The 136,906-nt window shown below is 39.2% G+C and overlaps 13 protein-coding genes across 22 annotated transcripts; 7 read left to right on the top strand and 6 right to left on the bottom strand.

The window, feature by feature from the left end:
- Window positions 1–15,698: 15,698 nt before the first annotated feature.
- tbca (tubulin cofactor a) lies at window positions 15,699–23,902 on the top strand. Its single transcript, XM_033989932.2, has 4 exons — window positions 15,699–15,829; window positions 19,703–19,808; window positions 21,651–21,737; window positions 22,682–23,902. Exons 1-4 carry the CDS (start codon window positions 15,777–15,779, stop codon window positions 22,760–22,762), a joined length of 327 nt encoding a protein of 108 aa, XP_033845823.1. The 5' UTR covers window positions 15,699–15,776; the 3' UTR covers window positions 22,763–23,902.
- Window positions 23,903–24,838: 936 nt separating this feature from the next.
- Window positions 24,839–29,031, top strand: otpa (orthopedia homeobox a). 3 transcript variants are annotated; one of them, XM_055231587.1, is made up of 3 exons: window positions 25,565–26,057; window positions 26,583–26,974; window positions 27,991–29,031. In XM_055231587.1, exons 1-3 carry the CDS (start codon window positions 26,021–26,023, stop codon window positions 28,510–28,512), a joined length of 951 nt encoding a protein of 316 aa, XP_055087562.1. In that variant the 5' UTR covers window positions 25,565–26,020; the 3' UTR covers window positions 28,513–29,031. The 3 variants fall into 3 exon arrangements, with proteins under 3 accessions (XP_033845797.1, XP_055087562.1, XP_055087561.1); XM_055231586.1 differs by having other exon boundaries at window positions 25,565–26,096; XM_033989906.2 differs by having other exon boundaries at window positions 24,839–26,974.
- A 3,741-nt stretch (window positions 29,032–32,772) lies between these two features.
- On the top strand, window positions 32,773–36,835 carry wdr41 (WD repeat domain 41). 2 transcript variants are annotated; one of them, XM_033990321.2, is made up of 14 exons: window positions 32,773–33,019; window positions 33,098–33,162; window positions 33,302–33,417; window positions 34,222–34,270; window positions 34,363–34,491; window positions 34,709–34,771; window positions 34,860–34,971; window positions 35,041–35,103; window positions 35,184–35,288; window positions 35,363–35,541; window positions 35,608–35,729; window positions 35,803–35,888; window positions 36,354–36,487; window positions 36,558–36,835. In XM_033990321.2, the coding sequence occupies exons 2-14, from the start codon at window positions 33,115–33,117 to the stop codon at window positions 36,696–36,698; spliced, it is 1,347 nt and encodes a 448-aa protein (XP_033846212.1). In that variant the 5' UTR covers window positions 32,773–33,019; window positions 33,098–33,114; the 3' UTR covers window positions 36,699–36,835. The 2 variants fall into 2 exon arrangements, with proteins under 2 accessions (XP_033846212.1, XP_055087996.1); XM_055232021.1 differs by having other exon boundaries at window positions 32,790–33,019; window positions 36,351–36,487.
- Window positions 36,836–37,160: 325 nt separating this feature from the next.
- Window positions 37,161–55,544, bottom strand: pde8b (phosphodiesterase 8B). 2 transcript variants are annotated; one of them, XM_033990248.2, is made up of 22 exons: window positions 54,905–55,544; window positions 51,667–51,723; window positions 47,739–47,929; window positions 47,072–47,131; window positions 46,943–47,000; window positions 46,734–46,822; window positions 46,589–46,667; window positions 46,366–46,506; window positions 46,209–46,297; window positions 46,071–46,125; window positions 42,974–43,025; window positions 42,826–42,888; window positions 42,615–42,691; window positions 42,129–42,293; window positions 41,812–41,857; window positions 41,593–41,725; window positions 41,328–41,526; window positions 40,728–40,945; window positions 40,512–40,650; window positions 40,265–40,432; window positions 40,062–40,191; window positions 37,161–39,197 (listed from the first exon to the last, which is right to left on the bottom strand). In XM_033990248.2, the coding sequence occupies exons 1-22, from the start codon at window positions 55,187–55,189 to the stop codon at window positions 39,088–39,090; spliced, it is 2,604 nt and encodes an 867-aa protein (XP_033846139.1). In that variant the 5' UTR covers window positions 55,190–55,544; the 3' UTR covers window positions 37,161–39,087. The 2 variants fall into 2 exon arrangements, with proteins under 2 accessions (XP_033846139.1, XP_055087995.1); XM_055232020.1 differs by lacking the exon at window positions 54,905–55,544 and adding an exon at window positions 51,808–51,856.
- Window positions 55,545–61,308: 5,764 nt separating this feature from the next.
- Window positions 61,309–63,499, top strand: crhbp (corticotropin releasing hormone binding protein). The gene is made up of 7 exons (XM_033989852.2): window positions 61,309–61,411; window positions 61,494–61,596; window positions 61,734–61,891; window positions 62,227–62,437; window positions 62,535–62,680; window positions 62,764–62,881; window positions 63,202–63,499. Exons 1-7 carry the CDS (start codon window positions 61,331–61,333, stop codon window positions 63,354–63,356), a joined length of 972 nt encoding a protein of 323 aa, XP_033845743.1. The 5' UTR covers window positions 61,309–61,330; the 3' UTR covers window positions 63,357–63,499.
- Window positions 63,500–67,575: 4,076 nt separating this feature from the next.
- Window positions 67,576–69,451, bottom strand: s100z (S100 calcium binding protein Z). Its single transcript, XM_033989827.2, has 3 exons — window positions 69,197–69,451; window positions 68,961–69,124; window positions 67,576–67,812 (listed from the first exon to the last, which is right to left on the bottom strand). The coding sequence occupies exons 2-3, from the start codon at window positions 69,099–69,101 to the stop codon at window positions 67,657–67,659; spliced, it is 297 nt and encodes a 98-aa protein (XP_033845718.1). The 5' UTR covers window positions 69,102–69,124; window positions 69,197–69,451; the 3' UTR covers window positions 67,576–67,656.
- Window positions 69,452–75,361: 5,910 nt separating this feature from the next.
- Window positions 75,362–76,279, top strand: ch25hl2 (cholesterol 25-hydroxylase like 2). The gene has a single exon (XM_033990028.1). It carries the CDS (start codon window positions 75,362–75,364, stop codon window positions 76,277–76,279), a length of 918 nt encoding a protein of 305 aa, XP_033845919.1.
- A 508-nt stretch (window positions 76,280–76,787) lies between these two features.
- On the bottom strand, window positions 76,788–79,787 carry f2rl1.2 (coagulation factor II (thrombin) receptor-like 1, tandem duplicate 2). The gene is made up of 2 exons (XM_033990282.2): window positions 79,573–79,787; window positions 76,788–79,253 (listed from the first exon to the last, which is right to left on the bottom strand). The coding sequence occupies exons 1-2, from the start codon at window positions 79,655–79,657 to the stop codon at window positions 78,166–78,168; spliced, it is 1,173 nt and encodes a 390-aa protein (XP_033846173.1). The 5' UTR covers window positions 79,658–79,787; the 3' UTR covers window positions 76,788–78,165.
- An 18-nt stretch (window positions 79,788–79,805) lies between these two features.
- Window positions 79,806–81,582, bottom strand: f2rl1.1 (coagulation factor II (thrombin) receptor-like 1, tandem duplicate 1). The gene is made up of 2 exons (XM_033989570.2): window positions 81,422–81,582; window positions 79,806–81,191 (listed from the first exon to the last, which is right to left on the bottom strand). The coding sequence occupies exons 1-2, from the start codon at window positions 81,495–81,497 to the stop codon at window positions 80,134–80,136; spliced, it is 1,134 nt and encodes a 377-aa protein (XP_033845461.1). The 5' UTR covers window positions 81,498–81,582; the 3' UTR covers window positions 79,806–80,133.
- Window positions 81,583–81,990: 408 nt separating this feature from the next.
- LOC117392242 (proteinase-activated receptor 1-like) lies at window positions 81,991–83,936 on the bottom strand. Its single transcript, XM_033990275.2, has 2 exons — window positions 83,715–83,936; window positions 81,991–83,558 (listed from the first exon to the last, which is right to left on the bottom strand). The coding sequence occupies exons 1-2, from the start codon at window positions 83,779–83,781 to the stop codon at window positions 82,327–82,329; spliced, it is 1,299 nt and encodes a 432-aa protein (XP_033846166.1). The 5' UTR covers window positions 83,782–83,936; the 3' UTR covers window positions 81,991–82,326.
- A 2,347-nt stretch (window positions 83,937–86,283) lies between these two features.
- Window positions 86,284–87,667, top strand: LOC117392045 (proteinase-activated receptor 3). The gene is made up of 2 exons (XM_055231553.1): window positions 86,284–86,350; window positions 86,544–87,667. The coding sequence occupies exons 1-2, from the start codon at window positions 86,284–86,286 to the stop codon at window positions 87,620–87,622; spliced, it is 1,146 nt and encodes a 381-aa protein (XP_055087528.1). The 3' UTR covers window positions 87,623–87,667.
- Window positions 87,668–88,060: 393 nt separating this feature from the next.
- LOC117392315 (synaptic vesicle glycoprotein 2C-like) lies at window positions 88,061–107,962 on the bottom strand. Its single transcript, XM_033990374.2, has 12 exons — window positions 107,216–107,962; window positions 104,573–104,753; window positions 104,149–104,300; window positions 101,645–101,778; window positions 101,255–101,344; window positions 101,063–101,173; window positions 100,903–100,991; window positions 92,310–92,474; window positions 91,663–91,796; window positions 90,713–90,916; window positions 90,271–90,430; window positions 88,061–90,154 (listed from the first exon to the last, which is right to left on the bottom strand). The coding sequence occupies exons 1-12, from the start codon at window positions 107,802–107,804 to the stop codon at window positions 89,971–89,973; spliced, it is 2,193 nt and encodes a 730-aa protein (XP_033846265.1). The 5' UTR covers window positions 107,805–107,962; the 3' UTR covers window positions 88,061–89,970.
- A 12,577-nt stretch (window positions 107,963–120,539) lies between these two features.
- On the top strand, window positions 120,540–131,695 carry LOC117391646 (ceramide transfer protein-like). Of its 6 annotated transcripts, XM_033989504.2 has the most exons (19): window positions 120,540–120,863; window positions 120,943–121,139; window positions 121,583–121,717; window positions 123,354–123,470; window positions 123,552–123,617; window positions 126,312–126,419; window positions 126,767–126,905; window positions 127,418–127,513; window positions 127,597–127,754; window positions 128,297–128,389; window positions 128,493–128,579; window positions 128,711–128,797; window positions 128,948–129,019; window positions 129,647–129,742; window positions 129,825–129,957; window positions 130,196–130,266; window positions 130,340–130,468; window positions 130,560–130,689; window positions 130,823–131,695. In XM_033989504.2, exons 2-19 carry the CDS (start codon window positions 121,029–121,031, stop codon window positions 130,948–130,950), a joined length of 1,956 nt encoding a protein of 651 aa, XP_033845395.1. In that variant the 5' UTR covers window positions 120,540–120,863; window positions 120,943–121,028; the 3' UTR covers window positions 130,951–131,695. The 6 variants fall into 6 exon arrangements, with proteins under 6 accessions (XP_033845395.1, XP_033845397.1, XP_055087615.1 ...); XM_033989506.2 differs by lacking the exon at window positions 128,948–129,019; XM_055231640.1 differs by lacking the exon at window positions 120,540–120,863 and having other exon boundaries at window positions 120,998–121,139; window positions 127,424–127,513; window positions 130,823–131,052.
- Window positions 131,696–136,906: the final 5,211 nt, after the last annotated feature.

Here is a 136,906-nt window from a genome sequence, read left to right as displayed (position 1 = left end):
AGTTGTCATATGGAAATATATGAATAGAGCTCTTGAACCAAATCCAGTGTGGTGTGGTCGGCTGGTGCAGGGATTAGATAAATGGACTCAATCACACAATTAACAGCGCGCGCCTTCAGTAACACGCTGGTTAACATTTGAAAAGAGTTAAACGCACCGTGCTTAATAGCAGATGTGTCCTAATGTCGCGGATTACACTGAGGGTCTTGTAATCCTGTTAGGTTTGTATTAGTGGAGTGAGCTGATTCCTGCTTCCCGTAGTAACAACTTTCTAACTTTGGTCAGCCTCTGTGTGAATGTCTTAAGCTGTATTTGGATAAGAGACAATTGTTCCGTTTAGTTTCATTTCTCGCCGGAGATGATTTCACATCAGCGCGAGGCCTGACAAGGTTACACGCTGCATTTGTTTGAGTTTGGCATTTTCTAATCATAGCGTTTCCAATTGTGTGATTTATGTTCAGCGTCTAAAGCGCCCAATGATTGCGGAGCTGGTGGCAAGCGGTTTGGGTGTGCGCGGCCAGCAGCGAGTAAATGGGCGTTTTATTTATCACCGGTGCCACGGGCCCCTCGAGCGGAAGAGCGCCTTCACAAATTGAAATATAGCGGAGTTTACTCTCCTGATTAGGGTTGTACGCGCCGCCGCAGCCCAAGGCTATCATCAAAGTGGGAACAGCACTGACACCTAATTGAGTCTGGATTAATGCGCCCAAACTGACGGCCGAACACAAGTAATGTCAAAGTCGACATCTAAAACACTGACATAGGGCTATCTACACCTAGAATCAAAATATTGACCAAAATCAGCTATTTTATGGAAAAAACACACGGTAAGATTCCACTGCTGAATTCCATATAAACTGGGAATGCTACGCTGCACCACTCCATTTATGACACCTTACCCCCTTTGCACATTCCTTTCAGTAAAGTGGAGGGTTGTGACGCATCTGTTGTAATATTATAACCATAAATCTGTTGGCCCAGTGCAATATTTAGTTATTTGTAAAACAAAATAAAGTTTTCCTGTATCCACATGTGTGCACATGTATGTATGCTGGATAAGAAAGGTTACCCCTGAACCCCTGAGCTCTGAAATCATCAGCGTTGCCATCCGTGCCCATACGACGCAGTCACCTGAGCTTCAAAGTTGCCATTAAACTGACGCGCAATGACCTTTCCCACATTTCATCTGTGTGATGACAGAGGGGCCCTTCACAGACCGATAATTTGATTACAACAACATCTGTAACATCAATAATGTCCGATTAGATTGTTTTGCGCATCCAAACATGGAGAGGCCATAAAGGAGGACGTGGATGGCTGCAGGCTGGTGTCGTGACATTTAACCACTTGTGCTCCGGGTTTAAGCACTTTGCACCTCTCACTGCAGAATTTTAACGAGCCAATAATGAAACAGAACGAGTAAAACATTAAGGAGTGGGATAAAGATGAAAGCGCATTTCCTCAAATACAAATATGCACTTGGACGCATAAAGTCAAAGACAAACCACACTGAGCAGACACAGCCTGTGTATTTGCAATGGGGAGTGCGCGCGCGTACATGAATATAGACTACCCTGTGCTGGTGCAAGATAGTGAGAAACAAATGTTTTGCCTAACGAGAGGAAACACTGTGGCGTTAACCAATCGTCGAATCCATTAAGCTCATTTATTAAATGCAATTTGCCTTGTGTCATTGAGCTGAGTAATGCTGGGGAGAGCAAAATGGGGCGACAAAGGGCCATTGGGTGGTAGCCGGAACATACAGCCATGACCATGACACTCTGAATTAGAGAAGAATTAGAGACTCATTGAGGAGGTGCTCCCAGGAAAACACCCGAGAAAGAAAACAAAACAACTAGACTATATTTCATTATTAAGATGTGTATGATTCTGTTCTGTTTACCTGCTGACTGTGGTGACATAGAGGCACCATTTGACTTTTTCACAAAAATAGGCTATAATAAAAGAATAAATATTGCACTGAAAATCTTGAAAAACACAGATCCTTACTGTGAGCTGCATGGCTTGCATCTCCATAAGCCTGACTCGAGGTCGTCTACACGCTTGTTGCCATGGAAATTTTATTGCATTGAATCTTTACATATGTTCCACTGTAGAGCATAAAAGGTTTATCTCTATGGAGAATGTTCTCTGTGGAGAAATACACGGTTAGAACTTTCTGTTCATGCAGGTGGTGTTGCTTTAAGTGAAGTTAGAAGTTCCAATGAGAAAAAGGTGTAAATGTAGAGGAGATATTGAGACCCTCTCATGTTTTAGAGACATTCAGGTCTTTATGGTTTCATGTTTGTGTAATCCTGCCTTTCTCTACATTTGAGGCATGAGTGATCAAAAAATGTTTGCTTTTACCTAATCCAACCCCGGCTCACAGTCCTTTATTTAGTGTGAAAAATCTGCTGCTACTTACAACAACATAACAGTGAAATGGCAAATGAAGAGGCGAGGCCTCTCATTTTAGGTGTTTTGAATAGGACGTTAATGGACCCATTTCTATTAACTTTATGTTTAAAATGACCAAAATGTAAAATAATGATTATAGTCAGAGGTTTTAGTTTTCTCCTAAATACCTGAAATGACATGTGTCTCCTTTCAGGTGTGTGATCTCATAATCAAACTGTTATCAAGCATGAACCCCTCAGTGGTTCCACTTCCAGTTCCTTAGATGACTTTAAAAATGTCCCTCTTTCTCATTTAAGCCCCACCGCCCCCAGTGCTTGCTACAAAAAGGCAAAAGCCATGTCTGATCCACATTTTGATAGTTGTGCAGAAACTGCTGCCTGTCTTCAAATGCTCTGCACCAAACAATAAAAGTTCAATTTTCTAATAAGTTTAGATTTTGTCATTTAGATCCCAGCTGATGAACTCTAAAGTAAAGCAACTAGGTTTTTGCAACTTTAATATTTAAAAAGGACAATTTCCCACATTCAGTAAGTCTAACTACTAGAGATTTAAAACTAAAACACCCACAAAATTATAATAGTTTCAGTATTAACGGGGTCAGGGCTCAGCACTTGGTCACCAACCCGAAGAACACGTCACCCACCGTGCTTAGTATAAATGTGGTCTTGGAGTGATTGGTGATGGCTGGAGGGGCCGATTGCGCAAATTGGCGGTCTATAATTCTGTCTCCCCGTGCAAAGGCAGATGTGGCTGCGCCGTGTCACAGTAAAATGAGTTCCGAATGTGAAAGCCAGTCTGATATTACTGTGTTATTAAAGTTAGCTCTGGATTATTATGCGTTTGGAAAAACTCAATCCTTACAATAGGCAAGCTGGAAAAAGTCTAGTTTACCTGCAACCTGCCAACATTTCAAATTTCCATCTAAACTCTAGAGCACAATACTCCAATTAAAAATGAAAGAAACACACAAACCAATTGCTCAGCAGTTTTTGACATTGCGTCCACAATCCTGTGTAAACTAAGACCAATCCGATATATATCAATTATATCTGATTATTTAAATTTCTCTGATGAACCACTACTCACATTTAGGCCAACCTTGAATTAAATCTGGTTTGAGAAAAAATGTTTAGGCTTTAAACAAACAAACAGCGACATCATAACCACAGCAGGTTTATGCGCCAAAGCTGATATGATGAGATTAGAAAAAATAATCAAATTACGCAGTTTTGTTTAACTCTGGCAACATATTTCCGATTGTAGTTGCTCAAGTTATTTAACCCATAGCGAAAGCACAGAGCGCGCCTCATAAACCAAAACCTTTACTGCGCGTCTTGGTGTTGGAACATGTGCGTGAGATGAATGTGCGCGAGAATGTAACAACGCCAGACCGTATGATTTATCGCAATGGGAACGCGGTGCGAGTTTTTTGGGCCTGGCCTGTCCTAACGCATTTTGCTCCAGCCATCAGCAATGATTAAACACCTGCTGTTGCGGGGGAACAAAGCGCACTAATCCAATATGTATTTCTGACATCTTAAATATCTTCCAATCCCCTGACATCACTGGCTGCTTTTCCGCGGGATGGGATTCTAAAACATATTTTTCTAATTTATGGACGGACTATAAATCAAAATTAAGCCCACGGACAACGAAATATACATCAGTGAGGCGGGTGAGGGAGAAAAAAGAGGAAGGAGCCACATGCGCACACAACACAGCATCACAATACACACAGATACACACAAACCCTTGTGCGCACTGCCACATAGTCTGGCTTCATGTCCCTGATGTGGGCTTCTGTGGAGCTCTGGCCTCTAACATAGTCTATGGAAGTTGTAAAAGTTGTAAAGAGATCCCCAAACCCACAATTCACGCCCCATTTAATCTGCTCTGCTTTTTGTTTTGAAAATAGTGTTTTTTTTATTCATGACGGAGAGCCAAACGGCCTGAAAACAAAAGTTGAGGAGCTACTCTTATCTCAAATCCCTAAAGGTAAATGCAAATTATTACTATTTGGATCTAGTTCTCAAAGTGAGTTTGTCTCTGCACAATGCTCACGTGACACTGCTGAATTCATTCAATACGAATCCACAGTAACTCGCGGGTTTATAACCTCATTTTCATACTCACAGTCATTCTTTACATCCAAAGTGAAAAACAAAACAAAAAGCATTGTACTTTACTTTACTTTATTTACTTTTTCATGAAGTTACTGCAGCGATTTAGTGTCCGGGTCCAATAGGGCCACTGTCCCCCATGCGCCAAGGTGACGCTTATTGCATGTGACTCCTCGATTTCGCTGCTTCCCTGCATTTACAGCACATTTCTGCCGCTCTATGTGTTACCGCACTATGAACTATTTGGACAACTGGTGTTTGTGGCAGGTAATGGACTGTTTTTTTCCTTCTCCTCTGGACTCTGCTGCGTGTTTGCTGAGAAGCCATTTTTACCAAAAGAAGCAGCAGTCCACAGAAAAGATCAAACATTATTCTATTTGTCCGCTCCTGCTGCAGGAATTCACGGCCTTTGTCCTATTGTGTCCGCATTAGTCTCACCGCGCTGTTGATTCTATCAAAAACAATGACCTATTACAGGAAAAGTGAACCAAACTAATTGTTTATAGTGGCCGTAATTAGTGCGTTAATCACTGCATTTCATGCTGCTTAATGAAAATAAAGTACTTTTTCAGGCGTATAAAGTTTGTGACCAATAGGGCAAGTAATTGTCATAATGTGTTTTTATTGATATTTATGTAAATAAACGAGTTCCTTTAATCAGAGCGCCGGAATCAGGTGAAAACATTTGGTTTGATTAAAAAGAAAATCAATGTGGCGCTCATTTCAGCACCACGGACAGCGCTCCAGGCTCAGGACGCACGGGCCAATTTGCATCGAAAACGACCCTGTCAAACACGTTTTGGAGGTACGTTTATGAATGTTACCCGGGCATTAGAGCGCAAATAAAGACTGATTCCTACCGTGACTACAGTCAAATAGCTATTGTCACAGTCTAAGAAAGTGAATAAAAAAGAGAGAACTGCTTTGTTATTGTGTGTGGATAAATAGTATGTGCTCATGTCACAATATAAATGTTCTGTTGAGTAGTCTATTTATTAAACAAAACAACAATAATGCAAGTATTATTTGAATAGTTTAACCCACTTTCTGTTGAATTATATTTATTAAAGGATTATTTCTTTAAAGTGTAAAAGTTTGTATTTGGAGACTTATTCTGGACCGTTTTGGAGAAGAACAAAAGAAAGCAGCACAAGGAATGGGTAAAATTGAAAACACCATCCATTTCTTCTGTTGTGTTGTAAAACCAACTAAATATCAGAAAACAAAAAGCATTCATTAACAGATGCGTGACAAATGCTGAAGCTTGTTCCCATTCAGCGACTTTTATGTCACACAGCACAATTTAACAGCAGCGTCAGTGTCCACAAAATGTATGCTTGCTTTTAACAATCATTTTCATCTTCTTGACAAATTACCTTGCTTTGGCTATTGCCTGCCAGTGCTATTTCCTCTGCCGTGGAGGGGCTCTCTTTTTCATCTGTCTTGTTACCATGGCCCACATCATCAGCCTTTGCTTATAAAGCTCCTAATACCAAATTACTGCAAGAGCTCCTTTCTGTCTCAGCTCATGTTTACCAAGCAGGGTACACCAGGGCCTGTAATGTAAACAAATGTGCCATGTTAGGTCTGCCATATGATTCCATGCCCTTGTTTTAGACAGCCCTGTGGGAGTCTGTTGAAGAGGAATTTGTGATTTACTACCTTTGTAAGCAGGTATGGTTAAAGTACAAGTCTTATACGAACTCAAACACACACAACAAAAAGTAGCATTATGTACTTCCCATAGCATAAACAAAAAAGGGTTTATGCAAGTGTTTGGATCTTAGTAGTTGCAATAATAGTACTAATATAACAATAATTCATAATGCATGTGTTAAGAAAATCCATTTCTCCTTTCTATACAGTCACACTACCAAATGCAATGATTATACATACACTTTTTTGATCTTTCCTCTTCAAACTGCGCAACAAACTGTAGAAACCCATTTGAAAAAGCAGCAGCTGCATTAACATTTTACATAGACCAAGATGCAGCTACACTGTAGATATAATTTTTATATCTACAGTATCTATATCTTTTTAAGAGTTTATTGACATGTTTTCCACCAAATAAATCCAACAAAACTGGGAAGTGTGTAGGGAGAAGATTTTTCATTTTGCTTCGTTTCAGCTCCGGCCCTTTCTACAGAGGATCCAATCAATCTGCCAGCTATTAAGTTTGTTAATTGATAATGCATACTAATTAGGCTGTGCGTAGTTACTTTGGAGACTCAGAGGAGGTAATTGTAGGCACTATTCCAAATGGAGTTTTAAACAGTCTGTGCCAGGTAAAAATTCATTAGGCGGATAGATTGGAGAGGACAAGGAGCAGAACAGGTGCAGGGGAGGGGCTGGTGGGTCAATGTTTTATCCCATTCTATAGACAAATGATCCAATCATTATTTTTTACAGTGCTGCTCAGTAAACTTTGAGTCTACACACTGCCTCGTCCTGCTGTTAGGTACAAGACATGCATTTAACACAATGAGACGCCAGCATGACGCCTACGTCTTAAAGGCTTCTGTGCTAATTGAGATGATTGTGGTGTGTTACTGTCCCTCAGTTTTGTTGTCAGCCTGATGACCCTTTGAACTGTCTGTCAGGGGCTGGATAAATGAATGTGTCCTTCAGAGTGAGAGGCATGCCTGGGGAACATGTCAAAAGCATGTTTTACAGTGCGCCTCAGTGTCTTTGTCACTGACAGCCAGTGACAGTGCATGGTGGACAGTAAAGTCTATAGTGGAAATGGAATGAGAGGGAAGTCTGCAGGTACTGCTTTACAGTTCTGCTTCAAACAGACAAACATTGACTTTTCAGTCATGTATGTCCTGATTATATAATTGAATTGTCATATCATGAAAAAGCCAAATATTTTACAAAACTGAAGAAATATTTTCCCTTTTGACGTGCAGTCACATTATTTTATCATCAATAAATCAAAAAGCAGCAGTCTCTTTGTCACACTGATAATCATTTATGGTAGATATTTTACTTGGAGAATGAGCTTATCTGAGATTTTTCCCTTGTATGGTAACTTGTTAAATAATTTCTCTTTCCCCTCTCATTCAGTGTTTCAGTTTTGTTTGTTTCTCGCTGCCTCCTGGGACCATGAGAGACAGACAGCCTTGCCAGATTCATTTTCTGATCAAAGCTGTTTGATTTGGTCAATTTTGCCACATTGGAGACGTTCTCTATTACTGAGATAAATAGCCTTGGGCTAACTGTCAACAAAAACTTGTAAGCTAATAAATTATTCCAATTTCTTCCAGCTGGATTTCTCTTGGGAGTCAGCCTCCAGGAAACACACTTTTTGATTAGTATATTTCAGTTTGTGTGTGTGTGTGTTTGGGCCTGCAAGTGTGCGTCTGGACACTGGGATGTGTCGTTTTTGATTAGCAGGCAGCCTGTTGGAGAGGAGAGCGGCAGAGGGGGCTGTCAGTAGAAGGAGGCCTCTAATGCATTATGCATTGACAAGACTTGGATCCTGCCACCAGGCTGGTACGCCTGGGAGAAGAGCTTTAGTGCAGCTCACCTGAGGGGCTGCTGCTCAGCCTCCCCTCCTCACCTCCTCCACTCGGACAAACCCCAGGTGTGTGCTCTGACTGACACACACAAACACTCAAGACAAATACAGCAGACTTTCTCTCAGTGCTGCCGGCCTGGAAATGGACCGATGGGCAGCCAAAGTGTGTCATCAGCACAATCGGACAGTGAGAGAGCACATGACTGATAGGCTGGAGGGGAAAATTGATCGGCTCCATGTCTCAAAGCCAAGCAGTCTGTCCACTTGGTGCATGTCTGTCCCTTTTCTCTCTCCTTCTCTTGGCATGTTCTTCTGCTCAGCCAGCCCTTGTGACTCAATAAGGCTCAGTGCGCTCTGCATCTCCAGCCTCCTACATTGAGGCCTGTACCCCTGCAGATAAATAACCGTATGTACGAGCACCAAAGACACACACACCATTCATCACCCTACCAAAACTGTCCCCCAATGATTACCTTTTCCAAGCTTGTAACAATCCCAGGGAGGGAGCAGGAAAGAGAGATGGTAAATGAAACTTTTGAGGGGTCACTGCTCTTGTACTTTGGCTATTCATCTTCTCTTTCTGCTCGTGAGGCGGCCGGACGGCAGGAGTGCTGTTGGGTAATTACCTTGCAGTGTGCTGCACTGCTTCATTATGTCCTGCAACTCTAATCCTCTGAAACATTTGTAATTTAGTGTGGGAAGCTTCAGGCAGGCATTGTGAGAGGGAGACAGTGGTGTGTGCCTGTGGGCAGTGCACATGTTGATGTGAGCCGTGCAATGTAATCATGTATGAATATTATTGCTGGGAATCATTTTACTTCTAGTCCAATGAGAAAATGAATTGAAATCCAAGTCATCACCAGTTTCAAATATTGCACATTATTTTCTGTGAGTATTGTTTTTCAAATGAGCGATTGGATTCAGATATCTGGGCCCAGTATGATGCATTCACAAAATTGAAGTACTGAACACAGTGGTTCTACATCGCTCCACAAGTCACAGTTTGAATCAGCTTTTCACACTTGTGATGGGTTGTTAGGGAATTGTACTGGTCTGGAGTAACTGACCCAGGTTGGCCTGTATGTTTCCTGACTTAACCTTTGTGGGATAATTGCTTTGTGTCAGCTAATGTGACACTGACTGACAGCAGATCTTCTCATGAAGAGAACAGATTCTTCATAGTGACAATAGGGTCAGACTAGAATCATATTAGTAATACTTTAATGTGCTAATATTTAAATTCAAACAGTTAATGATTGAGACATTATGGATGGACTGTCACATAGACTGGTATTTATAATAATATTCTAACAAAATTGTTTTTGTGCTAACACGATCCCAAGCTTCCTACTTGTAAAGTTGGTTTCTTTCTAGCTGTGCCCTTGTTGTCATCAGAGAGCTCCTTTAATGAAATGGCTCCCTTAGTAGTCCCTGTTAGAGACTCACGGTCTCTAATCTACTAATCATAAAACTCATTTTTCTTGCCCATAAGCTCCCTCAGCACGGACACACTCACACATACACATGTACATGTTTTCCCAGGTTTGTGCGAGCAGCTTACAGTAGTGCACCACCCTATCTCCTATCCAGTGAGAGCTAAGAGTGGGGAGGGCAGCCACAGCCAGCTGGGTTGTAGGAGTAATAAAGAAGGAGAATCAATAGGGCATGCAATGGAGCCAAGGTGCTGCCATTCATCACACTGCCTCCCTGACTCCCATCATTCATCATGCTCAATGAGGCAGCAAATAGGAAAATGACTATTTGTATCAAACACATCTGCACTCATCCACCAAGGTATTTTATTCCCATTAACTCCGTGAGTAAAATACGCACAAGCTTGTTGTTTTTTCCTCCTTCAGTCATTGTGTGTCTGCTGTGTTGTTGCTTGTGTCTTTTTGTAAAAACAGACAGGACTCCAGAGCATCTTTACACTCCCATTCCCAGTTTTTCTGAACCACACCCCTGTCCCACCTCGGCGAGCCCCTCCCTCCCAGGTCTCCAGTCCTATCATCCTTTATGTGCTGTCATTGGTGCCTTTTCCTGGATGTCTTCATTGCTTGGCTTTAGAAATGCCATTTTGTTTGGCTTTTGGGTTTATGCTGGTGTAATAAATCTCTGTGTTTGACTGGAGCATGGCTTGTGTTATTCCAGCACATCACAGTCACGCCTTTGCTCTATAAATTACCCACACCAGGTAAAGATGGAAGTGTTGATCTGCAGCTAAAGGGTGGATGGGATGCAAATGTGGAGGACTATCATCATTATAGTGTAATACCCCATGAAATGGCAGGATCATTACAGTCTATGGTGAGATCATTATTGTCTATGAGCTTTATGAGGTTCTGGGGAGAGGGAGCGACGATAAGGGGAATGGGCCTGTGTGCGCTCGCTCAGCTTTTCAAGCTTTTTAAACCTGCTCCTCAACCTTTGCATTAAACTAGTGCTGTTTGTTTTCAGACGCCTCCCTTGGTGGCAAACTCATCAGATCATTATGGGCCTACAGTTTTAATTGGATCTGTCAAATTATAATTAATGTGGATGATCCTCCAAACACAAAACATAAACACGCAGCTTCTCATTAGAAGCACAGTAATGTGGTAAAAGGCGTTTAAATATGAGAAGAAAAGACTGACAGTTATAACAGCGGAAGAAAGAGCAAGGCAGATTTAAAATGTACCTGTTTACTTTTTGCTTTCAACGTCTAGATTATAATCAATCCACTGTCACAATGTTCTGTGTATTAAAACAAACATAACATAACATATTTGACCCTACAGAGCTGAAAACTCAGAGTTTCACTTTGTGACATCATCTAGTGATGGCCCCGGACATGCTCCTTGTCGCTCCAGCTCCAGCTGTGAACTGTCTTTGTCTGATGAAGGCTATGTGCTGAAGTAATTGCAAATTTTGTTTACTTTTGTGTTGTGTTTCCAAAAATGGAATAGAGGGCCTTTATTAAAAGAATCAAAATAAATGTGAGTTGAATAGTCGTTATTTTTTGTACAACAACAGTCAAACTTTAATAGAGACAAAAAATAATCCCTTTAAGCTGCTCATCTGTATGAGTAATGTTTGGAGAGGACTAAAATACAACGTGGCAGTCGTCTACATACAGTATAATTATTTGTAAAACCAGCGGCTGATCCTCATCATAAAACTCAGCACACCTCTGCTTCTTTTCTCCCATCTGGCCTGGTGCCTGTGCCCCACTTTCCCCAGCTCTCCTCTGGGACCAACTTGCAAAGTCACCGCCTGCACCAACAGACCTTTCACATTCATAAAATTCATGAGATTTTTCACAAATGAATGAACACAATTTTCTACCAATTTCTTCATTATGCAAATATGTAAAATAATGCATTTAGGCCAATTACGCTTCCACACAGCCCCAAATTTAACCATTTAAGACATAATTGCAGAAACTATCAAATAATTACCGCTACTAATTGTGAATATCTGTGACAGATATAACAAATTCTCTCACAAATTGTGTTTTATTCAAAGAGCCACTGATTGCCACTGCAATGTTTTTTTGTGAAAAGCCATTTAAATAATAAAGTGAATTGAGACCTTGTTATAAAATTTGAACAATTTATAAGACGGTAGATTGATCCAAAATCCATACAATATTTGTGTGGTCACGGGTCATTTCACTACTGTTGGGCCTGTTTCCTCCTCTTTGCAATAGGACTGCATTTGTATGGTAAATCGATCATTATCATTTTTCTATTTATTGAACACTCATAGGCAAATAAATACTAAAGATAATAAAACATTTAAATCGACTTGTTTTACAGTACACTATCAAAGCTGCTTTAGCACTTTGACACATTCCACACCTAAACCCAGAACTAAACCAGGATTAGTCCAGGATTTGTGTAGGGACTGGTGGCTACTACAGAGGGAGGTCATGTGGACACAGACATCTATTCTAGCCCCATTGTCCTGCTACTGACCCGTTAGCAGATTATGGATGTCCCTCAGGCAGTGATTTGTTTAATCCGTGGAAATGATCTTGGTGCTATGTAAACAAGCCAAGTGCAGAATGAAGGAGGTCACCCAAGCATAGCGGGAGGGCCCTATTTGTCAGGGACCCATCATAAAATACACGGGACGCCATTGGAGGTGCAATGTCTTCATTTTACATGGAGGGCAAAAAAGTTCAAAACCTGTCCTGCTGTAAATCTTAGCACAAGGGCCCTCACGAGACGGAGCTGTATGTTCACAGAACAGGATCTATTTAACACCTGATATAATTAGGCTTCCCCCACAGAGATGAACAGTTTGTTTGTTGTTTACTGTCATATATAAATATACATAATACATTTTAATTGGCTATAAATATTCCATTCTTAATCCTCATTCTCACAGTTCTTTACTTATCCAGTTCTGCTAAACAGTGTAACCTCAATCTTAAAAAATAATGATGCAAATTTAATTTTCTATATGAATGTTGATTCTTCATATTTGATGTACACTATTTCATTCTGCTACTTGTCCAAATTGCTTTACTACTTTTAAGGTGTATGTCCCACCTTTAAATTGCTGTTCTGGGTTCCACAAAACCTCTTTCACAATAAAAGTGAATAGAGATGAAGCAAGGGATATTAAGGCAGTCTCCAACATCCAGGACACAATAGTGCAGTGATTGATGGGGGACAAAGTGAGGACAGCAGTTAAGGGGGAATCCTTGGAGACAGAGAGGCGAGTGTGGGGCTGATGCGGATAAAATACAAAAAGAAAACATTAGAGGAGTGGCCAGACCTGGTTTGGAGTCTATTTGTATGAGTAATCAGGCGGCGCACGTGCACAGGCAGTGGTCTCTCTCTGTCAGTCGTGTTTACTCACCGATTTTCTCAACAAGACAGCCATTGACACTGGATGGATGGGGCTAATCCGACACAGGGAGGAACAGCTCTGCCGAGGTTAGGCGGCTGAGATAGAGCACCCTCGACACACTCCCCACACCTAATCTTCCGGCAAATATTTATCACCATCAATTTGGTCTGACTCTGTGACATTAAAATAGCCCGTATAGATAACCCCTGCCTGCAGAATCGATGGAGGCTCCAGGCGACCTGTTCGGCTCCGTGTGTAGCGGACCATTGGATCACAAGGAGAAGGTCACTGTAGTGGCACGTCACACCTGAGATCAAATAGGTCATCTGTGCAGCCTCTGCAGCTGAGACTGCATGTCTGAGCATTTCTAAGGAAACAAACGTAGGAAGATTTAATATTCACAAATAGCATATATTTTATCGAACAAATGTGTGTGCGTGTGTGTGTGTGTGTGCGCGCGCGCGTGAGTGTGTGTGTGTGTGTGTGTGTGTGTGTGTGTGTGTGTGTGTGTGTGTGTGTGTGTGTGTGTGTGTATATATATATGTGTGTGTATGTATATGTATGTTTGTATATATGCCATATTTGTGTGGGGGTTTAAAACAAATTAATTCTTTTTAGCATTTCATTGATTATTATTATGGTTCATTAGATTCTGATAAGCTAAGTCACCAAAACGTTATTTCCGTCAATAGAGCGACATATGCACTCGACTCATAGAAATATCTGATTCTGTGGTAAACCCTGGTTTGGTCGCATGCGCGTTGCGCTCGCGCGCTAATTGCGCACAGGCCTGCACGCGCACATTTCACTAATGTCAGATTTAGATTCCTGAGGCAAAGCGCGGCTCGAGGAACACATCTTCCTCTGTACCTCCTGCTCCTGGTATAACTGAGCTGCTGAAGCTCTAATCACCATTCTCATCTGACCGGTTTCTATACGCGTGCGCAGCTGCATGTTTTTGTCAATCTTTATAGCCTACTTTTTATAGGCTATATAAAGCCTTAGTCTTCATCTGTAACCAAGGCGCATGTCTGGGCTATAAACTGCTCACGCGCGCTGCACCCCCCACAGAGGCACATTGCCACGCGGCGCATTAGAAAAGTCCAAAGTCATCCAGTTTGCTCTAATCATTACAATTAGTGTGAATTATCACCGGACTCTGACAGACGTTCCTTGTAACTCTCTTTTATTTCCAGCCCGCGCTAATCAGCGCCTCTCATTACAAACGCTGATTAAACCGCAAATTAGCCAGCAGCGGCCCCGTGCGCGCTACCACTGCATCGCTCAATATCAATTAAGTGGAGCAGGCCGTCTGGAGTCTCCTCGCGCTTCCAAATGCTTGATAGTGCCACTTATTAGTTTGGAAAACTCGGAAAATACCAATAATCAACGCCCATGAAGCTGTGGGGAGAGAGCTATGGGTTTTCCCACAGCTCACTACAATCACACGGCACAACTGCAAAGCTGTTAAGGCTCAAGACCAAAGCAGCACCAAAGGCCCAACTGAAAGATTTCACATTCAAGTCCAGTGCAAGCAGTTATTCAACAGGGCGAACATATGTGCCCTTAACATTGTTTGAAGTTTGCCTGCTGCAGCTTGCAGTAAAAATTGACCTAAAATAAACTAAAAGGTTCATTGCATCCATGGCTTCTATGTTGTGTTTGTATGATAAAGAAGGACCTATAACAGGCCTTAAGACAGCAATTTGTCATGGACATTTTACGATAAAACAGGGCAGAAACTTAATGTCATAGTATGAAATTGATTCTTTTTTATAGTGTAAATCAATATCAGATGTACAAAGATCCTAACAGTGTGCTTCTATGCAATTTCAGAAGCAATTTAAGTTAAACTTGTGACTGTTGATCAGAATACAGTCAATAGGTCTACTTAAGATGAATGCAGTTCTGTCAGTCACTGAGGAGTTAGCAGGTCTATTTGGAAATTTGGACAGTTATTTGGACATTTTGCTGATAGTGTTTACCTCAGAGACTCACAGCCATTAAAAACTGTACTTTCAAGGCCTCTATTGCAGATCTATAATCTGTTTACTATTATGTTGCACCATACCATCCAAGAAAGTTCCTAGTTTGTGAAATTTGTTGACTGAAAATGGCAATAAAACTTTTTTCTGATTTTTTTTTTTTTTTTTTTTTGCCAATGTCTAGTTACTTTTCACCTCCTACAGGACAGGCAGGCATTAAAAAGCCATAACTTCTGAATCATTCATCTGATTTGAACCTTCAGAATAAGTTGATTGTCTCTTGTGTCTTGGTAGAAACCCCAAAAACATGGGTCATTGGGTCCAAATACTGTACTTGAAAAAAAACCCAAAAAAAAAAACCCCAGATCCATACACACAAATCAGTTTATAAATGCCTTCAGTACATTTACAATTCAGCAAGTCTAGGTTCAGTTAAAATCAAAGAAACAGGAAGCTAAACAAACATTGTTCTGATGGCTTGCCCTAATCACATTGAGTTAAATAGTAATATGGTCATTTTACCCAAAAAATAAAACCTTTGACGATAGCACTGCAAAGTTACACATATAGGCTCCATTGTGCTATTATAAATGAATAGACCATATGCCAAAACACGGAGAAGAATCAAGCATATTTCCTCTTCCCAGTAAATAACTATGCCACTGTTTTTACTGACACTTTGAATGTTTTGACTTTTTAAAGTTAAAGTTGCCATGTCACCCTAGTATCCCATCATGCATCGCTGTGTACAGTCTGTGGTCCTGCTGTAAGATCCATTTCTCTGTGATCGACTCGTCATCTCTGGAGTCTAGGCAGAAGCAGTCGCACTTTTGCACATCTCTCGACATCGGAGCACAAGGCAGTATTTGGGCAATCTCTCACCCCATAACAATGGCAGATCCAAGAATACGGCAGATTAAAATCAAAACCGGTATCGTTAAGAGGTAAGAGACTGTGTGGGGAGCGGAGAATTGAAAATACCAAAGCTGCGTTTGTAACCAGTTTTGTGCTAATGCTAAAAGCTAACTAGCATAGGTTCCTGTCAGTTAACGTTTCTTTCTTCATTGAAAACACTGTCACATTGATATCTGATGCTCTGCACTTTCTGGCACCTTTCGCCTCGTTGTAAAGTGAAAATTACTAAATTAATTTTGACTAATGTCTGGGTATCCTCAAGTGAAGTTTAACTAGAGCAGTGTTTCCGGTCCATTGCACGCTCGGACCGGCCCTCACTGTAGCATCATCTAGTGTTGTGTTGGCTGTGTTAAACAATAATGAAAAGTGTTTAGAATAATAATAATCGTACAGTAAATTAAACTATGTCAACATACAAGACGTGATGCCTCTAAGTAATCTAATGTGAAAGTTATTAGAATGTAGGTCGAGCAAAGGGGGGGATGGATTAGTTTTTTCATATCTGTCAAAGCTACAGGGTCTTTTTGTTATGTTATTGTCTTCATATTTCCAAAACTTGCATTTATTGAATTGATCCTACTCATCATAACACAGACATTAAGGGAGGGGTATGTAGAATGTATAATTAAAATGTCATAAACATTACCTGATATCACTGAAAAGTATGGTAATGTTGACTTATTATTAATTACAAAAAACATTGACATGAGTTTTTGTGTTGTCATTTGGTTATTTGGTTCTCTTCCAAAATATCCAATAGGAAAGCAGTGTTAACTTCACACGAGCTTCACATTTGATTTGCTAGTTCCTATGATTAAAACCTGTGGGGCGATAAACAAAAATTACTTGTATTTGTGTATGTTCCTATATAAAAAGAAATGGCAGTCTAGGTTCAGTGTGAGTATAGTTCATTTTTAAACCAGCAAGAGCTCATGATACATATTCTACCTGAAGTACTCAATACCTGGTTTTCAGTGCTGGTACCTAAACGATTCTTGATGGGTTTTTTTTTGTTTTGTTTTGTTGTTTTTTTCTCTCTAGAATAACAAATAAGAATTACATTGTTCGACTGTAAATTCCATAAATGTAATTTCTTTATTGAGAAACTGTAGTTTACTTTTCATCATTTGTGGGCACATTGCTTAACTTCCTAAAATGCTCTCTCAGCACCCACAAGGTATAAAAACATTGGCGTCTGTATGTGTTTGTTTTTTTCCCTCTGCTATACTGGTAATTTTACCCAGCCTTACGAGGACATGCATGGATAAACTGTAAAGAAGTAAATTCACATGAAACAGTAACTTATAGACCACTGAAAAAACATAACTGCGTTCTATGTAATTACACCAAGAATATAGATGATATGAGTTTTGTGAACACCACATTAAATTATATTGGCATCAAACTGCTGGCAGGTTCAATTTGGATACTTTTTCTGCTGTCTACCATGGTGAGAGGTCAAAGGTTATCTCATATCAGCAACTTGGATATCAAAATGATTTCCTAGCTCCTACTTTAAGTGTTATTTACCATTAATCCCATAGCATATAGACTGCATTAGTGTTGTAAATACTACAAAAATACTTTAAGTACTTGTACTTCAGTCAAGCAGTCTTTTTCCACAATGTGCCTAAGAATAACATTTGCTGGGTCAATTATACCAGCATAGACCTCACATCACAATCAATGAAAAGTATAGATCTATATAAAAAAAATACTTTACTTATTTATTTAACTCTCACTGGGCTGCACTGTGTATGTTTCCTAACTGCCTTTCTTCCTTAGTACTAGCTCCTTCACTGTTCTGCCATAGAGTGGATTCTACCTGCTCTTTTAGCCAGGCCTATTTCCAGTGGTTTTGCACATTCCAGTCAGTGCCTCTCTGCCCTAGCGAGGCGGATGCCCTTAATAAAATGACAACAGTAATTTGCCTTTGTCATTCCGGTCCCAGCACAGACTACATCACGGCTCAAAAATACAGTGCTCGAGAAGGCAGCAACCCAATGTGTGTGTCGGCTCCTTCTAATTCCTTTTTTTCTATTTTCCAGAAAGCTGCCTTTTCCATTAAGCCTGAGGTGGCAGGTCTATTTAAACCAACCACGACCCCACCCCTCATTCACACAGCGCTCCAAGTCTGGGAGAAATAAGAAATTAACATCACGACTGGAAGGGGAGGAATGGACATTTTGTTATTAGACTGTCCTTCAGTTTTATTCAAATTATTCCAGGCCTACTTTCTCCATCTTCCTTCTCATTGCCACCTTCTTTGGCTCTAAACAGTGACATCCCTCATTCAGCATCAAGAATGAAAAGCAAGCGCTGGCCCCACATATGGTCCCTGTTTAAAAGCTTCTTGATGGAAGCAAATTAGAATGAGGGGTAATTGATGTAAAATATGACAGAGTGCAGTTGGCTTCATGGTTAAGCAAGGAGCGCAGCAACACGAAGGGAAGGGTCCACAGTAACGTGCGTGATTAATGAAGGATCACCCAGTTGCGTGCATGAACCTGATTTTATGAAAAATGAAATTTGTGTTGTCATTCCGACAGGCAGCCACAGCCGGAAAAAGACTATTAGTTGGGTATCATTATCAGTAGTTATATTTTCAAACTCCATTATGCCAATCAGGGTCAGAATCTGTTTAATAGATTTAGTTCCATTTGGCCTGTAATTGATAAATAATCAAAATTTATCAATGTACTCAAACCAATTTTCACTAACAATCAAGGAAAAGAGGCCCATTTACCACCTGACTTGGTCCAATTTAGGGACTAAATTGATGATCAATTAATCTGTAAAAAGGACTGCTGGTGTGTGTGTGCTAAAGGCAGTGTACATGTGTGAGGGAGCTGAGCAGCTTAGTGGATAGTCGAGACATGCTTCACTTTAGTGATTAATACAGTGAATAACAAGGCTCCAAATTGCACTAATGTTTATTAATATGAAGAGGCAAGATACATGACAGTCAGCCGGTACACCACTTATTTTTTATTTTATTGATAATGCACCACAGATTAGATTATAGGTAGTACGGTTCCGTTTAAATTACTATTTGCTTTGCCCCCATCCTCTTGCTTTGGTCTTAATGATAAAAATAGCAGTAATCTTGAAAGATACAGACAGAGCAGCCCTTTGCTTCTTTGTTGTTCTGTGAATCCCTTCAGTGTCATTCATCATCATTCACTTCCTCTTTCTGCTTGGTTTCATGTATTAACCATCCACAAATTACTGCATCAAAATTTGGAATGTTATTTGATTTGCTTAATTTTAAATCAGTGTTGGCCGATGTTTCACACATAAAAGTATCTGAATATTTTTTGTATTTTTTTCTGTAACAATAATCATATTTTTGCAATTTATCCAAAATGTACCATAACATGCCTGTAAATAATTAAGATATATATATGTAATGCATAGCTCTCAGCTTTTACAATCAAATAACTATACAATTTTAATGTGTGCATGAAGTAAAAACCTTTTAACACTTCTGATTCAGTAAAAATCGTTATTGCATAGACGAGTAAACCATCATCACACTGATTGTTGTTGTACATTTAAGTCATAAATACATTCATATTGGGTTGGCTCTTGCTGTCAGTGCTCTGTGTGCGACCGCAGCACTGAGGACGAATGATGTGTTGGCTCCATGTTATTGAGGTGTGTATCTTGGCGTCTTGTGGGAGATGATCTCGGTGTTTCCCCTCAGTCAGACAAATGCTGGTGCCAATGACGATAGATGGCCTTGTCTGAAAGAGGTGACCATCAGAGCTCACCTTTTCATGGTTCAGCGTATATTATCCAATTGTGGCTATGCACTTGTGCTGTTGACCGTTTCATGGAGCAAACATTGTGTCTTTAATCCTAACCTGCCGTTTCCCCTGTCCCCTTTGTGTTATCTGCAGACTGGCTAAAGAGGAGGTTTCTTACATAAATGAAGCAAAGCAGCAAGAGGAGAAGGTTGAGCAGCTGAAAGCGGAAGCAGGAGATGAATATATGATCAAGAAACAGGTACATTGACTTAATGTCCTTGGAATAAATATTCAAGCCATGTGGATAAACCAACTGGCCGACATAATGTGTTTTATTATGAAGGAAAAATACATTTGTTAGACATTTCATCAAATTATTTAAGATCAATATACATACTCTTAGTCTAGAGTTTATCTTGAATTGGACCTAATATTACAAAACTAACTGTTTTGAACTTTGAATCTCAACAGCATAACATTCAGACTCACATTTATATTAATTCATTTTAAAACTAGTATTGAAAATAGATATTAATTAGAGCCATATCAACATGGAAAAACATAATAATCTCATTCTAGTTGTAGAATAGTCTTGAACTATTGAATTATTACAAGGTAATAATAAAGAAACACTTTAATGATTGTTAAAAAATTACATTCTGCATTATGAAAACTGAGTCCAAATCAGGATTGAGCCTTTTCTTTAGTTTTGAAATTAAGTTTTAGTAGCTTATTTATTAACCAAAGTGTGTGTATGTATATATATACATATATATAATATATATATATATATTATAAAAAATTTGGTACTGATTTGATTGGCTATAAATTCTGAAAAACATACATAAAGAAAGACCAATATGAATCTTTTTTCAGTAGTTTTAAAATGTTCTACATCTGTTTCAAAACTAGTCTAAGACCACATGGTAGTTTTGTAGAAACTATGATTAATATATTTTGTGTGCAAAAATTACAATCTGTGTTTTACTGTGCCTTTTCCTTAGTATCAAAATTGAGTTTGTAATCTTGGTATCGTGACAACACTTATTCAAAGTTAGGCTTATCAATTTCTAGCAGTTTGATGTTTTTTCGATGCATGAGAGAAAGTTCTTGGCACAGATTAGCATGTGACCATTTCAGAAGACCTTAAAATGCACTGCGTGTTTTGTTTTGTTTGTGCATTGCAGCCCAAACTGAGCAGGAGGCTTGGCTGGCGTTAAATGGGGAGTTGACTGGGCCAGGTGGATTATGGTTGAATATGAGAGGTCTGACGCAGGATGGATTAGCGGCTTTTATTTTAATGGAATCAATACTCTCTAAGTGTTGTCTTTATCCTGCCTTGATGGGATCATTCCAGCATCGAAGCGGGGAGCCATGACTTTTCTTTTGTTTCTGCACTCCTCTGCTGTAGTGGGCCTCACCTTGTCAGATTAGGCCAGTTGGGGTAGTTGTTTGCTGCCTTTCAAGGTGTCAGTTATAGTCTGCCAGGCTCAGTGTATTAGCTCATCTCAGTAGTTGTCAGCGTATATGGCCGTGTAATGTACATGCGCAAGAGTGTGTGGTGCCTTCTCGATGGAGGGCTGCACGAGGAAGCAAGCATCATGAGTGAGTGTGTCTGACAGTGTTAGCCAACTCTGCTCTGCTCCTTAGGGTGCCGGCTGGGGGGAATTCCACATTAGCCGTGCTTCTGAAAGTTAGCCTGTCTGTAACAAGGCTCACTCCAGGCGTAGCAATAGCTCTTTACGCTGATCACAGTGCCCTCGTTTCAGGGTTTCTTCATTCACTCAGGTATGCAGTCAGATCAAGGTGGTCCCCTGCTGCCCATGTCCCGACCAGATCGATAACTCAATAACATTTTTTTATACCACGGCTTGTTGGAGATGTTAACCATAACAGTGAATGTGGGGCAGAGTGCAAGGGCTGCACAGAAACACAGCTATTCTGTAGTCCCGCTGGTTGACTTAATTTACTCAATATTCAATATGTGGTTGATTTTTGTTTGCAGGGCTGGTAATAGAAATTAGAATGTAGACGGCGCATGGGCAGTCCATTAATTTAAGAGCAACTGCTACACTGATGAAATATTTGTCTGTGATTTCAGGTGGAAGTGTTGCAAGAGTCAAGAATGATGATCCCAGACTGCCACCGCCGCCTGGCCATAGCACATGCTGATCTTAGCCAATTCTTAGTAAGTAACAGTGCAACAGACAACTTTACTCCTCCTAAACTTCCTATACAATCAAACTCTTGTTTACTTATTCTGATATATATGATAGGTCTGTCACATTTTTATAAGGTTTCAAAATCCTTATTCTAGTTTTTCTTCTTCTTCTTCTTCTTTGTTTAATTAGTAAATAATCTGTTATTTCTACATAATTGTAACAGATGAATCAAAAGACATAGTACTCTCACAAAATATTTCTTGTTTTTCTAATACTGCACTGCGTTGACTTTCAACCAAATATTTGTGAACTAATTTATTTGAATTCTTTACTCGCTACATCAAAGATTGAAACAACAGACTTAAATACATTTTAAGGTCTTCTTTTGCAGTGACCCTTACATGGATAATTCAATGATTTGGTGTGAACTTAAGGCAAATGCTAAGTTGTGTTAACCAAGTCTAAAATTAGATTTGGACAGACTGTTTTGACTTATGCTAAGTGAACACCTGAGCCATCTCCTAATTTCTTCATATTAGCTTGTGCACTGCTCTGAAGCGCTCATGTCCCTTTAGGACTCGAGCAGATGAGGGTGAGAAGTAAACATAAGCATGCGTGTCTTGGGGTCAGTTTAATTAATGCAGAGCCACACAGATGCTGTTGCTTCTATGAGTCATGGGAGAGTCCAGCACTGCCCCCTTTTCCATCACTCACCCAAACTGCCCCCCTCTCCAGATGCATCATATGCAAAATTATTATTAAAACTGTCAAGCAAAGGTCCACTACAATGCAACTTTAAAAACAAATTTTGAATGTTAGTCTAATAAGGTTTATTTGGTTTTCTAAAATAATTTTGAATCTTGATTGAAATTGTTATCACTTGACAGGGTGTTTAAAGTAAAAGTTTCATGTGCTGTAATACAAAAGACTATGAGCTAAGAACTAATCAGTGATGTTTGTGTATTTTCAGGAAACAGAAGAGGATTTGGCAGAAGCAGAGGAGTACAAAGAGGCCAGAAACATATTGGATTCAGTGAAGCTTGAAGGGTGATTTCTGAGCTGCTTTCTGTCCTCACTGAGATCCCGCTGAGATCCACTTATTAAATGTCCATTCCTTTGAACTGACATTTTTTACATTTCTTTTTTCAATTAAGTCTATTCTGACTATTTACTTTTACTGTGCCTACATATTGTTATATAATTATGTTGTATGTTCAACCCCTAAGATTGAAAATAAAGAATGGTTGAATGTTTTTTTAGTCGGCCTGTTAGGGGCTTCAGTGCACCTGTCCTAAAAAGCCTCATTTCTGATGTCCTCCTGTTTAAGTTGGGTAATGCTGAAGGACTGTTATTGGCTCTAACATTATAACCCCTGTCAGTAGGACTTAATTGCAGCATATTCTGTGCTGCTGGAATTCTGCTCTAACAGCAGTGAAATGGGTTGTGTCTTGATACCTACAATAAAGACAAGAGCACTTTGGGCAACCATGTCAATGACAAATGTTGGTTATGGTCATGAATGACAAAATAGACCTGCCTCTGATCCATCTATTAGGCTTACCCGAATCACAGCACCTCCTATTAAGGCTGAGGGACTCCTCCCTAAATAGCTATACTAATAAATGAACTCAATTGGAAGACAAATTAAGGTTGCATTTGACTTCATCCTTATTTTACAGATTTGGATAATTACTAGGATCACCCCCAAAGTCTCATTAGCGCCCTAATGTGGCGCTGCTACTGCGTGACATCTTGCCCGCTCCATCTCGTTAAGGAAATCACTCTTCAATGCTGATTATTTTATTTGGAGGTATAATTATATTTCTTTCGATAAATCACGGCCCGGTCGACTCAGTACAGAGGGCAGCGGCGTTAATTGAGGCATGAGATGCAGCAACGAGGCCTACACCTGCGCTTTAAACGCCCAGCTCCACATTGTCCCCACAGCTCAAACCGAGACGACCCTTTCATGTGTCCTCGCGGCAAAATCGATTCTCTTCAAAAATCTTTAATTCAATGTAATGTTTTTTCTTTGTGACCAAAAGGACAGAAGTCAAAATTACCCTCTTTTTCCTTTCTATTCTCATGGACATGGAATTATGCCAGCAGTATGCAAATACACTGCTATTCTCCTTTTATTTTCAGGACCATGTTTTTTCAATTTTATTAAAAGTGACTCCTCGTCTCCACAGCGCGTGAAAATGTCTACTTTCCACTCAGATGCACCGCATTAACTTACACTGGGAGAATTTGTTTATTTTTTATTTACTAGCTGGTGGATAAGATTGACGCAGCCTAATGGTGTTATATTAGAGTGAAAAGCATGAAGAAGCGACCAGGTCTGACTTATTTAGAGCCACGGGCGATTATAGACCATAACCTAACAAACAATAACTCCCAGGAAAATGCTGTGCATTTAGTGTAAATGCAAGAAAATTATCATTTGGGGGATTCACAACAGGCTTTAGGTTATTATAGGTTATTTAGAGCATCTATCCTATAGTTTGAAATGAATAAGGTAAAACAAATAAAATATATATGAAATTAATATTACTATAGCCTATGTGTAAAAAAATAAAGGAACAATAAATTAAAGGTAGGCTGCATTAAAGGCGCAAATAGCTCATCAAGGGTTTGGAGTGAGCCGACGTGTCTGACACCAGCCAGACAGTCTTAAATATGAGGCACCGCGCTAAGAGAAGTCATTCACTTGTTTGTACAGCTATAAAATTGTCGAGCTATAGAAAAGTCGTAAAACGAAGCGCGCGATCCATCATCCGCCGATAGGAAACCAAGCAATAGGCCTATGATCATTTGGAATTATTATCATGACACGGAGTGAAGCTCAGTGCACTCAGGACACGTAAATATATATATATATATATATATATATATATATATATATATATATATATATATATATATATATATATATATATATATATATATATATATATATATATATATATATATATATATATATATATATATATATATATATATATATATATATATATATATATATATATATATATATATATTCAATCATATATTGAATATATATCAATGGCCGACAATTAGACGACGCGTTACGCGAGTATCCTACTTGTTTTAAGACTTATGCTGCCTGCGTGTAAATGATTAAAGGGCTCTCTCTTACATCCTCCAAAGATGACCTTCTGAAGCGCTCCATCACTACGCAGAAATGTCTGGTCGTTGCGCGCACGTGGTAAATGTGGTCCAAATCCTTCGGAGAGCGCGAGAGCCTGCTCCAACACTCTATCTCCCAGATTTCCCACGAATAAATGATGAGCGAGGCACTTGGAGTGGATGAAAAGAAAAAGCAAACAAGCCCGCGCTCACGCTCGAACAACTCTTTTGTGCCATTTTACGCACGCGATAAACGCTTTCTCCAGACATATATGTCTGTGCTTAGACTTGTTTCGAGAAATTGTAGCCCAGAATCTCGTCAAATGAAATAAGGTTTACCTCTAAGAATAATGAAAAAGTCACAGCTAAATTACAGCACACGCCCCCTCTCTATTTACACAATCTCGCCTAAATACTCGTAAATTACCACTAATTTATTCTGATTTCACCCTAATATATGTGCAATAAAGGAGTATGGATCTGCCGCTAATTACATAAACTTAATAGCCTTGAAAATTGGTGCATTGAATAAAGTTTGTCGTGGGGCATCAAAGATGTATTAGAAGAAGTCTATGGGCGTTTAAAGCGAAAAAACGAAAAAAGGGCCACAGTTCACTCCGCTGCTTTTCCATCCTAATAAATACAAGCCGTCGTCTCAAGTCCTTATTAGTCTGCATGTAAAACAACCAAAAATAAATAAAAATGAGTGGCCAAATACAAGAAATTAAACTAATATTGCAGCAATCCTACATTTCTCAAAATACTTGCCCGAAATAAATGTGCGCACAGATAGGCTATTAAATCAGGTTATTTTATTGGATGTAATTTGGAAAAGAAATCAAAGCCAATTACATGAATGAGGAAGAATGAACTTGTGGATGCGGGTGGTGGCGCGAAGAGGGGAGGCAAGGGTGCTTGAGGTCTTGGGCTAAAGCTGACATACCTCAGACTGCTCTGATTGGTCCTTCGTTTGGAGAAGCTCATGGGTTCATTCCGTTGTTAAGCGCCTCCCCATTTCTCTAAACTACATTATAATGCAACAGACCTCCCTTTTAACCACAAACCGAATTTGCTTTCATTTAGACCATATATATTTCTTAAATAGGTTAAAGTCATAGAGATTTTTTTGGAATAGCATTTCGCCCTGGAGCGGTGCGCAATGCTATCTCATGCCGACCTCCTGGATGCTCGCCTCGGTGAGTTATCATCACCAAACTCCGGTCTTCAACTCTACTGTAAGCTGGAGGAACTTCGTATCTTATATCAAGCCTTGAAATTGTCAATTTGCTTCTTATATTCTCCTAATTTGACTCGAGTAACGCAAACTGGCTTAATTCATTGGAAAAGTAATTATTATTATTATATTAGGTTACTGCGTAATTTGATTTAACAATTTTCTAAGGTCTTGATGTAGCCTAATCGAAGTGAAATACGAGTATTTAAGAAGCAAATTGTAATGTGCATGCTGTAGTCTTCTGGATGTTCTCGTTTTTAGAGCTCTTTTGCTAAAATTGAGTTTGTTTGGTGCATGTTTAACTCTTGTTGTCAGTGTTATTTGTAAATGCATGAAAATACTACAGCCTACTTGGATATTGCATTAACATTTTCGATATTTATCCCTTTGTTTACAATGCATTTATTGAGATGTCTAACGCGTGTCTTTCCCTCACAGAGCTGCTCTGGTCTGTGCTCGTTCTCATCACATCTCCTTTTGTGCCCAGGGATGAAGGACGCCGCTGCTGAACTGCTAGGACACAGGGACGCATTGAAGTGTCGACTGCCTGACCCTAACCACTCCGGGGAGCTGGTTCCTGGACCGGACGGTGTGGAAGGTACCACGATGCTCCCCGGAGAAGACATCAGCGGCAGTGCGGGTGCGACGGCCGGTCCGGTCAACAATAAAGAGCAGGACAAGCCCCAGCAACAGCAGAACAGCGGCAGTAACCAGAACCAGCCCGGTGGGCAAACCCAGAAGCAGAAGCGCCATCGCACGCGCTTCACGCCCGCTCAGCTCAATGAACTCGAGCGCAGCTTTGCCAAGACGCACTATCCGGACATCTTCATGAGAGAAGAACTGGCGCTGCGCATCGGCCTCACGGAGTCCCGTGTGCAGGTATGATGTGACCGCGCTCTGCTGGACATGATGTATGATACAAAAAACAAAACAAAAAAACACCTGGGTAATTGTGTGAGACATGGGCCCAGTGCTTTAGTTTAGCCTGTGTCAATAACGTTTGAAAGAAATGCGCAAAAAAATAAAACAAGCAATGAGAAGTTTCAGGATATTCGGCTTTAAGAGTAATGTCCAGAAAACTGACTGTACAGCAAACACCGATTTAATTCTCTTTTAAATGAATAAAGCCAATGGATGCATCATACTTTGGTTGGTTTTGTAATAAAAAAAATATTTGTATTGTTTGTTTCGGAGCCTTTTATCAAGAGGCTGCCATTTCCAAAAAGATTAGGCCAGTTATTATAATTCCACAATTGAAAGTATGTTTGTTCAATGAACACGCTCATGAATTTCATGATCGAAACACGTGGAATAAGACGCTCCAAGTTCCTCGTGGCCTACATCTTTTTAGCATTTTGTTGGCTCACGTCCAATAGGTTAGTTATTTAAGTTATGCTGTTGTCGGAAAATAAACTTCAGATTCAAAGACTGTCACATCCAAAAGACCGCCACAGAAAACGTGCTGTGTGTGGAGTGTAAAGCCTGAGAGGATGGATTTCACGGGTGGGCACGCGTATAGGCGCGCGGTGGAATAGAATGAGATTATCCCGTTCTACTTATGGTGCGCCATGTTCTCAAACACATCTCCACATTAATCATTTCGTGCGCCCGTGTGCCACAGGCAACACCAGGCTACCAGGCTCTCAAGGACTGCGCCAATAAACACCATTTATCATAACCGCAAAGACAGCGCGTCTTTATTACCAGCGTGGCCTAAGGATATGATATAGCCTTTTATATTCTCTGTCCTACAACAACAACAACAACAACAACAACAACAATAATAATAATAATAATAATAATAATAATAATAATAATAATAATAATAATAATAATAATAATAATAATAATAATAATAATAATAATAATAATAATAATAATATGCTTTGGTGCAGGTTTGGTTCCAAAACAGGCGTGCCAAATGGAAGAAGCGCAAGAAGACCACCAATGTTTTCCGTGCGCCAGGCACGCTACTGCCCACGCACCACGGCTTGCCTCAGTTTCCTTCGGCTGCAGCGGCGGCCGCTGCGATGGGCGACAGCTTGTGCTCATTCCACGCCAATGACACGCGCTGGGCCACGGCTGGGATGCCAGGCGTCTCGCAGCTGCAGTTACCACCGGCACTAGGCCGCCAGCCTGGGATGGCTCAGACCCTGTCGCAGTGCAGTTTGGGAGCCGGGCCTCCGCCCAATTCCATGGCCCTGTCCAACATGTCGTCTAACGGCTCGGGGTTGCAGTCTCACCTGTACCAACCCACCTTCCCCGGGATGGTGCCCGCGTCGCTGTCTGGTCCTACAAACGTCACGGGCTCCCCGCAGTTGTGCAGCTCCCCGGACAGTGACGTCTGGAGGGGTACAAGCATCGCGTCTCTGCGCCGCAAAGCGCTGGAGCACACAGTGTCTATGAGCTTCACCTAGTCCGGCACAGCTCCATCAGGAGATGTTCACTTTGTACTCTGTCCTGACCAATCCAGGCCCAGAACAGGACCATCACTGCTCCTCTGCGCGGCTGTTTCCTGGAGGACTCAACCATTTGTCGGCCGGGCAAAAGGAATAGGGCTGTCATATTTATTGTTTCGCATGTAGCTAAAGACAATTATTTATTGGTCTATTTATTGGTTTGTTTGTTAGGCATTTTTGGAACTCCCCCTTTGTTTGTTGCAAATTCATTTTAGATATAAATGCAACATCCCTTTCGACCTGCCCATCACAGGCCGCGGTGTTGGCGCTGCAGCGCGTGGACGTTAGAGGGATGTCGGACGTGTCCTGAGCCAAGACCCATGATCTCATCCGCTGTGGTTTGTAGGAGTTGAAAACTGGTCACTTTGTAAAAATCCGTTAACATTTAGTCTGTGATTCACCTCTGCTTTAATGTTTTTCATGGACATGTTTATAAGAATCTGTGTAAATTATTCAATAAAATTCATTTCAATTATACCAGGAATCAACACTTTTTTATTCACAGGAAAAAATTGGCCCACTAAAATATATGTTAAAAATAAAATATATGTTTTACAAACAATCAGATAAAACTGGTCAGGATGAGAGCTCTGTGCCCTTGGAATTATCTGTTTTATCTAACATCTATTCTTAACAAAACACATTTCTTGTTAATCTGTAAAACCAGTGGACAGCCAAGTATATAGACTAATCCTTGTCTCGGTCAGGGCTATAACATTATTTTATGAGCTGTCTGATGGTAAAGCAGGTGCTGATGTTGTCATCCCATCCCATCAGGTATAATCATGATGTGTTGATGGATGTGGCATTCATGGTGAGACCACCTAAATCTCTGCAAGGTCCATTTAAAACTATAGTGTAGCTCTCATCTTATTTTATCACACACATGGTTATGTGTAATACATGATGGGTACAAAAATCAAACATATGGCCTGCAACACAGTAACACAACACAGCAGTACAAGTCACAGTGACTTCTGAAGTCATTTGTTTTTCCTAAACAAAAAAAAACAGTGTAAGTCACATTGTCCTGTTGCACTTCAGCTCACATTATTATTGGCCTAAAGGTGGTGTTTGGGCATTTTCTGTGATATCACTAAATGGAACATTTCACTGATTTGATGTTTATGTTGCATTATAGTTGAAACAAATGCAGTCAACTCCCAATGACTAGTTAAAAAGCGTTAAGGAATAAATAAGTAAGTATAGTGGATATGAAACGGTGTAAAAGCAGGGCACTGTTGGCTGAAAATGTTTTTTGTAACATTTGGATCAATGATGAAGATTTTTGCAGTCAAGTGACAGATGTAAAATAATATTACATAAATGTAATAATTTGTTTCACAATGAGCCAGGTTAATTAGCTTGTGGAAATTGGTAACCTATTTCTCATTGGGTAATTTGTCACACAATGACGAGGTAGCCAATCAGTGACCCTGCTGTTGGTGGGATCATTTCTCCCAGAATGCTGTGCAGTGAGTGTGTCGCGGAAAATGTGTGAGCAAGCCAATGTTTACCTCGTATTATTCTACACAAATAAATGAAATCAGTCAATAAACCATCCAAGGGTGAATATGGCTCTCTCTATCTGGGATTATGAATGAGGGCTCATTAATTTTCCTGTGTATGTGTAGCACACATACACAGGAAAATGTGTATGCAAGATTGTTGTGTGTTTGGGCATTCAAACATTGTGTATTTATGTTCGCTCAAAAGGTTTCCACATAGCTTAAATGTGTGTTTTCCGATTATACAAATTACTGCAAAGGCATAGCTTAATAACTTTAATAATGCTGCAAAGAAAGTACAAGTACTGCTCTGTACTGTAAGTTTTATAAAATATCTTACTGTTATTCCAGACGGGGCCATTTTAAACAGATTGACCAGTGCTATGTGAGTGTGACAGCGCTGACTGACATCTCGCCGCTTCCTTCATTTGTCATTGTTTGAAAAGGTCTTAATTATATTATATACAAATGAAGAGATTTGATTTTAGCCCATTATCTTTTCATAAGAGCAAATGAAGAGAACATTAACGGGTCACCAGATGAGAGATAGATGTGAGACAGGGGTGGAGTGAAAGATTTTTACTTTGTGGTCATGTTTTTGAGGTGTTAATAAACAAACCATTTTCTTTATTCAAGAAGGAAACAATTGAGACAAATTAAACAATTAAACACCCAAGTCAACCATTAGCCTCTCAGTTTGTGAATTTTGTGCTATGAAAGTTATGAGGCCAACAGCAATGAGATGCTTTCATTTTACAGCCATTTGAATAATGCATCTTTGTGCAAGGGCCTGGAGTCTGACCCTGTGCTGCTCTGGTTTTACTGGGACGCAGTGGCAGGAGGATGACAGCCCAGTGTGTTGGTCTGCTGTGAACCTGGAGAGATCATGTTATTGAATTACAGCTTATTTCATTTTCTATCATAAAAAAAAACAAAACAAAAAACATATGAATTTTTTAGGTTACAGAAACATCATGAGATTGAAATCTTTATTGTTGTCTTGATGTCTAATATTTGACTTATTTTATAAATCAAGAGTTCACAAGAGAAACCTCTTCTATTTCTCACTTTCAACCCATTGTTGAATGAAACTAATAGCCTGTATTTTGTATGTAGTAAGATCATTTGTAAATCAAAATAAAATAGTTGACCATGAAATCACTCACTGATCAGCATGTAGTACACTTTTGTATTGGCTTCCAGGAAAAAAATAAATAAATTCTGTTCTATTTTTTTCTACATCTGATAAGAGAGTGGAACAAATACAATGGGATTTCCTAACTTCTGCCTTCTGACTTGATGACATTGTAAATTTTAGTCTAAATAATAGACTAGACAAATTGCATTCAAAAACACAATAACTTAATAGAATGGTAATAAAATAAGAAATAATACGATACATGATATTTTTAAACGAGCTTTGGCCTTATCATTGGAAAACTATCTATATGCCATGATGTTCATACAAATGTAAGAAATAGCTACCACACCAATTGTAATGTTTTCAGACCAAGTAAAACAAAACACCTTTTTCTACACTGGGTCAGGGCCCAGCCCTATAAAGACCACAGTGATTATGATACATTTTCAAAGTAAAAGGTGTTGGTCTACTGCTCAGTGTCCATTTACCTCTTAACCTGATGTCCAATTTATCAAAGAACAGGCCTACATGAATTCACCTCTCCCTATGGCCCTGCTGATACAGCAGAGAGCCTGATGTCACATAGGCCTAATGTGAGGTCACAAACACCCCTCTGTTTATTTCTGGCTCTAGGTCCTAAATGGGGGTCAAATTCAAATTTGGGATGATTTCAGTTGGCTTGTAAAAGGCAAGCTAGGCCTGCTATTGTGTATTTAGACTAGTCTATAAAATGTTCTTCTCGTGATTTAAATGGCCTACATACTGCCTGGTAGACTATAGCCTAAATATAGGCTGGACTGCCTCAATCTTACCTTGTCTCCTATAACACCCATTCACTCCACCTGAACCAATCCCTCTCCAAACCCTCCTTCCACGAGCTGCCCTTGAGCTTTTCTATTACCGCATGGAAAGCACCTCGCAGCCTCTGACAAGCGCGGCGGATCAACACTAAATCAGAAATCAGTGCCAGGCGCAGATCTGAGGCACCATGAAGGTCACAGGCCCTACACCGCGTGTCGTCTCAATCGGAGAAGCAGCGCAGCATCAGCAGCCAATCGAATGTGGGGATCACTGTGATAGGACTGGGGGGCATCACACAAAAGCAAATATTTGTGAAAGTCATGGACATATTAAAATGAATAGTCACGTGGACAATTAGGCTACAGTAGGCTACACTAACAGGGACAATGAAAAATAAATGCCACACAGATCATTTTCCTTGTCCTACTTTGTGTGTGTGCGTGTTTAATTGCAAACAAATATAACAGTTTCAAATAATGCATTGCAGTGTCTATAAAATACACCTGATAACTTTTCCTTGCAGGGGGCTCTGCTGTGGGCCCACGGTATTTTCATTCTCTCATGTGATTGTTACACACTGCCATCCAGCGGCCACTACTTGCATTACAACAACACATAAAAATAAAATAAACAACACCACCGCAGCTACAACAAAGCAACGAAACTATCTTTAAAGACAGTTCACCAAAAATAAAACGTAAATCAACTAAATGTTAAAAATAAGAAACATATTTAGCCTTTTTACCCCATTGTCGTCCTCTGAAGATTGTTCCAAAACAGCTTCCGTAGTCAGAATCACATGAACGGTTTGTTTTGGCTTTTGTGTAGATTCCGCAAAATACAATCTGTTGGTCATTTCGCCCAATTTCTCTAATGTTAAATATGATTGGGTTATACCTTAGAATAGGCTACAATATTTTAGAGTAGGCGGCAATTTAAGTGTAGCTTTGTGTTAAAAAAAAAGGACACTTGTTTTTCAGCGAGCGCGTTTGGTGTTTCCAGTTTTGTGAGGAAGGTAAGGAAATTAAAACCACTATGCTTAATGATAAGATCCAATAATTCTTACATTCTTCGTCATCTTGTATTTGTGAAGTCATAAAATATTAGGCCATGTTACGATGGATTCTTGGAGGTCGAGAAGCTCAGAGCTCACTGGAGGTGAGACAGTAAAATCATTAATGCTAAGTCTGATGTATCTGTTTCATGTTTTTGTCTTTCTTTTAACCTTTCCAACCCCACGTCTAAAGTCCTAAGATCTGTTTCTGTTTGCCTCACCATTTTCTCTGTGCGTCTGCAGAAAAGCTCCGTGTTGTGCATTGGAGAGGAACAACCCCAAAACTGCTTCACTGAGCTGCAGGTGCTAAAAGGACATTTTGACATTGTTCGATTTCTGGTGCAGATTGATGACTTCAGGTGAGCAGAGTAGCTCCCACCCCTTCCCATATCACATCATCTTTGACTTTCTTCCTCTCTCTAACCTCTCTCCTCTCTACCCATGGCTGGCCTCTATCGCCATTTGATTGACAGGAGATCCTCACATACAGAAAACTTACAGAGCATGACAAGAGCCCAATCATGACCACTGTGAGGCTGCACACCCACTGTTCTGTACAGTGTGTTTCAGTTTTAGTCATGTGCGCGCACACACACACACACACACACATATCCACGCATGTATCTGCACCTGATCCTCTCTGCTCTGGTTAGTCGGTGCATGTTGCACACTGGCATGGTACAGGGCGCTGCATAAGTCTTCACAAAGGGATTTAAACTGTGTGTGTGTGTGCATTTGTGAGGAGGTGGGGGTAGTGTTCACACCTGGTCGCCTCTAGGTCTCCTCCAGTAATAACCTCCTCTTGGTCCTGTCCCCTTTGCGCAGAGGTCCATAGACGGGGGCAGAGGCCAGAAAATTCACTCTAGATTACTTTCAAAGTCCGAAAACATATCCTGGACAATTCCTTTCTTTTTCATTGTACTGTATCTCTGTTTCATCCTCTCATCCTTTCTGTTGATTTTGAGAATTGCTCATGTGGATTGTTGAGGGCAGAGGGTAAGTTAAGGTGCTAAGCTTCGGGACAGGTGTTTTTTAGGTTTTTTGGTTTACTAGGTCGAATGGGAAATGACTTCTTGGCCAGATAAAGATTGTCTTTGTGCACCTGACTTGGAGATCAGTCACTGTGGATAGGTGATATGTAAGGATAATGCTGTGATTTACAGATGTGCCTCTGCAGGAGACGATGGCCTTGTACTGGTGTGGAATATTGAGGTAATATTTCTTTTGCCAATGAAATGAATCATAAAATGTATTCATTTTATGATTAATGTAAATAAGTCCACAGTGCTTGTTTTTTGTTTTAGACAGGAGAGAAACTACAAGAACTCAGAGGACATTCGCAGCAAATCACTGCCATAACTACTTTTGTTTGCAGAAGTCCTCTTACAGCTCAAATATTGCTGATCACAGCTTCTTCAGATCGAAGTCTAAGTGTATCCTTTTACAAAAGCAGTCCATACATATGTAGTTTCACCAGACACCACATTCTCATTTTCTGGCTTTACTGTTTTATTTTATTGAGTAGGTAAATTATGCAATTTAAATTATTTTAACTTAAATTATAAGATGTTAATAACACCTTGATTTTCAGTTAAATGATTCACAAAAGGTAAAAATCACAAGGTAATATTTACTTGACTTTTCAAAAAGCTTTGGGATCCTGATACAGGCAACAGAGTTCAAACTATTTCAGATCTTCAGTCATCTGTCAAGGTAAATTTGGATTCCTTCTGAACTTAGCATAAACATTGATTTAATGATTTTAATGTTGTTGCTTTTTTGTAATGTATCTTTCTCTCAGTGCCTGTTGGTGTTAGAGCGATTGTGTTTGTGTCTGTCTGGTGGAGAAGAGTTGTGTGTTTGGAACAAAGATTTTCAACTTCAGTGCCATCAGCAGAACCACAGTGACACTGGTAAAGAACTACAGACAAATGTATACACTTTTAGCATTCATAAATTCATGATCTCTTCATGATTTGTAGGAATTTTTGTGTTGATTGAGCTTCCCAAGAATTGTGTAGCAGCTGCGATGGATAAAGAAATTGGTAAAATAAAAAAAAGAAGCTACATTGAAGTGAATAAACATGGTTATGATCATAGTTATATTCTATATATTTTTTGCCAGTAATTTACAGGTTAACAGTCTCTGCCAACTCCTCTTTTTCTCTGACTGATATGCACCATCTTTCTGATCATCGAGACCAGATTCGTGCCCTCATAAATGTCAATGGTGAAAGCTTAACTTACCTTGGATGCCCTCACACCACTTACTTCCAGGTTTAACTACTTGCTTGTCCTTGTCAGACAACATATTTGCCACCGGGTCTCATGCGGGCGAGCTCATTCTCTGGGACGCGATTGACTATAACATTCTGGCTTATGAACATATCTTATGGGAGGAGTCACAAAGTGCATCTGAAATACGAGTGGGTCCCTCAAAGCCTAGTGAGATGTCCATTCAGCATCTTTGCTCTAATGGAAAGGTAAGGCTCATGTCATTATTAAATTATTAGTGCAAATCACACATTACCAGCATTGTGTTTTATCAGCTCGTCCTGGCAGCTGTGGGATGTGGCCTGTATGTGTACAGTGTTCTGACAAAGACAGTAGTGGCTTACAGAAAAGTCGCTCATGACTCCAATGTTTTACACACCATGCTGCTTTCTGACAGGTATTAGGAGATTTAAACTGTTATTCTCGCCAGTGTTTGTGGTGCAGTAGGAATAACAGATTATTTCTAACAGTGAACTGATGTCCTGCTCTGAAGATGGTAGTGTGCGACTCTGGGAGATTCAGGACCTACCACTGCCCGCTGAACCTGCCTCAGCAGGTAAAATCATGTCTTTGCCATTGATAGTTCGATGACATCACTCTTCCTAATGCACTACTACATGAAAAGGAAAGATGACACAAAAGTATTTTTTATTTTTTATTTTCAAAAAGTTTGTTTATGCCAATACACTCAACTAGACAGTAGTGCATGAAATGGGGGTGAAAGCCTGCAAGGTGCAGTTAATTAAGAGCCAGGTATTGATCTGACGATGCTGAGGGCAGCACTGAGTCTGGCATAGGTTAGACCACAACAACAGATGTATAGCATTGAACTGATCTCTCTCCTGGGAAACAAGCAGTTGATGCTACCAGGCTGAGTTACAGGTCAGTTCTATGGAGAGAACAAATACATGTTAATGGCAATAAAAATATAATTGAATAAGCGCAAGATGGATGGGCTGTGGGAGATAAAGGTGTAAAACCTTTCAGTGAATCTATTTAAGTTATTTTCTTTTCTTAGCAGGATTTTTTGGTTTGTTGACTTTTGGACGTGGAAGTAAACAGACCGGTCCACCATCAAAGAAAGTTTTTGATGTTCCTAATCTCAAGATGCTGGAGTTGATAGGTGACTTGATTGGCCATTCTGGACCTATTCAGGTACGGAGGCATGAGTGAAAAGTCCAGTCTGTACATACCATTAATATGGACGTATTCTGACCCATTACAGATGTTTGTGAGCTTTAAGGAGAATGGTTTGGTGACTTGTTCTGCCGACCACCTGCTGATTTTGTGGAAGAATGGAGAGAGACAGTCACATCTACGCAGCCTGGCACTTTTCCAAAAGCTGGAGGAAAGCGGTTCACTGTGAGCTTGCATCTAGAGTCTGCTGCTTTTAAAAGTATCAAAGTAAATTCATGTTAACTGTTGATTATTTGCATTTATTAATTTATTGTGATCAGAGTTTAAACAATGCTTATGTATTAAATTTTTTTTTCCAAAGCTGAAAGTTGTAGCACTTAATAAATGTGTATATGCCAAACCCACCCTACCTGACCACATGCTGATAATCATACAGGTTTGTACACAGTGTAGGAGAACTCACTTTGAATTGTAAATCTATAGCTCTGCATCTACTATATGTATCAAATATTATTTAATGAATTAATGAATTTTAATTAACTAAAAAATATAATCTTAGCATAATTATTTCAAAACAATTTTATCCATGGATTCAAACTAGGGTGATCTGATTAGTCCAAAATAAATAAATAAGAAAGGTTCATAGAATGAAACATTTGTTTTATCTATAATTATTTATTTATAGCTTTCTAAACAGAATCACATAATTGGCACATTGTCTGCTGCTACATGTTGAAGGCATATCCTTCCACAGGCTCCACTCACATGTCCTAATCAGGATCATCACATTCCACTCATACAGCTCTCACAAAAGGCATATCAATCAGAAACAGGTAAATTGTCTATGTATAGAAATCTATTATAAACTAGCAAAAATATTTGTTCATCATCAGTAATACCTGTCTGGAAACAGTCAGAATTGTAGCTGTTTTTCAAGTCACTATTAAAAAAAAGCGATCTCATTTTCTTCAGAAATCCTCCCTGCCTTGCTCAACAGTAACGTAAAGTAGTTCATGTATAGTGCAAAGCAAAATGATAAATGAGTAGATAATGTAGACAATCAGCAGGGACATTAGGTAGTTTACAGTGTGTTGCTGCGATAGCAGGCCTAAAATGAGACATGGCAAGATTAAGGCGTTGATTAATGTACCATCAAAAACTGCAGCTTCATAAATAAGCTAAAGATACTCTCTGGAAATCAGGAAACTTAAATAAAAATACAAAAATACAGTACACACGATCCAGCCATACCCGATTCTACCTGATGCAGTGTGACAATAGTACATCAACTGCTACAAAGAAGAAAATTAACCTTTCATCAAACATGTCCTGTTTCTTTGTTAATTTTATATGGCTTTTGCGTGAAAGAGAAATTGAAACCAAAAGTTGTTGTTTTTTTTTTGTTTTTTTTTTTTTAAAGAATGATACCAAGAATAAGGCATCTATAACACTGTCACTGTCTTCATACTGTTTATCCCCAATGCTGCCTCTTACCCCTCTTACCATCAACACATTTAAACATCCCAACCTTCACCTAAGTGCCCCAGTTTATGCAAATATTTTATAATAGAAACATTGCTTCATCAACATCCTTATATCCTTAATTTTTAACTTATATTTAATCAAACAGTTATGAATTATGTTTATGACTTGACTTTCCTGTGAGCTGTTTCAGCTTCTGTCCTGTTGCAGTGTAACACACATAAGTAGCCACCAGAGGGCAGTAATGTTTGGCAATGGCAAGCCTGACCTATGACTGCAAGAAGCCTGAAGGCTAAAAACGACTAAATAATAAAACACTGTAAGACAATACACGGGTTGCGGAATGATTCACATTTGGCAGGAAAACCCAAATGTTCTACTTTCCAACACATTATGCAACAAGTGAGCCCCATCCGTCAGGACTGAGCCTGATTCCTCTGACACAGAAAACATTACACTATTGTACATGATATTTATGGTCTACAGTTGGTGTTCTGTCTTTGGTGAAAATCTCACCCTTGTAGCAATAAAAGCTCTGATACAGTGCAGTGTCCCTGTTGGCTACATGATATATAACAAATTAATCTTCTCTGGTCCTTAATTCTCAGGCAATTTCTTGTTTACTCTTTTAAGATACTGACTAAACCATTGTCAAGTTTCTCTATTGCAGCTTATAAACAAATGAGCACCTTCATTTAGTTGGTCATTTGGAAATGCTAGCTTAAGGTGTCCCTAGCTTTGGTCACCATCTTGTATTTACACCAACTCTTTTAAGTAAAATGAGCATATTTGAATGTCAGTGACTAATAAACTAAACAGCCTGAAGAAGCTTCATGGTTGGTTAAAGTGCAGGTTTGTTGTTCTGTATGGATTGTCCGGTGATGTGCAAGGTCATTGCTCTTTGAAATTCTCAACACAGAAATGAGTCACAGAGACTCCACGCCAATGGGCCTCAGTAGGAAATGTGTCTTCAGTTGGAAAACATAGATTTGAACCATATTTTTGAGATAGAATTCATAAAATCCGCTCCAACTCCCAGCACCTGGCTCCTTTTGTGTCCATGGCACAAGCTTCTTTCCAGTGACAGTTGAAGAGATTCATGTTTGACAGGCTCCTCCCACAACAAATCAACATAGTCATGAAGAAGGAGGAGGACGTAGACTCTTGCATTTCATCTCATCTAGCGTTTTCCAGTACTTGTAGTTGTCTGACAGGTGCTCCATTAGGCCAGGCAGACTTGCAAAAGCTAAGAGAAAATAGCAGCCATGTTAGTGTTTATGTGGTGTTTAGGTCACCAAATGCTGGACCTGCTTTTGCCAGTGTGATGTACTCTGTATACTCCATGTTAAGTGTCTGTGGGGAAAACTGTGATCTTTCCAACCCTTTCCCCTCAAGTTTTGTTTATATGCTCATTTCCGCTTGCGGGTGACCTCGATTTCTGCAGAGGTCTGTTTCAGTAAATGAACTGATAATAACTATTCTGAAGCGTGTGTTCTGTGTTTATGCCAGTCTGTCTATGTTCAATGCTGATAGTCTTTCTAAACCACTATTTTGTTTTTCCCTCAACTGTCGCCATCTCCATGCAGTCCGCTGGCATTTGGGATTCTTTCCGTGACATCACTGCTATGTTGACAGTAAACAAGTTTCCTCCTGGGGAGACTAAACCAAAGAGCAATTCAGTGGGAATGGGGAAAAGAAGAGCTCAAAACTCCATTCTATTTTTTCACACCCCATTTCCTGTATTCCCCTTTGCTGTTGCTACAAGACCAAATGAACACATCAAGTGAATAACTGAATGGAAACAGGATTGTGGAAGCTTGTGAAATGTCTACTAGTACATAATAAACCACAGGATTAAATTGTATTGTTATAAAATATATTCAGTCATAAACAAGTCACTGCATTCTCTGCCTCTTTCTAAGTTTGATACAGGCATTTTGCAATCCTCAAGCAAAGTTTTTGTAATCTTTTTGTAAATTTATTGGGAATTTTGTAACGCTAAGTGCACCATTCCACAGAATTAAGATCATTTCTTCATTAAAAATATACTGTACATATTCTAAGGGATCTATAGAAGTGAGAGTGCATGTATGTGGACTGTGGCTCATACCGTCCCAAGCATCGAACATGTCTGTGATGAAGTAGTCTATGAAGGAGATCTGAGATTTGGGAATACTGCAGGTGTTTCTGTCAAAGACGGGCATTACGACAGGCAGCCCCAGTCTCTTCTCTTCATCTGTCTATTAAAACAAAGGAATAATAATAAACTACACAACAACAATCTTGTAATACGCAGACTTACGGTGGACAGACCTGTGCAAAGTATTCCTCTGAGATTCGCCCTGCCCATTCGATGCAGAGCTCCAGTGGTCGACAGGGGTTTGCCACGTCCGCACACTTGATGAGCATTCGCTTTATCAGCAGTCTATTCTCTGGAGAACTCCTGAAGTTCGTCTGGCCCTCACAGTCACTGTTTACACTCTGCAGAGACACAATAGACACAAGCTCATAAGTATTCATCATCAGGTTTAAAATTGCATAACAAACTACAGAAACTCACACTCATGCTGGTCTCCTCTATAGCAGCCATGGGCTTATTGATGCTATTCACAAACTTGCTGACATGCTCAAAGTGTCTGGTCATCTCTGTGGCCAGCACCATGTCAATGATGGCTTGTCTTAACGTCCGGAACTGATTTCTGTAAAAAGTAGTGTAAATGTTTTGATGTAAAATGTCTTGTGGGTTATTTTTAAACAAAACTTAAATCTAAGTTACCTGTCAATGTTTTTAAAGATGTTGCTCTTCCCATCTCGTGCAGTGAGTTGGAAAGCTAGCGCTGCATGATGGCTCTCTAACACTGCTGTATCATTGTAAAGAATGGCCAGTTCACTGCTAGCATTACACAAAAAAGAGTTTGTCCTGCCAGGATGGTCCACGTCGTGCACTGTGGCTGCTATAAGAGCTGCGACCTCATCCAGCTGGTCCAGACTACTCTGAAGACACCATCGAAACGTAAGGTTAGAATCCAACAGTTATGATCCACAGCAAACAAAAAATTCACAGCTAGGTCTATTGACTGTCCATGAGTGATATTTAGCATAATCATTTGGGCCCCTAATGGGTGATCTCATGACAATTATGCAAAATAGCTAACATACAGAAATAGTTTCAGTGTAATTAGCTCCTTCTTTCAGATAGATATACACCAAGGCAATGTCAAACCAGCAATCTGGACAGAACTGAAGACGCCGCTTGGATGAGCAGCAAAACGTCTTGACTCAAATTTTTCATTTGCTATGGATTATACCTGAAAGACTGAGGGATTACACAGACAACATTTCTGATATGATAACATGCTTTTTTAAAAGTCTTAACCTTGACTCTTTCTGTGCGAAGGAAAAAGGCAGTGGCATGTAGCACATCTGCTGCGTGTGTGGAGTTGTGATAAGAATTTGATGAATGGTAGCTGGTCTCCATCAGCTGTAACCATGAGCGGAGTGTGGCCTCTGAGCAGTTCAAGAAATCACATACACCAAAGCTGGTAAAGATCTTCAGTCCGAGGTATGTGAGTGGCCTGTACAAAGTAAAGAACATGACAGGAGTACTGTTATTGCACCAGTACACTGTTCATCATTATTACCTCTTATGTGTGGCAGCTTCCAGCTCCAGAATGTTAAACTCCCAGCATTCTTCATCATTGAGCATCTCAGCAATGGGTGGGGGGATGTCGCTCAGGGTGACTGGAATATTAGCCAAGTGGCTCTGGCTGATGTCTATTAAAAACACATAGAAACCAAAGTTTACCAAACACAGAAGTCTATAAACATGATTTAAAATGTGCTTTCTGTTTTAGACGCACTTTTGGAAAAGACATATTCATTCCCAGAAAGCTTTCTAAGTCCATCCTGTAAAAGACAAAACATGATTATTATTATGATGATGATGATGATGATGATGATGATGATGATTATTATTATTATTATTATTATTATTATTATTATTATTATTATTATTATTATTATTATTATTATTATTATTATTCACTTAATATCCTGTTTAGTTAAGACACAAGCCACATCTACAAGCTAAACCATTTGGCTACCAACATCATACAAAATCATGAAGCCTTTCCTTTTCTCAAAGCTTTCTATAAACATGCACTGTGCTTTGGCTTACATTCATGAGGCCTCCCACCAGGTCGTTGGTGTGGGGATCATCCTCTTTGGAGGCCAGCTGAGGTGAGTACAGCTCTGTTGTCCTGAGGATCTCCAGCACACGGTCCAGAGCCTCAGCCACTGTCACAGGGCTGCTCTCCTGGGCTGCGTTTATGATATTTATCACCTGAGGAGGGGGAAGAAAAGTCCCCAATCACTGTCAGCAGAGCAAACACAAAGAGTCCACTGCTGAATACGCCATAAGACAGTGCCTCTTTCTTCTCAAGTGTCTTGGAGATGTGCATGTGATGTTGGGGAATGTTGTCTGAGGTTAAAAGGCTTTTGAACACACAAATGCACCACAGGACCTTGACTAAACTTCAAAATGAATCAATATGAATCAACCCTCCAAAGCACAATATACCTTTGTTCACTTTTGAATTAGTTTTGATACATTTAGAATATAAATCTTTTATTTAAAAAAAAAAAAACTACATGAAATATTTACCTTTGTTATGGGAGCCTCGATGGTCATGGAGTGGATCCTGGCAACTGAGGAATATCTTCTGTTTTGTAAACTGGGAGCTGAAAAAGTATTGTTAAAATGGAGACCAGCTCAAAAGCTAATACCAAATGTAAGCTACTTTTGAACTTTATGCAAAATTGTGTTGCCAAATTCTTGTTGTTACAAAAACAGTTAAAGTAGCACAGATTCTTACCATCACTTCCACGTGAACTGATGGAGTCTTTCCTCCTGTCTCTGTGACGTAAAGAATAGCAATCTGGAGCAGAAATAAAACACTTAGTGCTCACATAGGTTTGTCATTGTTATATGTTAAATGAATGATAAATAAAAGAAGTCAATACCTGATTGGGAAAGTTCTCCACTGCATCTGTCCTCCCTGTTGAACTTGTGAATCTGAAAATCACAACACAGACAGCACTTAAACTGTGTTCTGCCACAGTCTGCCAGTGGAACCTTTTGGAGTTGAATAAATGTCCATCTCTCAGTGAATTTCTTAATTTCTCTTTATTTATCCAGGCATTGAACCAGTCTCTGGTAACCCCTCAGCAACGATTTCTTTATAATTGCATTTAAAGTTTTATTTAGTATACAAATAAAACAACATATATCATCCGTTAAATGATTCATTGTACAAATGGCAATGTGCCTTTAATCAAACTACAACAAATGAGTAAAAAGATTGATAGTAGATGTTGTTTATAACGTAAGTTCAAAAGTAACTCTTGTTTATGTCTTAATGAATAACTGAATTTAAGGTGTTTTTATTGCTCCAAAAATATCTTAACATGCATTCGTACTGTGAGCTGCTTGTTTCTATGGAGTAGACAAAATTAAACACCATTTTTACTTTTACATTTTCTATGGATACAAGCAGGTGTCAAACCCTCCACCCGAGACGCGATATAGTGCACCTTTGGATTTGCATAATTGAAATAAGCGAATAGATAAATACAAATTTAGCTGCAGCTGGTCCTGGAAACAGACACAAAAGTGGACTATGCAAAATTACCAATGACATAAATAAACAGTAAACAATTGTTTATGCATGAATGTGCACGCTATTAAAAAGGGCTCAAGCTGAAATCAGGTCATGTGAGATCTGACTTTCAAGAAAACAGATCAGAATTCCTTTCCTTGAACCTACACCTTAACGTATGGAGGGGTTTGAGTGCCCAAATGATCCTGGGAGCCTTGTTGTTGGGAGCTTCATGCCTCTGATAGGGTCATCCATGGCAAACCTTTATAACGATTATCACAAAAAGGCTGGATTGGTGTCACCGGGGCCCCAACCTAGAGCCAGGCTCCCCCCCAAAGAACGGATGTGGGGCCGTCCTCTCATGGACCACCTGCAGGAGGATTTATAAGGGGCCGGTGCAGTGAGATCTGGGTGGCAGTCGGAGGCAGGGGCTTCAACGACTGGATCTCCAGACACAGAAATCAGTAGTGCGTGGTGACTTTTATGAGTAGGCAAGAAGACTTGGGACGACCATCAACATTTAATCGATAACAATTAATAACATAATATTTGTTTCTTTACAAATTTGTCCTACACCTTATTTATGCAGCTTCAGTACTATTTTTATTCATGCAATTATCATTATGCATCTAGAAACCATGAGTGACATATGACAGCTCTATAGATGCGTAAATCTCTTACAACACAAAATGTATAATCATGAAGAGATACTAACAACAACAGTGCACTGGTCAGACAGGGGCACTGGTCAGACAAGGGCACTTATAATACAGCCTGGTGTGTCACAAACGTCACCTTAAACACAGCCCAGCATTAGAACAGTGCGCTCACATTCACCTCTCACAGATGCAAATCAAAGACATGTCTTTCCTGAAGAAATGGTCCTGTATTTCCCTGAAGCAAAGCAGGTCCAGAACAGTCACATTTTCTCCACACACGTGTAATAGCCCTGTGATTCTTTTAATGCTGTTGCTTCATAAACAGGTCACAGACCAGATGGGCTCCCCAGCCACTGTCACTCCACTGCTCCGTCCAGATACTCCATTTCACACAAACTGGCCCTGAATCTAGCTCATTATTGATATAATGACTGCATGTATTACTAAAATCTAATTACTAGAAATGTGAAGCTAAAAGCAAGTTATTTTTAGACAATTGTGTAGAAAGTTGGCACTGCTGCTCCAGATTCCTCCATGTGGTTTATTCAGTCCTGTTTGAGTCTCAGAACGCATGTGCAAGCCTCTAAAACATTCTGGCAAACTGTCCGATGCTTCAGGAGGGGGAAGCAGTGCCCTCCTCTGTTGAAGAAGGGGGACCGAATGATGTGATCCAACTACAGGACAATCACGCTCCTCAGCCTCCCAGGTAAGGTCTATTTCAGGGTACCAGAGAGGAGAATCTGACCAATAGTCAAACCTCCAATCCAGGAGGAGGAGGGTGGTTTTTGTCCCGGTCGCAGAACACTGGACCAGCTCTATACCCTCCATTTGGGTGCTCGAGGCCTCATGGGAGTTTGCCCAACCAGTCCACATGTGCTTTGTGGATCTGGAAAAGGCATTTGACTCTGTCCCTCGTGGTGTCCTTTGGAGGATGCTCTGGGAGTATGAGGCTGTCGGGTCCCTGTATGAACAGTGCAGGAGCTGTGTTTGCATTAAGTAAGTAAGTCACACCTGTTTGCAGTGCGTGTTGGACTGGGGTGGTTGGTTTGCAGCCAAGTGTGAAGTGGCTGGGATGAAAATAAGCTCCTCTAAACACAAGGCCATGGCTCTTGACAGGAAAATAGTGCCCTCTCCAAGAGGATGGAGAGTCTCCTGAGATTCCTTTGGCCTGGGAACGCCTTGGGTTACCCCTGGAGAAGCTGGAGGAAGTGTTAGGGAAATCTGGGAGTCCATGCTTAGACAGCGGCCCCACGACCCGGCCCCAAATAAGCGGAAGAAGATGGATGGATGGATTAGTCTGGCAAATCTAAGGATCCCATTCCTGACAAGGAGGAACAAATACCATTGCAGCCTGCAGATGCCAGCAGCTGACTCACCTTATGTACACACGATGAAAGCTCTGGTCCTTGTTCAGTTTGCCCTAAGTATAAATAGCCCTGGCGCCTGGCTGCTATCCCTCACAGTTCTTAGAGGGGGATCCTGCAGCTTAGCCGGGGCTTAGCGTAGTATGACGTTATTGGCCTGAAACTCAGCTGAGAGCAGCACACTGCACACTTGCTTTAGGAAAACTGGACATTCTAAGTAATGTAAATGTATGAAAAGGGTGAAACTAACGCATGTTTACAGAAGTACCTCATGCTGAGGTTTAGGTATTCCATTATCTATTTATTACAGTTAATTGAGGAAAAAATGAGGATGATAGATTGTGTGTTTTGTCATGCATTTTGTATAAATAAATGGTATCATGTGTGTTTTCACAGCAGTGCTGGCTGCTCAAAAAACAACATATAACTCTTGACTTACTTGATTGTTGTTGTCATTGTGAGGTCTTTTAATTGCGACAAAATGTCTAATCTTTCTGTTGGAGACAAGAGAAGAAGTTTAGATGGATATGACATTAGTTTCATAGTAAGTCATTTTAAATACAATCTTTTGCCTCACCCTCCTTGGCCAATGACAGGTGTGATTTTCACATGCTGCTGTATGCTGTCTCCTGATTTCTTCCGGGCATGGTAAATGCCTTGCCATTCCTTTTGAGTACATTTTAAGTTTGTGCATGAAATTAAATGGGTAAATACCGTATGTATATTGTACATACCTTTCCTTTTTTGATACACGTGTTGATAGTGTCCAGGAGGTCAGCCCTGTTCTTGTCACTCTTTGGCAGTTCAGTCAATTCCTTCCCAATCAATTCTCCTTTTTGATAGCCCATCATATGTTCAAATGCTGGGTTCACATACTGCAAAACAAGTATAAGCAGAAGATTATTTCAATATAAATGACCAACATACAACTGAATAGTGAGCATTTTGTGTGTATACCTGAATGATGTGGTCCTCGCTGGTGATCTCCACAGCTTCTTGACATTGTTCCAAAGCAGTGAAGATTGAGTTACAAGCCCTGCACAGACACTGTGTCAATAACTGCTCCTAAACAGCACTGTCTAAGGGACTGGGGATGGATTACCTGAGTTTGAACTGGCAGCGCACCTCTCCATGCTCAAGCTGTAGTAGTTCATTATAACAAGCCGACACACTGCTGTTCTCCACAAACCTCTGCAGACCACACAAGAGTTCCCAGGAAAATCAAGAGACCAAAATAAGGAACAATTCTCTGTGAGTTTTCAACATTGGATGAAAAAACATAAACTAACTGCAGGTCAATTTTGGACCTACTCTGCTGAATCCTGCGCAGAGAAGTGGAAGAACAGATGGCTCGTCCTGGTCTGGTGGCCTGTATGACAAAATCATAAGCATCAGTGGCTATTTTGGATAAACATATTTTTATTGTCACAGTGGACTTACATTTGTGGTACGACAGCCAGTATAACAGTTTTTTCTGAGGGTTTTGTGGCACGAATTAACCTGGGGAAAAATGTGAAAATTAACGTTTCACACTTTACAATACAACTTGGCTATATAGTAGTGTGTCTCTGATCGTGTTCTTTTATGGCTTTACTTTGAAACCACAGTGCTGGCTAAATATGTGTTAAAAAACAAACAAAACAGAGAGGTCTGCTGTTGGAGATCTGAGCTCAAATGTATTTATTCAGTATTTGATAAACATACTTCATACTTCATCACTAGATGGCACCCAACAACCCCCTCATGACCTCCATAGTGAATTTATGCAACAGTCAACTTTTACTTATTTATATTGGAGTGTATCCAAAGTCTTTCCAAACAAAAATGAAGAGCGTCTGTTGTTTTATGGTGACAATCAAGAAAACTTGGGCGAGTTTTGATCATAAGTTTAATCATAAACTCTAAACTCAGTTACTGTCTACAGAGTGTTGTTCTGCAGACAGATCTTTTTCCCTACAAACCTCTGAAACCGTGTTCAAACTAAAGCTCATGTATTTCTTAGTCACATAGTCAGCCCAAACAAAACAATCCTCATACTGAAGCATTAAGGCCAATTGGGAACTATCTTAAAGAAAAAAATGCCAAAAAGAGGCACAGCAAAGCTCACCGGCAGACAGCTTCAGCCTCAAAGTAACGTGAATGACGGCCATCAATGACAATAATCTCGTGGTGTTTGTCGAGAAAACACTCCACAGCGGACTCTGGAGTCCGGGAGATGTTACAGCGGAAGCCGGCACGGTCACAGGCCCACCAGAATGCATCACTCTGATTGTCCTCTTTAGCAAACACCAGAAGCACCTAAGGACACACAAACCAAGGACATTGCATGACTGTGGTTGGTCGGAAATGTTGAGAAGGGCATAGTTCATCCAAATGTGTACATCTATTTTGACAAACAAAGCAATACGTGACAAATGTATGTATGTGCAGATTATAATTCACACAGATTTACTGTACCAGGCTAGAAATCCAGTTTTGATCACACCCTGTGTTTTGACCACAATCACACCAGCACCTTTAGTACAATGGTGAGGAACAAATAAACACACACAGTCTAGGCTGTTGGGCCACAGCCAGAAGCAACAGCAGTCAGCTTTGGCTCACAGCATCCCCCCCTAACCTGCTCCAAGCACTACAAAGGAAGCAGAGACAGAGAGCAAGAAGGAGGAGCAGTATGAAAAATAAAGTACTCTAAAACAGAAGGCACAGAAAAATAATCAAGTTTACACTTGTAAAGACACACGTTGGACAAGGAGAGAAAAGGACAAAAAGATACAAGATGAGGGCAGAGGGACAAGTGAGATAGTGCTGCTGAGTCCCTGTGAACAGTCTACACACTCTGATCCCTTGGAGCTTGTATAACCATGGTGCTAGCATGTGAAATTCCACACACAGAGGACTCAGTCGACCCCAGGACATGCTAACCGCATGGATCTTTGACCTGCCACCCAAATATGTCCCCAAACTGGGAGATGCAGCCATTAGCATGCAGAGTAGTGAACATGAACAAGAAGACATCTGTTTTTGGACATATCTAAACCCTCTATGGCATAAATAGAGCATGTCCAAGATTACAGTGTTTTAAATTAAATAGTCCACCTATACTTAATGTCTTGAAAGGTAAACATTGTACAGACTTAGTTGAGTCTTATGTGTGACTTCTAGCCCAACATGACTTACATTTGGAGGGTCAGAGGTTAATCCTGTGTATTTGCAAGATACAGTCTGTGGCCTGCACACAGTGAGGCCTCATGGGGCCAGTGCAGTTTGAGGAGGCGCACCCTGTACTAAGAAAAACATATATAGTTATGATGTGGAGTCAGTCTAGCAGGTTTAAACCCTTAGACTGACTTCATATTATTAATGCACCATCATATAATACAACTGACTTTGATGTGCTAAGTTTTGGAGTCTGCACAGTGTAAAGGCACTGATGCTTTACCTCATTTTGTTTCTGTGTAACTGATGGAAAGCATACATGAAAGGTAACAAGAGTTATCTACGTAAAATAAAACAGTCCGGGGCTGTGAAGCAACAGATACGTCATGACAAAGCTACAATATATGAGCCTCTCTGAGAGCACATTTGATCTCTCCCGTTTCATGTGGATGGGAAGCTGTACAGAGGCGTACATGCACACAGCTGTACTGCAGCATTAGTGAACTGCACTTTATGACTTGATAGGCCATGAGTGAAGGTTTTAGAGCTTTAATAAAAATTCCAGCTCTTACACCTGCTTGTGTGTTGCAAGAATTCTGGAGTGATTTCCTTTGGCTTGGAACAATCTTCCTGAAGATGTGAGACAGGCCTCTACTTTGACAATGTTTAAATCCAGACTCAAAACGGTTCTGTTTAACTGTGCATATGACTGAAAGGTTTTTATTCTGCACTCTTCTCTTTTAATGTTAATTTTATGATTGTTTATGTTTTGATTTGTTTGTATTATGATTTTATTGTCTTTCTTTGAATTATGTTGTGTATGAATAGTGCTATATAAATAAACTTGCCTTGCCTCGATGAGAGTAGAATAAAAAGAGAAGATGTACGTTTCTGTGTTTGCATGTTCTCCCTGTGACTCGGTGGATTTCCTATAGTTAGAACAGGCAAAAAAGGTGGCCCTGACAAGCTCGAGAACAAGTTCCCAACTGGTAAAAAGTACCCACAATAAATACTGACTATTAAAAAATATTGTTCCATCTGACATTTATTGAACAATATGTTGATATAGTAATTGTGTGCAGTATTGTGACTGAGGATACGGAAAGTAAAACCTTAGGATAGATTGATAAATATTTTATACCAGGGGCCTGCAACCACTGTCTAAAGAGCCACATGCGGCTCTTTAAAGCCTCCAGTGTAGCTCTTTGCACTTTCATTTAAAAACATAATAATAAACTGTATACTTTTTATTTATTAAGTTTGTATTTGACAGTGTTTGGAGCATACCAATGAGTATTTATTCTATTGAATGTTTAACTATTCGTCTGAGCAAATCCCATGCATAAAATCAGAAAGAATATTGATAATTTTGCACATAAAATGCACCAGAATGCATACATATAATTTGCTCAAAAATCCACAAAGTTCATAAATTCAAAATGTTACATATACTTTATAATGTGTTAATAGCTGCAAACAGTCGATTTACTTCTTTTAAATTAACCTATTGATCACCTTGTCTCATTACTTGTAAAAAACATATGGTTCTTTCTGTCTTTCATATGGTTTTAAATGGGCCAGTGTGGCTCTTTTGTTGTTAAAGGTTGCAGATCTCTCTATCTCTTTATACACCACACACAATGACTCTGTAGTGAAGCCAAAGCAGCCAACGTGGCATTAAGGACTGAGATGTGTGTTGCAGGACGTGCAGCTCCCAGTTCCTTTAGAGACTTTCTCTGTTACATAAGTGTAAATCTGACTTGTGCATCACCTAATCCTCAGTTCCAGGATGAGCTCAGACAATCCCTGACTCAACCTGGTCTATCTGCTCCGTATGGCCTAGACATTAACAGACTGACCAATGCTACTACTGTTTATCAAATCAATACAAACACAACTGTATTCATTTTAACAATATGTCATTCTCAAAGGATTATAATCTCAAACCCTTGTTTTCCTTTGGAGTACAAATGTTAAATTAGGACACTATAGAAAATCTTGTATCTCTCACATTATACTTAGGCTTGGAGTTGATATTCAATTATTTAAAAATAATTAAATTGTAATGTGAACAGGTGGAGATAAATCAGCCGTATTTTCTGTGCATAAAACACCAATTGTTTTCAGCAGGGGAGCTCTGAAATCAACCTTGGAGTGCTGTAACACCACCTGCATCCAACCCCTGCCATCCACCTCCTCTCCAGCCCCTTTGTTCGGTGCAGATGTAGCTTTTTTTTTTTTTTTTTTTTTTCCAAGTTTGTGTTTGGCTCTAGGAACATTTACGTGCTCATACATACGTGGGGCCAATTTTCATTATTTTTCTCAATGTTTATAATTTGAGTTAAATATTGGCCTAGTGTATTTCTACTACTTTTTATTGTTTTATTCAAGTAGGGCCAAGAATATTCAAATAAACATGCCTACACATCTAGACTATGAGCCAGCATCTGACAAGCCTATCTGTCAAACCTTTTTACAATTAGCTAGTAAACACAGACAGTTGAATTAGTTGCCGTCTGAACTGTGACATTGCATTAAAACGCTGGGAGAACTTTGATGAAACTACTGATATCTAAATATTAAAGATGATTAACACATACAATTTGGTGACTTTAACAAAAAAAATTACATTTAATCTTCAAAAATCTAGACTCCTCTAAAAACTACAGGCATTTACTGCAACAAGATTGAGTGAAGTGAAGGAGATTACACAGGCATAATAGTATATCTAAGACAACTAAAAGTAAAAGAAAATTGCCTTTGTTGTGTACGTACGACGTGAATTAATTTTGACATGAACAAATGAATACCAAGGCCAGCGATTACTCCTAAAACTATCTGCAAGGTTTTGACAATAGAGGAGGAGATGAACTCACCTGGATGGGCTCCCGAGTCAGTCGCATTGGTCCCACACATTCTTCTGTCGCTGAAACCTGCAATAAATCAAACAATATAAGCCACCAAATGTAGTCCACCCAGTACAGTTGACACACTGGCATTCAGAAAGCACTACATACCATTTTACCATTAATCTCCAGAAGCATTTTGGCATATTTGTCTTGCACCTGCACTTCACAAATCTTTTCAAGATCAATAAAAAATACAGTCCCTATACAGCACATCCAGCAAAAACGATCGCACAAAAACAAACTAGACGGCGTTGGTTATGTTGATATAGCTGCTCACACGGTATTAGCAACTCAGGACAGAGCTGAGGCTGCATACCTATTTAAAAGGTATTAGGAGCCGGTCATAAACTCCCAGGTGCAGTTGCATAATCCTCCTGCAGGAGCATCCCACACGGTGCTGCACATATCAGTGTTTTTGTTAACCAGATTCAGACACACTTGTAATCCACATGCGTCACTCATCTGAGTAATTATGACACATTTGTCCACAAGTGCGATCCACAAGTGTGAATGGCTGTGTGCTTCAGCAGGGCACTTGAAGTCGGCAGTGATTCGTCCTTGGTTATATCACAAGTTTGGAGTGGTCAGCGTGTGTCATAGCGAACAATACTTGTTGTTGTTAATGTAATTTGTTTTTATCTAGTCATCGTCGTGGTAGAAGACCAGTTTACTATTGTGCTAAGGATTACAAGAGGGGTAAAAACATGATATTGTAGGCTTCCTCTCTGACTCATTTATGAATCTAAAAACAGCATAACTGGTTTGTAACTGAACAGCAGCTTCTTTGACTGTAGAAACTGTGCTATAGCTACACTCACTGTTTTGAGCATCACACTGAACAAATTAATAGAAACAACTGGCTTGCATCTTTAAATCTCAATAAAAAAAAAAAAAAAAAAAAACAAAGACATGGAGTTTCCTACAAAATTACAACATATTATTTCTTCTTTTCTGAAAAATAAAGCCTTCTGTTGGAACTTGATGGGAGAAATACATATCTAAAATAGACAGAGAGGCGGATGATATTGTAATTAAAACTAAAATCCAAATGTTTTTTTTAGTTAAGAAGGTTGAGGACACCAGATTCAGGCTGTGTGATAAATGGGTGAGTCCAGTTTGTTAACATGTTTGTGTCTCGTGTGTTTTCATATGCAGGCACTCTCTGAATGTACTATCTAATGTTAATGCAATTTGCTGTTTTTGCTCTCCAGAACTGGCTTACATTCTCAGGAAGTAAAACTGACCCTATAAAAGTAATGGATTAGTAACATTGTTGGGAAGATGAACAGTATAGCCAAAGTGAGCTGACAAACAAGAGTCTTGTGATGAAAACCAGCAGTGAAGCTCAGGAAATAAGAGAAAATAAAACAGCAGCAGTGGATCAGGAGAACACTCAAACACAGTTTAACACAGTCTGTTTCAGGTCCTTTGTATTGGAAAATATATTAAAAGAACATGTTATAATAGATACTATTCACTATTGTATTGCAAATCTATCCTTGACCTTATCACTGTCTCAGCTGTTTTCATCAGTTTTCATGTGTATCTGAAGTATATGCATATCACAAGATAAGAGCTGTGCTGCAGGTTTAGCTCAGGGCTATTCAACATTTAAACCAAACATTATTTTGTTAGTGTACATCTTCTTGACCAAAACTGTCACAAATATTTTGTTTATTTAAATTAGTGTTTGGTATGTTTGTCTTTCATTTTTGGTAAATCAGTGGAGGGCTGGTATAATTTGACTGAAGGGCCTGATCTCAATCCTTCCATCAAGGTCTCTGGACATGTCCTTCTACAGATGTCCTTCCACAGATGTCAATCTGATATTAGTGTAATATTAGCTGTGGAAGCCAGATGTTATTTCAGTGTACCGGTAGGCCCTACACCAAACTAAAATTGAATGGTACACAGCAGAAAGCAGGTGAGTAAAGGAAAGCAAAAGCTATTACAGCATTTTACCTGCCTAACTGTCTGAACTGTATAGCCTACAGAGAAGTGGTCAATGATGATCATGAGAAAGTGCTAAGTGGTATTCTGGGAATGAGTGCTTTCTTAGAAGTGTTAAATGTGTACAACTGCCTGCAGCCCTGTCTGTACAAGACTCCATCGTCAGCTTCTTCACATGTGACTGTTTGCACTGTGTCTCACTGACCAGAGGGGTAAACAAATGCCCCACACTAGAACAGTAGCCCGCTGCATTATCACAGTACTGCAGGGAACAGCAGCTGCTTTAAGGACTAAAAGGCTTCATTCATTCTGTTCATTGTGTGTGAATGAAAAATTGTGTAAAGGTTTGAGCCAAAGTCATGATAATCCAACTTCAGCCTGTGCTGAAGTGATCAAACATCTGAAATAGTCTAACACTCTGAAGACTCAACATGTCAGTATACTTGCCCCAAATACTGATGCTTCTCTCCATAAAGTAGTGTTAAAACACTGTCATCTGCATGAATGTGCTGCCTGATGACAAGATCATCTGCTTCCTCACTACCCTGGAAAAAACACAGCAATATCCTCAAGGGCTCCATCATAAAGAAGAGCAAGAATCTGTTCTCATGCGCCTCAAGAGAGACCAACAACAAGTATCACAATGGAACCAGATCCCAAGACTCGTGCACACGGATTCTAAATGGGAGTGCTAAAGTTACAATAAAGGAATGGTTATTTTTTTTGTCAAATATAAGCTGTAAGAAATGCATGCTCCATTTATATAGGCACAGAAAACAGTTCCATTAGGCCTATCTGCTTCACCTAGGCCTGATGTTTGATTAGCAAATAATGTCCTTATTGACCACTGAAAGCCTAATAGTTTCATTTTCTTTGGATAGGTTCAGAGCTGTAAAGGATCTGGGACTCAGTACAGTTGGTCTACCATTCCTGGGATAGGGGCCACTTACCAAAATAGGTTTGCAACCACCGCTTCTGTCTGATGCAGTTGGTTTACAGTGGTAAGAATAGAGCAAGTGGCCTATATGAGCCATCACAGGTAGTAGGCATAGCCTGCATTTAGCCTATCACAGAACACAATAGTGAAATGTCCACTGGCTGAAGCCCAACTATTGATCTGTCTTTATGTGAGGTGTGTGTAACGTGTCGAGACGTGGTGTCATTTTAGCCAAAGAGTTCCGCTGATGATGGGTCAACCTCATCTAAAAGGCCTTGGTTACTGATACTGATGCTGCTGCTCGTGAACACACCGTACCTTGACGCTGGTGTGGCTGGTCTGCGTCTCTGCCTCGATGCGGGCGTGCGCACCGCTGTTGTCCTTGCGCTCTCCGCGGTGCGAGTTGTTTCGTGAGTGTCGGCTCTGATAAGTGATGACTGACGGGATGGTTTCAGCCGCATCTGTTTTGATGAAGAGCCCGTGCAGCGTGGCGGCAGTGCCCTGGGAGATGGTCGTGGTCTGGTGGGGAGAGTTGGATTCATCCGAGTCTCGACAGTAGATCACCCCGCTCTGAGAGACGTGGATACTGGGAGCGCAGCCCATTCCTGTGTGAAACGTGGGGCAGAGCCCCCTTCACCGGCACCCTCCTGTCCCGGGGTCTGCTCCTCGCGCCGTGGACTGAAGGCTACATCCAGGTCTAGCGCCCGGCGCGTCCCTCCGCCTTGTCCTCTGCTCTCGGTGTCATTTTCAGACGCGATAGATGATGAACCAAATCTGCTTCACCTTCGCCCGTGGCCCGTATTGTATCGTGCTGCCCACACCTACTGCTCAGAATAAGTCTGCACTAATCAACACAATGATGGCACTAGGTTGTGGCTGTGCTACTCTACATCACCCCTGGCTTCACATCCGGCGGGTCCCTGCTAACCTCCACTGAGTCTTCATTCAGCTGCCTGATAAAAATCACTAGTGAGTGTTGCTGATGATTGGCCACAGTCCAGCCCCTCAGTCTTTAAGCCTGTAACATGAGGCTACATGTGGACCCATCATGTCACATTTGTACTAAAGACTGAAGGCTATTGTAATTTATTTAAATTGAATGGTAAAGTAATCGATAATAAATAATATAGGCCCTATAATACATAATATTTAAGTTGGACAACAAGCTTTATGGCTTTCTTTGGAAAATTTAAGGCAAAGCAGTGACATCTCCCTGGAGACAAGGCACCAGCCATCCAAGTCTGGTCTGTGGAGAGGCAATCCCATTCACAGTAATAAGATGTCTCTGGTACCTCAGGGCAATAAAACCCTATAATAAAATAAATGGGGTCCACATGGGCCCAGGGTTTGAACTTTTTGTCACTTTTTGTCATTTTGTCATGTTTGAGGAGAGAGGGGGTCCTTGGGATATTTTCTGACTAATAATGTCAAGATTCTTTATTTTTTTTTATTATATGTGTAATTGCTTTGTGTTATGTTCTCTTCATGTATAGTACAAAGAAAGTAGCCTAAGTACAAGATTATAGCCTAAAATGGCCTTCAAACGTTTCACACCAAGTAGGCTTGTTATATATTTTGCTTCTCAAGTTACACCAGGGCTACTGGCTACTACCACAAACTGGCCAGGGCTAAAATTGAACCTCAAACTAAATCTGGATAAATATTTGGAACATCTTAACCTGCATAAGACCCACCTACCCTACTTGGATATAGGCCTATCTAGTCTGAACTACAGAAGACCCTGTACAAACGACCAGGGGCACACATCATTGTCTGAGGATCACTTATGAGTCATGCTTTAGGTTTCAGTGCTTCCAAATAGACAAGAAGAAGAAAGTTGGGGAGACATTATTAGCCTAGGAATTCATGTTGGCCTGTAGACACTTCAGGCACACCTGTAATCCTGTTTTCCTCACTCAATTCTATATTCCAAGTAGCACTGCATCACCAGCACTAGTGCACAAACTAAACCAGAGCACATGATAATGGGAGCATACCTTTGTTCACACAGCTCTATGTTCTCACAGGCCTGTTTTCTCATATTTAAAAGATATTTTTGAAAGTAAATCCATTAGCCCTACCCTCACCCTGGTCCTAGCCCCAACCAGAAACTCAAAACCAGGCGTTACTCTTAGCCATAACTCTGCAACCCAACAAACATGGGAACATAGAGCTGTGGGAACATGGAACCATAGGAACATAGAGCTGACCCCCATGGGGGAATAAGTGTAAAATGTGCCTTTGATAGCAACTTCTTGCAGGAAAAGTGGCCAGAGTCTTATTCATCAGCTCATTTCTACGACAACATAGAATTGACAAATGTGTACTTAAATAAAATCAGCAGTATCACATTTTAACATGTTATCATGAAATTACATGACACTATCTCAAAATTATGTGATAGTTTGATGTTAAAAAGTGACACAAAATTCATGAAATAATGAAATTACATGATAAGAAATTTCACAATGTGAACTCAACTTGGAGCTGTGGGAGACAGATGACTTGAGTTGTCCTCTTTAGACACAGAGTGAGTCCCAGTACGTACCCCTGGTCTACAGCTGTGTACACAGTAAGACACAGCTTTCATCTGTCTTTGACAACAGCCTAACTTCAGTAAAATGAATGGTACATTTAATAGTGTACTTAATCAGCTTCAGTATCTTTTCTGATCCAGTATCTCTCTGATGTCTGCTGTCACTGTCATGCAGTGATCTATCCCCCGTGTGTAAAGATTAGCTGGACACTGGTGCTAGGTGCTACAGTAGGATGTTACATGGGGAATATGACTCACTTCCTCAGATCTGGAACATGGGTACAGGCTCATGTGGCTGATTGCTGTACTTCCTTGTTTTACATTCCATGTTATTTCAAGATCATTTCTTATCACGTAATTTCATGATAATTTTATATCAGTTAATATACCTGTTATCTTGTTAAAACATAATTCTGCCAACTTTATATATACAGAATTGGCAGCAATTTGTCTTTGTACATTCCAGGTGTTGCTGTAAATCTTAAAATGTTTAGTGTAATAGTAAATAGCCACACATGGCCTGGAGGAGAGTGTCTTGCTTGTTTCCATGGAAATGTTTTTCCTTCAGTTTGGCTATAATCTTCCACTGTGTGGCATAAAACATATCTGTCTCCATGGAGAATGTTCTGAAGTATGTTTTAACCTTTTTATTTCCATGGAATCAAGCAGGAGACATGCCACCTCCAGAAACTTAGACTTAGCCTTAGAATTAGACAACTGTACCTTTTAACCTGTTAAATTGGAGATTGTCAAAGAAGAATCATCAGCATTTCATTTTAGGGAAAAGGATGTTACATTGTCAACATATTTTAACTATAAGCCGTGGTTGATGAAATTATTCATTTATCACATATATTTATAAAATGTATTCAACAGTGCGTTTTGACGTTTTAACTGTTGTTAAAGAACTAATGTACCAAGTGGATTTTCCACGCGTTGTACTATAATACATTTTCCAAAAGAGGGCGCTAGAAGTACAGCTGCACTGAGGACTGAGCAGAGCCACAGAGGCTCTGGTGGTAACAGGAGTGGATATGATGGAAGGTTCATTTCAAGACACGTGTTGATTTTTGACACAAAAATGCAAACTCTAAAAACGTAAAGCATGTTCAAATCTCAACGACTAGCCACAAAATACAAGACTAAACATTACTTTCAGTGTGGAGCCTGTGTGCCTCTACCATGTCTTTGAAACAGCAACACAAAATTAGGTCTACGCAATTTATTGATAAAACGATTTAAGATTATTTTATTTTGTTTGTTTTATTTTAATTTATAATCTCATCACCTCGAGAATCCTAAGAGCCACAGACCCACAGAAACAGGCACAGGTTGAATATTGATGTTTTCCAGTTAACTCCTGCAGAGCCTCTAAAAGTCAGTGTCTTGCCCGGTGATAGAATTTTGGGGGCCCAGGACAAGAACACTCACCTTTAAATAATACAGAGACGGTCCAATTATGAGCCCCTTGTCAACTTCTGTGGTTAGTGTTAAAGTGCATAAATGAAGTTAATCTATGGATTTCACCTAATGATTATATTTAAGTAAAAAAAAAAAAAAAAAAAAGGGCCAATTTTATGAATTTATAGCTCTACTTCCTGATTGCCCTTGGGCAGCAAACGTGTCATATGAAGAGGTAATACAATATCTGTTACTTAACTGTAAACGAGGCCCAAATCTGGGCTAATTTCCTGAATAGGAGACTAATTATTTCGACAAATACAATTTTAGGCATTGTCTTATTTCTTTACTTTGATTTGTTGACTTGTCAGATTGGTTTGGGGATGTTCTTTATTGTTGGGGCAATCCAAAACTAGATTAACAAAAACAAACCCATGCAGGTAAAGAAGGCCAGGGCATGTTTCAGAGTGAACCTCCTCCCTTAGGGCAGGACTCATCTGGCATTATAAACTCTAATGCATCAGACCAGTATCTGTACAATATCTGACTATGTTTGAAAGCTTTTCTATGTTCACAGTATAGGTTCCGTTCACTTGACATCATAAAATTAAAAAGACGATTTAAATTGAGCTGGACCACAGGTCAGTTTGCCTCCACTCACAGAAGTCTCCCCTCACAACTGGAAAATCAGCTGAAGCACACTCAGAATCACAATATTCTAAATTGAATTCTGCTTCAAATGCAATTGGAGATATATGATGAACAATACAGAAACAATTGTTCTAAGAGTTCTAAAAATGGCTGCATGTGGTGAATGAGCTCTTGTGGTGGAAAATGGATTTCAGTCCCTTCTGCAGTATTTGCAAGAATTTGTAGCTTATCGTGTTATGACATAAGCAGGTCTCTCTAAATCTGAATTATACGGAGCTGAACTGAATCCTTTTCACACACACAAGCCAAGACTACTTATGTGCCATAGACGACATTTATATTCATGTGTCACTATAGACTGGAGTAAAGAAGGTGGAATTGCTGGCCCTACCTGCACTACTGAGAGACAGGTTATTTACAAAAGTATTATAGTTAAACTGCAAAACAGGCCTATGTGCAAATGGAACAGTAAAAAAAAGTAAAAAAGTAAAAGTTAAAAAAAAAAAAAAAAAAAAAAATCATTCAGATATTTACTTAAGATCAAAAGGAGACACATGATAGCACATTGTAAAAAAATGTAATCTCTCTCAATTCTATGTTCCTGTGGCGCTAAAACACAGCTCAGTGTTCAACGTCTAATGTGGCTCGAATCAAAAAATGACAAAATTTCTCTAAAAATTGAGAACATGGGGCCCTTTTATCATAATTTTCTCACAATTGTAGGCACAAGCTGTCGACTCTTAGGCCTTTTATTTCAAAGTGAGAATAAAAAGAAAAAAAATCTAAATTTGAGCAATATCACTTAAATGATCACGCGGTTGCAGTACTTTACATTCAGCATTAAATTACTACCTTTTGCTTACTTTATACTGTGTGATTAGTTATTTTCTAATTCAATGAGCAGTTCGAGGGCAGACTGTAGAGAACCTTCAACAGGTAAGACCAATGGAACAAGAACAAAGTATGTGTGTATGACTCATACTACACACTGTATTCTTCAACAAAAATATTGACCTAATTCCCTCCCACCCAGTTTTCCTAAATGTGCCAAACCACGCTTTCTTTTGGTGGCACTTCCGGTTAAGCAGGAATCTCATTTATTTCCATTCAATTTGAAAAAAGTTTTGCATTAAAAATATGATATGATATGATTAAGTAGGTTAACTTGTGACAAATGCTCATGTGATCGGAAAGTCAACACTGCACCGATTCTCTGAGAGGCTTTAAAATATTTGCTGTCAAGATGAACAGTCCCATGCAAAACAAAACAACCCTGATGACGATGGCGGCGACCATGGCAACTTCCGGAATAAGGCGAATACTGAGGTCAAAGGAGGAAGTGAAAATTGACTGACAGAGTAGTGGCTGTGTTGTTTTGAAGCCAAACACCAACATGCATTTTCTTCTGCCTGTGTGTGTGTGATGTTTTATCAGCGTCGAGAAAGAAGAAACTGGAGAAAAGTGTTTTGTAGTCAAGTCACAACCTTGGATATGGCCTCTGGGTATGTTGGGATTCATATCTGGGAGCTCTTATCTGCTGTCTGAATTCATTTGTCACTGTCTTTAATAAAGTCTCAAGAAAACACACTGCATGGATCTACTGCAAAGGTGACCCAAATACAGGGAAGATATTCACCTTTGCAGCAAAAATATTCTAGTTGTTGTAATGTCTTGGATAAAACACAACAAAACTGGATTTGCTTATTGGAAAAAAGAAGGAGTTCATTGTATATTGTGACCCTGAATGTAAATTTAGGTCACTTTTTCTGAACTACACATCATTTTGCCTATATTATTTTGTCATCCTCAGGTTTTGGAGTCTGTGTCACCTTTGCAAAAACTGAACTTTATCCATATGAGCAGTGAATCAACAGGGGGGAAAAATAGGTGTGTTTGATTAGGGGTTCACAGGTCAGAACAAATGGTAAACGTCTCACTGTTTTCACGCAGCACTGCAGTTCATCTCTCCCTCACAGTATTTCAAACGCGTCCTCTTCTCTCGCTCTCGTCACAAACACGTAATTGGCTGAGGTCCCCCCTGTAGGGAGCATGGACCGGATCAATCAGCGGTCCAGGCACCAGGGGGATATAAAGGGAGCGAGGGGTAAGGCATTGTTTATCCTTGTATCAACTCCGGTGACAGCTTCGCGCGCGTAATGGAGCGCACCTTCAGAGAGCAGCTGTTCTTACTGGTCTTGTGTCTGTCTGCGCTCAAAGGAGACTCCAGGTACATCGAGGTAAGCGTATCTTTTCTCTTTTCATTTTTATGTTAACTTTTCCATACTGAAAGCTTCGGGTTTTTTTTTTTTTTTTTTGCAGAATAACGACATATCCAGGGATGATTTATATTCAGTTTTTAACCTGGACCTCAAGAGAGAAATGCCAGAAATCCCAGAAGAGCTCATCTATCGCCGAAGTTTGCGTAAGGAACATTTTCTAAACTAAAAAAAAAAAGTTCATTTGGCATTTAAATTCCCCTGCGTAAAACCTTATGCAGACGTTGGTAACAATCAGTGACGTGTTGCTACCTGAGTTTGTACGTGTGATGCTCGTACGCAGGGTGTCTGGACATGATCTCGGTGGAGGGACAGTTCACCTTCACAGCGGGACGGCCTCACCTCAACTGTGCCACGTTTTTCATGGCTGAGCCCAATGAAGTCATCAGCCTGGAGTACGACCATGTGGACATCGACTGCAGAGGAGGGGACTTCATCACGGTGCGTTTGGAACTTTAAGTAGGATATCCAGGGGGTTTAGAATAATGAAGATAGGGATTAACTGATTCATTTAACGCAAAAATTTAAGGGTATATCATTTGATTTGTGCACTTTGTTGCAGTAGAAGGGCAGGTAACAACAAGTGATTTGCTTATAGCTGTTTCATTTTCCACCTAGAACAAATATTAGTCTATATTATTCATTTGTGTCAGAGCCTATTCAATTATAAAGACCAAATAGACTAATTTCATGATGTTTTATTGCTCTCTGAAGGTGCGCTCCATTACGCGCGCTCCATTGACTTTGGATGAACTTGACTTGTGTTGCACCTGCAGGTATTTGATGGCTGGGTGATGAAAGGAGAGAAGTTCCCCAGTTCGCAGGACCACCCCGTGCCACTATTTGAGCGCTATGTGGATTACTGCGACTCGGGTGCTGTGAGAAACAACGTGCGCTCCAACCAAAACGTGGCCATGCTGTTTTTCCGCATCCACAACGAGGGCAGCAGCTTCACCGTGACGATTAGAAAGCACCTAAACCCTTTTCGTGAGTATTTTGTGGACTATTTTCATCAGTATTATTTCACCTCCTCTATTTATCACCGTGAACGTGCAAATAAGAAACTTTTTCCTTCCTCTCGCAGCCTGTAATGTCATCTCTCAGTCGCCAGAGGGCAGTTATACGATGGTCATCCCTCAGCAGCATCGAAACTGCAGCTTTTCCATTGTTTATCCAGTGGAAATAGAGATCTCTGAATTCAGTCTGGGCCACTACAACAACATTGCTAAGGTTGGCATACTAAATTCAAGAATGTGTAATGTTATGTTATGAGTTTTGTCAGATTTCATGATAAAACATCTCTGTGTGTGCAGCGGTTGTTGCCCGGTTGTGCTGAAACAGGAGACTTTGTGCAGCTGCTGGGAGGAAACTCTATTGACTCGTCCAAATTAGTGCCCATCACTGACCTCTGCATCTCATTCACGGGCCCCAGTGAGTAACCTGCCTGCTACACTTTATAATAATTACAGCTTAGTTAGACTTAATAAAGCATAAATAAAAAAAACTGCTGGGTTTCAGATGACGTCACAACAGTTTATAGGCAAATTTAATACAGACATACTGCTAAGTTGTTGTACAGTAAGCTCTTGAGTCTCAATTGCGGGGTTACACGATAATACTGAGGTAATAATTAAGTAGTCCCTAAGCCTGAATCATTATAAAGTGTTATCGAATACTCTTTTTCATGAAATATGTCCCAACTTGATGCTTTAACAGCCTGTATGGTGCATGTGTTTGTTTGTTTTTTGCAGCTCAAATGAAGATTGGCTGCGAGAACAGTGTGGTGAGGATGGTTTCCAGTGGGAGGTTCATTAATCGAGTATCCTTCAGCTACAGACTACTGAACAGTCAGGAGCTGCAGAGCTTCAAACTCAACAGCATAGATGACTTCTGCTTTAGCAACTGACAGCAACAGTCATTTAAACACAGTATTCAAAAACACACATGACAATGACTTTAAGTGTCATGTCATAATAAAAGACTTCACATTTTTTGGAAGAAGACAAGTGTGTTTTTGGACATCTTTTTGTATTTATTTTATTTATTCAGTTGAAGCATTCAAAGTTGTATTTATTATTATTATTATTATTATTATTATTATTATTATTATTATTATTATTATATTTTATTATTATTTTTTTTTTTTTTATTATTATTATTATGTCATAAATTATTGCTTTTCTACGCTATAGTGAAAACATAATTCATAATGAAGAACAATATTATAATTTTAATCTGTATCACTTTGTATAAATCTACATTTTGTAATAAAATTTTACTGCATGATAAAGCAAAGCAACTTGTTTATATTGTCCTGATGAACCCATGCACCGATGGGGCAGTCGCTATAAAAGATCAAAGGTATAATTACAGATTCGCTGATTAGAGCTGCTGTTGTGATTTGATAAAGATCTGAATAAGACTTAGAAGAAAGCCGCCTTATCTCAATACGCTGCAGCACATGTTGTATCACAGTGTCTAATGACTTACAGTCTGATCGACTTCAACCAGAGAGAAGGACAATTTGTGCTTGTAAAAATGTTTATGAGGAAGAGGACATCATAGCACAACAGTCTTTCATTCCAGGAAAGACCCTGTCGTTTTATTTTGCTTCTAGGTTTATCAGTAACAGTATATCTCATGAGTTTAGTCTGTATGCTTGTTGTTAAAGGCTGTGTAAAGTACATGCCATACTTTTGTCGAGGTTGAGAAAAGTACAGTCCATAAGTGCTGAATGAAAAACCCTAGAGTGAGAAGAAAAAAAAAGAGAAAAATTGTTGTCTGACACCTGTATTGTCAAATAATAATGAAGATAATCACTGGCCGAGAGAGTTAGGTTGAAACTATAATATACATGACAACATCACTCGAGGAAATACAAAAACTAAAACACAGCTCTGTCCATGCCTGTCCACCTTTCCCACAGTCAAGGAATAATTTGATCTGAGATAGATATTCATATAGTTTTTGAGTTTGAGTTGGTGGTAGCAGGAGTAGACTTAAATGTTTTCTAAAGTGTGATATAAAATTGAATGCAAAGATTTCTGGGCAAACCCTTTGATCTCAAGAGGTTATTTCATATAAACAAATGTTAACATAAACTTGTATTATTTGGTGACAGGGGGAAAAATATTCCTATAAGTACAAAGGGACCACATATTATAAATATGGAATATTTGTTTTTGTTTTTATGAATGAGCTGTATTGTGAAGAGATAGATATACAATTAATAGTTTGCAGAAGGCAATGCATTTCTCTTGAGGGAAAGTCCCAAGTTGAAGTGAACAAGGACAGAAACGACTTTTTTATCTATCTATCTATCTATCTATCTATCTATCTATCTATCTATCTATCTATCTATCTATCTATCTATCTATCTATCTATCTATCTATCTATCTATCTATCTATCTATCTATCTATCTATCTATCTATAGAGAGAGAGAGAGAGAGAGAGAGAGAATAGTCAGTTTTAAGTAGAAGAGGTTGAACTAGTGCATGTTCTGTGGCGATAAGATGATAATGATGATAATAATAATAATTGAGCTGAGTCTCAGGAGACGGGAGTGATGGAAAGCGTCTTATTCCAGTGCACTGCTCAATGGGGCTGGACTATGGAGTCATTCTGTCCTGAGGGAAGGTCCTGGAGCAGAGTGGAAAGACTCATGTGGAGCTAAGTACATCTCACGTTTTATAAACGCACATACTTCCTTGTCCAGGTGTTGAGCCAGGAGACAATAGAACAACAGCTCAGACTCTTCTGGTCCTGAGGAAAAAGTCTGACACCACAGTGACGCACATGGTGACGACACGCTCAGCATTTGGCAGATAAGAGCTTCGAGGCTTTACAGCACACTGTAAGTCACAGCATTGAGATGCAGTACAGTAAGAGGGGAGATATGAAAATATATACAGTCCTGGGCTGGGATGGAATTCATTTCCTCAAGCATTGCCTACTTTCCATACTGTGGGGTGTGCTGTTTAAACAATATGTGCAAGCCAGCCTTTGTCTTCTCCAAAAAATAACTCTCTGATGCTCTCATGTTTTATTTTTGACATTTTGGACCAGATTTCTCTCCAAACATCACACCAATATTGACCACACTGTTGCTTATGAGATCACTCACGCACAAAAGAACATGTATTCTGTTTGATAAAGCTGTGAAGACATTTTAGTTCATATTTTAGATAATTAGCAGTGAAAGAGTTTACTGCCTTAAAAGGACATTTGGTGCCAAAAATAGTGACGTGTACAGAAAAGAAAGTATATCTGGTAGATGTAACTATAGAAGGGGCGTCTAAATATCCACGTTTATAAATTATCAAATGGTATTTCAGATTGATAGCAACCTTTTATAATTTGAACAAAAACATAATTACGGCCTGGCTTCCTCCCAGAGAGCCAGTGTGATTATCCTGCTCAATTACAGCCAATCACAGCCAATTTGCATTGTAACTACAAGGGTCTGTGCAATCACCATCTGCACACACAAAGGCATCAACGATTGCCTCAGAAAAAAGTCCTTATGCCACAGCTAAAACTTGGAGATTGTTTGTTCCTAGTGGCAATCCTTGGCCCTTATGGAATGGTGAAAGAGCCTATCACTATGCTCATGTTAGAGATGAACAATTTTTAGTTTTAAGAAGTCACAGTCAATGCATCAGGGCATTTGCCTGGCAAATCCAGAATGAAATCTCTCAATATCTTTAATACAGACTAATCTCGTCAGTCTGGTTCCCATCAAACATGCGGTCAGATTTTTTTTTTTTTTTTTCAGTGCTGCATGTGAAATGAAGGAGCTCATTGGCAGTGTTGATCAGATTACTCTGCAATTACTACTAAAACCTTCTTACTACTCCTTCTAAAAGTAATTACTAATTACTGCTCTGGTTACTTTATTTCAAAGTAATTTGACTGATTATTACAAGTTACATATATCTATAAAAAACAAAACAAAAAAAAACATACAGGTTAGGAACCAACTTATAAGAACGTGATTTCCAGCAGAGACACTCGTATCTTCCTCCTTGAACACACTTATACTGTTTTGGTTCACAGCTGATCTGTGTCTGATGGTGCTCAATGGTCACCTATAATTTACAAAGAACATTTTATCTCACCCTAAATGTATCTCACCTCAGATCTTAGTATTTGGCTCATTGATTGATTTCTACAGAAATCCACCATGTTTTTCAGCCTGTGTCATATTTTCTTCCCTTCTTTTTTCCTGGTACAGATGGATCATGTGTGTCCCCGAAAGGCTGAACCACCTGCCAATCACTCCCATTGAAAAACGAGAGATTCAGCGATGAACAGACTCATGTCTTCATAAAGTATTTGAAGAAGTGTATACTCTGGATCTCAGGCAATTAGGACATGGTTCCCAACTTTGTTTCCTTGGAGCCTTTGAGACTTGCCGGGCCCACTCTGTCTAAAACTGATGCTCCAACAACTACATCCTTACCACAAAATTCCAGGGATCCTGCAATCTTATAATATAATATCATTCTTAATGGGTCGTACCTCAAAGTCTCCAAAGTATTACTGAATATTACTCATTGAGAATAAATACATATGTAATTAACAGTAAGCCAGGAATATGATTTTATGCAGTAATATTATGCATTGACAAAAGATTTTCCCAGGATTAACAAAATGAAAATTACATTTTGATTTTATTTTTGTTTACATTTTGGACTCAACAACCTGGCATAAAATGACATTTCTTTGCAAATAAAAACATATATTTATCATTAAAAGGTCAGACGATACTACATATCTACTACATCTTTCAGTAATCCAGATAGATTTGGTCAGTGTATCATTTTCTTAGTGAGTGACAAACTGGGTTTTTCCACCAGCATTGGCACGGTGACAGTTTGTCTCTTCGTAGGTTTCAGTTACATATGTTTTTTGCAGTGATGGACACCATTTTGAGGACTTTTGACCATTCCAAGGATAGACTATATTGAATTGCTAGTTGCTACAGTCAAAATTTTTCTTCCCCTGGATATTTGGCAGAATTGTGGATCACTGAAATGAATGGGGGTACAAGAAAATATAAAATTATGAACTACACTATAATATATTTTGAAATAAACAAAATATACAACAGGATCATAACCAATTTGCCAATGTAAATGGTTGGCATTTCTTTGACAAAACCACAGATCACAGTGAGACGCCGTAGACGAGTATTGACAATATTTACTTGGATTTCTTCTGCTGCTCTTGAAAAAAGTCGTTGCAGGCCACAGTGAGCGCTGCCACCAGAACCACAAACTCATTGAAGTCCACCTCGTTGTCTTTGTTTGAGTCCAGGTCGTTCATGATCTTCTCCACCAGCAGAGGGTCTTTCTGAGACTACACAGAAACAAAAAAAAAAGCTTTGTTATTTTGTCTACTATAGTTGCAGCAATTAAGATGATTCACGCACACACATCTAATTGTAGTGGCTGTGGGGTTGTTACCTTTTACCTAGTACTGGTAATTTAAAAGGTGAGAGCTTTGATTGCTGTTCCTACTGTGGCCATGTTCTTGGGAAAGTCACTGTTAATTCCTTTGAGTGTGCAGTAAAATTTCATTTCATTTGCACAGCAGCAATGTAAAGTCAAGCCAATTTGTAAGATTATTTCGTAAAGATACTCGTTCCATTAGCCTGGTTTAGCTGGAGTTTCTGCTGCCTGTTGGGACACACTGACATCATAGTGGCTTGTCTATATTTGGCAGCGATGTGGGCCACTGATGATGATGTGTGATCACCTGAGGCTCTGTGAAAGGGAACAACAAATAAAAAGAAAAATATATCTGGAAAGCACGTCAGCTCATACTGGTATAGGCTATAGGCCGTTTTCAGTGTTCCCGGGTCAATCAAATAAATCTGCAGGCCTGTGCGCACTGCTATCACACAAAGTCAGGAGCAGGGGCTTATGGGAAATAGCCTTATCTATCTCCTTCACCTCCGTCAGCCTTTATTTTCCACATGTTATGATGTGAATCGCATCAGCAGCAGCCGTACTCAAACAGTGAGATAACGATCAGTGTCAGGACGTGTTTTTCAAGGTCAAAAAGGACAACACCCAAATCATAAACACTGCACAGCTGATACATTCCATTTTCTTTACAACAGTTGTGCAGTTTACCTGAGTTTTATTGCTATTTTTGTCAAATAATCAACATGCAAGTACCTTTGGCTGCTCGAGTCAGAAAAGCAGCCATGTTTTGTGCCTTTAATTGTTATTTATAGATAGATTATATATGTAAAAGACATCCATTTTGAACTGGGTCAATGTAATTTTGTCAGAGTATAGCAAATGTAAATCAGTTTTATCATATGAACATTTTATCTATTAAAAATGAATACTTAACGTTGAAGTATCGAGTGTTCTTGCCTACTTTGCTGATTTGTACAGTAGTATAGTACATACAGTAGTACACAGTCCTTCAAAACAGCACGCACTAATCAAACACTCACAGCAAATTGGACTGATTCAAGAAAAAGTGTTCATTACCGTGAGGAAGTCCGTCAGCTCGCTATTAAGAAGCTGCTTTAGTTCACCCTTGTTGAGTTTGTATTTGTCACCATCATTTCCAGAGTAATTGTAGAAAACGCTTATCAAGGCGTCCATGGCCCCCTCGAGCTGGCTTGGCATCTTGGGTGATTTTTAGCAAATTTCTTGAAAAAAGATAAAATGAAATTGACCGGCATTTAAAGTAGGACAGTTGTTGAGGGCAGAATAGTTCTTACCTGATTAGTGTCCTGCAGCTGAATGAAGAAGAGGACCTTAAGTGAGGCTTGTTTATTGGGAAGTGAGCAACCTTAAGTGGGCCAACCATGATCTTTTTTGGCGATAATTAATTCCCCAGGTAAGGGAACCACGGGCAACTGTCTTCCTCTCCCAGACTGTGCTTATGCTAAGTGAAAAACAACACATGTACCAGTGTAACCTTAGGGCCTCAGGAGGATTGGTTTTGCCCAGGTCAGGTATAAGACTAAGATATGTGCCTGACAAGAGGAGGAGCACACCGCTGTCACTAACAAGGACTTTTACTGACTTGAAAATGTGAAATATTTAGTTTTTAAGTTTTTTTGTTTGTTTTTTTCGAGAAAAGAATATCGCTTGGTCAGTCAGCAATAGACACTATACAAATAATGAACTGATGCACTAAAATTACTTAGTATGAAGATTATTCATTTTATTTTGTGCTTCAGTGGAAAGAATATTTACCCCTGAAGTAGAAGAATATATTTGACCACTATAAGATGATGCAGAGTTGAACCATCTCAAAGATATCTATAGTTAGTTTGATGATTAGCTTGATGCAGTGTCACAGTTTTATGTTATTTAAATGTAAAAAAAAAAAAAAAAAGTCAAAAGGCAAAAATAGTCTATAGTACCTGCCTATAATTAAACATCATCTATTTTTAGCAGGAGGATTTTCATTTCAAGTGTGCGTCTCCCCTCTCTCTTAGATTGAGAATAACATAATTTCTCCAGGTCCCCTGAAGGCATCACCTCAGGGAGTCTATTCATTAAGTTAGCCTCTTAGTCCGCCTGTTGATGTCACACTCAAAATGAGTTTCCATCTTTATAGGTGATGAAACATTTTCCGTAACAAGGCATTATGAAATAAAGTATGGATTTAAATTAGTATTGGAACAGTGAGATAATATCAGATAAGTGTGGTATTGCAATGCATTTTGTCTAAATCCAAGTCTAATTGCATTTCATTCTATACGACTGCTTTTCGCTGGTGGTTTTATAAATGTAATTCTGTGGTGTTGGCTTTAGGTGAGTTTTCACTAGTTTGCCACTCAAGGTAAGAGCCGTTCTGAAGCCTCTGGAAGAACCTTACGGAGATCACTATCACATTTTAGTGTAGTCCAGTTACTCTTGATGATTTGTTGAAGTGTGTTTGCTTTGTCACTGTGTTGGGTGACAAAATGTACTTTATCGGGGTCTAGTTGTGGTTAGTTAGGCTAATTGGCTTTCTGAAAATAGATGTATGTAGATCATTATGGTCCTAAAAATCATTAGGTCCAGAAAATGTATCTCGTAGGAGGAAAATTCTAAACTAAGTTTTACATTGCTACTGGTGTTGTTTATATAATAACAAAAATCTTTCAGTTCTTCATCCGTACCAGACCATATAAGGAGAATATCATCTATATACCTACCTCACCATGTGATTTTATCTTTCCAGATATTTTGGCTGGAGGTTTCCTCCGATAGACCCATAAAGAGGTTAACATAATTGGGGGCAAAGCCTGCAGAAACACATTTATGGTCCATTCTGTCAGTTTAAGGATGAAGGCACTAGGGGGCAGCTCTCCTTCAGTTTGCATATCAAATAGTGTGATGAAGCAATTAAACCATCTCTGTGAGTAATGTTTGTATAAAGTCATTCAACATTAGTCACAAAATATGCAGAGCCAACATTCTTTATTTGTTAAATTTTATTAAATACTTCTGTGCTAGAAAAGAGGGAAGGTTCCACACATGTGTTTTCAAAAAGAAGTCTATGAATTTAGACACTGACTCTGTCACTGACTTATTGCCACTTATTGTAGGACGTCCAGGTGGGTTGATCAGGCTTTTGTAGATTTTTGGTAACATATAAAAAGAGGAAATATGTGGAGACAATTTATTCTTAATAAAGAATGTGGATTTGGAGATCAAACAAGAAACATAGGCTACATATGAATTCCATGTAATAAACTCTCAGTCAAAGGCTATAAGGTTTTCAATCTACAGTTTTCATCATTTTATTATTAAATATCACTGCTTGACCTAGAAATTCATTATATTAAGTGACTTAAGTGAGTCTACTGAGGTTTGAGTCTAGACTTATTTTTTTCTGTATGTAAGGTTTGGCAGCTCGTTGTGTCCCTGCCTCCACTTATACAAACAATTAATATTCACAAACACGATATTCTGAGGGTGCAGCATGCAAATACACACAGTTAATATCTGTTTGTCTAAAAGTGGAGCAGAAAATTGATTCTGTGAACAGACTTTTTGATGGGTAGTTGTGTTTTAAGTGAAAAGTACAGTTTAGATACCTTTACCTCACCACACGTGCGTCCTCACACCTCCCCAAAGAGCATGAAAAAGTCCAATTGGAATCGTTCAGTAGTTCAATGTATATTTTTTTTCAATATTTGAGATTACAGTGGCAGCAGAACACCTCCCTCTCAGTGTGCACTCTTGGACTAGTCCATTCTAATGTGAAAGTGGAAATACTTTAACAGATAAAATGTATTTGACAATCAAATCCTATTTTGATGGTGTTTTCTGTTTTAAAAGTAAACTAATCTCATTTACTGTGCTATTAAGAGAATATGAAATGGAAATTGTTTAGGGGCCCCTGCTAGGGGTGGAGGACCCGAGGAAAGTTCCTCCTACTTTTGCCTAATGGTAGAAAACAAACAGGAAATTAAGGTGTTTTTCGACGGTGTTTTTTTTAACTAAACCAAATTCGCTCTAAACCTCATTTTGATAATATTAAATAAGTATTCTTCAGTGCCCTTGGTGATCTTTACACACACAAAAAAAAGGAAGGAGATTATCTTAGATCTAGAGCAAAATGGGTGGAGTCAGTAAAAAAAAGCACATCTTCTTTCTGTAACTTGGAAAAGAAAGAACTGCAAATCAAAGTCTTTATATTAATGATCTATTTTGTAATGACCTTCAACTGATCCACAGGAATCTGACTTTTATAGCAAACTGAACACTTCATCTTACTCTAAACCTCACAGCGACTCCTTTCACCAAACTATTAAAGATTTCAGCCCTAAAATTGATAATAATCTGCTTCACAGATCAAACACATCTGCGAAGCAGAAATTACTATACAAGAATTGGAAAAGGCATTAAGTTGTCTGTCCAAAGACAAAGCTCCAGGTAGTGACGACCTTCTATAAATTTTCACATCACATCAAAGACCTTATTTTCAGAATGCTCCAAAAAAGTACCAGAAAACAGCTCCTTTACTCATACTATGAATCAGGGAGGGATGATTCTTATCCCCGAGCTGGGTAAAGACCCCACCTTGACAGTTTAAGGCCTATAACCCTCTTAAATAACCATTACAAGCTCTTACGTCACATTTTTGCACACAGACTCAAACCAGGTTTAGCACTAATCATTTCTGAAACATAATGTGATTTTTATAAAAAGCCGCTCTACTCAAAATAACATATGCCTTGTCTTAGATTTATCTGACTGTGATTTACTACTTGATAATGAAGGTATATTTTTATTTTTATATTTTTACAAGGCCTTCGATATGAGTGAGCGTAACTTTATGTTCCAAACACTGCAGTTGTTTGTTAAAACCTTTTAAAATGATACCAGCAGCTCTGCTTGTTTACCCCATGGGACCTCGCGGAGGGTGCCCAATTTCACCTCTTCTGTTTATTGAAGCAACACAAATGCTGTCCATATTCATTCAAAATGCAGATTTTGACATTTTCTCAATTGCAGATAATGAATTGTCTAAATGTCATCTGGCTGAAGATATAATCATCTTCTTCTTAATCTTCTTGAACAACCTGAATGTAATCTCTAAAACACTCCAAATTATTGAATGCTTTTCTAAAGCCTCAGGCCTCAAATTGAATTTAAACAAATGTGAAATTTTACCTGTAAAACCATGAGCTGTATCCAGTGCATGTAACTGTTAAATCCACTGTTAAATATCTTGGCATGCAAATAACAAAGGATAAGAACAATTGGTAATGATGATAATGAATGACTGAAGTAGGAAAAGTCTATTTGAAGCTTCTATTTCCCCTAAAGGAAGTCCATTTTAAAGATCCTGCACAAAATGGACTCTTGTGATCTTTTATCCATGTTATAATGGTGTTACCTCATCAAAAACAAACCTGGAGGTGAGTTTTGTTCCATTCACACATGTTTGTAACATTGTATTACTTTATGAACACTTTATTATTAGTTTGTACATCTCTAAAGGTCAAAATGCTCTGTTCCACTTGTCTTGAAGCAGTAGTTTTCAAGTTCACAGCTCCTTTTACCTTTAGTTAAGAAAAAACTAACAATTCCAGGGCAGGAATTATCTAAATGATTCTAATGAAGGTGTATCCAGTTTAAAACACAGTGAAGCACTTCCTGTATTACCACATGACATCACAAGGTGGAGAGAGATGAAGGATTTGTGAGTTAAACAAAACAATAAAATAAAATAACTCCAGGTATGTTTTTGGTGGGGAAAATTATAGCATAGATCAGAAAAATGCTTAATATTTGCCCTTTAAAGTTTTTTGCATATACCGCTCTAAAGAACAGCTTAGACAGAGTTGAGGGATGGATGACAATTGTTGTACTTTCTTTGATGTAAATATTGAATTGACAGAGCACTTTTTTTTTTTTAATGTATGCTTTCTAAAGCTTTTGGGACAATATGTAGAACTGGCTTTTCCCCAGCGTTTTGGTACTCTTACAAATGATAAAAAAAAAAAAAAAAAAAAAATTGAAATGATTTTAAATGTAATCTTGGTTATGGGTAAAAACATGTGTAGGTTCTTAAAAAACAAACCATCTTCCTCACATTTCTTAAAGAACTTTGTCTCTTTTTCTCATCTGTAAATTTTATGGAAATAATAATAATAATAATAATCATAATAATAATCATAATCATAATCATAAATACATTTATCTAGTATGTCTTCCTGTTCATCTTCATCAGTGTCAGTGGTCCAATTCAACTTTAGGCCTGTCTCATGGAGCTCTGTCACTGTTCTGAATTTTGTGAACTTACCAAAATGTGCCTGTTCTCACTCTCAATGGGCTCCAATTTGTGGTTGTGGTGTTGAATTGGTGCTGTCATTGTCAAGATGCCCATTTTAGCAAATTTTTTGATCCTATACACCCATGTGAAACTTTCCATCGATGTTCAGGGGGGTCAAAAAAGAAATTGTTTCTGGAGGAAAATAATCCTAATCATAATATCATCAGGCCAAATAAAGATATTAAAAGGAAGTTGCACTGTGACTGTGGGTGGAGTTTTACTGCCCTCTATTGGCTGAAAGCAAAAGCAGAATGCTGTCAACCAATAATCTCAATTCTTTTGTTTATTTTTTTTTTCTTTCTCTCTCTTTCTGTGTAATTTTCCTGTGTTAAAACAAAATAACATTCTGTCTCTTTGGCTCTGTTTTTTTTTTTTTTTTATTTGATAAGAAATATTACTTAGCACTGAGTTCACATCTACAACCATGATACCACAGAAACCGGCTCCAAACCAGTCTGAGCTAGACCATAATAATAACACTGTTCAAGTAAACAAAACAGCAGCCAGTCATAGTTTAGCATCTGACAGGAAGTGCTTTTGAGTCCTTGGCAGATTTGTGATTAATGAGGGATTGTTGAGTGTGCCATTGATTTTGTCTGACTCTGAATTTTGATAATGCATGATGATTATATGAACACATACATTATATTTCCATGTGTCCCTTAGCCAAGTGAGTGTTTCTTCACATTTCCCAAGGTTGATGTCTGACTAAAGACACATCTTCCTCTGTCTTGCGTGCGAGAATACACAGTGGAACGGAAGCTCTCTCTCCATGATGTGGGTCAGAAATGGGAGCTGTTGTGGCGCAGCTCCGACTCCTGGCTGGCATCCTTGTGCCATGAAAAAGGGCCCTACTGAGGCCCTGCTTTTAAAATGCAGAAAGTGCTCGTGGAGGTGGGGCTTCAACATACATAAGAGCCAAAGACAGGCAGATGGTCCAATTTGGCACAGATAGTCCACATTACCAGACAATTTGCTTGCTTAAACGCGGATGCTGATTGGATCTCTGGTTCGTTAAGAATCTTTTCATCCACTGCTGAGCCTTGTCAAGAGATAATCCTTTTAGGTCTGCCCCTTTTCAACTGCAAACCTTGTGCTAGTGATGAACGCGGGCACACAGCTCAGACCTGAGAGTTTATCCTGGATGCTGGATGTGGGAAATGTGACTGGAGCCCTGTCCCAGGCGTCACTTCTGCAGCCAGCCTGGGACCACCTGCTCCAAAACCACCATGAGGTCCTGAGGAGCCCGCTCTTCCCTGTGCTCCTGTGTGTTTCCACATACTTCTTTCTGATTGGTCTTTACACAGCTCTGGATCTGCTGGCTCCCACCTGGCCCTGCATCAATCGCCACAGACTGCACCCGGACAAACCCATCACGTGGCCTAACATCTGGACTACACTAGTGCTCACCATCTACAACCACATGCTTTACATCTTCCCAACGACAGTGGCTCAGTGGCTTTGGAGGTCACCTACTCCACTGCCAAGAGAAGCACCTACTCTTTGTGGCTTCCTTCTGGGAATTTTTGGCTGCACCGTTGTTTTTGACTTCCAGTATTACATCTGGCACCTGCTGCATCACAAAGTCCCCTGGTTGTACCGTACGTTCCATGCTGTGCACCACCAGTACAATCAGCCCTTCAGCCTGGTCACCCAATATCTGTCTGGATGGGAGCTCTTCAGTGTGGGATTCTGGGCCACTATCGACCCCATCCTGCTCCAGTGCCACTGTCTCACCACATGGGGGTTCATGGTCTTCAACGTGTACGTCTCCACGGAGGACCACTGTGGCTATGACTTCCCATGGTCCATGCACAGGCTTGTGCCCTTTGGCCTTTGGGGTGGAGCACCCAAGCATGACACCCACCACCAGAAGCCTGGCACTAACTTCGCCCCCTTCTTTTCACACTGGGACTGGCTGGCAGGCACCAATGTTGTGCCAAGTCCCCCAGGCCATGTTGCAGAGGAGCCAGACAAGGGGCGAGTCAAAACTAGACTTGTGAATTACTTTGTGTCTTAGCTTTCAATTAAGTGGCTATCTTGTATTTTGCATTTTATTTGTGCACTTATCTTACAGGTATATTCAAACGTGTCATATTTTATTCCTTAAGATGTGTTTAATTGTTAAGTATATGCGCAGTATCATCTTGTTTGGATACGGAACATAAGGTTATGAGCAATTATGCTTTGTTCTGGACTAATGTACAGTACATGCACAGCTCCATTTTTACAGATTTGCTGTTTAAAATAATGTGCTTGTTTTTGTCATTATGTTTCAATGACATTCTCAGGTCAGATCTTCATATCTCTTTGTATTGCTACAGTATTTGTCATATTTGACAATGTAATCAGCGTAAACATATAAAGCAAGGTAATATCTGTCAAACTGAATTAGTGAATACTTACATACATTGGCAAGCAATTTTGCTGCTCTCCTCTACCTCTGTCACTCCCACAAATGATTAGTGTACTCTTAGCTGTCTAATGCATGGATTCATAGTTATGTTTTTGTCCTTTATTATTTTTTTAATGTTGCACAACCAAACACACAGATATAGAATCAACTCACACTAGTGGGAAATTTCTACATTTTAGTAGGCCTACATGAATATTCTAAAAGAAGCATGAAAGCTCGAATCACATCTGGTTAGGCAATTGAGATCAAGTTTCCATGGTGGCTCTCAGTCACAAAACAGACAAAACAAGTTAGACAAGTTCCTCATTAACATAGTGGCTGAGCCAATTGTTGACATACAAACTAAATCAAATGTCCTTGACTCCTTTCCACTCTTTATCAACAATACGATTATTTCACACTAAATCTAAATCAGGTCTTTCTAACAAAATTGCTTTTAACCTCAACAAGCATTATGTGCTGAAAGGACATTTAGTTGTACATTCTGCTGTGTTAGACTATGCAAATGTACCAGGTTGACATAATAAAATGATATATTACATGTTGCATGAGTCCTGTTAATGCTGGAACAGTCCGAGCTATGAAAGAGTCACATGACCAGGGAGTGTCTCTGTCCTACATGTGAAAGGAAGGCATGCTGCTTCACAAAAGGTAAGACGATATACAACAGCAATCATTAACCTCAAGAGCTCAGCCTCAGCGGGTCGTTAAACAGGAGACTAGCTCCGTTCAAAAAGCAGAAGTTTAGAGTAATTTTAATCACAAACTATGCTAAAGCAACAACTCAGCATGTCAAAAATAAGTAATGAAAAAAGTTTAAATATTTATATATACATTGTAGTTCATGTTTCCGTTTCTGTAATTTTAGTAATTCCTAAAATGCCAACAGCACAGAAACTAGGCCAGATCAGTGAAGTCATCGTTAAGGCATGTCCCAGCGTGATCTGTGGAATTCTTTCACCTCTTTATTCAGCGTTCCTTTGTCTGCTTTAAATGATGTGGTCAAGTACATCGGCTAAAAAAAACACCAAAAACCCAGACAAATAACAGGAAATTATCATCGCTGTCCTGTTCTTTCAACAGATCATACAAATGAGTTCTGAGGTAGCTCAAAGTAACTCACACTGTGTAATTAATTATGCAATATCATAAAAAAAAGTTTCACAGAAACCGAACACATTTCATCATTTATTTACTTAAGTACTGAGCATCATAAAAAAGAAACTGTATTTATCTAGTGCAATAGTTATCAGTCTTAAATGGCAACTAAATAAAGTAACAGGCTTCATGTCATAAAATATAACATATGTTCACATTAAAAACAAAACTTTATAAAACACATCCATATGACAAAAAGTAAAGTTCATTTTTGGCAATCCATTATACTGAGGTTATTCATTAGTGGAGCAAGCTCTAGGCCTGAGTCCATAGCTAGATAATGATCAATGTTCTCACAAGTCCCTATGACCAGCGCATCCATGCACGTTGTCCTAGCACGAGCTTGTTTGAGTGTTCCCTGAGTCAGACACATATGACTTGGTCTTTCTTGAGTATTGCATTGAACTAAAAGACACTCTCATCCGCTCCACAGTCCTGCTACTGCGACACAAGAGTGTGTTCTTTACATGGTTTCTGAAGTCATCAGACACAAAGTAGTAGATGAAGGGGTCTAGGCAACTGTTGAGGCTAGCCAGACATAATGTTGAGATGTAGAAGCTGTAGCCATTGTTGGCCAATCCATCTTTTAACAATGAGTAATGCACCACAAGCATGATGTTACTGGGGATAAAACATACCACAAAAGTGATCATTACAACCACTATCAACACTACAGCTTTATGGCGGTTCTTGGCAGCTGAACTATCCTCCATACTGTTTCCTAAAGCTCTAAGCAACATGATGTAAGCCACTATTATAACTACACAGGGGACCAGGAAAACCACCAACCCCATAAAGATGAAGTAATAGAAAGGTAGCTGGACTGAGGGAAATGGATTCTGAGGGTCCTTGATGATGTTCACATCATGGCACGTGGTAATGTTGGGGTCTTTGAGCTTGGCAGTTTGGTCATACAAGTATAGTGGAATTGTTGTAAGCCAAATGAAAGCCCAAATGGCCACACAGACACCTATAGCCACCTTGTTATTCTTTCTTTGATGGGACAATGGATGAGCCACAACCCAGTATCTCTGCACACTGAGACAGGCAATAAAAAGAATTGAACAGTACATATTGCCATAGAAAAATCCCACTAAAACTTTACAAAGAGGTTCTCCGTAGATCCAGTCATTTCCGTTGAAATGATATGCTATCTTTAGAGGAATCCAGATCACAAACAAGAGGTCAGCCAGGGCCAAATTGGCCATGTAGATTGATGATGGATGCTTCTTTTTAACCCGAATCAGAAACACATATATAGCCATTAGATTTGCAGGGAGCCCCAAGGCGAACACAATAATGTACAGGATTGGAAAGAAGATTGTGGTCAGATCACTCTTGAGGGTGACGATGGCGGCCTCATTCAAAATCACTTGCTGTGTGTTTTCTGGGTCCACATGTCCAGCAAATCCCCGTCCCACTTCAAAAACAAACAAAAACAGAAATCACATCACTATTTTCTAAAGCACAATTCATTCTTTTCACAGCAGTGTTTAAACAAATACAAGATGTACAAAGTGTACAGCAAAGGCAACATGGGCAGATTACTTCTATAAATACTTAAACTCTATATAAATACTGCTAAATGCCTTTGTAAAACATCAAAAGTAAGATACAAACACAGCTGAACAATGCGAGTGGATACTAATTCCTAGAAGTACATTTATTTATTTCAGTAGTGTAGTAGCTGCCTGTGTACGACCTCGCCCTTTGACGTTAAGATCACGTAGGATACTCACTTGGGGGAGACGCTGCAGAGACGCTGCAGAAGAAATTCAACACCAGAAGAAAGGAAATTGAGCTAATAAAATCCATTTTGTGCATTTAACAATCAAAAATTCCCTCTGCCTTCTGGATTCCACACCAAGAGCTTCTTGTACACTCGACACTCCTGCGTAGGTACAAAAGGCGCCTCCCCGAGACTACCTGGGTATGTCTGCGTCACGGCGCATTGGCCCCGCCCACTTGATGAAACTGTGGTTTGTTTTCCAAGTAGGTTACTATTTATTGTTCTGTGAAGTGTTTAATGAACAAATATGCGTCGTATGTGCCAGAAAAAAGAGACGTGATACTCAATAACACAAGGATCTTTGCAACTCTTGTGTAGAGAAGTATTTGTTCTATAAATATTACATGACCTTTGCATCAGTTCCATTTGATTCTCTTTAGAAACTTTAATAAACAATATAAAAACACAATATCCACAATCAAGAACAAATGTATACAATTAAGATTAATAGTTTGTCAGAGAAAAAAAATAGGCTTCCAAATAGGCTACAAAGTCATGTATTATGTATTGACTAGCACTCAGTGCTCTGTGTGTTGGCGGTGTCAGAGGTGTAGGTGTTGCTCTTCTTTGAGTTTTTCAGAGCGGTGAAGGAGACCCTCATCCTCTCCACAGTCCGCTGGCTTCGACACAAGAATGTGTTCTTTATGTGATCCCTGAAGTCCTCAGAAATAAAATAGTAAACAAAGGGATCAATGCAGCTGTTGAGACTGGCCAAGCACAGAGTGGTGATATAGAATCCATACAGGCTGTTTGTGGCTCCGCTCAATAGCAAACAGTAGTGGACTATTAACATTATATTACTGGGAGTGAAGCACACTATAAACATAACCAGCACTGTAATGATAAGGACAATAGCTTTTCTCCGCTTCTTGGCAATAGTAGGGTCTGACATGTTGTTTTGAAGAGCCTTCAGCATGCCGACATAGGACACGATGCACACACATGAAGGCACTAGAAATCCAAGGGTTCCCATGGTGAGGAAGTAACCTGCTGCCATTTTTGTATGGCTTGGCCTAGTGACATCATGACAAGTGATGACGTTAAGGTTTGTAACCTGGACCTCCTGATCATAAAGGTACAGCGGCACAGTGATCGCCCAAACTACAACCCAGACAGTGATAGACAAGGCAATGGCCACACAGTTGTCCCTCTCCAACTGGGTTAATGGGTGAACCACAGCCCAGTAACGTTGCACACTAATGCAGGTGATAAACAAGATTGAGCAGTACATGTTTGCATAGAAGAACACAACCAGAACTTTACACAAGCCCTCGCCATAGATCCAGTCATTATTGTTGAAGTGGTATGCAATCTTCAAAGGCACCCAAATGACAAAGAGTAGATCCGCCAGTGCTAGGTTTGCCATGTAAATTGAAGATGGATGCTTCTTTTTGACTCTGAAGAGGAACACCCAAACGGCCAGAGCATTTGCAGGAAGCCCCAGAGTGAACACAATTATGTAGATGACCGGGAGAAAAACAGTAGTAAGTGGACTGGACAGGACCTTTTTGGCTTGTAAGCTGACAATCACACCATCCTGTGTTTCAATAGCAGGGAATCCTTTTGTCTCTGTGGATGAGAGAGTTAAGTTAGAATATGTCACATTTTAGATACATATTCTAAGATGTCTGTTTACATACTATATACATATCCTTAGATCATCATCAAACTGCATGTCAACCTTGTTCATTGCTGCAGTACAGGGCCTACCCACTGACTTTTACTTGAGCTTCGTCTTTTACTTTCAAAACAATTCCAAGGCAACAAAGAGCATCGAAAACAAAGAGTGTAATATTTACCTGGATCTAGAGCTCCCACAGACGCGTGCACGAAATACACGAGAAGAAACAGCGGTTGAAAACGTGTTAAAGCCATTGTAGTGGTTCAGAGTTTAATCACGGGGTTTAAATGACAGGAAGGAGAACCACGGGTGTGTCTGCTTTTACGCGCTGCGGCGGTTGACTTGGTCGTGCGTAACGCGTTTTTTAACACCTGTGTGACGTCACCGCGGCCTCTGCAGCGCACGAGAGCAAGACAGGTGGGATTTGATGGCTAAGTGAACAACAAAACAACACATATATTTATCCTGTTATTAGTTTTATTGTTTATGTAAGCTCCATGGAGTGTTAGTTTACTGTGATCCAGGGTGCATTACAAAACTGCTCTGTGAAAATACTCAAACAAGGTAAGACTATTTTTCATTAGGCCTATTATTGGCTTACACTTATTAGCCTAAAAACTAGAGCTATGTCCTGCTTTATTGGCACAGTGTCACGTGTTGATATTAGTAAACGACATAACCAGATTTAATAGGTAGGATTTTATACACCATCAGGAGCAGGGGTCACCAACACAGTGTCTGCTTTTTGAAATTCGTTTTATTTAAAAATATATACAGTGGAAAACATAATGTGCTTTTACAATAATAGCTACAAATATATCTTTCAGTAGGTAGGCTATAAAATCAACTTACAGACAAACATACTAGTATATTATAAAGCATATTTAAGACCATCTAGGCCTTTCTCTCTGCACACATGTCATTTTGCTTACAACACAGGCTATGTTTTAATTTACAAGTAGCTGCATGTACCAAGCCGTGGCGTTAGTGCTTTTATTAAGTTTATAATAATTGTGTTTAACTTCTCTAATGCAAAACTAGACTTCACCTACATTTTCAACACATTCAAAATAATTCAGAAGGTCAGACCAACAGTTTCTTGTACTGGCTGTGGAGATGGGCTTGAAAGGACTCATGTTCTGAAGAGGGATTAATCTTGGAACTTTCTGTCCGGCTGCTTTTCAGTATGCCCTTACGGCTGGACTTGTATGAGTCACTGGATGAATGACTGGTGCTGCAGACAGTGGGCCCCCTCCCACATCTCAGCACACTGGATAGTTGCTTCTGGCATTGGGATGAGCCAAAGTAGTAAACTAAGGGATCTAGGCAGCAGTTGAGACTGCCCAAACAGAGAAAGACCATGTATAGAGCATATGAACTGTCTGCACCCTGGTGGCTGCTTTGGGCATTGTTGCTAAACAGAAGATAGTGTACAAGCATGATACAGTTAGTTGGCATGAAGCACAGCACAAAGATGACCAGCACAGTGGCTGCCATCACCACAGCCCTTGTCTTTTTGCGGGAGCTTCCTCTTATTCCTTTAGGGACTCTGTTCAGAGTCCAGATGACCCGGGTATAAGACACGACTGAAATAAGCAGCGGGAGGAAGAAAAGTGTGCAGCAGATGGTGAGGAAATAGATTTTGTAGTTCCACTTGAGCTCCTCCAGTGGCTGAACGTCATGGCAGGTGGTGATGTTTAAAGCATCCAGGTATATGGTCTGGTTGGAGAGCAGGAGGGGGGTGCACCCAATAAAGGACAGAATCCACATTGTCACACAAGCTATGACAGCATTCTGTGGTCTTCTCCAAGCAAGAGAGTCAATAGGATAAACCACAGCCAAAAGTCGGTCGACGCTGATGCAACATATGAGCAGCACAGAGCAGTACATGTTCCAGTAAAATGCTGCAGTCACCACACGACACATGATGGGCCCAAATATCCAGTTGTTCCCTAAATAATGGTAACAGATCTTGAATGGGAGCAGAAGTGCGAAGAGCAGGTCAGCGCAGGCCAGGTTTAGCATGTAGATAGCTGCTGGTTTCTTGGGACGGATCCTTTGGGCAAAGGCCAGCATTGCACACAGGTTTACAGGCACACTAATAAGACACACCAGAGAGTACCAAGAGGGCATGAGCAGAGTGGACATGGGCCCACTGAGGAAGAGTATGGTTTCTTCAGAGAGAATCTGCATTTTGGAGGAGGCATTAGACTTCCCACCACCAGAGTCATAGTCTGAGAAAAGGTTGTCAATGTCCAATTGTTCAGCATCATTATAGGAGATGCCAAAGGTCCTTGGTCCTGCACCTGAAGAGCCTACAACAAGAAAAAAAAAGTGACTTTAAGGAAGAAAATTAGATTACTTTTCTTATGTTAGATCTGAACACAAGTAGTAACACATTGTAAAATTATAACACATTAGGCCTAAATGGTATAAATAATTTGACAGGAAAAACAATTATGTAACCTTACTGTTATAAACAACAGCTGGAGCAAGATGAACACAAGTCAAAAGGACAAAAACAAACAAAGAAATCATTTTGCCAAACGTAGCCTACTCCTCTAAAGTCCCAAAATATGAAGTATTCCACACTCTTGTCGCAGTATAAATAGAGTGAAAGTACAAAAAGTCAAAGCGTTTTTCTTTCAGCTACAAGCACCGGTCAGTTCCAGTCCAGAGGCTCCACCAACCAGCTGCAGAATTCCTCAGGAGTGATGTCAGCTTCCCGTCACACAGGGTCCTGATCCAATCACAGGGGCTCCACGGGGACTACTCTATTTGTAACAAACACATCAAAAATGAACATTCAAGGCAAGGCAAATACAGACAAAAGGAGGAAAAGAAACATCATAAGCTAAGAGGTTACTGAATGCAGCTTGTATGTCAGGCCCTTGCATTTTGGTAAAAAAAAAAAACCTTAATATCATACATACAGACATAATATTACACAATAGTCTGTACCACAAAGATACATAAACATCTGTTTTTATTGTTTTAACCGAAACAAGTGCTGAGGTTTGCAAAAAAATTATAAAAACTATTGCGTGATGTAGCACATGTGGAGATGAGGACAGGAAGGTGTGGGAGTATGACTCGCTCCAGCAGTGGTGGTACCAGCATTTAAAACAGACACGTTAGCTCATTTCCATAAGCACAGTAGGAGTTAGTGCTTCATGTTTGCTTGACCAGTAGTCTACATTCATGGCATATAGTGGATTGGTGTTATTTTTTCCCTGGAATTTGTCATTTGAATGGATTAAAACAGCTATAAGTGCAATGGTACATCGTGTCCAGTGCGTCAGTCCTGCAGGGCGTTCCCAAACATCCATTCCCTCTGAGGACAGGATACAGACTGTGGGAGATTAGGCCAGTGGCACACTGCCAGAGACTTCACTTCACATCAGTTCCTGCTCTTCAGTTGATAAGGGTAAAAAGTGAGAATAAAACAGTAAAAACAGTCAAAATGTGTTGTGTGTGTGGGTGGAGCAGTTGAGGGATATTTACAGGTCCTGTTAGATTCTATTCTGCAGTTTTATAGATTTAAAAAAAAAAATGTGTTAGGTGTTTATGTTATAGTTTGTAAAAGAGAAGGAAACTGCATATATTTTCTAAATTGTCCACTTGACCATTACAGTGGGCCATATAAGAGCATAAACATGGAACTGCATGTGTTTGAGGAAATTATGTCTTGCTTAACATATTTATTTTATCTAGTACTGGATTGCCCTCTTGTGGCAGAGCAGCTCTCAGGAGACATTCAAACATTCTGCCAGGTTTTATTCTTCAGAAAGAATCGGTAAATCTATTCAAGGACAATAGAATAATATTTCATAGCTCAAACTAAATAGAAAGACATGCAAGGCAACTTAAAACCATATATTGTTTAAAAATGCAGCCTATAATTACACAAGGATGAACAAATAGTCTACAGCAACAAATAAAGAGCCTGTTATTACTTTGTCACATTGGCCTGTTTGAGTTTGACTATATTGAAATCAGTGTTTTGATCTAAGAAGTTCATAAGATCAAGAAAACAACACTCTCAAGTTGATTAACCCGGCTCATGCCAGACTGATACATGCAGCACTCTGAATTATCAATCTGGGATGGCTCTCGCTGAACGCAAATGGAAAACACAGAACAGGATGATGATTATTTTAATATGATTGGTTGAAACGTCACAACAGTGGAACAAGCCAAAGTTAAAATTGCAAGCAAAGATAAAGAACCCTCGCAACCCTTGCAACCACCAAAAGACAAGTATCAGTGGTCAGGTTTCACATGTCATTCAATATTTCCGGTCTCATGTTAAAAATAAACATTTCTATCTTATTCGTTAGAATTTTTATCCACGCATCATTTTATCCAGGTCATCAAACTACACAAATGCTACACTGGGTTTGTTTGTATCTGACGGTGCTTGCAAAAGTTACAGGAACTTTTTGTACTTTCAAAATGTTTTATGTTTTATGTTCCCCCAAGGATAAAATAGGCTCCGCCCCCTCCTATCTCTTAATATATCTCTTTTTTTTTATCCTTTTTACGCTCAAATAATAAAAGTTAGAAAGTCCAGCTCAAATAGCTCAAATAGCGTTTTAAAAATAGAATTAGAAGGGGGTACTATAGAGCTATCTTAAAAGAGTTTTTTTTGTTTTTGTTTTTTTTCAGAACTGACTCTTTGTTGAAAAACCACCATGACCACATTCAACATTTTATGAGAGTAAGTGATATGTAATGTAATTGATAACCTTTTATTCTGGTTTTAATTTTAGTCTAGAAATATTATAACTTTAATGTTGAAATGTTATGATTTTATTCTCATAGCGCCTGCATAATTTATTTTTCCAATGTGACCCTGAGTTAAATTATCTTCTACACCCACTTCTACACTGGTTGGTGCAGAAGTAGGAAGTTGCCTCAAGAGTTCACTGTGTGCATGTTAAAACAGTGACCAAAGGCAGCCCACATATTTCCCCTTAGTTTGGGGGAAAAAGTTTTCACCCAAACAGGTTCTTACCAAGAAGCTGAGCCCACGAGAAAATGGATAAAGCTTTTGTTTTTGCAATACTTTTTTGTTTGTGTTTTGACAGATCACTTCATGACGATGGTAAGTTTGTGTTCTCATTTATGATGCTTTATGTGCTTATCTTAATCTTTATGTGCTTAATGCTTAATCTGAAAAATAATATGACAGGCCTATTCTTTTCACAGATTTGTATTAGATTAAATAATTGAAAGCTTAGTATTATTATTTTGCTATTTAATAATAATAATATGATTGCTGTTTTAATTCATTACAGTTCAGGGAGAGACATTAAGGAACAAAAGCAGCAACTTCAGCTCTATTGGTCCCAGGACCTTTTTGGGACAGCCTGTGGTTGTGACCGTCTTCTCCTCTGGTCTGAATGGGACAGGAGCATCATCTCCTCCGGTTGTCTCAGGCTCTATACCGGTCCTCAGGCTGAACAGTAACAGGACTGCCTCTTACCTTCAAGGCAATATAAGCACCATTCTCATCCCAGTCCTGTACATCCTAATCCTGGCTGTGGGGGTCCCTGCTAATTTGTTCACCCTTTGCTCCCTTGCATCCAAAGTGCGCAAAGTGTCCTCTGCCATCCTGTACTGCAGCCTAGCTCTGTCTGACTTGCTTCTGCTGCTGTCTTTGGTGTTTAAAGCTCACTATCATCTCCGGGGGAATCATTGGCTATTTGGAGAAACTGCCTGCCGCATGGTCTCTGCCTGTTTCTATGGAAACCTGTACTGCTCAGCTCAGACGCTGGCCAGTATCAGTGTGAAGCGATATCTAGCTGTAGTCCACCCATTCATGTACAAGAGCTTACCCAAGAGAATGTGCACCACCTGGGTGACAGTGGTGCTGTGGATGATACTCGGAGCTGGTCTGGTCCCGGAGCTCCTGGTCCATCAGAGCTACTGGATCTCACAATTGGACATCATCACCTGCCATGACATCTTACCATTAGGATCTGAGTCCCACAAGTTTCTGCTATACTACAATCTAGTTTTGACAATCTTTGGCCTCTTAGTTCCTCTGGTGGTATGTGTGGTTTGTTATGTGCGTATTTTGACTGAGCTGAAGCAGTCCCACACTGACTGGGGCTTGTACATACGTAGCAGTTCTCTTGTTTTCCTAATTTTTCTGGTGTGTTTCACTCCTGCGGGAGTCTTGCACTTTGCCCACTATGTGCAGCTGTTTGCAGATGGGACAGAGGGCTTGTACATGTACTTTAATGTGGCTGTGTGTTTATGCTGCCTTCATGCAGCGATGGACCCCTTCCTGTTTATGCTCATGTCCCGCTCCACAGGATCCAATCCTTATTTCAGAACCTTCAAGAGCAAGAGCCTCAGTTTATCAGCGTAAGACTAACAAAAAGGGAAAACAAAGTGAGCTTAAATAAGAAAATATTTTAAATTATGTTTAATTAACAAACACATTGAAAAGTAAATGTGTGAAGAGTGTGTCAGAAATTATGCTGTATCTCAGGGCAACTTTCCCTTAAGTTAAAGGGTTTGTTTGTGCCAAGGGTCTGGCGGGCATTTTATTTAGGTAAAATCTGTTTTATTGCCTACTGCTCAGAGTGACAAAGCATTTTGTCTTTGTAGTGACAGGATGCTTTTATGTACGTGACAGCTATGCATAAAAGTTTGCGTGTGTGTATTGTATTTAGTGAGACACAGTTGTATTCCACAACAAAAAAATATTAAACACAACTAAATATTGAACTTATTGCATGTTTTTTTCAACTATATTCAGTTTGCATTATCCAACATCATAAATTGGTGTGAAAATCAGACAAGTCATTCATATGGATTTCTTTATTAAATGTTTACACATCTGAGGAACTTTCCTATTTGCTGCAATCATTCCAACCTTTTCATAGCAAAACGTTCCATATCAACATCAATCCCAATTGTGAGCAGAGGTGATCAAAGAGTACTGGCTTCAACTTTATTTGTATTAGTGGTCAACGTCCTCACAGCATTTTCAAACACCTCCACATGTAAACATTTTGTATCTTTCCAGTGACATGCTCTTTCAATATGACTCAGCATAAACACCAGATGATCTGTAAGTTATCTGACAACACTTGAGGATGATACATTCACCTTTGACCATTTAAACGAGGGACAGTAACAACACCAAAATGGCAAAGAGAGCACACAACAAACACCAACAAACATGCAGGAATTTGTGCAGAAAATCATCTGAGTGAGCTGAGAGAAGAAAATGTGCAGCAACCATTTCAACCCCTCACAAAAAAAACAAAAAAAAAACCAAAAAAAAAACCCACATTGTGAAAAATGACAAAGAGCACTATTGTACACCACATAATTAAAAGCTGGTTAAATGCAATGCTCTTAGCAGCAGTTGAATGACAAAAGTTTTAAAGGCCAGCTTAACATGTTTAACATTTAAGTGCTGATGTCTGAGCTACACATTTCTGTACTAAAAAGCTAAAAGTTGGTAAAGCTAAATCTTAGGAAGAAAAATTACATTTTTGACTGGCCTTCAAAGACCAAAGGAATCCAGCAGGGATTGCATGTATTTTATGATCAGCCAAATATTTGAACTGAAATGAAAGCAGTTCTTGAACATGTTGCAGCAGGCTGGCTAGGGTTTAATCACAGCCCTGTGACTTGTAAAACACTTCTTAAAAAACAAAATATTACTGTTATCCATGGCTTGAAGTCTTACCAACCAAAGATACCAACTTTGTCTAGTTAGTGGTTTGTCCGAACACTCATGCACACAATCACACATCCTGAAGAAGAGAAAACAGGACAAAGCAGCAAAGCTTCCAGCGAGTTTTGGAAGGATAGACTGGGGCTAAAAGACAGAGAGGCACAGCTTTGAAGAAAGGCCTTAGAGGAGTTAGAAGGGAGCAGCAGCAGCAGAGGGCAAGAGAGAGGAAACAAGCAAATCAGCAAACAGGAAGACAAAGAGAGAGAGCAGCCAGACAGAGCGCAAAGCCCTTCACAACACAACACACAAGGCATGAACACAGTCAAGCATCAGGACAAGAGGGTCCAATCTCAAAAGTCTCTTACAGTAAAAAGCACAAATTGTAAACCTTTTTCATATTAGAAATGTAGCTGCTTAAGTTGCCAGTTTCACGCACAAAATTACAGTATTGTTATTGATTTTAATGGCCTTGTTATTCTTGCAAAAAAAAACAAAAAACGAAAAAGAATATTGTCAATAGGTTGAGCCACTTTTGAAACAGAGGTTCTCTATGAGATGCAGCACCTTCAGTTTCAAGCCGGGGCATGGAACGTTGTAAATACAATAAATAGCAATGAATTATTAAATATGTGTGGAAAAAATAGTGCAAGCACTCAAAAGTAATAGAGTGTATTTAAGCAAAACTCTATGTGAACTACATACAATTCAAGCTTTTGCAGCAGTGACATTTGATTTGTTGCAGATGAGAAACAGCTCTAAAATATGAGCTGTGGTTTCTCAAGAACTGCTTATTGTTATGAGCATTGTACTGTTGACATTTGCCTAAATGTCTCTGGATTCAGAATACAATCTTTTGATGTGATTATCTTTGACAATGACAATTTCCACAGCTCTTCAACTGTAGCTTAGTTTATCAGGTATTTACACAGAACATGTAATAATATATCATAAAATGAAATTTTATGATATATTATCAGGTTTCGCTCTGTAAATACCTGATAAACATACAACAGATACAGCCTGTTTTACATAAGGACATTGGCACGAGTGTCTGGCAGCCGCAGCCCGATCAGACCACCACCCACCAGCACCGAGGAGGCCAGCAGGATGGGGATAGCTTTAGTGATGCCAACTAAGGAGCCAAAGATCAGGTTACCGAGCACTGCTGCCAGCTTACACATGGCATTGCAGAAGCCAAATCCTGTGCACCTGTAAACAAGAACACAATCAACACATTACAAACTGCAATAGAATAAGTTATTCTTTCGCTTGTCAAGGTACTTTGATGTATTTTTAAATTTTTGTTTATTTTTTTTATAATTTACCTCCTGTCAGTGGGATAGAGCTCTGTGGTGACCACATCCAGAGAGTTCCAGGCAGAAATGCTCAGACCATTGTAGAGGCACAACATGAAGATCATCATGGACTCACTGGTGCCAAACCACAGGAAGAAACAGCTGATGCCTGAGAGCACCATGGAGCCCCCTGCAGGACAAAAACATTACATTACAAAAGGCATTACATTTTAACCACTTCCTATAAAATAGCATAAATGTATACAATGATGAGGTAAAGCAAGATATATATGTATATATGTATATAGCTTTAACACTGCTTTACAAATATAATACAAATATAAGCATATTATCTTGGCAACAATCAAAACCAATAAAAATGATATAATGATGATTTAAATGTATATATAGCCATTTTAGAAAAGGAAAGTAGGAAAATAGTCATTTTGCTCCACATTGATAAATACAATACCTAACATGCTGAGGCGTCCTATTTTGTCCATGAGAAGCGCGGAAACAATGTTTCCAGGTAGAACAGCCAGTGTGCCCAAAAAGTTTACGAAATAGACCCAGTAGGCGCTATAGTCGTCATCAAATGTCACCTGACAGCCTGTCTTGTTATGATGGAATGAGCTGTTGATCACTCGTGAATTTATTAGCTTGGAGTCATCAATATCTATAACACAATAAGGGAAATATTACATGGCACTGTATTACATTATGGAGAATTTTGTTTTAGAAAATATGTATGCACTGATCAAGCAGAACAATATGAACTATGTCACAGCATCTGTTATCCAAAGGGTTGCAACAAACATAACACACAGCACACCAGTTTCTATAGGGATGTATATTAAATAGGAGGCACACAACATTATGACCCCTCATGTGCGGTTTGTTCATTGTGCACTACATTTCCCATGTAGCTAACGTGACCAATCCACTTCAGTGTTTTCCTGAGTGCTGATCAAACTGTTTACATCTCATGGTTCATAAATCTTTGATTACGTTATATTTTTCTGGGAACATCTGAAACAACTCACTGAAGGCCTTTTCTTGCATTAGGAGTTGTAGTGTATTATTATGAAACATCTGCATGTACATACTTTCCTTGAAAAGACAAGCACGCTACAAGCAAAGCCAAGACTTTACGTAATTAGAAAGTCATATAATATTCATTAAAAAGTCAGTGAGAGCAATTGGTCAGCAAGAGGATTGGAGCTTGGGGCTAAGCAGTAAAGTAGAAGTATAAAATAAAGCAATAAATGCTTAAAACCATTTTTCTTTCCAGGATGCAGAGACAGTGACTTTATACACAGGAGTCAAAGGAAGACAGTGGAGGGAGTGTAAGGTACCAGCCATTGGAGGCTTAAATGGATATTTAAAGCAGAAACAAAATGGCTGTGAGAGGAAGGCACTGACCTGTGTTGTAGAAAAACGAGTCAACGAAGGTGCAGTTCTTGAAGTAGGAGCCCACTGAAGACACATCTTCAAAGTAACAGTTGAGAAAAGATGAGTCAATGAAAGTGACGGCTTTGAACTTCATAGCAATGAACCTGACAAAAAGAGCAAAATAGTCAAATGTGGACAGTTCTTAGATAAATCAGGAAAAGCTTAAAAAATCTGACAATAAACAAAAATAAATATATAAATACATATTATAATATTCTACAAATAAATACATAAATAAATATAAAAATATACTTGACCAGATTTTGGATGCATATTAGTGTTTGGCCTGGTCTTGACTTTCAATCATGTCTCAAACTGCTACCTGCACTTTTACATACATTTTTATTTATTTATTTTAATAAGCATGCACTCTGGTGACCATAGTGCATTCAGTGTGGTTTAACTCTCTGCAGTAAGACTCCTGGCAAAATTGCATGTGACTATGTGAACTGAAACTGAACTACGTGGAAGATGCAAGAAAGCAAGATAAGTCTTTTAATTTCCTGGTCAGACAGCAGATAAAGGAGGAAGGAGATGCCCTGTTTGCAGGAATGATAAATAGCAGTGTCATCCTTCAATGGGATTACTTTCAACGGCAAGATTCACTGCGATTTTACCTGTCATTCAGAAAGAGTCCATTTCTGTGGATTTGGTTCTCGAGGGTGAAGTTGAACGTGAAGTCTTCAATGCGTTCGTTGTTGTGGATCTTGACTCTGGAGGCATACTCATCTGCTTGAAGGTGTTTAATGACGTCAGGGAACCACACAGACAGGCCGTAATACCTGCACAACATATTATTGATATTAAGAGTAAAGTGGACTCAGCAGAAACATCGTGTAAGCTGGACCAAGTGAACAACTGAAATCTGAATGATACACATACACAGGAATATAAGTTCTAAAGGAGGAAAGATCCGGCATTTATTGAACAGAATCAATACCTCAAAATATTATTTCATAATCAAACTAAAATCAAACGTACCCCAAAATAAATTGTATCTTTAAAATGTGTTGCATCTACCCAGACAGTGTGTGTGTATATATATGTGCACAAGTATTTTTAAACTCAGTTTTGTAGATCACAAAGTACAGTAGCTTGCAGGATCTCGCACAGTGCACAGTATTTAAGATGTGGCACTAGCAGTGCACATGGTAGTGTAATAACCCTTTTATAATCATGTTTTTGTAAATAAGTTCTGACTGGTACATAGTTGCACATTTTCTCCATTTGCTTTTTTATGATATGTTAAGAAAATCAAGTAAATAACAAACGTTCACTGTATCATGAAATCAAAGTCAATGTAAAGGTTTTCTGAAGCTAGCAGTACTTTTGCAAAGGAACCTACAGCAGTACCTACTGAATACAGATGGTACCTCACAGTTAAAACTAAATTTTAAATTTATAGGACCACACGCCCAAAATAAAGAGGAAAATGCCCCTTAAATCGGCATGAATTCTTGCATGTTGCACACATGAAAGTATAACAGGATCTGGAAGATGAACCAAAGATGGTGGCGTATTGTTTTCAATGGCATGTGCTCATTGGCGCAAAATACATTTTTTTGTCTGCATTACTTCCTGAATACTGGCCTAGCGCCGTCCAACGTGTGCCGTCAGAAAAATGCACTACGCAATCAGTTCTGACCAATCAAAGCAATAGCTGCTAGAGTGGCGCTTGCGTGGGCTAACGTTTACGATTTTTTGAGGATTTAAAAAATGTAAAACATTTATGTTCTGAAAATACAGAAGAATCCCTACAAAACCCAACCTTTGTGAAAGCTTTTCAGCCGAACATCAGGCAGTTTGAATTCTTTAAAAATACATTATGCTCTATGAGAGAATTCTTTCTGGGCTGGAGCTTTCGAGAGCTGCAGTACCTATGTAGTGGCCACTAGGGGGAATGTCTTATCCAGTTCTTATTAGAGATCCAAGGTTGAACGTAACACTGTTTTAAAAAGTTAGGCTACAGGACTAAAACTAAAGGCTGTTCTGTGGTAGTCTGGAAGTCTGCGTGATTTGACACTGCATCAATGATGCTTTCTGGAGTTTCATCGTCTGTTAGTACTGTGTCTCCTTGTTCATTGTTTGTTTTCACTGCATCTCTCTATTTGTCAATCTTTCGTCACCTGTGATGGTTTGTCATAAGAAGAGTAGGACTGAATTCCATCCTCAAGATCAGTCTATTTCCGTACGAGTATACAAAAGTTTAGTTTGTTGCAACTCTTTTTGGATTAGTTTGGGCTTTGTATTTGATGAGTTCACTTCCTCAGTGGTAGGTGGTAGACATCCACAGAGTAATGGTAAATTTCGATGTAGAACTCTCTCAAGCCCATTTGCATTTTTGGGCCAGCAACATAGACTGGTGAGTAAGGTATTTGCTTTACAGTGCCTCACTCTAGTGATCTGTTATTTTGTGTTTGCCTCTGAGACCGACCAGAACTCTGTCACCAGTTGCCAGAGTGGGCTCTCTCACTTTGCTGTCAGTGTTTTGACTATGTTCAGAAGCTAGCGGATAGTTTTCAGTTACACTTTTTGCAAGCTTTTTGGCATATTTGGAATGGGACAGTTTAGCACACCACTCTGTGATCAGGCCAAAAGGTACGTCTATAGGAAGGATGTGGCTGGTGAAAAACACTGCTTGGTTAGGGGAACAACCAGTGGTATCATTTTTAGTACAATTGCATGTGTGTACAAGAGGCTGTACATACTTTTTTCATCTGGTTTTGTCTCATTCTTCAAGCGTGCCCAACATTTTGAGAAGAATCTGATTGAATCTTTCCACAGGATTGCTGTGCAGATGGTACGGCGCTGTTCTCGTTTTTGCTAAGCATGGAGCACAGGTCTTGGTTTAAGGCATACTCAAAATCATGACCTGGGTTGCTCTGCAACCACTTAGACAATTCATAATGAATTAAATAAGTTGCTCCAGAGGGCTTTAGCCACAGTCTTGGACATTTGGTCAGCCATGAGGACTGCTATAGTATGTGAAATGGTCAGTTATGAGTAGGATGTTTTCTGTCCTCTTTCCATCAGGCTCAAGTGAAAGGTAGTAAATACAGACTAGTTCTAATGGACAGCTAGTTTGAATGTTGACTAGTGGAGCACTCTTTTTGGCGTGGGCCTTCCTTTGCACACACCTTTCACATGCTTTGATCTTTTGATGGACATCCAGAGCCTTACGGGCCATAAGGAACTGGCCTGGACAAGGTCCAATGTTCTATCAACACCCATGTGTCCAAGGGAATCATGAAAATTTTCAAGAGGCCGTTGCCTGATGTTGGTTACAAGTCTCCCTGACAGCAGGGAGCTCCTTTATCTAAATGTTTTCTGTACAAAACTGTCAGTCAGCAATAGCTCTTTCACTGCTCTTAGCATAAGTTGAACATCTTTTCTTTTTGTCTCTCTCTGTAAGTGATTTGTTTCTCTGCTTTGACAATGTCAATTACAAAGCAACAGCATTTATGACAGGGTTTTCCCCTTGTTCTTGTGCCCAATCTTCGAGGGACATTTTTGTAGTATACCCAAACCAATATGCATCAGAGTGGGTGTGTGAGCTCTGACTCTGCACTCCGGAATGAATGGTCAAGCTCATGCGTTTGACACACTACTTTTACTGCTTCAGATGGGACATTTGCCTCACTGCGACTTTGTAAAAACTGGTGGTATCAGGCATGTCATAGTCTTGAGGATGTGGACACCTTGAAAGTCCATCAGCATCTGGGTTCATCCAAGCCAGTGTTGTGCTATCTTAGAGCAGTCCTTTATAAACAGTCTTTAACACCTTGAGAAGCCGAGAAAGGACTTAAGATCCTTGATGTTATTTGGTCTTGGCCAGGTGGTAAGGGCTTCCATCTTGGGCAGATATGTGTTGACCAAGACACAACATGGCCTGAGGTATTTTACAGACTTCTTCAAAAACTGAATTTGAGGCAGAAATCTTCAAATCTTTACTACCTCAATAGAGGAAGCGAAAAGGCTCTCTGATTCTCTTTGCATCTCTGAGCACTTTCACAGACTTTCATGAAGTCTGATAGCCTCATAGTCAGAGGGGTGGATTGGACAAGGCCACAGTTTAAATGCAGTGAGATCAGACAAGCAGATCCTATGTTTCACCTTAGAGTCTAGGTCATTTAAAGCAAAAACCTCCGACATTGACTTGAGCTTCTTGGTAATCTACTCTTTATACTCTTCCGACAGAGCATCTGTGAAGTCTAATGGTGCATTCACACCGGGGCATCAGGTGCATCAAGTTCACATGCAAAGTCTATGGTGGACGTGCGTCTTGGCCGTCCTGCGTTTTGTGGTGTGTCAGAGCGGCGCGGCTTTGATACGGTGTGTATTGAGTGTCCAGGTGTCGGACATGCTGTTTGCGCATCCAAAAGTTGAAAAAAGTTTTTGGCGTTCTAGGCGCAGCGTCAATCAATCAGACTATGCTCAAGTGACGTCATTATCCGGAACAATTAGAAAGACATCAGCCACAAACAAGCGGCAGCTTAATTATACTGGGCGCACCAGCTAGCTTAAAGGCTAGTCACGGACCCGGACACGCCGTAGAGCCGATAGCCTCCGTTGATGGATTTTATGTAATAAATACGCTAAAGCCACTCTCTCAACCTGGTCTACAGAGTTCAAAAACACACAGGAAAAACAAAACATCCAAAGGCACTCGCAGACCGCAAGAGACGCTCCGGCGTCCAGGGCGTCCATAACGCGTGTCGGAGACATCAGCCTTAAAGTGCAAAAGTGTCCAACTAGAGGCGTCCAATGCGTTCTTGACGCCCCGGTGTGAACGCACCATCAGGTAGTTGGTCAGACTCAGAGGTTTGCACTGTACTGCAGGTCGTGACATTTGGCACAGAGTGAGACTTTTCAGTAGTTTTAACTTTACTGTCATTGGCTGGCAGGGAGAGAGAGAGACCTCTTCTATGATGTGACCAGCTGGGATTCTGATGTCATGTTTCATTTTAGACAAGGACAGGTAATTTGAATGAGGAACGTAAAGGACATGTCATGACGTAATTGTTAACAAGGGTGTAACTTTATTTATATTATGTGTACTATTTATAATCTGTTTATTACAATTTTTTTCATTATTATTTGGATTTGGACATTCGAGCCTCAGCAACAACCCAGGAACCATCATGTATTATTATACGTGTGGTTTAGTCCATATCCTGTCAATTGGGCCATAATTAGTCCCGTTTCTGTTCTTCGTATTACAGTTGCGTAGCCTGTGCCTGTGGTGCATTCATGTACCAGCAGATATATCTATTTCCACTCTGCCATCCATGCTGCATTCAAAGGCATTTTAAATAGCCAATCTTTAATATATTTCCTTTGTTTCTTTCTTTGTTTCTTTATATTCTATATTCAAATATTTTATTGTTATATTTATTTGACATATATCTTTATTTGGCATTCATTCATTATATTCATAAAATTTATTTCTGCCTTTTAGAAACCGTGAACATGAGCCACATGAACAGTCAACTTCATCAATAAAGAGTGGCTTGAGAGTGTGAACTGGTCATCTTGTCCTTTTGTTCTGGTCATAAAACCAGGGGAGATTGTGGATACTGGGCTAGTCCTAAACACAGTCATTTTCCTGAGGCCACAAGTTTGGATCTTCTTTCTACCACCTCCTTTAGAGTAACTGCAAAACAAAAGACCAGAAGGTAAGATTGACCTTGGAGATTCAACTAAGAGGATGGTCTCAGTAGCAGCTGGAATCTTTCTTGTTTATCCATTTAAAACTGCCTTTTCTCCTGCAGAGATGGTAACAAATTTTAGTTTTACAGCTTCTAACTCTGCCATTCTGTTGCTTTATTTTGAATCTGCAGTACAAATGTTTAGTTAGGGTAGAACCACTTATACTTTTGACTTGTGTGCTGCACGCTCATTCAAGGTGCATATTTCTTGTACACTGGATCCAATACCATAGTTTGTACTAATCGGTAGGGGAACATTTGATCTGTGGTCAGGGACGACAAATGCAAGAGTTTCAACTCTTTCAGGTGAACCCATTATATCCTCCTTGAGATCAATTGAAATTTGGATGGATCCTAGAAAAGGGACTTCCTGACCACCAGCTCCCTCAAGATCTAACAGGTCTTGGATCAGAAAGATTTGCTGTTGACAGAAGTGATTTTCATGAAAGGATTTTGAGACAATTGTCACCTGTGACCTTGAACCAATTAGACTGCCACATAGAACTCCTTCAACAGTCACTGTAGCAGTACATTTAGGTCCAATTAGGCCTTTTGAAAGTTCTCGGTTAAGGGGTTCATTGCAAAATGATTTTCACATGTGATTGTTTCATTGTTTTTCTGGGAGTTGTAGTGGGACATTTCTTTCCTTGGAGTGCAGTCAGTCCCTTCACTGCAACCCTCATTATGTTGTTTCTTTATCTCCTTGTACTTTGGGTCCACTAAGAGCTTGATTGGTGTATTTTCACATTCACGGGTAATGTGCCCATCATTATCGCATTTGAAACAAAACCATGCTTTTGGTCCAGGTTTAGCCATCATCTGCTGCACTTGAGCCTTAATAAACTCAGCTGGAGGTGTCTCAACTTTTGTCTGAATCTTTTTAGTGCTTTTCTGCTTTCTTTCTTCTAGTGAGCTGTATTTTAGCTCAGTTACCTGTTTCCAGAGGTCCTCCATTTGTGTAATGTAATTCTGAAGCACCTCTGTCAGATTTATACTGGAGGGCACAAGTTGCGTGTTGACAGATAATTTGATCTCTTGCCCCCTAGATGCTGCTGCATACAATCAAACTTCTTCAGTTGGTAATTGCAATAAGAAATCAGAAAATTTAGAAGGTATGTCTGATTCCAGCTCGAGTTGTAAGGCAAGAAATAAGGACCGATCCCAACAACCACATCGAAACATACAGCATCGTTGCTTGTTACTTCACCCCTTTGGCAGTGGTCGGCAGCACTTGTAATCATTGTAGAAACTCAGAAGCTTTCTCCCCAGTATTTTGATGGGTGCCTAGAAAACATGCAAATATTTCTTCCCCATCTTCAACTAGTCCATTAACTGATTCAAGAAGAACTGGTTGCCTCAGTAGGTCAGAAGCAGCTGGGAGTAAGCTAAGATTTTTCTTGTGTCATGAGCTAAAAATGAAGGCACCAAGTTTCAAAATAAGCTTCATTTGGAGGTTAGGAGATTCTGCTTGAGAAAGGGAAAAGCAGTTTAGAGCTTTGGTTTGGGGCACTGGAGTCATATTTTTTAATCACATGCTCCAAATGATTTTCTGTAATTCAGTTGGATTGACCATGTCACTGTAAGGAGTTTGTCCAAACCTTTGTGCCAGGACTTGAGGTGATTTGCTCAGTGGGATTGAGTTGAGTGCATGTTCGGGGTATCAGTGGGGTTCTGCTATCATCAAAATCAGGGTCACTGTCTGAGCTAGAGCCTTCATATCAGAAAGGGCTGAGAGATCAAGGGGTGTGGTTTTCTTGGAGTCTGGCTAGTTTTGTAAGCTACATCTACATGCCACAAAATAAGAGTTCTAGGGTAAACCTCTGGCAGAGGAGAGGCTAAATTTTTAAGATTTTTCACAGACTGAAACTCAAACCAGAAGTTGTCTTACTCTTAACCAGAAGTTGTCTTACTCTTAAAACCTTGTGCACAGGCCCAAAGGTTGAACAAAACTCAGTAATCTGTTCATCTGTATCAGAAGTAGCACTACCCTCAACATAGACACACTTTCTCATGTCAATACCATAATCTGTTCCAGGAATCAAGGAATCTAAACGAGAAAAAAAAGATGTAACAAAATGGGATCATAGCTTGTATGTATGTAAATCAGTCCTTTGTTCAAATCAAAAAATATCCCAAAATAAATTGTTCCTTTAAAATAAAAACTCAGAACTCAGAAAAAAAAGTGTTACATCTACCCAGGTAGTATGTTTGAGTGTGTGTGTGTGTGTGTGTGTGTGTGTGTGTGTGTGCATGTGTGTGTGTACAAGCTCTAAGCTCAGTTCAACTCTATTGCAATTAAGGCCAGGTCCACCGAGGAAGGATGGTAAGGCATCCAGCATGTTCTCGGCTTGCGGATCCAGTGACTCCAGCCTCACACCGAAACAGTCCTAAGTCGAATCAAGTTAAAAAAACAACAAAACAAAAAAAAAAAAAACCTGCGTAAGCAGGATATTATTAAAATCAGTTTCATAAATCACAAAATCGGATTTGGTTCAAATCACTTGAAATGGCATCTAATTGCATTGCAGCAGCTTGCAGGTTATCACACAGTGCACAGTATTTAAAACGTGACTCTAGCAGTGCACATGGTAGTGTAATAACCCTCTTATAATCATGTTTCTGTAACATTCTGGTACATAGTTACACATTTTCTCCAGTTGTTTTTTATAATATGTTTACAAAATCATGTAAATTACAAATTTTACCTGTATCATAAAATCAAAAGTCAATGTAAAAGTTAGCTGAAGTTAGCATAGCATTTTAACACACTCACTGGAGAACAAAAACAAACAAAAACTGAACAAATCTTCTCCAGTACTAATTGCAAATTGATTTATCTCCAAGAACCAAATTTTAACATTTTAGTAATACTTTACCACATTTTACAGCATTTGTCTTACATGTGCTGTCCGGGCTTTTTCACAAGATGGCGGTGCGTTTGCATTGGAGCCTACAGCACCATCTACTGGGTGCACGTGGTACCGCACAGTTTAAAGACTTAAAAGGAAAACACTCTGAAAATAATGATTAAAACTTGGGTGGGTTACAGTTGCAACATTTTTTAGAAGAATGAATGGAAATTGATAGTTATTTAGTGATTAAACCTTAAATTAAGATGAAATCCTGTAAAACCATGTTACCTTACCTTTCATTATTATAAAAAAAAAGTATGAGATATCTAATTTTATTGAAAGTTTATTAAACAGTATCGTTTTTCTTCTTCTGTTATCCTTTATGTTTTAAATACCCTGCCTCTATCACTGTGATCTTTCTCATTCTCATAATAGTGGCATGCGGTGTGTAACTGTCTTCATAATACTCAATCATAATCATATAAAAATCTGCATTATTTTGTCTGGTTAATCATGACCAAAATTCAACTAAACGTGTGATGAAGCCACATCCAACAAGTCACAAGAATAGCGCAAACAAATCCAAATAGCAACAAGTAAAAAGAGCAAGTAAAATTCAGTGTTTTGTCAAAAACTGATCAAAGTCTTACCCAAAAGACAAGGTGAACCATACTGCAGCTAATTTGATGGTGTTTTCTTTGACTGGGCTGTTAAAGCATTTCAGAAAGGTTTTCCAGATCTGTGAGGAAAACATTTAATGATCAAAAAAATAATTACATAAGGAATTAATAAAATGTATAAGTCTGGTACCCCTCTGAGTTCAGACTGGATCTTAAGGAGAACTTTTAGCACAGGGTTCGCTGACTCATTCTGCATCTCCACCAGCTCATCCAGTTGTTTGGGGATTTTTATGCGATTTACCTGCAGGGGGAGACACTGTACTTTTATCTGGTCTCAGTGCTTTGTAGTTCCTCTGCACTAAAACAGCAGATTTGTACTTACTGTAAAGACTCTCTCAGGCTCACCACGTGCTCGCATGTTAGTGTCATGGATATGTTTGAGCACCATCCATGCCTCGTCATGTTTCCCCATCTGAAAACAGCCAAAGATTCAGATTAAATTCAGTCAAATGTAGTTTTCTATCTATACTCTAATTGCAAGAATGCACATCAAGAAAAATATAGGAACAAATACAAACAAATTATACATTGCTCCCATTTGATTGTTTTGTAATCAATCGATAAATAAAAATAGTCCCAAACACAAAGTAAATTCAGTCAGTCACATATTGTATAATGGGAAGTCTTTAGTATGTTACCACTGTGCTGTAAATGTCCTTAATAGTGTTTCCATTTAAAACCATGATGTTACAGTTTGCAGTTTTTTCATTACCTCCAGGTAAAAGCGGGGGCTCTCAGGCATAAAAGTGAGCGCTACCACTGCAGAGACACACGGCAGAGCACAGACCACCACAAACACTCTCCAGCTGTGGAACTGGTAGGCCGAGCCCATGCTGAAGCTCCAGCCTGAGGAGAGAGAGGAATGGACAGGTAATATACTCACACTATTAAATAAAAAGATGTGCTTAGGTAGCATATATATATATATATAGAGAGAGAGTATTATATAATGCCCAGGACAAAACCTGTGAGGCATACTTGTACACCAAAAAAAATTACAGGACATTTTCTGAGTTAGTTCTAAATAAGATATTGATTAGTGCAGGTTATGTGATTCTAAATACATATTTCCCATATATTTCTGATTGTGTTTAGCCATTATTAAGATTAATCTGTGTGTATTATTTTGGTAAAACTGTTCAATCATTATTACATCTAAATGTAATATTCATACATATTACTTCAAGGTAGGTTACTTTTGGGTGAAATTGGTAATAAAAAAAACAACAATCTTTAAAACTGTAATTGTGCCCTATGTACATTTTCTGGAAGCTGTACACCAACTGCATATCTCCATAGGCATGTTGTAATTTTGCCTGGAATGCTCCACAGTATGGCATTAAACTATCCATGGAGATGCGTACAACAAATGTCAGACTGTGGAACATTCCAGGCAAAACAAAAACATATCCAAGAAGACAAGCAGATGACATAAAAGTCATACAGTGCGCCTTTAAGAAATGCAGCTAGCACTTTATTATAGCGGCTGGGATGTATTGTGTGCTTGGACGGTTATGGAGCAGTAAAAATATTCCTGCAGACATTTTAAATCAACACTGGCATTTTTAAAAGTACACAGCAGCAGTCCATAGTCATAATAATTTGATTATGAGCTAAAATCTTTTAATAACTTAATGTACAACATGCTGGGGCCACCTTCATGTGTGAGAGGGCGTCTCATGGGACTGCGCTGGCCAGTGCTAGTACAAACCTGATTAAGGGGATTACAGCTGTAATGGACTAGAGGGGACGGCTGACTGACTCCGATACCCAGGAAGATTTATGTCCCTATCTCGAGCATGGCTAAGTACAAAAATGCAGTACAAAATACACACTCTGGTGTCTCTTTGGTTATCCTCCTCACACATCTAATGCAGGGGCACATATGAGATCTATGCATAAAAAGTCACTGTCTGTCAGAAACACCACATGTCTCTAATATTATGTCTAATATTAGGAAATCTGTAAACTGGTATTTCTTATTTGAAAATGTATCCTCTTTCAGCTGTGCAGTTATACAAAAGAGTCACGCAGTGCTCTCACCGTGGTCGACCAGTCAATGCAAAAAGCACTGCGGCGTAACCTATTACACACACTCCACTGCACTTGGGACAAAAATGTGTTAAAACAGTAGCATCTAATCAATTGACCTCAATTACGAGTTTTGTCTGGCCTCCTCACTTTGACTCAAACAAATAGTTTATGGTGACAGACAGAAAGCTTTAAATGGAAACTGTAAACTGTACGTATTTGGGACATAAAATGTGGAACTGACCACAGTGTAAGTCTCAGATTCTCATCATATTGTAATTATTGAAACTATATATTATCAAACTGAAAATGAAGATAATGCAATAGAACATAATGAGAACCATGTAAATCAGAGATTAGAAATAACATTATTTCAGTTTTATATGGGTTTTGAACATTGTTATTCAAAGTTTAATTTAAAAATGTAAACATTCCGAATATGTTTATTATGCAACATGGCACTCATCTTCAATCTGTATCTAATGTACATTAGGATTTTTGCTGTGCAACATCTTGTTTTTGCACCCAACCTTTCTATCCTATTTCAGTAATATGAATTTGACTGATTTCCATGTATGCTATAAATAGTTTGGCATTTCCTTTGAGTTTCTCTGTGGTGCAGCAGAGAGTTGTGAGAGCCCCCGCCTACACAGCCACCTGCTTTGTGTTACCCTGGGTGTTAAGTGGTCTTTTTTCATAATGAAAACAAAACATTAATTTTGTGTAAATTTATGGCACTGAGAGACAGTAAGAAAAATATTCAGTAGATAGTGTGATATTATACTATAATGCAAACAGCAGTCTAGTTTGAAATTTATATATATATATATATATATATATATATATATATATATATATATATATATATATATATATATATATATATATATATATATATATATATATATGTGTGTGTGTGTGTGTGGGGGGGGGGGGGGGTGCTGTGAAGTGTAAAAAAATTGACTTCATACAACATATATTTGTAAACCAAATGACAAAATGAATTACCAAATGTATCATTTATTTGATCTTTCTACCACCTTTCGACCGTCTCCCTTTTTTATTTCCTTCTAAATAATCACCTCTTAAGCTATTCTTTTACAGTAAATATACTTTTCTATAAAATGTATCACACACTCCCTTCCTTGTGTCACTGACATTGATCTTTTTGATATATTCACTCACCATAGTGTGGGATAATGGCCCAGGCCATGGCAGATGCATAGATTCCTCCAATCATCCAGAACATACAGAGCCAGCTCAGATGTTCCCCTCGTTTTTCTCGAGCCAATACCTCCGCAAAGAAGGAGAACACTATGGGCACCGCTCCTCCAATCCTACAAGCCACATGCAATTTTAATCTTGTATGTGTCTGTAAATTCTATATATTATAAACATATATGCACAAACTGTGGAACACGTTTTGCTGCTTTTGTCAATAAAATATTTTCTTATCACTCTAACCTGAGAATGACCTCAACATGAGCCCTGAGCACCACAATCACAGGTCAGCCTTTATACATGATGTGGAGAGCACCGTCACTGCAGCACCACTATGCTTTTATTACCCTGTCTACAACCCCAGGTAATAGCAAAGAGAGCAGCTCACCCAAATCCAGACACCATGCGGCAGAAGAGGAACATGTTGTATCCCTGGACAAAGGAAGACAAGAAGGCAAAGAAGCCGTTGACAGACAAAGATATGAGGAGGATCTGTCTGCGGCCCACTTTGTCTGATAGGCCTCCCCAGAAGAATGCCCCCACCATCATTCCCAAATACACTATGCTACCTGCAGAGGACACAGCACAGAACAAAGGGAGAGAAATTAATCAGTACAGAAATGCTAACTGAATAATTAAAACAATTAAATCATGAATTCATTTTTAGACCTGGTTAAATCTCAACCACACATTAATTTGGTCTTCAATAAATATTGTGATTAAAAGTGTTAAAATTGTAATGACTATCTTTATTTGCTTCCAACAACTTTCAAAAACAATTAATTTTTTATGCCCTTTGCTTCCCACAGAAAGTCAAAGCACTTTCAAAGAAGCAAAGACAGAAAGGTGGTGAGGAGGGTTAGTGGTTTGTCAGGCCAGTAAATAATCCCTGCTGTTCTGTAGTTACTAATAAAAATGCTAATGCGGGCCAGAGAGATGGGACTGTTTGACATGGAAACGAAAAGGAGACTTTCTCTTTTATGGCAGTGGTTGTGGTGATGGGCTGATAGGCTGGAGGAGGAGGTGGGCCTTATCGAGCTACACAGACATGACGCTTAGACCTATAGCAATTTATTATTGGTGACAGCCACGGATATCTGCACCCTTAAGCCGCTAAAGCTGTGAGCTAACTCATGAGAATCACATTAGATATCTAAAGGGTGGAAGTGCTGACACAGTGAGTAAATGTTGTTGACATAACGTTATCTCAGAACAATGACATTATTTCTACCCTGTCAATGAAAGAAAGTGAGGGATATGATGGTCACTTGGCGCATAGCGAGTAGGTTACATAATGTTTGGGACTTACAATACTTTACAAAGACATATGGTTTCAAACTGTATCCTGTGTCCACAATTTCTAATGGCTGTGATTGACAGATGGATAAACCAAACATAACACAGAGGACGGATAAACACACATTTCAACAGAATGAATTAGCAAAGCACTAAACTCTGCAAATCGGAGGTAAAAGAAGCTACAGATGTTGTTCTGAATGATAAGAGGATATTCAGGAGATTTCACTGTATTGTCTGATTCCAGACCCCCCTGAAATTCTAACAGGAAATGGGAAGGACTGCTTAAAAGGCAAATATGTTTAAATTTATTACACACATTGTGCAAGGACAAATCAGAAAGATTCATGTACCTCCTGTTAACAGTGACGAACACATTCACTTTTGTATGTTGCATGGCAATCTAAGTACACAAAATACGAATGTGCTTATTCTATGTGTGAAAATGCACTCATTATAATACTAACGAAGGTCTGTTCTGGTTACCACCTGGGAATATTTCATATAAATGATTACAACTTTCTTAGAGTCTACAGTTTTTCTGCACCAGTGGAAACATCCCCATAGACAGGTCTGGATGAGAGAATGAGAGTTAAAAATGTACTTAATGTGAACGGCTGGTGGCTTCATGCAAGAGTTGCACAGATCCTGGATGAGAGAAGCTCCCAGAGGAGGCTCTGTGATAGACAGGTGTGCCAGACAGAGTGTGAGAGTGAACAAGGATGTGAGAGTGGGTGGGTAGGCTCGAGTGTTACTTTTATCAAAACCCCAACTGAGCTGTAAGGGAGGAACTTTAGGATAAAAATTGTATTTTGGTGTACATTTCTAAATGTGATAGGATGTATGGTATATGAGCACAAAAACAGGGCAACTGTATTCCATAAAGCATACGCACTAGAGGTAAGAAAAAGGGAAGGAGTACTGGTAGAAAGCAGCCATCCTATTTTAAGAGGGAGGGACGAAAGTCAGTCTACCATGTCTAAACTGCAGAGAAACACAATGCTGCAAAGATTAGCTCCGTTAATATCTCCAGATCACTGAACACTGAAGCCCAGAGAAAGAAGAGGATTACAGCAGGGGGGTAACAGAAAGAGCTGGCTCAAGAAGGGAAAACAGTAAATTGCTACACTTATTTTAGAAAGCAAGATGCAATTAAAAATAAGATTTTGGCAAGCTAATAACTTTCTGCTTACAGTATTTGTTTACCTATTCCAGTCACATTTTAGGTATTAGTGTGATATGGGAGTAATGATGACTCATTGTTTCTATTCTGTACCCACAGTCATGACTCACTTTAGGTGAGAGTGGCTTCAACACGCTGTGTTTGTCAAACCAGGTTATGGTTTTATCTGCTTGTATACCCATATTACTGTTTATGTAAAAAAAAAGAAAACATGACTTCAATGAGTTTAGTCCACAGCCACATCAATTTAACACGTGCTAAACATCCCTCCTGCTCATGTCTCCCAGTATGTGGTGTCATGACAACCAATGTTCATACTGGATCCAAAATACATTTTTACCTTTATAGCAAAACATGAATCAAACTACACTAGTATTTAGTACTTGGCAAATGAGAATTTCCTTTTGTCACTCCTAGCCGTTGGATATTCGGAATCTAGTGTTTAAGATCAGATCATATCACTTCTGCAAACTGAAAATTAATAAATACATAAAGTACCAACTCACCCTGTCAGGTCCCCCACCCAAACACCTCAGAGGTGCAGATTCTTACCCAGCCATCCTGCCCCTGAGTTAGGCACACACATGTCTGTCTCTGCGCTGGGGAGGACAAAGCCCACCACAAACACTTCTACTCCATCAGACATGAGTGCCAGGCCCAGGACAAAGTACAGCTGCCACTGGAAGCGACCGTGGCCACACTCCTGCAGGATGAGCTCATACTGCTGGGCGAGCTCCTCTTCGTCAGCCTGCCTCTCGTTCTCTAGATCCTTTTGGCTTTTGAGGCTGTCAGAGACAGGCTCTCCCAGTGCCACATGTCCATCTGAGGGTTTCCTGTCGCTGTAGGCAGGCACACCCTGGTACTCCCCTTCGTAGATTTCATCCTCATCATCATGGCCCTCAGTGGCGTCACTGGACGCCCCATCATCATGGTCTCCATTGTCTCCATAATATCCATCCTGCTGTTGGTAGTTGTACCCCTCTTCCTCATTCTCGTTGTTGAAGCGGTTGTAGCTGCGCTGATTGGAATACTCATCTGAGGCTCGGTCTACTGCCTTGTTGAAGTTTCTGGCAGCTTGCCTCTTGGCCTCTTTGGCAATGTCTTTGGCACCTTTGACCAAGGAAGTCCTGTTTTCATCCATAGCGGCACAGTTTATTCAAATTAAAAATCAAATCCTTTGAGGACGAGATAATGTCTGTGCAAGAGCTTTACTTTAACTTCACAAAATCCAGTTTTCTGCAGGAGTCACGGCACCATTAGAAGCTGTGCAAAATGAAGCCTATTGATCTTCACAGGAGTGTTGCTGTCAGTGCATAGCAGAAGATACCATCAATCTGTAGAGAAGCAGAAAACTAGGATTAACATTTCAAAAAGCTGTCAATCAAATGTTGTACTTATGTACTACTCTCAAAACCATACGACATAGCCTATATGATGTTATCTGAGCACAGAGACACATCTAGGCCCATGTTAACATTCATAAATAAGTGTGACCATGTGGTTTTCCTGTACTAACTTTTTAAAAAATCCGATCCGTTTAATCCGAGGCATTTTTTTTTTACAAACTGTGTATATATTGTAATATACAGTTTGGTGCAGTTCTGTAATAGTACGTTCTAGTCATTTAAAAGGAAGTTATAAACTTACAAGCAAACATTTTAAATAAAACAATATAGTAAACTGAATAAAAAAAGAACATTTTAACAAGTTAACAAGTTTAACATTTTAAAAGTGCATACATTATGAGAATCTATGAATTTTTAATACAGTTTAATTATGAAATGCAGCTGCCCAACAGTGCAACGTTACCTCACTTAGCAACAATAGTACAGATAAGTGCTTTTCATTGAAGACATTTATATTATCATCTTGATCGCAGCCGTGTGTTTAAACATAGTGCAGTTAACAGTTCAGATTTCCAACATAGATCTCATTGCAAGAGGTGATTAATCCTGGCATTCTGGAGCGACCTACTCAGGTGGAGCCATACAGATTACTGTCCATGTCCATCAACTCTGAGGGGAAATATGAGAACAGAAGTGGTGCCAGAAGTACGGTCCACAGAGAAAAGAATAACACTGGCACATTATGTGGATTAAGATATATCATGGACAGACCCCTTGTTTCAATATTCACTGTATTCTCTGCAAGGAAGGAAAGTATTTAATCTTAATAGTCATAGACATTCCCCTGGAATGTTCCACAGTATGGCATTAAACTTACCTATCTTCATAGAGACAAGTAGGAGGCATCACTAGGCCAAGTTACAGGTCATATCTGTGGAGAGGTGACCCCACTTACAATAAGAATGCACACTTGTCAAGGTATTTTTGAGTAATAAAAACACCTGATAGGCAGAGGCCCTGATAAATATGTTTAGTGTCATACTGTGGACCTAAAAAGCAGGTTCACCAACGTCTTCTCTAGTTGTATAGTGACATATAGTATATGTCTATATAGATATACTATATATTTATAATATAGTATAGCTATAATATATTTAGTTTTGTGGGTAATTATGACCTACTACATGTTGACTAAACACGTTATATTTGTGTTACTGCTGCAATAAGGATTCAATATTACACTTCTTAAGATGTTCAGGTTGTGTTTCCTTTAGGCTGAGATGCCATGCAGACTTGACTAGTTTTATGTTGAGTCTCTCATCAAACAGAGATGGGGCTGAGATACGCAGGAACCGCTGAAACTTGTCAAATAACCTGAGTGGAAACTGGCTGCTGTCATGATGATATTTAACAGTTGCGTGAAGCCCTGAGGAATATTTAGGCTATAATAATTATAATACTGCCTGGTGTCTGTTGAGAGCATATCATAGTCTATCTTGAGCTTGACTCGTCACCTGGTGGGACACATGAGAATACATCATAACTGTTTACAGTAGCCTACGCGTCACGAGCAGCCCTCCTCTTTGTTGCACGACTGCAGCATCAGCGTGGGGCTCTTCACTCAGAGTGCTCTCAGCACCGACCACGGAAAACAACTGTCAGTGTGTAAACTTTGATGCAATCTTGTCCTTCTACGTGGGCTAATTATATGTCATGCAGCTCGAGAATCAGTGGACTGTATGGGGGAGAGAGGGAAGGCTTTTCGCGCGGCATCTACAGCTCAGATAACCGAGAGGGAGAATCTACGGTACCGGAATCCACGTGTGCGCACGCACAAAGGGGAGAGAAACACTGGACAGTGTCTTCTGGTAACGATCACTCAGCTGACATAACCAACTGAAAAGTCTTTTGGAAGATGTTTGAAATAAAATACGTTTTACTTCTGTGATATCTCACCTGCCACATGCTGCTCTTGGCCAAACACAGCGTCACAAAGTCTCCAAGTCAAAAGTGACAGAAAAGGCTTTTCTCTCCACCACTTCACAGTTCATCCATTTTAAACTTTAAACGCATTTAGGGCAAGGCCTGGGCAAAGAGTGTGTCAACTTACTGTTTAAAGTTCCCTTTAACTTTTGCGTCTATCACACGTTTCTGCTATAAACGCTCCAACTTATCTCCACCGGGACATCACTGTGCAGTCTTCATCATCTAACTCCATTTTGCATTTTAAATGATGTAGCCGAGGTTGGTATATGCAGTATATGCAGAGATTTTGAAAAGAATAGCTGAAGTAAATAGGCTACTTGCCTTGTGCGGCGGAGACGCATCTCTCAGGTTATTGTGATTCCGAACCGTCTTTTCTACTCAGAGGGAGAACGGGATCCGCATCTTTTCCGATGCAGCGCTGGCTCTACTGCAGTCCTGGAGACGAGAGTCTGAAGAGGGAGGTGGTGGTGATGGGAGGGAGCAGCGGGCTAGAGCCGGACTCGAGGCAGATTGAAAAGGAATCGATAGAAGCCTGTTTTCTCACCATACTGAGGCTTTCCGCGCAGTGAACTATGCGGAGTGATGAAAGATGCGCGACCAAGCTACGCACAACAACCCAAAAGAATGTAGGATATAGACATGGCTACAAAATGGCTCAACTTGATTTAAAAGATCAGATTATCAGGCGTATTGTCTATTCATTCACTAGTGGCAAGACTGCTCTCTCAAACAGGTCTCAACTGGAATTTTGAAGATGACACGCAGGACTCTATAGCAGGGATGGACTATATGTAAAAGCCTCAAATCATTACAAAAGTCTCATACCCAAGACTCTATAAAATTGATATTAGTAATTAGAAATGATTAGAAATGATCAGTTGTAGCCTAAGTGTCAAATCTCATGATACTTTGAGACATACTTCATGGGACGGGCCTTAGTGTTTCCAATATGGAATCCCACTTCATGCAGGGTTAACATGCTGTGTCTGCTCGGGGTTTTCAGAGTAGATGATTGAACTGAGCTCGACTTATTTTGAAAGAGGGACATGTGGTAGTCAGTACAAAATTTGGAAACTAATGGTTCCCCACTAACCCATACAGGAATTATTTTTTGTGCAACGCCACCCCAAAGTGTCCAGGAAACTGGCTCTAAAATTGAGCCCATTTGAAGATCTGGAGATGATAGAGACTTGAACTACAGAAAAATGTACATTCTTTATTATATAAGTTGTAAGAATGCTCATTTCTGCCGTAAGCGTCAAAGAGGACCAAGAGTCTGAAACATAAAGTTGGAAGGGTTTAATGAGTTCCACACAGGTAAAATGAACAATGACGCAACAGACTCTCCAGAAAGGATAGAAGAGAGTCCTGAGATGTGCATGTTGACAGCTTTTATAGTGTCTTTAAATGTATCTGTGTGTGTTGTGTGTGTTTTGGTGATCCCCCATGCATTCCATATCCCCTTCCAATACCTCACAAAGTATTTTTTTAAGACATTTCATTGAATTGATATTAACTTAAATGGACCAGAAAACAGGCACTCTCTCATTCACACATAAAAGTGGTCAGTTGAAGTTTCTGAAATTCATACGGCAATTACAGCAATACACAGCAGAACACCAAATGAGTGGGCAATAGCACCGATCCAAATAGTTCAAAGTCACTGTGCTGGTCCAATGGAGATGTGCACTTAATGTGTACATGGCGTAGACAGAAAAGAAGGGACAAGAGTCAATCCTGTAGTAGTCAATTTGAGTTAAGAGTAATTTTGGCTAACCTCAGTGTATTTTAAAAGACATGGGCCGTATGACCACTGGACACATGCTAGCTGCTAATGAGACAGCTAAGGTGAGAGTTCTGATGACAGAAAAGAACACTGAAGAGTGTTCTTGCTGAAATCACGAAGGTGAGTGCCAAACTGACAGAAGTGGGGATGGACGTGGTGACAAAATAATGTGTCAGTGGGCGACAGGTAGGAATGGGCAAGGTGTAAAGGTAAAGGTAAATCTCTCATCTGAAAGACAAGCAGTGATGACACGTGGAAGAAGGTGGCCATGTTGTACTGACGCTTGTTTGAGAAGGCAGAATTTGAGATTGAGTGGGGACACAATGCTGAAATAGGGTCAGCCACCGAGGCCTCCGATTTTTGAGCATAGACTGTATATATCCTTTATACAGTCGACGTTTTTGAGGCAGAAAGTGCTGAGAGCAGTGACGGTAAAGCAAGAGATCACGTGCAGTGGACACAAACTATGATATTCCACACAATTGTTCTGTCTGGACATACAGCTGTAGAATTGAGGATTCTGAGAAAAGGGGTAGATGGAGATCGAACACATCACTATTGTTTGAGAAATTTAGCTTGTGTTTGAAAGAAGACCTACAGTCATTTTTGGAAATGAATATAGGCAAAAGCACTAGAGGATCAACAGAATTGGAAGCGTAAAAAGCCTACACCCAAAATGACAGCATATGTATCAAAATAATGAAGGAAGAAAGGAGTAGAATAAAAGAATTGTAAACTAAAATTATAATTAGAAATGAAAGCAGCCATTATAATTAAAGGAGTTGTATCACCTTCAGTTTAAAGAGAGCCACTAGACATGGGTGTCCTCTTTCCTCTTTATTGTTCAATATCTCACTGGAACCACTGGCAGTTGTCATAAGAGGGAGTTTGGGTATAAAGAGGTATATAAGGTGGTGATAATCAACATTAACTTGCTTATTTATGCAGATGATATAATGGTCTCTCTGCTCACAGCTTCTGCAAATCTGGGCTGTATGAATCATTGCTGCATTGTTTTCTAACTGCATCAGTTAGAAAACACCTTTTTTTTCTCTCTTCCCCACCGGATATTTTTCAGCAAAAGCTGTGTGTTTATTTTGGAAATGTCTTCAGATAAATGCACAGCGTTTTGGCGGGAATACCGGCTTCTGTGAGTGTGACACTTATTTTGAGTGACAAAAATAAAATATAATTTTATTTTAATATTTCAAGATCACGATAATCTTCCAATTTAGAATTACAATTTTAAAAAGAACTAACACACCTACAATACATCTCAATTAAATACTCATAATTTATTTTCTCAAGCCATGTGGAGCCACAGCATCAGGATGAAAGAGCCAAATGCAGCTCTGGAGCTGTGGGTTGCTGACTCCTGATCTAGACAAATAGGAAAAACGTAGTTTGACACTTTGGGGTAAAGTTATTGTAATAAAAACTGGACAGTTATCCTCTTATGATGCTGCCAGTTACAATACCACCATCTATATTTAACTAATTTCATGTAATGGTTAAACAATTCCTTTGGGATAGAAAAAGCCCAGATTCACGTTAGTTAGACTGCATTTACCAAGGACAAAGAGGGGCTGGGTTTAGCTGACCAAAAACTGTACTATATGTCCTTCAAGATGGCAAAACTTGGCGTACATTGGAAGGAGCTTGGTCAGTTAGACGGGGGGAGTATTGAAAAATCTTTATCCCATTCACATCTGTAGAGCACCTTTCTCAAACTTCAGATGAAATCTCCAATCCTATAATGTTACATTAAAAAAAAAACATGGATCAAAGTGCATAATCTGTTTAAACTGTCATACTGTAAACAAACATATTGTTCTCTGTGGCAAAATTCTGTCATCTGTATTGGATCGTCACCAATCGAAGACGAGCATAATATTTGTAGACTGGGTAATGTTTATGATGATAATGTCTTCAATGATGTACTCAAACATTTTCTCAGGGGGTGAAGGACATTTCTGGACAGCATCTCACCATCACCTTCAGTGTGAAGAATCAGTGCTGCACTCAGTGATAGTGACTGTAAAGCCTTGAAAATGTTATGAGAAAAGAACGTAGGGACTGTGTTTAGTGATGAGGGATGATCTAAAATTGTATCTGAAAATGGAAAATATATTAGAGAATGCAGAGGCAAATTTACACAATCTAGGATTGTAACATAGGTCGGCCTTTAGCAGTGGAATATGAGACAGAAGATGACAGCACTGACATGGTCCACAATTTTTATGTTTTTTTCTTCTTTCTGTCATTGCCCAAAGTGCAGGTGCATTGTCCGATGGAGGTTTGCTGTGTCTCCTCCAGCAGCAGAACATACAGTGAAAGTTTCAGGCGCCTTTTATCCAGTCGCACTAACTGGATGAAACCACTGCTAATTAAGAGGGATGTCCTAAAAAACAATCTAAAACCTGTATAAACAAAAAACAAGTTAACTTTACATAACATAAAACCATAAAACCAACATCAAATATATTTAAAACCCATAAACCCTTTAAAATGCCTGATATGCCTCCCCTACACACAAACACTTAAAAAACATCTTTAAACAAGTATAGCACTACAATATTGCACATATCCAATTCAATTAATGAGCCTAGATATTCATTTTGTGTCTCCTTTTTCCTCCAGGACACACATCTTTAATTAAAGTGCAGATGTGCCTCCAGATCTAACATTGGGTAAAAAGGACAGATATGTGAGATAAACATTTTTAAAATCCTTTGTGTGCAATTATCTTATTTGTTTAAGTGCAAATAGTGTTCAAAGTGCCGTGTGCTGTGTAAGTTCAACTTGAAGTGCATATAGTGAAGGATGTAAGGTGCCGAGTGGGTTACTTTGGTAACAAATGGGCAATTTGTTGCAAAGATATAACAATGATATTATTGGACTCCAGAAAAACTGCACAGATTGGGTCTTAGGGGCAAAAAGATGTCGGAAAAAACAGGGATAGTACTACCATGTCTATTTGGGATACATTTTGGTCCTATATTGGTCCTATATTACATAAATATAAATGCTAGTCAGCAGGATGAAAGATGGTTGCAATTATTTTTGCTTTATTTTAATTTGTTTTATTACAGTGAAAAGTGAAAACTTTACTAAAAACTTGAATCATTAAAAAAAATAAAATAAAGTGGAAGGAAAGGAGGATGAACAATGCTGCGAGTGAGAAAATGTTGGGTACATGAAAAAGCTGTGACTGAGCAATGGAACAGTTTTTTTGTACAGATTTGCATCTAAAAGATCAGTTTTTTGCCTTTGTTCCTATATAGACTGAACTTTCAAACATGCCATAATGCCACTCATGAAAAAATATACCTGGAATTTTGTTTTAGTCACAGGCTAGAGGAAGGTTACTTACTTCTTTTAAAGCAACCTGAGAGCTACTTGCAAATTTAAGCAAGACACTGCGAGGCCCAGAGTGTATCTGTTTTAAATTATTATTATTATTATTATTATTATTATTATTATTATTAGTAGTAGTAGTAGTAGTAGTAGTAGTAGTAGTAGTAGTAGTAGTAGTAGTAATAATAATGCAGCTGTCACATTTGCAATGCATTGGAGGATCAAATACACAGCCTTTTTCACAGCCTAATCTTTTTTCCGCTAACCTGCAGAGTTTTATGACAGCAGATTGAATTGCCTTGGCCTGTGTGATCTTTTCTGTGCCACAGCTTCAAACCCCTGAGTGCAAATGTCTCAGGCGTCAAACCACAAGCAAATGCCTCGGTTCAATTTCTTTGGTTCCACTGTGAAACAATAGTTTGATTTTAAGTGCACAACAGTTTGGTCTGTCATCATGAAGTCTACTCACTCGATCTTTGAATAATAAATAAAAACTTGATCATCATATCCCTACATTAAAGCAACACCATGTACATTTGTGACAGTTGCAGGTCACCAGCATGATTCCATGGAAACAAACTCCATGAAGATGAAGAGTTTTATGCCATCGTGGAATATTATTGCCAAAATAATAACATTTTATGTAGAAAACCAGGAAGAGACCCTCCTCCAGGCCAAGAGTCAGGTTTGTGGAGATGCAAGCCCACTCACAGTAAGCTGCATGTTTTCTATGTTTCTGGTGTAATAAAAACATTCAAAATGGAAACAAAGGCTTTTATTTTTGTCTTTTTTCTTTTGGTTAGATAGTTACAATATGATATTTTAAGGAGGTGTTTTAAATTTGTAAATGCTGGTGTGATCAAAACAGAAAAGAAAACAAGGGAGCCCAGTATGTTTTTCCGTACAATTGAATATATACCACATTCTGAAGTATTATTGCTTCAATCAAAATTGACATGCCTTTAGGACTGTTTAAGTCAAAGATAAATTGAGCATGTAAAATGACCACAAAGGCTTGCCAGTCCTTATTTGGTAATTTTGATAATCATTATAGTACTGAAATACAGCTCCAAACTTTCCCTTTCATGGTGTTCACACTGCACAGGAGGTAGAGGGATACAGCATCACACTCCATAATTTGTCACTCTGCATTAGGACACGGGGTAATAGATGGATTGTGACAGTGATGTTAATTGCTTTTTCTCATCTTGTCAGATAGCCTAGAATGATGCTTAAAGGCGAATGCATAGGTGAGAAGACTTGAGTGTATATATACCTATGTACTTCTTATCCACATCATGGTTCCTACTGTTGCCTCACAGCACATTATTATCCAGAGTTTCATTATTCAGACTCTATTGCAGTGAAGACCTAACACTGGATCATATCTGGACAACTGAGGGAGGTGTTTGAATGGTAACACTGCTCTTATTCACCACTTGGTTTTGTGCTGTCCAGCTCTCTTTTAGTTGTTGGTTCACTAAAACAGTAAATACAAATTATTAAATATAACAAGTATTTGAATAAATTATGAAATGCAATAGATTTCACCCACTGTTGTGTAGCGACTGCAATTGTCATTTTTATTTTTTATTTTTTAAATTGTGTAAACATAATAATGAATAATAAAACTGACCTTCAAACAGCACACATTTAAACAAACAAGAACAATTCTGCTTATTGTTTGTGAACAAAATTTACATAAAATCAGATGAAATGATTCTACGGACAAGGCAATTTTTGTTTTATAAATCATAAACTAGGTCAAAACATCTGCATTTTGACATTTAAAAGACAAGTAGAATTCCTCCCAGCTTTTGAAAAATATTATGTTGGAGCTCAAAATGTCTTCACTAAAGAGGATGTATGTCTTTATTACCAAATCTTAGCACTGATCTTTTATCCACACACTGTGTAGACTTAAACATTCTCAACAATAACAATGTGTTTGTTGTGTATTGAATTTAGGGCAGAAATACTTCTACTGATTTTCTTCACACATTATTTGAGGTTGCTAAAAAAAGAAATTCCAAAAAATATTGAAATGTATGTGCCTGAAAAACTGTAAAATGAGTAAAGACCTCTCATCAGCCTTTTCAGAGATCTGTTCATGCAGCTGTGCAGTGGCCTCATGTCTACATTCAATCAGACATGTTTTACTGTCGTTAGAGCAGAGTGAATGTGCTTGTCCAATGCAGCCATCAGCACCATCACTCTGACCTGCAGCTCTCTAGTCACTCACAGCACAAACAGGAAAGAGGCATGTCGGGGGTGTCCAAACTATTGATCCTCAGGTTTCATTTTTGATTTTGCCCAAATGATCATAACCACTACATTTACTGTAAGTTTTGTAACATTATGATGTAGCTTCTTTAATTCTCTGCTAAATGCACATGTTCTTCAGACTTCTGCGCCTTATCTGTTTATCCAGTCAAAAGTTGAAAATCAAGACTTAGCGAAGAAAAACAAATAGCTTTGAAATTGACAGAGAAATTGCACTGCTCTGCTGTACTGAGGGCACTCACATCCTGCTCAATCCGTGTTATCTTGGCCTACGTCATCAGAGATATAATACTCCCTACAACTGAAGGATAGACAGAATGAACTCCATTAGACTGGGTTAGGGTTAGTTTTTATTATTGATTATTTGACTGGAATAACTCTAACATAATGTCTTGAAGATTCATGTCTCCAGGCCCCGTGCTGATGGTAAATAAACTTCTCCTATGCTAAAAGACCAGCCTCATGTCTCTTCTTCCAACTCATGGACTACTTCAATTAATTCTACAAACTGTTAAAATATTGGGTATTTAAAGGTACAGTATGCAACTTTCTGGAGGTGGCATGTTTCTTGTTAAGTTAAAACCATGCTCCATGGAGCTAGTTACATTTTATGTCATAATACAGCCAAACGAGCAACATTTCCATTTCTTATTTGGCCCTCAAGGCCAGGTTTGTGTTGTCCATGTAATAAACACAACCAAAATGAAAAATGAATAAACATTTTTTGTGTAAAAAATGTTACATACTGTGGCTTTAAATATGCTTACGATCTAAGACATTATAGTGAATTATATGATGTGCATCTGAGGCAAAGTCCTCAGCGTTAGTTTTACAGATGCATTATTATTTTTTCATTTCTTCTTTGAGTACAAACTCAGCAATTGCAAGGAGTCATTCTCACTCATGCGAATGACGACTGTAATTCCCCATACAGAGAAAGTGCTGATTTGGCAAAGGCTGCCTGTCTTGGGAAGGTCAGAGCATTCTTGTGTCACTGACAAATGAGCTATACCGTTCTGCTCTGTTATCTTTTAAACATGAATCGAAGCAGGGCAGCAAAGTGCATAGAGAACACTATCAAAACAAGCGTCTTCTACAGCAGGAAGACCACTCCATCATTTACAAATGTGTTGACGGAGGGTTTTTTTACCTCACAAACTCGTCAATATAGGTAAATCATTAGCAGTGTTAAGTCACTGTTGCACTCAAGTCTTTACAACTATTTCATTGGTCAGATAAGCATTCAACACATTAAGTGGTTGATTTTGTACTGAGCTACTATAAAGAGGTCTGAATCATATGTTATTATGACAAATTATTATTAATTGATGACAGAGCTTGATTAACAGGAGTGATGTTATACAGTGCCTCCAGCCTCTTGGATCATGAGACCTCATCTGCTTCAATAACCTTTTGTTTCTACAGGTTCATCACTACATAACTGAGACTAAATGCTACACTGCCCCATAGTGGTCATGGTAGGTATCACATTCTCGAATAGGATTTGATTCAAATACAGAAGGAGAAATAGAAACCACTCAACATTACTCCTACATATTCTAAAAGATATACTTGTCTTCATTAATAACGTAAATTTGATCAAAAATGTAATACAAAAATACAAATTCTGGATTGTACTCTACAGTTTTTATATGATTATCATGATGATGTGTTTAACCTAACTTATAATTATCATGTTAAAGTTGAGGCCCAATTGGCATACAACCTGTTTAACCCTTTTCTACATTTACTGAGTAAAAAGGAAGGACAAAAAAACAAAAAAGGAAAGTGCCTTACATTGTGAAAAGATGGTGACATTTGGCATAATGTGTCCTGGGACAAGAACTGATGGGAAGATGGGAATAACTGTTTTCTTTCTTATGTTTTGTTAGTATGATTGAATTTACTGCTTTGATGTAGCAAAATGTCTCAAGTAAATGATCTTAATATATCCAAAATTACCTGTATTAAGTAACAAACATTATAAGAGAAAACCTCAGATCAGAACTTACATACACTTTTAAGTGAATTCATGTGAATCTATTGGCATTTTATAGCGCACATATTTTCTTCCATCCATGAATTTCAGAAATGAGGACTTTCGCAAAATCAATAAAATAGGCAATCTTGTCATCACTGTCACACACATCACATGACTCATACTCATCAGGTGAGAAGACAAGGACTAGACACAGTCTGTGTGTGCTTACAAACGCCCTCCATATGTTTAGCTGTGCTTTATGGTAGGGATACCTTCAAGGAGAAGGCAGCTCAGTGAGTGAGTTCTGGAGGTTCTGAGTTTTAACATGAGACATGGCCTATCCATATACTGAAAATGAGAAAAGTGTATTTTATGTGTCTTTTCTATGCAGATTAATGCACTGGCAATCCAGGTACAACTGAGATTGTATTATCTTTTTTTTTTTTTTAAACTGTAAGAGCACTGGCTACATACATCCTTTAAAACGCATAGTATTTTTTAAAACATAAAAAAACAGCCACCACTAGAGGGAGGCACTGTACGGGGATTGAAAAAAAAGCTTGATTAAAAAAAATCTCAGGATGAGGTAAAACGATGATCATGACGATGATTGTTGTTGTTGTTATTATTATTATTATTATTATTATTATTATTATTATTATTATTATTATTATTATTACATTTCAAGGCATGTCAAACTGCTTGTCAGTGGTTTTGTTTGTATTTGTAATGCTGTTGTACACAAGTTTTATTTTACATTTAAATAAAACACACAAACCCTGCAGAGCAGACTTTACTCCACTAAGTTTACTAGGTCGTCTACCTGTGGTAGTCTGCTTTTTTTTTTTTTTTTTTTCCATTAATTAGGTTATTTTAACTGACCTGATTTCTATGCAATACTGCGAAATGATTTATCTAGTTTAAAGTTTGTATGCTGTTCTTTTAGTTCACAATGAAATTTTATAAGCCTGTTGGCTCTAATTTTTTAAATAGCTTATCTCTATTTTTACCATACGAAGGATCAGTATTTCCAGAAGCATCACACTGTAGCTCATGGTTGGTCTATTTTGAGGAAGAAACTATAAACAGAAGGCGGAGTCCTGGGTCGGTTTAGGAGCGGATTATGTGACGTCAGCCGCAGCCAGCGCCCTGCGTAGTGCGCGCGCTCAGTGCGCCCTGCGTGGTGCGCGCGCTCAGTGCGTCCCGCCGTCATGAACATGGCGTAATCCGTGAATTATCCACCGACTAAAATTTTACGGGAAACGCTTGTGTGTCATTCGGGTGTAAACACACAAGCTCTCGACTCGGAGCTGAAGAAGGCGCTCGGGGATATTTCCTCGAGTATGTGTCCTCTCACTTTCAACGCGACATCGTGGAAAGGGGCTGTAGGCGTAGTTTGACAGTGTTTATACCGTGTCTACTTGAACTCAGAATGCGAACAACAGCTTTGGCTACACGACGGTAAGATAATATTGTGGCTTTGTATTGAACACGGTATCAACATGGCTTTTTCAACTATTGCTCAATACGCTGCATTCAGGTGATTCCGCTGCCAGTTTTTCAGCGTCATTTTTACGACGTCAGTGCCTCTTCAGATCTGCTCATCCAGCTCTACTCAGTAAAGAAATGTCAGATAATCAAAGCTGGAACTCATCCGGGTCAGAGGAGGACTTGGCTCTGAGAGAGGAGCTGGGACACTCGGCTGCGATTGGAGAGTTTAGCGGTGTGCTCAGTAAGGTAAGAGTCTGCTGTGGGGAGAGGAGTGTCCACTTGTCACATCTCTGTGTGTAGACATCTGTCCACATTCATTGTCTTATTATGTAAGACTGCTTTGTGAAGATTGAAATAAAAAACTGCTAATAGCCTATAAACTTATTTGCGATGTAAGCTGGTTCTATATTTTCTTTTGCTGCTATTCATCAGGGCTAATGGAAATTGATAAACCCTGATAATCTTTTGGAAAGCATATGCTACCACTATTTATTATTTTCAGGCTTAACAAAGTAGGCCTACACCTGCTGCTGCAGCAAGTTCTTAGATTAGTGCACCTGCTCAATCTTCTTAATCTATCCCATCATCAAGTTAGTGAGAGCCATTTACATAGTCAGATCTTTCCATAGGTGGTATACAATTCATAAACACAATTGTTGAAATTTTTTTTATTTTTTATTTTGCTTTAGTGGACAAACTACATCCATGGCTGGCAGGACCGTTGGGTAGTGCTGAAAAACAACACACTGAGTTACTACAAGTCCCAAGATGAGACAGAGTATGGCTGTCGGGGATCCCTCTGCCTCAGCAGAGCTGTTATTACTGTAAGTAGCTTTTCAGAACTTTTGAATGTTTTGAAATAGTTTAGCAATGTGTCTTGCCAAATGATCACATGTTTTACCAGAGAGGAGTAGAGTGACTATGAAACGCTCTGTACTAATATCAACAACAGACAAACATTTCTACACTTACTTTCTGACTGTGTTAGAAATGTCTCTCTGTCTCTCTGTCCCTTGTCCAGGTGGGTTAAGTAGGAATAAGGAATAATAATAGTCCAGATAAAAAAAAGTGGGACACTTGGAGATATATATATATATCTCATCACTAGGCTAAAAAAAAAAAAAGAAAAAGTTTTTATCTGTTTCAAAAGACCTTTGACCGACATGTTTTTGTACTGAGTGAGTGGATTATCAGCATTAAGGGTTGAGTAGAGTATTATGGCATACATTTTCAGTTAATGAGCTTATTGCTGGAAATTACTGTGCAGGTCCTGTCAAAGATGCACATTTATGCTGTTTGCCTGCTGAAACCTCTTACCTTACAAACTTGTTACTGTTGAGTGTTCAACAGTAACAAGGGGAAAAAAACAAACAAGGGAAACTACTGTTTCTAAAGAGAAAGCCGATTTGGATCTAAGTCATATTTGTTAAACATTCTCTGGGTTTTAGTAAATATTAACTTCTTCTACTGAGGGCATTTCTTACTTTGCCAGAAATGTGCATTTGAATATTTACTGCATAAGTACCTCTCACTAAACACTTAACCTTGGTGACACTACACTGTATATCTGTTTTTAGAAAAGCAGAAACATGACAAATAAGTGAATCATGGAGTTTGTGTTATACCCAGGCTATGTGACTCTTCCTCTCCTGTCATGTGAGTTCCTTCATGCAGGGTCAGATTCATGAGCTAATGTTGCTAATGTAGCTGCTGCTTCCTTTTTCCAAACATGTCTTTATCGGTCAGAGTTTCCTTTCAATTGGTGGTGTCACTTGTGGGTAACTTTGCATTGTATTGTCTTGTATTTTAGTTCTTTATTTAAACTCAGTGCTTGGTGAGGCTTTTTAGGAAAACCTTCCGAGCCTCATCCATTGATTTTTAGATTAGTTTAGTTTATGTAAGATGGAAGACAGTTGTTACAGTTAAGCATTTTCTGTACTGCATTATTTTTATACATAAATAATCTTAAGATTTCCTTTTTTAACAAACAGGTAGCAGAAGCAGTAGAAGAGGGTATTTACCAACTGATTTTACAATAGAAGACAATAGACCTAATGAACATTTTTTGTCAATTGTTGTAGGCTACCTCTTGGCTGTTAATTGTTAGTGGCACTGTTGCAATATAATAATGCAATTATATCTAGTTTCTGCAATATGGTATGTAAGACAGGCCACCCAAGTTAATATGCCACACTTGATTCACACATGGCTCTAGGCACAGACATCTCTTGGGCCTTAAGTGCTCTTTGCTCACTGACCATACACTGGAGGGCTATTAAGAATGTAGATCAATCAAGTGGTTCCTTTTTAAAAGGTCAGTTATCTGCCACTTCTTAAATGGGACTTTTGTCTACTCTATTCTGGGAGTGAGATTGTGCATAAACAACATCAAAGCTGCATGTTGGGCTTTACATATTTTCTGAACTAAAAGAACTACCTAATGCATTTGTGTGTTTTTAGGCTCACGAATTTGATGAGTGTCGTCTAGACATCAGTGTGAATGACAGTGTGTGGTACATGAGAGCACAAGACCCAGAGCACAGAACACGTTGGATTGAGTCCATTGAGCTTCACCGGGTAAGTCATAAAAGAAAAGACCATTGTTCATTTTTCATAGGTGTCTGGGGTTTGTGCTTATAATATATGTGTTTTCATTAGAGTCTCAGAGAAGGGAGGAGGGACAAGGGAGCAGCCCAGGGAACTGTACTCATCACCCCAAACCTGGTGCGTGGATTGGCAAATGTGTAGGACTCTAGTATGTGTTTGTGTACAGTAGGTTTGTTTTAAAGACAGCCTTTTGATAGGAGAACCCTGATTTCATGCTGGCTTTCTTGCAATTCTCAGAGTAACCATTTAAATACGGAGTTTTTGCATGCTTGTTTAATGTTTTTTTAAATGTTAAAATTGTATGGTTGTTTAAATCAAAAGAGCAGTTCCCAAATCCATCTATCAAGTATATTGGCATTAGAATTCTCTCATTGGAGAGGACATTGTAAATGAATCTGAAATTGTCTTCAATTGTCACTGAAAAAAACTGCTTTATGTCTGTGCAGATCAGAAGTTTCATTCAAAACCAACATACTGGAGTATAGCATTTTGGACTATGCCTGAAATACAATTGAAACCAGAAGTTTACATACACTATATGAAAAGACACATACTCTTTTTTTCCTCACTGTGTGACATGAAATAAGACTAAACTTTTCCTGTTTTAGGTCAATTAGGATTACCAAAATTATTTCAGTTTGCTAAATGCCAGATGATTAGAAGGATTACTTTCTTCAAAGTCAGATGTTTACCTAAATTTCTTGGGTCTTCTTGGGTCAAAAGTTTTGGATATCCTTCCACAAACTTCTCACAATAGCTGGCAGGAATTTTGGCCCATTCCTCCTGACAGAGCTGGTGTAACTGAGGCAAGTCTGTAGACCGCCTTGTTCACACATGCCTTTTTAGATCTGTCCATACATTTTCAAAAGGATTGAGATCAGGGCTTTGTGATGGCTGCTCCAAACATTACCTTTGTTATCCTCGAGCCACTTTGTAACCACTTTGGCAGTATGTTTCGGGTCATTGTCCATTTGGAAGACCCATTTATGGGTTTAACTTTAACTTCTTGGCTGATGTCTTGAGATGATGCTGCAGTATTTCCACAAAATGTCTTTCCTCATGCTGCCATCTATTTTGTGAAGTTCACCAGTCCCTCCTGCAGCAACACAACTCCACAACGTGATGTTGCCACACCCATATTTCACAGTTGGGATGGTGTTCTCAGGCTTCCCCGTTTATCCTCCAAACTCATTGCTCATTATGGACAAACAGTTGAATTTTAGTTTCTTCAGACCACAGGACATGTCTCCAGAGTTTAAGGACTTTGTCCCTGTGTGCATTTGCCAACTGTAATCTGGCTTTTTAATGTTTCTTTTGGCATAATGGCTTGCAGAGTGGCCTTTCGGCCCATGTTGGTACAGTACTCGTTTTACTGTGGATAATGACACACTCAGCAGCATCTTCACATGGTCTTTTGCTTTTGTTCTTGGGTTGATATGCACATTTCGGACTAAAGCATGTTCATCTTTGGGACACAGAACCTGTCTCTTTCCTGAACAGTATGTTGGCTGGACATTCCCATGCTGTTTATACTTCTGCACCTTCAGGCATCTGGAAATTGCACCCAAGGATAAATCAGACTTGTGCAAGTACACAAGTCTCTTCCTGATATCTTGGCTGATTTGTTTTGACTTTCCCATGATGTTACACAAAGAAGCAGTGCATTTCAGGTGCGCCTTCAAATACATCCAAAGATGTCTCTAATTAACTCAAATGTTGTCAGTAAACCTGAAGCTTCCAAAGACATGCAATCATAATCTGGGCTTTCCCAAATTGTTTAAATGCATAGTAATCTTACTGTATGTAAACTTCTGACTTTGAAGAAAGTAATGAAAAGTTGTCAAAAAAATCATTTTTCTGGCATTTAGCAAATAGAAATAATTTTGGTAATCTTATTTGAACTAAAACATGAAAAGTTTAGTCTTATTTCATGTCACACACTGAGAAAAAAAGTATATGAAAAAGTATATAAAAAGTAAAAGTCTTATCATATAGTATTTATAAACTTCTGGTTTCAACTGTAAATGAGGGAGCCACCAACAGTGTCTATTTAAACACGGGCCGCTCATATGTAGTTTAGGAAATCCCCCGCACTTTCCCCTCTCGTCCCGTGTCAGGCATAGCGAGAAGGGAGCTCCATGAGTCACCCCACCCACATATGGGCATAGCTGAGAGCTCATCCTCTTTTCCCTTTTCCCACAACACCAGGGTCTCCAAGGCAACACACAACAGCTACAAGAGATATATTAAGTTGTGTTTAAAAAAAAGTGAAAAGGGCATCGTGGGTTAAAGAGGGATTACACAGACATCATGGGTTAATTGGGTATTGAAACGGTTACACTGTTTCCATGTGAATGTAAACATTGAATAGAAATCTAGTAGATCTTCCTATTGAAGATGCAGTAAACTTGATACAAAGCAGTGGTAAGATCTATGCTTGATGTGCTGTTTGAGTCAGTTCAGTAGCAGCACTTTGGCAAAAGGGCAGCAGAGCTGACTGGCTCTTAAAGTTACTATTGGCTACTGACCTACAGTAACCCCAAATGAAACCATGTGCATACGCTGCCCTCTTGTGGTCCTAACAGAAACAGCCTAAATATAATTTTAAACTTATCATGGTGAGGTCTTGTCTATTGACACAAGCTGTTAAGAAGGAATGTTTATGTTTTGCATCTGTCTTTTTCTCACAGTTGTCCAAATTACCTGGCTATGTTTGTAGTTGGATTCTAAATCATGTCACTGTCAGATACTTTTAAACTGCTAGTAAGTATCATCTCCTTTAAAACATACTATGTATGCTGTTCTCTTAAGGCGGATTCTGGTTATGGCTCAGAGTCCAGTTTGCGAAGACATGGATCCATGCTGTCTCTTACATCAGCCACCAGTGGATACTCTGCCACCTCCACCTCTTCTTTCAAGGTACTTGAAACACAATGTCTAGGTCAGGGCTGCAAATATGTATTCTTTCATTAATCATTGCAGGGCTGTCCCTACATCATTTTCACTATATTTGACCCATATGAAGCTATGTATGAGTGTGGAGTATATAGTTAGAAACAAAAGAAATGTTAAATTGACAGAATTCATTTTGATGAGAGTGCTGCTTTATCTGAGTCATGTGACTATTTATCTCAACTCATGGCATGTTTGGAATCTGTATTACCAAATTAACATTTCAGCTTTAGTCAAGATATGCACAACATGTATTTTTTATTATGAGCACTATATTATATAATCGTGTTTCCTCTGTACAATAAATGTTTTAGAAAGGACACAGTTTGCGGGAGAAACTGGCGGAGATGGAGACATTCAGAGACATTTTGTGCAGACAGGTGGACACACTTCAGAAGTATTTCGACAGCTGTGCAGATGCGGTTTCCAAAGATGAGCTGGAAAGAGACAAAAGTAAGCTGACACCATAAGTTTAGTTAAGTTTTACTTAATCAAATATTTTAAAGCCCATGGTACCTGTGACAAAAAGCTTACTATAAAGGCTATGAATCTTTGTTTACCTCATAGAAGTCATACAGTTTTAATCTATTTGCCATTTGATCCAGGTTTGAGCATGTTTTATTTACTTGAAAACATGCCCCACCTCTAAACAAACTTAGAAATGTATAAGCTCTTTTCAGCCTGTGCGTGTCTTGGCTGATTTAGTCAGTTTGTGACAACGATTCTGTGTGGAAGACCAGAGTGAATAAAGCAGGTCTTTTGTTCTCTGTTGTTCACCTCCCTCTCTGCGTTTCTCACCCGCTCCACATTCTGAAGATGAAACTAGACCATTGTCGTTTTGACCGGCTCAGCAGTCTTTCTAACAGCTGACTGCACTGTAGTCAGTGGATGTTGCTATGCTGTGGATTCTATATTGCTGTAGCACAACAGAACTAAATTAGCTAAACATATTCTCTTTGTTTAAGTATTAGATGATGATGATGATGAGGAGGAGGATTTCCCCAACACTCGAGCAGATGTTGAATTTTACCACCACAACAATAATAGTAGCAGAGAAAAATGTAAGTAATGAAAAAATACTAGAAAAATGTCATTAATGTATTCTGAATTAATGCCTCATTATGTGCTATTGTTCTCTTATTAGTGTTTCAAACTTTGAGCCCAAAAGAAATTAAAGGCATAGATTTCAAGGGTGAGGCAATCACATTCAAGGCTACTACAGCTGGGATCCTGGCCACTTTGTCACACTGTATTGACCTGATGGTGAAGAGAGAGGAGAACTGGCAAAAAAGATTGGACAAGGTAAGTGTCTACTTTAAAAATACATCAAACATAGGGAAGGTAAGTTTACTTGCATAGCACAATTCATACAAAAAGTAATTAAAATGCTTTACAGAATAAGAAAGACATTAAAATCACAATACACCAAATCAAAACATAAATAATCACAAATAAGCATCATAAAATGAACATTAAAAGAGAAGAGTGCAGAATAAAAAACTTTCAGTCATATGCACAGCTTAACAGAACAGTTTGAGCCTGGATTTAAACATTGTCAAAGTAGAGACCTGTCTCACATGTTCAGGAAGACTGTTTCAGGTTTCAGCTGCATAAAACTGAAACTCTGATTCCCCATGTTTAGTCCTGACTCTGGGCACCAGCAGGAGGCCAGTCCCTGAAGTCCTCAGAGTGTGAGATGGTTCATATGGCACATATGGCACTAACATGTCGGAGATGTACTTTGGTGCTTTGTCATGCAGAGAGATATATGCTGTAGGGGACCTGTAGCTGCAGAGTCATGCAAAAATAACTTTTGTTCTTTATTCGTGTTCCTAATTTTGTAGGAGATGGAGAAGAGACGAAGAATAGAGGAAAGCTATAAATCGGCCTTAAATGAGTTAAAGAAAAAGTCTCACTTTGGAGGGCCGGACTTCGAGGTGAAAGTTGTAAAATAATGAGTCATAACAACACTAGCCCCCACTCCTTCTAAAGTGAAGTCTTCTGTCTTCTGTCTGTCTTTTATGTCTTTCCACATTTAAGGAAGGACCAAACAGCCTCATCAATGAAGAAGAATTTTTTGATGCAGTTGAAGCTGCTCTTGATCGACAAGACAAAATTGAAGAGCAGGTACACAGTGAATGTTCATGCTATAAGAATATATAAACAGTAAACATGTACTCTTTCATTTCTATACTATGACAAATACAACATGTATTATGTAGAGCAAAGAAAATCACTTTTGTTTTTTATATTTACAGACAGAGAAGACAAGGATTCAGAGACCTAGTCCCGTCCCTGCTGGAAACATCTACTCCAGCTCTGGATCCCACCGGTTCTCAGACAAGGTTATTTTTAATCACATTTAATTCTTCCACATTAGATTTTTTTTCATGCACTGTTTATTCTTTTTCTACTTTTCACACCTCCTTCCTTTATTATTTTTTTTACTTTAACTCATCCTATTGTTGCCCGTTACTTGTCGCCCTTTTCTGTAGACTCTTACTCAGCCCTCCCCTGCCCTTGTAATCAGGGCCCCTCCCCATGAAGTCCACAGATTCAGCACAGAGGTAACCTACTGCTGAGACCTGATGTCTGTGCTTCTTTGCTCACTAATATCAGTGCACTTACTGACCTTTTATACAGCACTCGGCTGGAACTAAGAATGTCATAATATTGATCATTTTAAGAAGGAACATCAGGGTTAACAGTTAACAATGGTTGACACAATGAACAAACAAACATTTAATTCACAGTGTACAATAGATCACCATCCTTCTTGTAAGCAATCAACTTTATAGACTTTCAGAATGAAATTAAAGTTAATGTGACACAAACAGCCAGCACTTTAAATTTAGACCAACTTTTTTGGAAGAGAGAGGGAATTGTAATTACTTATTTTTGCTTCTTTTAATATTTGTAACGTGACCTGAATCTAGTTAAAGCTAAGGATATTTAAGATTATTTGGTTATTTTCACCATGTAATATACTTATGATGCTCAAACAAACAAATGAAAGGACTAAAAGGAGGAGGAGGCCTAAACAAGAACTTCCTGTTTGCACTCTTTTTCAATTGTTACAAAGAAAGAGTAAATTAAAGCAACCACTAGATGGCAACATTTTGCAAGTAATAAACATAAGATTGCCAAAGACAGTTAACATAACACATTATGTACTTTGTGTCTTGTTCTTCCAGGTGGATGAGATGGTTCACAATCACATGACCTTCTCACTGCAGGATGTTGGAGGGGATGCTAACTGGCAGCTTGTGGTAGAAGAAGGAGAAATGAAAGTAATGCATTTCTTATTCAAAGTTTTACCTTGTTTCTTGTTCTTATTTAACATTCGTATGTATTGTGTATGGGGCGATTTAGGTGTACAGAAGAGAAGTGGAGGAAAATGGGATTGTATTGGACCCACTGAAGGCTACCCATTCAGTGAAACGAGTGACTGGGCATGAAGTGTGCCACTACTTCTGGGATACTGCATACCGTAATGATTGGGAGAGTGAGTAACAAGTTATATTAAAGCAACATTGTCTTTTTATTTATTTATTTTGTCTAGGTGTCTGACTTTCACCACACCCATGTTTCATATTTATCTAATATGTATCCTCCATTAACAATAACAAGCTAAGATAACATGCCCATTATTATCGGCAGCATTCAATTTATTAATACTGTAAAACTTGCTTGTTTTTTTTTTTTCAATTATACACTGTTATATCTTTTACTTTTTTTTACAGCCACTATTGAAAACTTTAATGTGGTGGAGACATTGTCAGATAATGCTGTGATTATTTACCAAACGCACAAGGTAAGGTTAATAAACTGTAGGTCACAATGAAATGTGTGAGTATTTGAGAGTGACAGAGATGCTTTGATCTTAGCGGGTTTGGCCAGCATCTCAGAGAGATGTGCTCTATCTCTCTGCCATGAGGAAGATTATGGCCAACAATGAGAATGACCCTGATACTTGGCTGGTCTGCAACTTCTCTGTCGATCATGATGACGCAGAGGTGATTTGTAAAAAAAAAAATTTACGTGGTAATTCAGAGAAGAAAATGTGCTTGGTATTTTATTGATTTTTTTTTTTTTTAACGTTACCAGCCAACCAGCAGATGTGTTCGTGCCAAAATTAATATTGCCATGATCTGCCAGACCTTGGTCAGTCCACCAGAGGGAGACAAAGAGATTAGCAGAGATAATATCACATGTAAAATCACATATGTGGCAAACGGTATGTGTTTGTTTCTCTATTATTATTATTATTGTTTATTTATTTCTTTTTGGTTTGATTTGAAGTTTTTACTTTATATGTATGCTCTGTATTTCCAGATTGTAATGACAATGTTATGTTTCTGTCCCTGTAGTAAACCCTGGAGGATGGGCCCCTGCATCTGTCCTAAGGGCTGTGGCCAAGAGGGAGTACCCCAAATTCTTAAAACGTTTTACTTCTTATGTTCAGGACAAAACTGCTGGCAAACCCATTTTATTTTGAGAACCCCATTTGAAAATGTCCATCTTTTGGAATCATTTAATACTTTGAAACTAGAAAGTCATTTTATTTATTTTATATACAACATTCTGTTTAATGAACACAATCCACTTTTCCTTTTTAACCCATAGGTTAAAATAACTGAAAGAGATCATGCTTTGCAGATATACAGTATATTTACTATATTGTTTTACTGGATTAAACTTTGTAATGTAAAATTAGTTTTGTACAAGAGTTTGTTCTAGAATCCATATGTATCTATGTCCATGCAATTGACAACTGTTTAATTGTAACTTTTTACTGTAGTTCATATGTGGATAACATTTTGGTTTCTGTCTGTCTGAAATTTCAATTTTAATTATTGTTATAATTGAACATAGTTGTATAAAAGTCCAGAGGGTTGCCATCAAGCTTTGGACCCTATGACATTGGACTTGATCTTCTGATCTTCTGATCCTCTTCTCTCTAATGAAGCAACCTTGGTTCTGATGGAGAGGTGTGTAGAGTTGGGCTTTTTGCTTATTTGATGTACAGTGCCTGCATACATTTGTGCTATGTAGTGCTAGTTCTTCTTTAGTACAGGGCTATTGTAGCACATACTAAACTTAAAAAAAAAAAGTAAATAGAAGAAAAGTAGTTTGAGCCCAGATGCCTTAGGAAAACACAGCACTTGTATCCAAAGTTATATCTAGCCTTGTGGCTCAAGGCTTTTATAAATGACTGAATAAAATAATGTGCAAAACTATGCAACTCTGTCTGCTCATTTTTTTTATTTTTTATAATCATGCATTTAGACAGCTGCTCTGACAGACCTTTAATTTAGGTTCCAAACCTTATTAAAGGTGTCTGTCAAACCCGTTAAATGCGACATCAGAATGATCTACTCTATAAACCACTTGTCAGTGGCTCTTTGCTTCAAATTTAATATGATCTTTGGTGAAAGTTTGGACACCCCTGCTTTACAATTTCACACATAATGTACTTTCTACCTTCGGTTTTGTGTGTTCATCTTGGGTTAAACACCTTGCTTTTACTTAAACTGATGTGTCACATATCAATGTGCTCCTTGCCCCAAGTGATGGCGAGGGGCATTGTTCTTCCTTGGTTTCTTTTTCTTATTATTATTTTTCTGCCCAAACGATCGCAGTTTTCACCCACTGAACATGCACTCAAAGTCCCACATATATCGACCGGCCCGGTGAAAAATTTCATAAATTTGGCATCGCGACAATGTCCGACGCACACCGGCTCAACGGTGCCACCTAGAACCTTTCAGATTTTCAAGTTAATAGGGAGGCCAGACACAGATTTTCACAAAATTCACACCAGTAATAGAGCTCATGGAGAGAAGCAAAAAAAACATAATTATAGTACTGCCCTATGACAACCATATTGGATCAAAAATTCGCCACTTCATTCACTGCGTGTTTTCAAAACCTATCTAGTCCCAGGTTTTTGGTCCAAATTAGCTCAGATTTCACATGCCACAATTAGACACATGGGTTTTCATAAAACATCGACGTTTTTAACAAATCCCACACGGTTTATCCATACGCCGCCGCCGAAAAACGCCTTTGTTTCCTGTTTTTTCGATGTCCTCTCACGGCCACAGGCATTGCCCTACAGAGCTCACATTCACATCACATATGTGTGATTGGGGCATGAATGGAATGCAATATTAATTTTAATCAAAATTAACAATATAGCGCCCCCTAACATTATCGGATTCCTACGAAATTTGGGGAATAAATTGGGTGCATGACGTGGACCAAAAAATAATATGATGGGCATAGGTCATTTTTCACGCTTGGCCACCAGGGCTGCAAAGACTCCAAATAAAAAACATTGAAAAATTTCTTACACACACATACATTGGTCTAGACAGCTGAAATTCTTATCACACATATGATATGAGGGTGTTAATAGAATGCACCATTAATTGTTATAAAAATGAACACTATAGCTCCCCCTACCCCAAAGGTGAATCGCCAACATTATCCAACTCCTATGAAATTTGGGGAATCAATTGGTGGCATGAGAAGAACCAAAAAAAATACATTATGGTCATAGGTTATTTTCCACGGTTGGCCACCAGGGGCACAATGAATTGAAAAAAAATTTCCATGGCACTTTGACGTGCATGTCTATGAAACGTATCTAGTCCTAGGTTTTTCATCCGAATGAGCTCAAACTCCACAGGCCAAATCTATAGAGGTTGTTCATCAATAATCATCCACGTTTTGGAAATATTCATTATGGTTTTGGTTTAGCTCGCCATCAAAAAATTACTTCATTATTGGATTGAAATTTCCACACCACTTTCACATACGTGAAACCTATCTAGTCCTAGGGTTTTCATCCAAACTACCTCAAACTCCACATACAGCATGTACACATGTTGATTGTCAATAAGCATCCACATTTTGTGGATATTTTTTACAGTTTATGTGTAGCAGGCCCTCAAAGTATGACTTCATCATTGGATTGAAATACTCACACCACTTTCACATACGTTCATGTGAAACCTATCTAGTCCTAGGTTTTTCATCCAAATTACCTCAAACTCCACATAATCCATGTACAGATGTAGATTGTCAATAATGATCCATGTTTTGGGGATATTCTTTACAGTTCAAAAGACACAACTTTGTCCGATTGGCATGAAACTTTGGGAGATAATTCTAGGCCTCAAAACCATGGGGTCATTTGCGTTTATCAAAACACATATTTTACAGGTTATGTGCCTTCAGCTGCATTCTTAGATGGAAACCCAGAGAAAAACACAAAGAACCCCAATGAGGCTTAATCACACCTTTGGCTCTTGCTAAAGGTGTTATTAAAAGTACAAAAGACAAAAAATGTATTAGAAGCAATGCGTGTATGTAAACATTTGTACATTGAATTTGGGACATGTCACAGTTCTGCCTGTTTGCAAAGTCAAACAGACCCATGTGTTTTTTTACACCGTGTTGCCATGGCAATGCACCAAACTGCCAATGCTATCCTAATGGGAATGCTCCCACATTTTCCCATTCATCAGAAAAATATTAGTTTCATGGAATATTGTGAAATTTGGCACAATGACTCTTCATGTCATCCTGATCAAAAATAATGGGGGAAATAATGTGTTCAGACATAAAAGATCTGTATAACCTCTATTTAAAAAAAACAAAACAAAAACTAAACTTGTCCATAAGTCTATGCTCTGGTAAGATTCTAGATCAAAACATGTTTTACAGGTCTTTCAGCTGCATTCTTAGAAAAGGGTGGTGAGAGATTTTATAAAAACAATGCTATAGAAAAACATTACGTAGGTTTTTTTTTTGGTTTTTGTTTTTTTAAGGTGGAGACAAAAACACAAAGAACCCTATTAGAGCATAATTACACCTTTGGCTCTTGCTAAAGGTGTTATTAAAAGTACAAACGGAAAAAAATAAATTAGAAGCAACGCAATTTTCACATGTCAAAAAGTGCTCCCGTTTGCACATGCAAAGTCCGATTTTGCACAAATTCGAATCAGTTGTAAAACTTTCTGGCCTAAACCTACTCATTATGAAAGAAACTAAATTGGCACTATAGCTCCTCCTACAGAATATGTAATATATTTGTATAGAGGGCCGTAAATGTAGTTTTTCGAAATATTACCAAATTTGACACAAAATCCCATTGCGTCATACCAATCAATAAAGTCAATCAGACCCATGTGATTTTTTTTGCACCGTGTTGCCATGGCAATGCGCCAAACTGCCAATGCTATCCTAATGGGAATGCTCCCACATTTTCCCATTCATCAGAAAATATTAGTTTCATGGAATATTGTGAAATTTGGCACAATGACTCTTCATGTCATCCTGATCAAAAAAGTCAATTGGAACCATGTCATATTTTTCACTGCATTGCCATGGCGATGCACAAAAATGCCCATGTCATCCTAATGGGAAAATGTACACATTTTCCTACATTTCAAAGCCTTATAACAACTTATTACCTTCAATGAAGAACGTGAAATTTGGCACAGTTATTCTTTAGGTCATCCCCGTCAAAAAGTCCAGGTGGCCAAGTTTGTATTTTGCATGGTGTTGCCATGGCAATGCCTGGAAAAACCCATGTTTTTGCATTATATACATCAGCACTTCAAATGTCTTTTGACTTTGTTTGATGACAGCTGAAGCCCAAAGCCCCAATAAAAAAAAAAAAAAAAAAAAAAAAAACTAAACTTGTCATAAGTCTATGCTCTGGTAAGAGTCTAGATCAAAATATGTTTTACAGGTTATGTTCTTTCAGTTGCATTCTTAGAAAAGGGTGGTGAGAGATGGCACAATTATAAAAACAATGGCAACAATAGAAAACATTACGTAGGTGTTTTTTTTTTTTTTTTTTTTTTTGTTTTTTTAAGGTGGAGACAAAAACACGAAGAACCCTATTGAAGCTTAATTACACCTTTGGCTCTTGCACGACAGGCTTTATTAATTAGGCCCGAGCCCCTACAGGGCGTAGGGCCTATTGCTTCCGCAACGATGAGTGCGAAGCACTCATCGTTGCAGACTGTCTTCACAGAGTTGCGCGCGAAGCGCGCAACTCTGTGGCAGCACCGCGACCTTGCACAGACTCCTGTGTCCTAGCAACCCATGCCGTAGGCATGGGACATGCATATTTGTTCTTGCTAGCATGTCGCCCATTGACTCAATGTTGACGCTGACGCAGCGCGAAGCGCTAATGTACCCAAACACACTCCTTGCATCAAGCCCTATCCAAGCCCCCATGCCGCAGGCATGGGCCATACTTGTTACTGCTAAAATGAATGGAAGTCAATGGGAGGTCAATGGCGGACCCCGACGCCATGGCGAATGACGAGCGCGTTAGCGCTCGTCATTCGCTATTGACCCCACGGTGACGTGGGGAAAGTTGAGAGCTTTCAAAAAACATATAATATGCCATTGTAATGTTATCGGATATATTGTTTTTGCTAAAAATATTATTATTTTTAGGCCCGAGCCCCTACAGGGCGTAGGGCCTATTGCTTCCGCAACGATGAGTGCGAAGCACTCATCGTTGCAGACTGTCTTCACGAAGTTGCGCGCGAAGCGCGCAACTTCGTGGCAGCACCGCGACCTTGCACAGACTCCTGTGTCCTAGCAACCCATGCCGTAGGCATGGGACATGCATATTTGTTCTTGCTAGCATGTCAGCGTCAACATTGAGTCAATGGGCGAAGCCCATTGACTCAATGTTGACGCTGACGCAGCGCGAAGCGCTCATGTCCCCAAACACACTCCTGGCATCGAGCCCTATCCAAGCCCCCATGCCGCAGGCATGGGCCATACTTATAACTGCTAAAATGAATGGAAGTCAATGGGAGGTCAATGGCGGAGCCCGACGTCATGGCGAATGACGGGCGCGTCAGCGCCCGTCATTCGCAAATGACCCCACGGCGACGTGGGGAAGGTCCAGAGCTTTCAAAAAACGTATAATATGTCATTCTAATGTTTTCGGATATATTGTTTTTGCTAAAAATATTATTATTTTTATTATTATTATTATTTTTATTTCTTCTTCTGCTCTTTGAGCAGTAATTTGACCCCCTGAACATTTTCAAAAACTCACCAAATTTTGCCCATTATTCAGGTCTGGTGAAAAATTTATTTTTTTATGTGGTGCGTCATTGGGCATAAAAAAATGGCGCGACAGCGCCCCCTGCAAAAGTCAAATTTTTGACGTCAATGGGAGATGTCAACATCAACTTTTTCATACAGCCACCAAATTCGGTACATGCATTCATCAAGTGATGCCAAACAAAAAAGATTATTATGGCCACGCCCTCTGACGCACCGGAAGTCGGCCATCTTGGATTGAAAATTCCAAAATGCCGAGTCAGCGTTTTCGCTGACCTCGCATTTTCGTCAACTCCTCTGAAGGCGCTTCACCTGCAGGGCTGAAATTCACTGTACATCATCTAGAC

This window comes from Periophthalmus magnuspinnatus, chromosome 23 (genome assembly GCF_009829125.3).
Source record: "Periophthalmus magnuspinnatus isolate fPerMag1 chromosome 23, fPerMag1.2.pri, whole genome shotgun sequence".
NCBI classification, from domain to species: domain Eukaryota; kingdom Metazoa; phylum Chordata; class Actinopteri; order Gobiiformes; family Gobiidae; genus Periophthalmus; species Periophthalmus magnuspinnatus.
Note: the sequence above shows the minus strand (reverse complement) of the source record. Positions and strands in the feature narration are given on the sequence as shown.

Excerpts from the sequence above, each read along its gene's own strand:
- tbca (XM_033989932.2), top strand. The coding sequence starts at position 15,777 with ATGGCAGATCCAAGAATACGGCAGATTAAAATCAAAACCGGTATCGTT. Across the intron at positions 15,830-19,702 it reads AAAACCGGTATCGTTAAGAG|ACTGGCTAAAGAGGAGGTTT; the intron begins GTAAGAGACTGT and ends TGTTATCTGCAG. Across the intron at positions 21,738-22,681 it reads CTGATCTTAGCCAATTCTTA|GAAACAGAAGAGGATTTGGC; the intron begins GTAAGTAACAGT and ends GTGTATTTTCAG.
- otpa (XM_033989906.2), top strand. The coding sequence starts at position 26,423 with ATGCATGAAAATACTACAGCCTACTTGGATATTGCATTAACATTTTCG. Across the intron at positions 26,975-27,990 it reads TCACGGAGTCCCGTGTGCAG|GTTTGGTTCCAAAACAGGCG; the intron begins GTATGATGTGAC and ends GCTTTGGTGCAG.
- wdr41 (XM_055232021.1), top strand. The coding sequence starts at position 33,115 with ATGTTACGATGGATTCTTGGAGGTCGAGAAGCTCAGAGCTCACTGGAG. Across the intron at positions 34,492-34,708 it reads CTTCAGATCGAAGTCTAAGT|CTTTGGGATCCTGATACAGG; the intron begins GTATCCTTTTAC and ends CTTTTCAAAAAG. Across the intron at positions 35,542-35,607 it reads ATCTTTGCTCTAATGGAAAG|CTCGTCCTGGCAGCTGTGGG; the intron begins GTAAGGCTCATG and ends GTGTTTTATCAG.
- pde8b (XM_033990248.2), bottom strand. The coding sequence starts at position 55,189 with ATGGGCTGCGCTCCCAGTATCCACGTCTCTCAGAGCGGGGTGATCTAC. Across the intron at positions 41,527-41,592 it reads GAAGCTGCCACACATAAGAG|GCCACTCACATACCTCGGAC; the intron begins GTAATAATGATG and ends TACTTTGTACAG. Across the intron at positions 40,192-40,264 it reads CAGAGGAATACTTTGCACAG|ACAGATGAAGAGAAGAGACT; the intron begins GTCTGTCCACCG and ends TTGTTTTAATAG.
- crhbp (XM_033989852.2), top strand. The coding sequence starts at position 61,331 with ATGGAGCGCACCTTCAGAGAGCAGCTGTTCTTACTGGTCTTGTGTCTG. Across the intron at positions 62,438-62,534 it reads AAAGCACCTAAACCCTTTTC|CCTGTAATGTCATCTCTCAG; the intron begins GTGAGTATTTTG and ends TTCCTCTCGCAG. Across the intron at positions 62,681-62,763 it reads ACTACAACAACATTGCTAAG|CGGTTGTTGCCCGGTTGTGC; the intron begins GTTGGCATACTA and ends CTGTGTGTGCAG.
- s100z (XM_033989827.2), bottom strand. The coding sequence starts at position 69,101 with ATGCCAAGCCAGCTCGAGGGGGCCATGGACGCCTTGATAAGCGTTTTC. Across the intron at positions 67,813-68,960 it reads AGCTGACGGACTTCCTCACG|TCTCAGAAAGACCCTCTGCT; the intron begins GTAATGAACACT and ends GTTTCTGTGTAG.
- ch25hl2 (XM_033990028.1), top strand. The coding sequence starts at position 75,362 with ATGAACGCGGGCACACAGCTCAGACCTGAGAGTTTATCCTGGATGCTG.
- f2rl1.2 (XM_033990282.2), bottom strand. The coding sequence starts at position 79,657 with ATGCACAAAATGGATTTTATTAGCTCAATTTCCTTTCTTCTGGTGTTG. Across the intron at positions 79,254-79,572 it reads CTCTGCAGCGTCTCCCCCAA|TGGGACGGGGATTTGCTGGA; the intron begins GTGAGTATCCTA and ends TTGTTTTTGAAG.
- f2rl1.1 (XM_033989570.2), bottom strand. The coding sequence starts at position 81,497 with ATGGCTTTAACACGTTTTCAACCGCTGTTTCTTCTCGTGTATTTCGTG. Across the intron at positions 81,192-81,421 it reads TGTGGGAGCTCTAGATCCAG|AGACAAAAGGATTCCCTGCT; the intron begins GTAAATATTACA and ends TCTCATCCACAG.
- LOC117392242 (XM_033990275.2), bottom strand. The coding sequence starts at position 83,781 with ATGATTTCTTTGTTTGTTTTTGTCCTTTTGACTTGTGTTCATCTTGCT. Across the intron at positions 83,559-83,714 it reads TCCAGCTGTTGTTTATAACA|GCTCTTCAGGTGCAGGACCA; the intron begins GTAAGGTTACAT and ends TTCTTGTTGTAG.
- LOC117392045 (XM_055231553.1), top strand. The coding sequence starts at position 86,284 with ATGGATAAAGCTTTTGTTTTTGCAATACTTTTTTGTTTGTGTTTTGAC. Across the intron at positions 86,351-86,543 it reads CAGATCACTTCATGACGATG|TTCAGGGAGAGACATTAAGG; the intron begins GTAAGTTTGTGT and ends AATTCATTACAG.
- LOC117392315 (XM_033990374.2), bottom strand. The coding sequence starts at position 107,804 with ATGGATGAAAACAGGACTTCCTTGGTCAAAGGTGCCAAAGACATTGCC. Across the intron at positions 90,917-91,662 it reads CTCGTTTTTCTACAACACAG|ATATTGATGACTCCAAGCTA; the intron begins GTCAGTGCCTTC and ends ATTGTGTTATAG. Across the intron at positions 90,431-90,712 it reads AGGACGCCTCAGCATGTTAG|GGGGCTCCATGGTGCTCTCA; the intron begins GTATTGTATTTA and ends TTTGTCCTGCAG.
- LOC117391646 (XM_033989504.2), top strand. The coding sequence starts at position 121,029 with ATGTCAGATAATCAAAGCTGGAACTCATCCGGGTCAGAGGAGGACTTG. Across the intron at positions 123,618-126,311 it reads TACTCATCACCCCAAACCTG|GCGGATTCTGGTTATGGCTC; the intron begins GTGCGTGGATTG and ends TGTTCTCTTAAG. Across the intron at positions 129,958-130,195 it reads ATACCGTAATGATTGGGAGA|CCACTATTGAAAACTTTAAT; the intron begins GTGAGTAACAAG and ends TTTTTTTTACAG.